At 40.6% G+C, this 144,179-nt stretch overlaps 1 protein-coding gene across 2 annotated transcripts; it reads left to right on the top strand.

Moving 5' to 3' along the window:
- Positions 1-13,095: 13,095 nt before the first annotated feature.
- Positions 13,096-88,150, top strand: LOC122683673 (cyclin-Y-like protein 1). 2 transcript variants are annotated; one of them, XM_043887563.1, is made up of 10 exons: positions 13,096-13,238; positions 63,372-63,446; positions 65,255-65,289; positions 70,618-70,718; positions 75,985-76,020; positions 78,160-78,211; positions 79,056-79,178; positions 83,053-83,213; positions 86,427-86,589; positions 87,711-88,150. In XM_043887563.1, exons 1-10 carry the CDS (start codon positions 13,205-13,207, stop codon positions 87,822-87,824), a joined length of 894 nt encoding a protein of 297 aa, XP_043743498.1. In that variant the 5' UTR covers positions 13,096-13,204; the 3' UTR covers positions 87,825-88,150. The 2 variants fall into 2 exon arrangements, with proteins under 2 accessions (XP_043743498.1, XP_043743430.1); XM_043887495.1 differs by lacking the exon at positions 13,096-13,238 and adding an exon at positions 52,068-52,627.
- The last annotated feature ends 56,029 nt before the right edge of the window (positions 88,151-144,179 follow it).

Consider the following 144,179-nt stretch of genomic DNA (forward strand, 5'->3'; position numbering starts at 1 on the left):
GGGCCCCTGTTCTATATAGCATGACCCTAGGAAAAGGAGATGGGATGGCCTCTGATAAATATCTCCTCATCCTATGGACTGCTCCTTTTGTGCTTGATTTAAGATTTCCAACTCTAACAGAGGTCAGTGGTCAAGTGGTTGATGTCACTGTGCACCAAAAATATTTTTGTCAGTTGCATTAGTCATTATTTTGGCTGTTTGAATAACCAAATTAGAATAATCACAGACAGTCTGAACCATAGCTGGGCAATGTGCCCTCATGACGAGCACAGATACCAAATCTAGTACCGAGAGAAGTCTCAGTCACACTGCACAGACACAGCCCTGGGTTCCAGAGCTATTGCCAGAAAACACAGTCCAGTCCAGAGCTGGTGCTGGGAGCTGAGGGATCGTGCTGCCATTGCATCTCTAAACTGAGTGCCGTGGGAGCCTGCCTTTCCTCTGCTGTGGGTTAGGTCAGCTCAGGAGGCTTTGTGTCTGTAGACAAGAGCATTGGACTCCCTTAATTAAGAACTAAGACGTTAGTGTAAAACTGATCAATAAAGACACAATCTTACTTGAAATCCCTCCCCATCTTAATTGGTTTAAAACTAACATCAATGGAGAAAACAAAGAGAGCCAGGGTATAATTAGCCCCTGGAATGGTGCTATGAGGCAGTAGACGCAACACAGGCTGTGATACCTTTATTGCATCCCTCCAGGGGCAAAACCCCAGGACGAGGAAGACCTTCAGCCTGGGAGGCACCCAGAGCCAGAAGGGTGACTTCCTGCTGTCTGACCATGATGGAAAAGAATTCACAAGAACTGGATTCACCCCCAAAACAGATCATTATGTTCCCTCAGTTTTCCCTTCAAACAATCTCAGGGACCTGTCCTTAGTTCTTCAACACCACTGATGGTTCCTTAGTCCAGATCCCCTCTATATTGGCTCCCAAACTGATCTCCCTGCCTCTTGGCATTGAGGCCTTCCACCCTTCAGCACCTCCCCAACTTCATCTGTCCTTTGAACAATGAAATGCATGTAGCCTAGGAGATCTACTTAAAGCGCAAATGTGACTATGACAGCCTCTCATCCATCAATTTAAAAATACCCAGGTAATTTATTCAACAAAGTTTTAATGTGCATAGGTGGGTCCCAGGCACTGTACTAGGCACTGAGAATATGATGATTAAAAAATAAAGAAGCCCCACCCTCATGAAGCTTGGAGTTTAATGGGGAAAAAAGATAGCCAAACAATTACACAAGAAGACATGGTTAAATTCTCTGAAGAAGAGGGGGCTCTAGCAGAGGCTCAATCTAGCCTTGGAGGTCAGGAGACTTTCCTGAAGAAGCAACTTGTGAACAGAGATCTGAAAGATAAGTAGGAATCAACTAGGCCAATGCTTCTTGTAAACTCTAATTAGGTTAAGGAAATTAAATAGTGTGCCACAACCAATGTCTTTTGAAATGAAATAATAGACTGGACAATAGCACAGTAGAAGAGAAAAGGATAGAAGGAAACAGAATAGAGTAATAGAGTATTGATCAGAACATATTTCAGGTAGCAAAGGTTAATATTTCATGATATGTTTATAATGAGTTAACTATAAGATGTGTTTCTTAGTGCGGGCTGTAAACTAGCCAGTGGCAGAAGTGAGGGGATGGAAGCACACATCCCAGAGAGGGAACAGCCACTGCAAGACTCAGTGGAGAGAGAGCAGGAGGTATTTAGCCTCGTTTTTAATCTGTGAAAGAACCCACACATCATTCATTCAGCAAATACTTATTTAATTCTCTTTCAAAACAGCACACCCAATCAGAGTCACAAGGAGGAGCCAGGCAGCTTTCCTTGTCTAAATGAGTTTACATGCCATCAGGAGAGAGAGGTATATAAATAAATATTAGACTAAGTTTGAAAAAAAGCTGCAGGAATAAATCAAATATAATGAGAAGAGAATATAAGGAAATTGCTTCTATCTAGGAAAGATCTCAGAGAGCTTTATGAAAAGAGAAGGCTTTTTCTTGAGGTCTGGAAGGACAACTAGAGGTGAAAATTCAGGAGAGGAAGGGACACAGAGGTACAAACAGTCCAGGATAAAGAACAGTGGTGATAAAGGCATGGAATGCCTTTGGGGATTCCATATTTGGGGAATGGTGAATCAAGATTGAGAGTGGAGAGAGGGTCACTGAAAGACCTCATAAGGACCAGAGTAGATCAGTATCTGTCTCAACCTCCAACTGTGATACCTCAGACAACTCTAGCCTTCTCTCCATTGGTTATCCCCTCTGTGAATTGGGAAATATAACTCTGGCCTCTGATACAATCAGCAGAGCTGGGGAAAATAAAATGCACTCAACCATATAAAGTGTTTGTAGCTCACTGGAGTAAAGGTGCCCAAAATCTGCAAAAATCTTAGTAGCCCCAAAGAAAGTCAGTTGTTTTATAGTAATAGGATTAGTGGGGCTTGGGGGGTGGGGGGCATATTTTTCAGTCCTTCCAATCTTATTGTTGAGCTGCCTCAATTTCCTTTTAAATAAAATTTTTCCTTTTTAAGAATAAAAACTAAAAGACCTGAGGGTCATTATAGAGTAAAACAAATATCAAAGCATGAATATTTCTGTAATAATATTATGAACATACCTTCAAAGTCATAGGATCTATCCTCAGGTGGTCCTACCCATCAATAAAGGGTATTATGAAAATCTGTTAATTTTTCTCTATGTCTATGTATCCTGGATTCTTGATTCACTAAAATCTATTAGATTGTAATCTCTGCTAGGTAAACAGAGATCTTGTTTACCTGACACATCTTTATCGCCTCACACAAGTAGACACCCATCATTGAATGAATGAATGAACTGCAGGGTCTCCTCCAGTGAATGAAGCCATTCTCCAACCAGCAAGATGTCACAGAATCACTTTAATCAGACCACTCCAATAAAATAAGGGAAAGTGTCTGATGGACCCAATCACTTTTTCTAGGGGAGGAAATATATATTTTTTAATGTATATGTATCTCTGGGACTGTTGTGGTGGTGCAGTGGTCAGGACTCTGCCCCCCACTGCAGGGGGGCACAGTTTCAATCTCTGGATGGAGAACTAAGATCTCACATGCCTCGCAGCTTGACAAAAAAAAAAAAAGTATAAGTATTTCTAAAACACTGAATCTTATTTCCTGCAGACTGACTTCTTTCTGTCTCGTTCTCATTTTTCTTAAGGATCTGAACATAAATGCTGAGGCAGAAGGTATGGTGATCTGCAGCATCATTTGAGTCAAGACTCAATGTTACAAGTGACAAAAATCTATTCAAACTGGTTCATATAATGGCAAAGCACAGGATCAGGTTTGTCTTCAGGTATGACCAAACCCACATATTCAAACAAGGCCCACAGAGTTTATCTCTCTCCATCTCTTCGCTCTCCTTTCCTCTGTCTGCATTCTTGGCTGAACTCTCCTTTGTTTGTGACAAAGAGACCAGAAACTCTAGGCTTAATGGAAAGAGAGAGCTGTTCTTTCCCCACGTGTGTGTGTGTTAAGCCGCCTCAGTCGTGCCCGACTTTTTGTGACCCAATGGACTATGGCCCGCCAGGCTCCTCTGTCTGTGGGAGCTTCCAGGCAAGAACACTGGAGTGGGCTGCCATTCCCTCCTCCAGGGGATCTGTCCAACCCACGGACAGAACCTGCGGCCTGTGTCTCGCATCTCCTGCTTTGGCAGGGGGGTTCTTCACCACTAGTGCCACCTGGGTCCCAGGGGTGCCTCTCACTGGCTCAGCTTGGGTCACATGCCCATCCTTAAACCAATCATTGAGATTCTATTTGTGTAAGACCTGCCCTGGAGCAAGGGAAATGAGATCAGCTCTACTTGAACCACAGAGAATATGAGCAGGCAAAGTGTAGGAGGAAGGGTAGGGTCCCAAAAGGAAATCAGGTGCCACTAACAGAAAGGGTAAATGATTGCTGAGAAGACCAGACTGGCAGCTGTCATCATCTTCATCTGTCCAGAAAGAGGTTGAAGAGGGCCATCAGATGGGCTGGCAAAAAGAAAGTGATTAAGCCTTTTGCCACTACTGATGCTATGCATGTGCTTAATGATAACAGATGAGATTCAGTGCCAGTGAGCAGCTGCAGGAAAGAGCCAGGAGGGTTGGGAGTAGAAGCCAAGTGGCAATCCATCTCTCAGACTATGAGTTCCCCCAAGTCTATTTTACTACATGAAATGCCCAAACTGACTCAGGCACTTTTCAAGTTGCAAAACTTGCACTCATGCTCAGCAGATATATTTAAAACTGTTTTACAACCAACAGTTAAACAGAAGGAAATTAAGGAAGAAAAATCAGGGATACAGCTTCATGCATAAAACTCAACCATACAATTACAGAGTCCATATTAATCACATGTCAGTTAGGCCTCAGTGGTTTGGTAGTTTTTCGTCAGCAGAAATAAGCCAATCCTGATAGGCAAAGATGGTTGATGTCAGTATAACTGAAAGACTTTAAACATAGGGCCCCTATCATTAATTAATCAAGTAATTACTCTCTTAATGCCATATTTGGTAATTAGGTTTTTAGCACTTTTCCCCCTTTAGCTCTAGCTCTTTATCATACCAACATTCCTTTATCTAGAGGTTCCAGTAGAAGATGAGATGTGTTTTCAATCATAATAAAAATGCTTGTATTTGTAGATCACTTTGTACTCTATAAAATCGCTCACTAGAGTCTTCCAGCAGCCTTTGCAGATAAGCAGGACAAATATTATTCTCCCAAATAACTGCCAGAGTGTCTGGCTTGGACTCAGACTTGCAAAATGCCAATAGAATCCCATTCTCTTGCAGGTGGAGTAAGGCATCGTCTCATTCTGATGGTGGAGTCTTGGTTCCGGGGTGATGCACAGAACAGCATCACCCTTAGTACTTACAGTCCCCGAGGACACAAGTCAGCACCACACAACTCCAAAGGCATCGCATGTGCCTGGGCTTGAGTGGAACCACAATTCTGTCGAGGGGGAGAAAAGCAGTCAAATAGAAAACATGAATTCACAAGATAATATTTCACAAGATAATAAAAACGTGCTTTAATGTTGCTCCCACTCATATTGTGGTTAGGAATCCTTCATGAAATGCATTATCCCATTAGTCCTCAATCTCTGTATATCAGAAGTACTGTCATCTCTATGATGGTGAGAAATCTTATAGGAAACAGACAAGGTCCTGCATTGCTGAGAGACCTCATAGCTTTTAGATTAATCTTTCTCAGGGCTGATAATACGATTAATGTAGTCAGGAAGTGACTCTTTATTTTAATAAGAAAAATATTGGCTCCTTGAATTAATAATGCTTATTGGCTTTTTGCATGACTTTGAGGCCCATTCTTGGAACTACTATCCTGAAAAATGATAATTATAAAAAGGTAACAGAATTTACTCTCTAAAGCATTCATTTATCCATTCATTTAGTCAATAAACTTTCAAGGATGTGATGCCAAGTTCTACAGTGGTGCAGAGTATGTAAAGATGAAAAGTTATAGTCCCTTAATTCAGTGGCTAGCCATGCAAGTCAATCATTACAACATAGTCCAGGCACTGTGCCAAGTGCCTTCTCTGTAGTTTGTAATCTTTCCCACAGCCAATGAGGTAGATATTATTAATAATACCATTTTACAGATGAGTAAACTGAGCCCTGAGAAGGGAAAAAGTAGAAGCAGTGACAGACTTTATTTTCTTGGGCTCCAAAATCACTGTGGATGGTGACCGCAGCCATGAAATTAAAAGATTCTTGCCACTTGGAAGAAAAGCTATGACAAACCTAGACAGGTATTAAAAAGAGACATCACTTTGCTGGCAAAGGTCCATCTAGTCAAAGCTATAGTTTTTCCAGTAGTCAGGTATGGATGTGAGAGTTGGTCCATTAAAAACACTAAGCATCAAAGAACTGATGCTTTTGAACTCTGGTGTTGGAGAAGACTCTTGAGAGTCCCTTGGACTGCAAGGAGATCCAACCAATCAATCCTAAAGGAAATCAACCCTGAATATTCATTGGAAGGACTGATGCTAAAGCTATAGCTCCAATTCTTTGGCCACCTTTTGCAAAGAGCCACCTCACTGGCAAAGACTCCAATTCTGGGGAAAATTGAAGGCAAAAGGAGAAGGGGGCAGCAGAGGATGAGATGGTAAGGTATCACGATATGACTTTGAGCAAACTCCAGTACATAGTGTAGGACAGAAGAGCCTCACATGCTCCAGTCCATGGGGTCACAAAGAGTCAGATATGACTTAGCAACTTAACAACAACAACAAACTGAGGCTCCCATTATTTTAGTGACTTTTCCAGTTAGATATGGAGCTGAGAGCCAAGCTCAGGCAGTCTGACCCCATAACACATTCTTTTAGCTCTGTAACTCATACTTCATATGCACTAGTCATAGCATATGGAGAAAGTTTGGTGGTTGCCCAAGGGAAGAGGCTGTACAATATCCATGAAGGAATTAGGTAAGCATCACAGGGGAGAGAGGATCTAGGCTGAGACCTAATGGACGTGTAATACTTGTTCAGGCTAAATAGCTTGCAAAGAGCATCCCAAGTGCGTGCATCAGGGAATGCATGCAGCAAGCACAAAGCAGGGAGAGAAGCCTGGTACATTCTATGATGGAGAGCTAGATCCCAGGAGCTTGGGCACTGAGCAAAGACTGGAGAATGGAAGGCAAGGCCAGTGAGGAAGGCAGGATCTGAATACCATGCCTTATTATATAAGGTATCTATGAGCAGCAAGTGGCGATAATGCTGGAGCAGCGAGCGGCCGAGAGGAGACACCCCATGTCCAAGGTAAGAGAAACCCCAGGAAGATGGTAGGCGCTAAGAGAGGGGATCAGAGGGCAGACAGACTGAAACCACAATCACAGAAAACTAACCAATCTAATCACATGGACCACAGCCTTGTCTAACTCAATGAAACTAAGCCATGCCGTGTTGGGCCACCCAAGACAGACGGGTCATGGTGGAGAGTTCTGACAAAATGTGGTTCACTGGAGAAGGGAATGACAAACCACTTCAGTATTCTTGCCTTGAGAATCCCATGAACAGTATGAAAAGGCAAAAAGATAGGACACTGAAAGATGAGCTGCCCAGGTTGGTAGGTGTCCAGTATGCTACTGCAGATCAGTGGAGAAATAACTCCAGAAAGAATGAAGGGATGGAGCCAAAGCAAAAATAACACCTTGTTGTGGATGTGACTGGTGATAGAAGCAAGGTCCAATGCTGTAAAGAGCAGTATTGCATAGGAACCTGGAATGTTAGGTCCATGAATTGGAAGTGGTCAAACAGGAGATGGCAAGAGTGAACATTGACAGTTTAGGAATCAGTGAACTAAAATGGACTGGAATGGGTGAATTTAACTCAAATGACCATTATATCTACTACTGTGGGCAAGAATCCCTTAGAAGAAATGGAGTAGCCATCATTGTCAGCAAAAGAGTCTGAAATGCAGTTCTTGGATGCAATCTCAAAAAAGACAGAATGATCTCTGTTCGTTTCCAAGGCAAACCATTCAATATCACGGTAATCCAAGTCTACGTCCTGACTATAATGCTGAAGAAGCTGAAGGTGAATGGTTCTATGAAGACCTACAAGATCGTTTAGAACTAACACCCAAAAAAGATGTCCTTTTCATTATAGGGGACTTGAATGCAAAAGTAGGAAGAAAATAAAACACCCAGGGTAACAGGCAAATTAGGCCTTGTCACCGTGCTTATTTAATTTATATGCAGAGTACATCATGCTGGGCTGGATGAGTCACAAGCTGGAATCAAGATTGCTTGGAGAAATAGCCACTTCAGATATGCAGATGATATCCCACTCTAATGGCAGAAAGTGAAGAGGAACTAAAGAGCCTCTTGATAAAAAAAATTGCAAATCAATGTGTACTCTAAAAAAATGGAAACAACTAAGGAATATTGGATACATATTGGGTTTTAGGTGGCTTTAAGGAATTACAATTAATTTATATCTTATAATAATGGCATGATTATTGCCTCAAAAAAAAAAAAAACCAAACCTTTATATGTTAAATACATAGTGAAGTATTTATGGGTGAAATTATTTACTTTAAAAGAATATAGTTTTAACAAAGATTAGATGAAACCAGAATGGCAAGATGTTTATAAATTTGATGAGTTGTGTTCTTTTCTTGACTTCTGTATATATTTGATGTTTCCATAATAAAAAGTTAAAAATAAAATCAATGAGAGAGACATTAGGAAGGAATAGTCTTCACCCTCTTAGGTTGGCTTCCCTGGGAAATTGGCTTAGAGATTTGCATGCAGGGCTCTTGAGAGTAAACCCCGTGGGAGATTACAGGAAGTTGAACTGGGCCCAAGGAGATGCTGGAATGCACTGTAGTGACAAGGAAGGTTTCAGTAACTCCCAACTAGAATGGCTCCTCAGGTCACCTGATCTCAGGGAACCATGACTTTATACACCTCTCACTACCCTCCCCTTCACATATACATACACATATTGATCTGTCTTTGAATTGTGAGCTGTCTCCAGAGAACAGGTATAACCTTGGAAAAGATTTTCTTTGTATCACCTCACACTGGTCAGAATGGCTATCATCAAAAAGTCTACAAACCATAAGTGCTGGAGATGGTGTGGAGGAAACGGAACCTTCCTGCCCTATTGGTGGGAATATAAATTGGTACAGCTGCTATGAAGAACAGTGAGAAAAAAAAAAAAAGTTATGTCTGACTCTTTGCGACCCCATGGACTGTAGCCCTCCAAGCCTGGAAGGCTCCTCCATCCATGGGATTTTCCAGGCAAGAACACTGGAGTGGGTTGCCATTTCTTTCTCCAGGGGATCTTGCAGACCCAGGGATTGAACCTAGGTCTACAGTATTGCAGGCAGACTGTTTACCATCTGAGCTACCAGGGAAACCATTATGGAGAACAGTAAGCGGTTCCTTAAACTAAGAATACCATATATGATCCAGCAATTCCACATCTGGGCATGTATCTGAAGAAAACCATAATTTGAAAAGATATATCCTTGCCTCCTTTGTCAAAGATAAGGTGTCCATAGGTTCGTGGATTTATCTCTGGGCTTTCTATTCTGTTCCATTGGTCTATATTTCTGTCTTTGTGCCAGTACCACACTGTCTTGATGACTGTGGCTTTGTAGTAGAGTCTGAAGTCAGGCAGGTTGATTCCTCCAGTTCCATTCTTCTTTTTCAAGATTACTTTGGCTATTCGAGGTTTTTTGTATTTCCATACAAATTGTGAAATTCTTTGGTCTAGTTCTGTGACAAATACCGTTGGTAGCTTGATAGGGATTGCATTGAATCTATAGATTGCTTTGGGTAGAATAGCCATTTTGACAATATTGATTCTTCCAATCCATGAACACGGTATGTTTCTCCATCTGTTTGTGTCCTCTTTGATTTCTTTCATCAGTGTTTTATAGTTTTCTATGTATAGGTCTTTTGTTTCTTTAGGTAGATATACTCCTAAGACAAAGGAGGCAAGGATATACAATGGAAAAAAGACAACCTCTTTAACAAGTGGTGCTGGGAAAACTGGTCAACCACTTGTAAAAGAATGAAACTAGAACACTTTCTAACACCATACACAAAAATAAACTCAAAATGGATTAAAGATCTAAATGTAAGACCAGAAACTATAAAACTCCTAGAGGAGAACATAGGCAAAACACTCTCCGACATAAATCACAGCAAGATCCTCTATGACCCACCTCCCAGAATATTGGAAATAAAAGCAAAACTAAACCAATGGGATCTAATGAAACTTAAAAGCTTTTGCACTACAAAAGAAACTATAAGTAAGGTGAAAAGACAGCCGTCAGATTGGGAGAAAATAATAGCAAATGAAGAAACAGACAAAGGATTAATCTCAAAAATATACAAGCAACTCCTGCAGCTCAATTCCAGAAAAATAAATGACCCAATCAAAAAATGGGCCAGAGAACTAAACAGACATTTCTCCAAAGAAGACATACAGATGGCTAACAAACACATGAAAAGGTGCTCAACATCACTCATTATTAGAGAAATGCAAATCAAAACCACAATGAGGTAGGTACCATTACACACCAGTCAGGATGGCTGCTATCCAAAAGTCTACAAGCAATAAATGCTGGAGAGGCTGTGGAGAAAAGGGAACCCTCTTACACTGTTGGTGGGAATGCAAACTAGTACAGCCACTATGGAAAACAGTGTGGAGATTCCTTAAAAAACTGGAAATAGAACTGCCATATGACCCAGCAATCCCACTTCTGGGCATACACACTGAGGAAACCACATCTGAAAGAGACACATGCACCCCAATGTTCATCGCAGCACTGTTTATAATAGCCAGGACATGGAAGCAACCTAGATGCCCATCAGCAGATGAATGGATAAGGAAGCTGTGGTACATATACACCATGGAATTTTACTCAGCCGTCAAAAAGAATTCATTTGAACCAGTCCTAATGAGGTGGATGAAACTGGAGCCCCTTATACAGAGTGAAGTAAGCCAGAAAGATAAAGAACATTACAGCATACTAACACATATATATGGAATTTAGAAAGATGGTAACGATAACCCTATATGCAAAACAGAAAAAGAGACACAGAAATACAGAACAGACTTTTGAACTCTGTGGGAGAAGGTGAGGGTGGGATGTTTCAAAAGAACAGCATGTATACTATCTATGGTGAAACAGATCACCAGCCCAGGTGGGATGCATGAGACAAGTGCTCCGGCCTGGTGCACTGGGAAGACCCAGAGGAATCGGGTGGAGAGGGAGGTGGGAGGGGGGATCGGGATGGGGAATAAGTGTAAATCTATGGCTGATTCATATCAATGTATGACAAAACCCACTGAAATGTTGTGAAGTAATTAGCCTCCAACTAATAAAAAAATTAAAAAAAAAAAAAAAAAAAAGAAAAGATATATGCACCCCAGTGTTTCATTGCAGCACTATTTACAATAGCCAAGATATGGAAGCAACCTAAATGTCCATCAACAGAGGAATGGGTAAAGAATATGTGTGTGTGGGTGTGTGTGTGTGTGTGTATATAATGGGATATTACTCAGCCATAAAAAGAACAAAATAATGCCATTTACAGTAGCATGATGGATCTAGAGATGATCATACTAAGTGAAATATGTCAGACAAAGACAAATATCACATATTACTAATATGCAGAATCTAATTTTTAAAAGAAATTATATAAATGAGCTTATTTACAAAATAGGAACAAACTCACAGATTTCAAGAACAAACATTGTTACCAAAGGGGAGATGTGAGGTAGGAGGGATATTATAGACCAGGAGCTTGGGATTAACATACACAAACTACTACATATAAAATAGACAGGCAACAAGGACCTACTGCTTAGTACAGGAAACTCTCCTCAGTATTCTGTAATAACGTATATGGGGAAAGAATCTGAAAAAGAATAAGTAGATATATATGTATAACTGAATCAATATGCTACACAAGTGAGACACAACATTGTAAATCAACTATATTGCAATAAAACAATTTTAAAAAGATACTGCTTGGCTGACAATTCCCAGAGAGAGGAACTCGAACAGACGCTGAGTGCTTTTAGCCATTGAAGTAATAAGAACCTCAGTCTTCATCCTGGAAATCTGGGCAGCTTACCCTGGCACCCATCACACTCTCCATTTTTTTTTTACCCATAAACATTTACAACAATGACATTTTTCTCCTGTGTCTCATGCACTTGATGATTGTGTCCGTGTTTTGTTTTGTTGGCTGTTTGAGAAAAGTGGTGTATTTGCATAAAGAGAGCATGTGTTGACATGCAATAGATCTGTTGCTTTAAATTCATCTTGCAAGTGGTTTTCATTGAAATAGCAGGAAACTAATGTCCTTTTAAAACTTTATTAAAATCATCTGGATATGCTTAATCTAGTAAAAGCAGAGTACACGGCTGCTGGACTTCCTATAGATTTAGATATGGAGCAGAAAGAGGCTTAAGTGATACCCTACATTTGAAACTGTGTAGAAAGATGTTATTGGCCTCAAAAAATATGTCCCTTATGAAGTAGATTCACAACTAGCATCCCTGCACCATTTCTGTTTGCATGACTTTTTGAATGTCTCTGGCATTCTGTCCTACTTGGTCTCTTCATTCTCCGTGTGGGTTCATATACATCATTGCTGTTTTTTCTAGAATTGCTGCCTTTCCTTGTTCAGTCTAAGACTTTCCGCTTCTCCACTCAAGAAAGGTCAATTCTGAAGTGAACCTTTACAAAGAGCTGTATCACCCTGAGCCTCAGAATCATTTCAACTTTGTCTTCAAAAATTTGACCCTTCATCATAATTGAGTTCTACTTAGTCTAGCCATTTTCATGATTAATTATAGATGGGAACTCTGGGCTAGATGGTGCAGCCATGTTTAATGAGGTCACTCAGATGGTCAGGCCGCTTTCTAGGGCACTGTGATCTTTTACTTACTTTTGGCAAAAAAAAAAAAAAAAAAAAAAAGATCAAATAATTTACACCATGTTGTTGAGTTACTTTAGAAAAAATGACACCAGTGTTCATTAAGGATGTAAATACCTATAAATCCACTTAAACACATGCCTTCTACATTGAAAGCCACCCTGGAACCTTGATTACATTTGATTTTAGGGCTTTGAAATGCAAAGCAACACGCTGAACACTGTTGGATGAAACTGTTCCTGAAGTGGAGAACTAGGAGGAAGTCTTAAATAGCGTTACTCCAGCCAACATACACAAACTTAACATTGCTTTTTGAACCTATGGCCATGTGCATTAAAGATGAATATTTTGCCTTTGAAAAATTAATGTCCCAGAGCTCTTGCAACCATTGTTTTTTTGTGAAATGGAGTATGCAAAATGTCTTTTAAAAATGCAGCCTTTTGGTGAATAGATTGTTTCTCCTCTTTTTGGGCTGTGTTACTCATTGGAAAGCCCCCTAAAGGAGCATTAAGCAAATGAGCAAATAGCTTTAAAAATCCTGTTACCATACTCAGAGGAACCTGGAGATGGATGGAGTCAGTGAGCGAGACCAATTTTCATCCTTGTGTGAAACAAATAAAGTGTCTCTTTCTCCTCTTTTCTTTTCTTGATCTTTTAAAAATGTAAAGGCTCACTGCTTTTTCTTGTTTAACAGATTTAAGTTTAAACAAAGAAGGCTTCTTTGAAAGGTCCAAGTAAGAAATGCCAAGCTAAGGAGGATGGAGCTGGCCTGGGAGCTTTGTGAGTTATCAGGTAAATGTTATGTCTGGAGTAGAGACTAAGATAACCAAGCCTCGTGGGGTCTTGGATCAATTTAATTTTGATAAATGACCAGTTTGGTAAATATTATTTACATTACTCCATAAGTCAGGTCTGTTTCTGATCCACTCATGTTTGAACAACTCGCATCATTGACTGTGGAAATAGCTTCTCAAGTAATCCCCATGGGCTGGCTTACCCCACTGTTAGCTCACAGTTAGAAGGATAATTAGGAATGAGGGTGCTTGGCTTTTGAACTAAAAATGAAAGCATGGGCAAAAGGCTCAGTAATCTATATTTGAAGCAGTTCTTGAGCCACAAGAACTCAATATTCCCAGCAATCTACAGAAGTGGTGGTATTTTAAAATTCTGCATCTGCTTTAAAAAATGACGTTCTTAAATATTACAAGATTTAAAAAGAAAAACAGTTTTTAAGCATAGTCCTATCCCTTTAACACACTATTTTATCTATCTGTATTTTCTACTCTCTATCTATATAGGTTATATGTTTATTGATTCACTCACTCCTTCATTCTGCAAGTGTTTAAATACTTAGAATGCATCAGTTAGTAGTTAATGCCAGAGATTAACCAACATTTTCTGTAGTGAGCCAACCACATAGTAAAAGGTTTTGAGGGCCACCCAATCTTTGTCACAACTTCTCAGGTCAGGTGTTATAGGGCAAAAGCAGTTAAAGACAATATGTGAACACACAGATCTGATAGTTTCCCCATAAAACTTTATTTACAAAGCAGGCAGTATGTTGGATTTGGCCAGCTGGTCACAGTTTAACTAAACTGTGGCATAAAACCATGGCATCCAAGAGCCAGACAAAATATTAGATAAAGTCCCATTGAACATACACTGTAATTGGGGAGGGCAAATAGTAAATAACAAATAAATGGTCTCAGTGAATAAATAGTACAAATGAAAGAAACTATTAGGTTGGTGCAAAAGTAATTATTTATGGATGCTAAGTTTTAAATCACTGTAACTAGGCTCAAACACATGTTTATTAATCAAAATAAGAACCATTACAATCAACACATTTTTGCCAATGAGAAATTAGTTTGTTTATTACTATAGCATAAAAACTTATGCTTTGGGATTCGATGAAGTCTTGGATAGCTTTTTCTGCATCCTGCTGGTTGTGGAAGCATTTTCCGTACAAAAAGTTGTCAAGATGCTTGAAGAAGTGGTAGTCAGTTGGACAGAGGTCACATGGATATTGCACCTCAGACAAAAATTGTAGCCCAGTTTGTTCACCTTTTGAAGCATTGGTTGTGTGATATGCAGCCAGGTCACAGAAAAGAATTGGGCCCTTTTTGTTGACCACCACTGATTGCAGGAGTTGTAGTTTTTTGTGCATCTCATTGATTTGCTGAGCATACTTCTCAGATGTAATGGTTTCACTAGGATTCAGAAAGCTGCAGTGGATTAAACTAGCAGCAAACCATGAAACAGTGCCCATGACACTTTTATTGGTGCAAGTTTGGCTTTGGAGATTGTTCTCAGTCCAGCCACTGAACTGGTCATCACTGGTTGTTACATAAAATTCACATTGTTGTTGCATAGAGCTGTTGCATAGGGTAAGAGAAAATGACACTTCTAAAAGAAACTGTTTATTTGATTTGCAGTCAGCTCTTGAGACACCCATTTATCAGTTTTTTCATCTTTCCAATTTGCTTCAAATGCCAAATGACCATAGGATGGTCGATGTTGAGTTCTTCAGCAACTTTGCATGTAGTTGAAAGAGGATTAGCTTCAGTGATCCTCTCAGTTGGTCGTTGTACACTTCCAATGGCTAGCCTCTGCTGCACTCCTCATCTTCACGGCTCTAATCTACTTTGCAAAACTACTTGAACCTCCAGTGCACTGTATGTTCATTAAAAGTTTCTGGGCCAAATGCATTGTTGAAGTCATAGTTGTCTCCACTGCTTTATGACCCATTTTGTGCTCAAATAAGATCATTTGAATTGATTTTTGTCTAACATCATTTCCCTAGTCTAAAATACATATAAAATAAACACCAAGGAATAATTCATTAGCAAAAAATATAAAGCAAGAAATGCACGTTAAAATAATGTATAACAAACCACATTTATTTAAGAATGTATTCCAATATCAAATGGCAAAATTCAGTAATGCAAAACCAAAATTATTTTTGCACCAACCTAATATTCCTTCCTCTGTGTCATACATGTAGCTAAATCTAATTGATGAGCATATATATGAAGGAAAGATATCAAGGTAATAAAAGATATCAAGATAATAAACTTTTTCTAAATTCTTTGTTTCTGCTTTGGACAGAGAAACCCAAGAATTTTAAAGTAGGGCAAAAATCAGAAGCAAGGAATGTAAATGTAAAGAGTGTTTGCCTTTTGGTAAGAAAATTTTTGTTAGCTTTAGGCACCCAGCTTTCTGGGTAGTCCTGAAAATCAGGGTCTGAAGAAAGGAGCAGACAAATGGGAACCTCATTCTTCCTGCTCAGGGCCTGTGTTTTGCCACTCAGCAGCAGCCCTTCATAATTAAGTCAGTTAAGAAACAAGGTAGCTCAGACATAGAAGCTCGTGTTCAAATCCATCAGGCACGGATTGTAAATGGCACAGTGCATGCAAAGCACAGTACATGGTACAACGTTATAAAGAGGATATACTGATGAATGTGACAGATCCCTGTCTTTGTAGTTGGAGGGAGAGACAGGGACCTGGCAGATAGGACAGATTGAAGGCCAAGGTATCACGTGATAGAGTAGGGTGTGTGTGTGTGTGTGTGTGTGTGTGACTGAAGGCCAAGGTATCAAGTGATAGAGTAGGGTGTGTGTGTGTGTGTTAGTTGCTCAGTCGTGTCTGACTCTTTGTAACACCATGGACTGTAGCCCACCAGGTTCCTCTGTCCATGGGATTCTCCAAGCAGGAATACTGGAGTGGGTAGCCATTCCCTTCTCCAGGGGATCTCCCCAATCCAGGGATCAAATCCAGGTCTCCTGAGTAGCAGGCAGATTGTTGATCGTCGGAGCCACCAGGAAAGTCCATGATAGACTATATGGGAGGTCAACTCCTACTCTTCCCTCATCTTCAGCATAGAGGAAGGGCTTACCCCCCATCCCATGCCTCAGGAAGGGATTGCACTGGAAATATGTATTCCCTTCTCTTTCAGAAATATTTTCTTCTCGTATGCTCTTCCCCTGGGGAAGAACAGTAATCTTTCTGGTGGATGAGATTGGAAAAGTATAGAGTGCGGCATTTTCGGTACTCTTTTTTTTTTTAGATGCTGGTCATGGCAAACATATTTCTACGTGCCAGATACCAACATTTTCATTTCTTTAATCCTCACAGCAGTCCTGTGAGGTAGCACTTTATCATTCCCATCTTCTAGGTGAGGAGATTAACTCATAGAAGCTCTGAGGGACTTGTATGTCTGCTTGGCTGATGAATGGCACAGCCAGGTATAGTCACTCAATCAAACTCCAGGATCCTTGCTCTCAATTCCTCCCCTCTCTGGTTCCAGGGAAGAGTGAAAGTGTACTGTTCACTTCTTCCATGACATAAGCATACCAGAATCAGGGCAGGGTCCTGGTCTTGCTCGAACCCTCTGTGTTCCTGATGGAGGCACAAGAGCAATTTCGAGGTGTAAATATAAAGGTTTCCTTCAGTTAAGGGTATCCATTGCTAGATTTGGTGCAAGTGGGCAGAAAAGCCAATCATGTTCTTAAATTCAGCAACATTGGTGATAAAGCTAATATTTCTATCTCTCTTGATTTAACTGCTGTATCTCTTTCCCAAAATTTTGGTGCCCAGCCAACTCAGAGGAAAAACGGTGATTAATTCTCACCCCAGACTCCCATCATAAGTATGAATAATAGCAGTAGTAAAAAATATCCAACAACAAATATGGTATAGCAGACATTGTGATGAGTGCTTTAGGTATGTATCATCTCTTTGCATCTTCACCACAATCTCAAATGAGTAGATACTCCATGTTATGGAAGAGTAAAGAGGGATTAAATTTTAGGTTGTCAAATAGATTTCTGATGAATGAGAGTGTAATGACTGTTTTATTGTCATTATGACATATTAATAGGCAAACCCAACACTTGATTGCAATGGTCTTTGATGTTAACTTCAAATAATTCTGCTCTTCACAGAATCACTGACAATAGTTGATGTTTAATACTATCTTAAGAGCATGCAAAGGTCAAAATAATTCACAGTACTGGCCAACAAATAGCAGAATGAAGTTAGGTTAAGACATTTCAGTAGAAAACCTCTTTTATCTGTCTACTTCTTCTCACCTTTTTCGGCATTGCCCTAGACAAGCCACCGCTGTCTCTCACTTGTTCTACTGAAAGAGTCCTCATATCATCAGCCACATGTATTTCGTCAGTGTCAGATGTCTTCTCCATATGCACAAGCGTGACCTCACTACAGGGCACTGCCCCTGACTCCCCCTTCAGTCCTGTCTCCTCCATTTCCCAGCTACACTTCAGTTCCTTGGCTATCCCATATCTTTCGTGATGTGATTTGTTGCTGTTGTTTTTCCTTTCTGAAATATCCTTCCCTCTTCCTGAAACATCCTTTGCTAACCCGTTTTCACATCCATAAGGAAACTTATCCTTTATGCTTCAACTTGAATATTGCTTCCTCCGAATTTCTTTCTTAGTAGCCCTTGTTAGAGGTCCTTGTGCTATCCCATCCCTATACTTCTAGGACTCATCTCAGTTTATATTCATTTGGTTTTTGTAGCTACTCGTTTTTTGTCTGACTTCATCTGAAATAAAGCTTTACAGGGGTCTGATCCGAATCTGCCTTGCTCACTGCACTGTTCTCAGTGCCAAGCGTGGACTCACCCAGTTTATGTTGTTGATCAAACTGAATATGGTTGCGAAGGTCGTGTCCTGTACGCTTCAAGGGTACTATCCACATAGATGATGATATCACTGATGCTCCCTGGAAATGTACAACACATCAACCCTTTATTGAATGAAAGAATGAATAAATAAATAAGTGACACCATTATTACAGAATTGCCTTATTGAAGAAAACTGTTTTGATGCCCAGTATTTCCTAGAAACCATAAAATCGCATGTGGTCATATATGCCTTGCATATATGTCATACTTAAGCAGTAATGTTGGCATTTTATGTATTCCAAGTGAAATCTCTTTTGCCCTTATTGAAATTCTGCATCAATTTTTTTCATAATCTTGAACTTAGTCCACAGCCCTCCAGGTGCCAATATAAAGTCCCACTTTAGCTTTTTAATTGTACAGAGACCTCATTCTTGACTTGCAGGTGAGAAAGAGCTGAAGCTGCATTCCATGTGTGAATCAAAATACATTTTAATACAGTATTTTTATTCAGTGGGGCCCCTGAGTAAAACCTGCAATGTATTATAAAATGCTGGTAAATATATATACAATCATAGAGGGAAGGAATGAGTGACATCCAGAAGAAGGTTATAGATCATAGTGCTGAGAGCTGGATTACCTGGCACATGGAACTGCTCATAACTAAGTGTGTATTGTAAATAATAAATCTTAACCATGGTGCCCATCTCCAAGTCTTTCCATCTACATGTGTGACTCCAGGCTTTGCTACAGTAGAAATTGAACTGTGATTACTACTGATAACCATTTATTAATAAATTTAAACAAGGAAGCAGTTTAAAAAATAAAATGGGAATTTGAATTGAACAAATTGTGGTTTCTTATAGGATATAATTGTAACATCACCTCCAATACTGCCATCATTTCACCTTGTAATTCACATTTGCACATTCCCCCAAGACACTCTAAGCTCCCCATGGCTCTTTAATCTGTTTTACTAACTTATGCACACTTGCCTTGCACATAGAGTTTGCAGATCTTGGTATTCATAGGGTGACTGAATGAAATTATTAAACAAAATGGTTTCATTAAACCAGACTTAAAATTCCACACCACCTCAAAAACATCACTTTATTGGCTTTTCAAACTGAGAACAGAACATTGACTTGGGCAAGTTTCTCACTGGGACTTAACCCATGAGATGGTAGATGTCTTGATGCACACTAAGAAACCCCTTCAGGAATGAAGGGCTTACCCATGAACTGCTGGGAGTGCAGTCAGATGGCAGCCTTGGTTATTTGGCCCCCTTTGGGAAAAGACTGTTAAGGAGAGCCACCAAGCCCTTCCCACGCATTCTCAGCCAATAGGTGGTCAACTCCAGCGTGTCAAGTCTGCATGCTCTTCCTCCATCTCAAGTCAATGCTACAGAGCCACCTCAGCTCCAGAACTTTTCTTGGGGTCAGCTGAAGCCTGTCCTGCGAATAAAACAGAGCTCAAGTTGTCCCTCTAGCCCATCCTTCCTTTCACAGGTGTTGATGATCCCAAGAGCACTCCCTAATAAATCTCCTCAATGCTAGTATTTGTCCCAGAGTTTGTTTCCCACAGAGCATAGTGTATAACCCATGACTCTATGTTTCAAAGAGTTAAGAGACAAAGGAATCAATTCAAGGAATATTCCCCCTTACTAGAACAATCTCAAAACAAGCAGTGTTATTATTTGTGAAAGTGACTGGGTCTCAGTAGCAGCTGCAGCAGAGAGTTGGATTTGTGCTATTCGTGTCATAAACAGAAACACTGTTGTAGCTTAGAGTAACCAGCAGCATTGGCCTTCATTGCATGGGACCACTGCTCCCAAAACAACACTAGGAATTTGGGAAATTATGGTGATGGAACAGACACTTAATTAAGGGTAGTGTCAGAGTTCTTGCATTTTTTTAACTGACCTCCAGAAAACTATATTCCTCTGATGCTTGGTTATTCTTTGATTATATTTAATTTCCCAAAGTGTGCAGTAACAAGACAACACTTGAAGAAATCTCTAAGATCTAGAGGATTAAAAAGTCATACATTTTCCGTAATAACTGTTATAACAAATGTAGTTCAATGATACTGTAGTATAATTAGATTTAATAACATATCATAATTATTGATGAGGCTTTTGTATAGAGGAGTCAGTGAACTGCAGGTTGGGGGAGAAGCCCAGCCCACCACGGGCAGAATTTGGCCACAGTCATTCATTTAGAGGTTGTTCCTGGTTGCTTTCATGCCATGGTGGCAGAGTTGAGTAGCTGGGGCAGAAGTTGCATGGCCCACAAAATCTAATATATTTATCATTTAGCCCTTTGCAGAAAGACTGTTGACCCCTGCTCTCATGTAGTAACATTTAATGATCCCAATATAGTATTAAATGAAAGGAGAAAAATTTGTTGAAGGAGAATAACACTCCATATGTACATATACATACATACACAAAACGTTATCTCTGGTCATTGAGATTAGAGATGAATATTTGTATTTTCTTCTTTTTGCTTTTTGTATTTTCCATAGGAAACATGCATTTTTTTTTTTTAGTAACAAAACTAATAAATGCTATTTAGTGTGTAATTTTTTTCTTCAAAACCACTTAGAATTTTATTAGCTAGCTGTCTGTATAAAAAAAAAGTCATTTATCTAAAGTCCAGTTAGAAAGCAGCTCTGAATGTGTGCATACTGAAGGATTTGTACAAAGGATTTCATAATACTACTCCATGTCTAAGAAAATATGCAAACCATCAAGTTGCATATTCATAGAGAAGCTTGCCCAGCTACTGGATTAAGCATCCAGTTGGCGATCAGAAGCTTAAAAAGAGAACCAGCAACAACCCTGGGTTATTTTGTGACAGCTGGCTCCATTTGGTAAGCCTGTACACGTTGTGCTAAGAAATACGGTTTATTCAACTTCTGGTTTGTGATGCTTTTTAAATTCTCCCATCAGTTTTCTTGTGTGTTTCAAGAAGAAAATGCCAAAAAGCTTCCATTTTCCTAAACCAGGCCATTTCTAGACTAAAAAATAACACAGTGGTCATTAAAATAACATAGCTAATCATTCTTGAACCATTTTCTGAATAAATAACAAGACTCAAGTTCAATGCTGTTTACCAGTATCCTGTTTGTTTGTTTGTTTTTAGTTGGGATATAGCTGTCTTACAATGTTACGTTAGTTTCTGCTGTGAAATGAAGCAAATCAGCCATGTGCGTGCGTGCATGCTAAGCTGCTTCAGTTGTGTCCCACTCTTTTTGACTCTCTAGACTGTAACTTGCAAGGATCTTCTGTCCATGGGATTCTCCAGGCAAGAATAGTGGAGTGGGTTACCATATCCTCCTCCAGGTGATCTTTCTGACCTAGGGATTGAACCATGTTTCCTGCGGCTCCTGCACCGCAGGTAGATTCTTTACCACTGAGCTCCTGGGGGAGCCCCTGAATCAGCCATATGTGTGTATATATACACACGTATTTCCTCGCTCTTAGCCCTCCTTCCCATCCTCCCCCATCCCACCCATCTAGGTCACCACAGAGCACTCAGTTGAGCTCCTTGCCCTGTACAGCAGATTCCCATTAGCTATCTGTTTTACACATGGTAATATATATATTAATATGTCAACCACATCGTCTTAACAAACAAGAAATACTCTTTCCACCTATTTTCAGATGGGGAAACAGATCCTCAGGCAGGTTCAGTAGATGGCCAAAGGCTCACCAGTCTAATACATAACTTAGCCAAATGTCCAGAGGTCAAGCCAACTCTCTCTGACTCTGGAAATCTGAGTCCTCACTCACCAACCTGTGTGGTCTCCTGACCATCTGCATGTTTCAAAGCATGATATAATCCTAGCACCCATCTCCATGGGAACATGTAGTTGGTATTCAAAAATATCTGTAGAATGACCAAAAGACTGTGCAGTTTAGTCCATTCAGTAAAGCCTGGCACAAAGAAGTAGGAGTTGTAACATTAAGAAATATTAGGAGATCTTGGTTTTCATGTATAAAATTATTTGGGGAGAGTATTTTCAGAGTGGGTATAAAGCACTAGCAGACTGCTGTGTAATATTAGAACACTTCTTATTGGAAGTAACTTCAGGAAACTGTTTTGTATACACATTTTATAAGTCCAAATTGATTTAATTCAAATAAATATTAAACTTTGTATAAAAACCATATTTGCTTAACCTGTTATACTATGTCAGTATCACATAGAAAAATATCAGAATATGATTTTTATTTCCATTTTCTTCCACTCTCTTAGGCATTTTTAGAATGCTATTCCAGTGCTTTGCTCACTGGAAAACTGAGGCTTTTTTTTTTAAAAAACTCTATGAATTAAAGCAAATATTACTGTATTTCTGGCTTAGAAACTATGGATCTGTGTAGATGCTGGAAAAGGTGTATCTTCATAATGCATCCTTTCCTGTTCCTAAATCAAAACAGAATGAATCTTTGAGATTTGGAAATTAGCATCACTTAGTCACACCAAATAAAAGTCAATTGTTGCCAAATCTATTTTCTAAATAAAATGATGCATTTTTTTATCCTTCCATTGTGTAACAGTATAAAGAAAAAATAAAGTATGGGCTTGGAACTCATATTTAAAAGTTGGCAATTACCCCCCGCCTAGTTTTGGCAATTTGTATTTCTATTTGAAATACATTAATTGGCGAATTGGGGCTTCCCTGGTAGCTCAGCTGCTAAAGAATCCGCCCGCAATGCCGGAGACCCCGTTCAATTCCTGGGTCAGGAAGATCCCCTGGAGAAGGGACAGGCTGCCCACTCCAGTATTCTTAGGCTTCCCTGGTGGCTCAGCTGGTAAAGAATCTGCCCGCAGTGCAAGAGACCTGGGTTCGATCCCTGGGTTGGGAAGATCCCTTGGAGAAGGGAACGGCTACCCACTCCAGTTAAAATAGAATATAATGTTTTTAAACCTTTACAAATGCCAGGCTTGACAAAATGCTGTCAACGTAGTTACTTTATCATTATCTCTATTTGACAGAAGAGAAACTTCTAAGGCTCAAAGAAATCAAGAAACTTACTCAAGATAACACAGCCATAAAAAAAGCAAAGCTGGGATGTGAATTCAACTATCGCAGCCTTTAGGGTAGAGTTGCACAGCCTCTAGGGTAGAGTTGCTCAACCTCAGCACTACTGACATTTTGGACTGGATAATCCTTTGCATAGGGGACTGTCCTGGGCATTGTAGGATGTTTAGCAGCATCCTTGACTTCCACACATCAGATGTCAACAGTACCTCCCTCTCAACAAGTTGCAACAACCCTAAATGTTTCCAGACATTATCAAATTTTCACTGGGGAAACAAAATCAGCTCTGGTTTATAACCACTGCCCTAAGACTCCTGTCCTAACTGCTGTGCTTTTCTGCCTGCCTTTCAATTTAGGTCAAGATCACCCTTCCAGAATGAACCCTTAGCAAGCTTGTCATAGTCCATGCATGTCTGGGCTTCAGCCAATTTAGTTTCTCCCTCATTTTACGTAGGAAGGAAATGCCAGGCACCCACAACCTGGAGTGATTTAGGATATGTACCCAAAGCTAAAATTAATTTAAAAAAATAATGAATTGCCCTGCTCTCATTACCAGAAATTTGAGCCAGAAATGGATCCATGTGCTTGGGATGAGATTGTAAAATGGGGAGGGGAATAGGAAGACTTATTCAAGCTCAGAGTGCTTACTAATTTCACTCAGAATTAATTTGATGAAGAACTAGAATAAGAATTGCAAAGTCATCAAAGATGATGGCTTTTCCTTTATGACCCTTGGCTCCAGAACAAAGAGCCTGTTTTTGCGGGTTTTGGGGTTTCCAGAATAAAGGGAATAAAATGTTTAGGTAATGTTTGGATGGTTTAGACACTGTATGTACATTAGTGATAGGTCAGTTAATATCTGCACAGTTCAAAGAGGCAATTATTTTAATTTATAAATCACTTCAGAGGTAGGGAGCTGCCATCCATTAATGTGGTTTTTACAAATAAGAGTGCTCATTGTTACGTGTTTGTGTATGTGCTTTTCTACCCATGTCATTCTATCTGGCCCGAATTTTCCAACCAGATCGCATACCTCTGTGATTATGTATTTGTCTCTAGAGCACTGCCAAATACATAAAGCATTGTATCTGCAATTTGACCCTTGGCTGAGACCACCCTCTTTTTCGAGTTTTCGCTGTGCTGAAAGGTACCACCACGCACAGTGTTGCTTCCAGAAAAGGACTTCTTATATTACACTCTAAATGGCAGAGTCTGGGACTAAGCCTCCCCAGGGGGTGACAGTGCCTCTTGGTAATCATTCAAAAAGGAGAGAGGGCCAAAGTGATTCTGGGCATGGAGGGCTTATTAGACACTTGACGACTGGTTAAAAGTTCCCAAGTGTCAACACAGAGATTTCCTTTAAAACCATGCCATAAGCATCCCTTTATTTTGTCTTATTTTTTTAATTACTAAATGACAAAAAATATCAAGCATAGTGCTCAATTCTAGGGGAATAAGAGTATGTAAGACAAATACAACCCGATGGGGGAGCAGGCAAACTAGGAAGCTGGGATAAGAGTGTAGACTGATGGTTGCAGTAATTAGTAAATTATAATGTAGTGGAGAGGCTACACAGGTGGCTTAGTGGTAAAGAACCCACCTGTCAATGCAGGAGATGCAAGAGACACAGGTTCAATCCCTAGTTGGGAAGATCCCCTGGAGAAGGAAATGGCAACCCACTCTAGTATTCTTGCCTGGAGAATCCCATGGACAGAGGAGCCTGGCAGGCTACAGTGCATAGTGTCTCAAAGAATCGAACACAACTTAACGACTAAGGAGCAAGAAAGATACTAGAAGAGGTGTTGTGGTTGGCAAAGCTTCCAGAAGGAAGTAACATCTTCTTCAAAGCTGAAAGATGAATGTGTGTTAATTTGGTGAATTGGAAGCGGGTGCGTTCCAGGCAGAGGGGTGAGGCATGGAGCAAAGGCCCAAAGGCAAGAGAGAATTCAAGAAACCAAAGAAAAAATGGAAAGATAGACAAGTGAGGGCCAAGCAGTGAAGCTCAAGATCTGAGCACAGATAGGATTGCAAAATGTTTTCCAAGTCATGTTAGTTGACTTTATCGTAAGGGCACTGGCATGTAATGGAAATGTTTTAAGCTGGGGGATGATATGGTCAGATTAGGAAAACCAACAGGAGGAGACACACATGGCAAGGGAAGAGGAGAGGGGTTTGACAGTACATCAGGGAGAATAGTATACCTGTTGGCTCAAGGACTGGAAATCAATGATATTTGATGGAAGAGAATTAAATGAGTAAAAAAGATCTTGCTAATAATAAAGTCACTTTAATAACCCTTCCATTATATAATACTCCTTCCCCTTTAACACAGCATACTTCTGTTGCAGAAGAATGACAATTACATACTCTATATTTATGACTGGTTTCATGAATAAAAATTACAGATGTTATTGAGCATCTCCTACATGCCTGGCATTATTCTAGTTACTGAAGAAGCTACTATAGACCAGAGGCCATTCCTTCAGTGAGTTTCATTTTAATGACGGAAACAGACAGTAACAAGCAAGTCTGTTTCTATATCTGAGTCTATTTCTGTTACATAGTCATATTTTAGATTCCACATACAAGTGACATTATATGCTATCTGTCTTTCTCTGCCTGACTCACTTCACTTAATATGATAATCTCTAGGTCCATCCATGGATGGATAGCTGAAATGGCATTATTCATTCTTATTTATGGCTGAGCAATATTCCATTGTATATATGTACCACATCTCTTTATCTATTCATCTGTTGATGGGACATTTAGGTTTTTTCCGTGTCTTGGCTATTGTAAATAGTGCTGCTATGAACATTGAGGTACATTTATCTTTTTGAATTAGAGTTTTGTCTGGATATATGCCCAGGAGTGGGATCACTGGATCATATGGTGACTCTGTTTTCAGTCTTTTGAGAAACCTCCATATAATTTTCCATAGTGGCTGTACCAATTTATATTCCTACCAACAGTTCCCTTTTCTTGGAGGCCATCTACTTTATGACTGGACATTGTTAAATCCATCCCAGTGCTTGGAATAAATAGTCCTTCCTGGAACTGTGGCCCTTCCCGGGATTCACTGATGAAAATGTTTTATTATGAGATTTCTGCTTTCTTCCTTGGGATGAGAGCCTTGTCAGTGCAATACACTTTGTGCGGAAAACAGATCAGATGACCTAGGTAGAGCCTTCCCTGGAGAAATGATTATTTATGTTCAAAGACCAGGCTGTTGGACACTGACCAATTGTCAAGCCCTTTCTCAGAAAAAACAAAACAATACCGCATGCTTTCCCATTGCCCCACTTAGAGGGAACACATCCCACATGAGTGGGATTTTTGCTCTGTGCTGGCCAGCCACCTTGTCAACAATTAATTCAGTTCCTTAATCACAGGAAAAGTGTTTAGGAAACTGAAATAATGAGAGAGGATCATCATCAGGATCGTGTGTGTTCCAAGGGCTCCCTGTGCACTGCCGGCTTTCCTCCTGCCTGGGCACAGGATGATGGCGAAGCGGCACCTTTACCAGTAGACAGGTGTGGGTGTGTGTGCTCACTGGGTTCCACTCCCTGTGGGTTCTGAGGCCTTAATTTCCTGAGTTTGTAAAATGGAAATCACACTTGACTCATGTCTGAGATGATAGGGGATTTCGTTAATCTCCATAGAGTAGATTTTCTCTGGTTTATGTGGCGGCTTTGCTTCATTTGCTCTGCTTTTTTAAAAAAACAGAACATCAGGCTTAATGGCTTCCCAGGTGTCTCCATGGTAAAGAATCCACCTGCAATACAAGCGTTGGCTCCCTGGGTCAGGAAGATCCCCTGGAGGAGGGCATGGCAACCTGCTCCAGTATTCTTGCCTGGAGAATCCCATGGACAGAGGAGCCCGGCAGCTACAGTCCTTGGAGTCACAAAGAGTTGCCCATGACCAAGCATACATGCATGTCAGTCTTTATTTCTTCTGCAGCCACTGTCTTCGACTGGCAATTGCTTCATTTTATCATCACCAAAGAGTGGCAGTGAATCAACATGCTGTTTATAAAGGAAACCTTGAGATTGTCTTTCTGATGAAAGACTTACCTAAAGGCTATGGTTTGTTATTGAAGTAATATCAGTGCCTAGTAAAATTTAGAAATACAAAACAAGATGAGGGTTGGAGCAAGAGAAGGTAGAGAAGGAGAATTCTGGGAGAAGTTAAATTATACTTGGCTGGTCCCTAACATGTTACATCATTTTGTTATGAAAACATCATGGTCTTACAAAACTTTTGTGAATGTACCATTAATTATTTGTAATCTAATGGCATTATTTCAGTCATATTAAAATGAAGAACATTTGCTGCTGTGACAGATATGATAATAGCTTTCTGCTGTGAAAGGCATTCATTTTGAAACTTCAAGTAATTATTTCTGAGGAGAGGGTACACGTCAGCATAATACCTTCCACTTTTTACATCTAAAGTTATATTTTATGGCAGCTAATCTCAGTAAACAGAGGCAGTGGGAGGCCATGTAATGTTGAAAGAACTATAGAAAAGGATTTGCTTTGTAATTAACTGTTAACACTTCATGAATGGAAATGTAGTTGCACAGATGACATCTGGGCGCTGGAATTAGAAAGACTGAGATTCCAATCCCAGTTCTAACTCTTACAGCCATATTGCCTTTTAGGACAAATTAAACATTATCTCTAAGCCTATATTTCCTTATCTGTAAAATGGAGATAATAACAATACTATTTACCTTACAAGTTGTAATTAAATTTATATCTGTAAGCCTTTTAACAACAATTAAAATGGTACCTGATACATAGCAAGAGCTCAAAAAACATTAACCATTGTTGACATTAACTGTGTTACTTTTAGCAAGTTCCTTTAGGAACCCAGGCTTTGAATTTCTCACTTTTAAAATAGGAGATTTGGACTACCATCAGTGTTTCCCAAAATTAATCATTCAAACATAGCGTTCAAAGTTTTTGCCCTTTGGGGAAAAATATCATGAAATATAACCCTGAAAAGAATAAAGCCATATACACAGATATTCAGATTACCTGTATAAATCTGTACATTTAAAATAAACCTGTAATTTATGAAACAGGTCACCAGCCCAGGTGGGATGCATGAGACAAGTGCTCGAACCTGGTGCACTGGGAAGACCCAGAGGAATCAGGTGAAGAGGGAGGGGGGAGGGGGGATCGGGATGGGGAATACGTGTAAATCTATGGCTGATTCATGTCAATGTATGACAAAACCCACTGAAAAAATAAATAAATAAATTTTAAAAAAAAGTATGCAATCAAAAAAAATAAAAATAAAAAAATAAAATAAACCTGCAATTTAATATAGGTACATTGGTTTTAATTTAATAGCATAAGATAACATCATACCCATCCTTCCAATGTGATATGATAGAAGGTATTGTCACTGAAGGCTTGACTTATTCATGAGCCCATTTGGGTATCATATCTATACCAAACGGACTAGCAGTATCGTCTGTACTTTAGGCTTATCCAGAGCAATAATAGCTTGTTATCTTTTTGTTTCAAATATACAGTGATAGATGCATGTGAAACTGATAGGTACGGTAGCTGAGAGCACAGACCTGGGAGCCAGAAAACCTGGGTTCAAATCCCAGCTTTGCTAATTGCTAGCTTTGTGATGATAGGCAAGACATTTAACATCTCTTTGCTCAGATTCCTCGTCTGTAAAATCAAAATAACAAGTGTCTAATTCTTACTATTATTGTGAAATTTTTAGATAAGTTAGTAATGTAAAGTGCTTGGAACAGTGCCTGGTACCAACATCTGGTTAAGGAACTTTACCTACTGATATAGGCATATATTGCACTTCAGTGAACGTTGTCTTGTGTTACCTTTATTTTCCCCTGTGGTTCTGAATTCTTTAAGGGGTTCAGAAGGGAAACTGGATCCTCATACTTGGAGTAGACCCCTGATGCTTCTGGCTCAGATTTTTCCTTCTGTAAGGTTATTATAGTATTATCTCCTTCTAGGTACTTCCTAAAAATGGTAAGGTCTAGGGAGGTAATGAGTTGGCATTTGAATACTTTTAAATTCCCCAACACTTGATGGTTTATACCATCCTATTGTTAGCTGGTGGCCTGTGATTCTTTATCCTGAGCAGAGAGGATCAATGTAAGAACCAAATGTTGGTTGGTGACTCTCCACTGCTTCAGATAACCACAAGGGAAGAGAAAGCCATTTCTCTTGCTATGGCTTTCCTGCCAACAACATTGAAGAAAATGAGACATAATGTGAATACCATATGTCTAAATATATTACTATTCCATTTGGTCATAAAAATATAAGTCTCTCTGGCCTTCCATATTTGAAACCCAAATCATTTATATCTCAGACTCAAATCCTTCCTTTAAATCTTCACACACCTGCAACATGATGACATCCAAAATAAGCATGATTCATTGAAAAATGGGAGATTTCTGCCTAAAAAGAGGCTCTACAAGGAAAAGGGAACTTCCATGCCCAGAGATTGGAAGTAAAATATGCAAATGGGGATAGTGTGGCCACAGATCCCAGCCTCTGTATGTGCTGGGAGAAATTCACAGGGACAAATCAAGTGTTTGAATTACTCAGGTAGAATTATTGTGTTTTTAATTATTGTGTCTCAGGTGAGAAAGTTTTGGAAAATCACACTGAACTGGTAATTATGCTCTTAGATGCACTACAACCAGTTTCAATAGCCCATAGAGACCCCTGTACCTCTCAGCTTGAAGGCACTCAGGTTTCCTCTGGGTAACAGACAGTTTCTTGCGTCAGAGCTGTAAGCACGTGGACAAGTCTAAACTAAGCAATAAGAAGGGATGATGAGTAGGGAAACCAAGGGCAGGGAAAGTTGTTTTAGCCAACATTGACTTTGTTTCTTTTGAAAAGAGGTGATCAAAAGTCAAGAGAACATATATAGTTTGGTTTCATTTCATTTATTACCCAGCTGACCACCTTTGGGACAAGAATTCCCTCCTCAGAGATTATCTGTATATCCAGAATCCATCTATAGGTTTCCAAGTGTGAACTGATCATGGTTGTGATTCAGTAATTTTTAGATAGGAAAGTCATAGTATATACTGTGTGCATGCTAAGTCATTTCAGTCGTGTCTTGACTCTTTGCAACCCTATGGACTGTAGCCCGCCAGGCTCCTCTGTCCATGGGATTCTCCAGGCAAGAATACTGGGGTGGGTTGCAATCCCCTTTTCCAGGGGTTCTTCCCAACCCCTGGAATCTAACCCATGTCTCTTAAATCTCCTGCATCTGTAGGCAGGTTATTTACCACTAGCGCCACCTGGGAAGCCCTAGTATACTTTATATGCTGTGAAATTAAAACCCATCCCCTAAATTTGACATCATATTCATCTGTGACTCATATTGGGAAAGTGTAACACCCTCCTCCAGTACCTGCTTTGGAAACCAAATCTATCTTATAGAACTCTGTCACATTATTAACTAGAATGACACTATCTTTCAGTCTCAATGCTTCATCTTTTCACCAATTTCCTTCTTTGAGATGACCTTCTCCTTTGCTCTCCCCATCTTGCCAAGATCTGGGCAGAGAACACTATGAAGTGTTCTCTGCTGGCATCAAGTTCTCAACTAATTCTGAGAGGTTCTTCAGAGGCACCCTCACCACCCTTCTAATAAAATTCCTGTTTTGCTTAAGTCTGTTTCTATTTCTTGTACCCAATCAAGCCCATCTATTATGATAGTAACCAAAATGATATGTATATACATACATATATAATGTATATTGCATAATATATAATATGCATTACTAAATATATATGGTATATTTAATGCATATTTTATATGCATATAATTTATTGAGGACTTATCATACTAGGCATCATTCTAAGTTCTTAACATGTAGTAACTCATTTGTATTTACAAGTTTACAAAGGTATCCCTTCTCTGCCAACACTTCAGTACTTCCATTTTTGTTCCCTGCTCTAATTTTTTTTTCTGTTTTCAGTGTACTTCTCTCTTCGCAACACACATTATCACATTCTTAATAGGTTTATTGTGTATCAGTTTCCCTGCCCCCCACTAAAATGTAATCTCACGAATATGTCTCAGGTGCCCAGGACAGTCTCTGATACATGGTAGGGGCTCAATAAATATGTATTTCATTAATTAAATAATTAATTAATGAGCTCATGCTACCATATGGCTTATTATGAATATTCCTTTCAGTCAGCAACCTCCTCCCACCTACCTGGCAGGACCTGCTTGGGTACATTATCTGTTCTCTTCTGTAAAGCTTTTTAAGTTTGGGCTAGATTTTCACACATGTGCTCTGGTTCAGCAACAGGGGACTAGATCAAATGACCTCCTGAGAGCTGTCTGGCTCTTGACAATCAAATTCAATTCCACTTAAATGTTCTAAAAGCAATTTGTGGAGAAATTCTTTTCCTCCTTTTCTCCCCAACTGGAGTGCACATTTATCTAATTATTTTCTTAGGAGCTTGACCTAGCTTTAAAGGAGTCCCATGTCAGCTCTCCTACATTTTCTCTAAGCACTCACTTTATAAAACTAAGAGACTAAAGACTCAGCTCTCTAGGGAATTAAATTTCATTCAAATAAGATTAAGGATTTTTGACTCACAAAAGCAAGGACAATCAGAGGCTAACTAAAACGAGGCAATTGTTCAGCAAACTAATCCAGACATGTTATTCACAAAGAGACTCTCACAATTGGCCAGGGAAGGAAAATGCCTGTGAAAGAATGGGTGGGCTGCACTGAGTTAAGGGAGCCTACTTCCTTCTAAGGCTTAAAGCCCAGTCCCTCACTTCCTAGCTGGTGAATATGTTTATTTTCTAAATTTAGTCCATTGTAGCCCAAATCCTCCCATTGAACAGGATTAGATTAGAACCTGAGAGGCAGCCTTCGATTAGATCTTGAAAGCCAGGCACGTGGTGGTTAACTCCTCTGTGGAAGCAGTGGGTTGGTGATGTGGTGATGTGGTATCAGGAGTGGAGAAAAAGTGTTGATGTTGATTTACGGAAGTATGTCTGTTACCCGTAGGTTTAGAACATGGGTTCTTAACCTCTTGTGGGGCATTAACTCTTTTTCAAAATGTTTTTGATTGTGTAAAAAAGAGCATAAAATTGCAAAGCAAACTAATTATATTGAAATGCATTTGTCAAAATATTTTTTTCAAAACAAATCAGTAATTCATGTATTTATTAATATATTAAATATCAGAGCTGCAGTAGGCCTGATAATTACTGTAATTTTAAAGTGATGAGTTTAAATCGTGCATCTCAATAGCTACAGTGTGATATGAAAACATATACAATTTATATGAGTGATAAAATCACAGGTACAGCTAATAATTTTGTGGTTGATTCTTTGTAGTCATAATTGAAGGAAATGCTGAATTTCAATTAGAAGTTAATGAAGATAGTGTTATAATTTCTCGGATGCCCCCCACCATCTACCCCAGGTTAAGAACTCCTGCCATCGATACTAAAGTGAAACAGTCCATGAATCACCACTATTAAATATTGTACCCAGCATCATGGGGGAATGTCCACATTTGTGGGCAATTGTTTCAACTATTACCTAGTTTAAGAAAATATTCTTGCTGGCTCACATTAACAATAAAAAAGATTAAAAAATGGAAAAAACATTACTATCTGCCACATATATTCTGTACCTAGTGAAAAGATCTCTTTAAACTGGTGGGCAGGGGCCCCAAGTTGCCATAACAGACTATTAGAACTCTGGCATTAGGGTGCCTAACTTGTTCCCATTTGCTTAAGACTGTCCCTGTTTTAAAATGAGAAGTCAGGCTCTAGGAACCCCTCGGTCCCTGGCAAACATGGATGGTTGTTGAGTGCTTTGGAGTCAGAAATAACATAGTAATTTTAATCAACTTGAGAGATAAATAAGTTGTCAGGAATAAGTTGTCTATTTGTCAGAAAAGACCCTGATGCTGGGGAAGATTGAAGGAAGGAGAAGAAAGGGACAGCCGAGGATGAGATGGTTGGATGGCATCACCAATTCAATGGACATGAGTTTGAGCAAGCTTTGGGAGATGAAGAATAGGGAAGCCTGGCTTGCTGCAGTCTGTGTGATCACAAAGAGTTGTGCACGACTGAGTGACTGACCCACAACAACAAAAATGTCTCTCTTGAGTCTCAGCATCTTCGTTTCCAAATGAGAATGAGAATATCTTTCCTACAAAGTTGTGATAAGTGTTAAATGAGGTTATACATATTAAATGCTTTGCCACGTTATAAGCACTCAAAAACCAGTGACGACTATTATTATTATTGCCACTGCTGTTATTATAAAGTTAATTCCCTTCCCTTTACCTGACTCCATCTTCTCAAAAGAATCTCACCTTCCTCTCTTCCTATGTACATTGTATACAGTCCTCAGACCCCTGCTGAACTCTACTTTTTTCATGAAGAATTAATTTGCTAATATCACATGCACTGATGAAATGGTGCATTAGGTTGAACTTTTTGAAACTGATAGTTTTCTAAGTCAAAAACAGTCAAATACTGATATCATACAATTTGACCTGTGTGTGTACATAGTAGGCATGGGGTGTGGCTTATACAAGGCTGTCATTTCATAAATGTTGTCCTTTCTTCCTCAATGACTCTGATATTCATGGGCCTCTCCTTAATTCCTCCTTTAATCATCCTAGGTTTTCAAAGAAATTTCAGATTCCATGTCATTATATTTTAAATTAAGATGATCTATTAAATGCTTAAGTAAAATGATTTTTTAACCTTTCGTAAACTGTGTGTAAAAAATTCACAAATCAGAAGAAAAATTCTATAGTCTTGGAACCTTATATTTGCTCTAGATAAAGTTGCTATTATGTATCCCTTGCTTTTTGGCAATAAATAATGTACTGCCTTGCCTTTATCTTATATACATGTGTCTTGAACCTCACCTTGACCATGTTGTATTATCTTTTTACAATATCCAGTGTTAGAAAGAAATACATTAATTACAGATAATTGAAAAGGGAGCTTTAAATATCATTGAAACCAGATGGTATGTTTACATCAGTAAGGTTTCAGACTCAAAGGAACATCATTAAAGAGAAGGGCCCCAAGTAAATTTCTGGAGCAGCTCTGACCAGGCTGGTAGCCCCTATGCTCATGTGGTTATTGAACCCTTGAAATATAGTTGGACCAGATTAAGATGTGATGTAAATATGAAATACATACTATAACCCAAAAACTTAGTAACAAAGAATATAAAATATGCTCTTAATAATTTTACATGTTGAAATGATAATAAGTTGGCTATACTAGGTTAAATAAAAAAATGTAATTAAAATTAACTTCACTTTTTACTTTTAAATGAGACGCCAGAGCATTTAAAAATTCATACATAAAATCACCCAAATGCCAGTCAAGAGATGAATGGATAAATTTAATGTGGTACAATGAAATATTATTTCATGTATATAATACAATATAATACAATGAAATATTATTCAGCCTTAAAAGGAAGGAAATTCTGATACATGCAGCAGCATGGATGAAACTTTGAAAATATGCTAAGTAAAATAAGGCAGACATAAAAGGATAGATAATGCATGATTCCATTTGTATCAAATACTTAGAATAGGCAAATTCATAGAGACAGAAGGTAGAATTAGAAGTGACCATGGACTAGAAGTAGGGGGAATGCAGACTTAGTGTTTAAAAGGAAAGGCGTTTCTGTTGTGGGTGATGAAAAAGTTCTGGCAATGGATAGTGGTGGTAGTGACTACTTAGTACCAGTGAATTATGCCGATTATAAAACGGTACATTTTATGTGTATTTTACCACACATTTTCAGCGTTCTCGTGTGGCTTACATTACATTTCTTTGGATAGAGCTTAGAGTTTAAATTGGCTATAGAGGTTAATGAGGAGAAGACAATGGCAACCCACTCCAGTACTCTTGCCTGGAAAATTCCATGGACGGAGGAGCCTGGTAGGCTGCAGTCCATGGGGTCACTAGGAGTCAGACACGACTGAGTGGCTTCACTTTCACTTTTCACTTTCATGCATTGGAGAAGGAAATGGCAACCCACTCCTGTGTTCTTGCCTGGAGAATCCCAGGGATGGAGGAGCCTGGTGGGCTGCCGTCTACAGGGTCGCACAGAGTCGGACACGACTGAAGCGACTTAGCAGCAGCAGCAAGGGTTAATGAAAAGTCGAGCAATGCTGGTGGAGATTGAGAGCTGAATCTTTGCAGTTAGATGTAGTTAGATGTTAGGATTCAAATTCCAGCCCTGCCCCTGACCACCTAAGAATCCTTGGTCAGTATCACTGTGACTACCTTAGTTTCTTCATCTGCAAATGGGGATTATAAAATGTACCACATAGGGTTGCTGTAAGCTTAAAAGATAATACATATACATTGAGTAATGTAAACATAAGAGGCAGCTGAATGAATGGTATAACTTGTTGCTATTGATGGAAGCAATATCTTCCATTTTTATTGATATCTAGCAATTTTGCTAAATCTGAGGCATAATATGAAAAATGTGACCAGATACCTTAGCAGATTTTAGGCTCAGCCTTGTATAAGCTCTCCCCTCAGAATACTTCAGTTCTGCTTCCTGAAATTCACCTTGTGTAGTATTAGTAAACAGCAAAGAAGTGATTCAGGCATATTTCTCTTCAAAAGTACCTGGGAGAAGTGGAAAGTATGATGTCATTTTCTAAGATCTCTAGCTCTCAGGCTATAATTGTGAGTTTATCTTCTGTCAGGTATGAAAATGAAAGTCATTAGGTTGTAAGTTTTCTTTGTCTCGCTAAGGTTTCAAATGGTAAGCTCAGTGGAAGAGTGTCCAAACAGAACTGGGTATGCCCAATAGCCAGATCAGATACCGTTGGGATTCATAGTATCAAAAGTAGTCTTGAAAGCTAGCACAGACTCTGATGGGAAAGATTCTTGGATGCAACTCAGAACTTGCTTCCCCTCCTGGGATATTCAGTTAGTAAATAACAGAGCAGCCATACTGGTTTCTAAGACACAGATATTTCTGTCACGGGGCTGCTTCCTCTGTGGCTCAGAGGTAAATAATCCGCCTGCAATGCAGAAGATGCAGGTTCAACCTATGGGTTGGGAAGATCTCCTGGAGGAGGGCATGGCAACCCACTTCAGTGTTCTTGCCTGGAGAATCCCATGGACAGAGGAGCCTGGAGGGCTAGAGTCTATAGGGTCGCAGAGAGTCGGGCAAAGTCGTGCCTGAGCCCTCCACAGGCCTCTCTTTACCTGAGCTTCCCGCCCCCCAGCCCGAGTCCCTCCAGACCTCCTCACATTCCAGAAACTAACGGCCTAGTTTCCTAAGGGGGCTCTGGTTCTTCGACTGGCATCTGTTCTCACTGGTCAGTGCCTAACCATGCTGCCTCTTAAATATCTCCACATTCTACAGCTAAAGCATTAGCTTAATTCCTGAGATTCTATTTGCCCATCTTTGTATTGCTGGAGTAGGAAGTATAGATGGAAATGAGAAATTGGAAAATAACCTGACTCTGCTGAACGATTCATCTATTATTTGAGTATAAGAATTTCTTTTAAAGAGCTTGAGCTCATTTTAAGGAAGTCTCTAAATCAAGAGTTGCAAACTCCTGTGGACTGGCCAAATTTGGACTGCAGATGATTTTTTTTTTTAATGGCCAGAAGTGTATAAATATACTGAATTCAAAGATTAAGCCAAAAAAGAACTGTTCATCCCAGCTACCCTCTTGTCCTACTGCTCAAATTAAAATCCCAGCCTGTTCCCTGACAGCATTAAAATTTGAAACCCCTGTTCTAAATTCATACAACACCATCTCAATTCTACTAGTATTTACTCATCACCTGATCATACAGTCTGTCACTTGAGCTGTAATGTTTCTATTTTGTTTAAGAAATGGATGCAAAGCTACTTTCAGAGGTAGCCAATTAAGATTAATTAAACATTTCACCAGACTTAACAGGTCTAATTAGATTTGATTCATCTGTAATTTTATTACCAATGAGATATCTGGATGACTAAATTATATTTTCTTAACTTCATAGGAGCCGAATGCTCATCTCTTCCCCGTGGGCTTTTTTTCTCCCTCTAAGGGATGTGATAGTGAGTCATCATCCATATTCTCCCTGTCTCCTGGTGCCATTAAGTAAAGCCCATCTGAGAGCTGATGATGGAATCTGGGGCTCTGGGGCAGCTTCTGGCTTTGGGCCACCTCCCTGAATTATTCATGTGGAGCCAGGGAGGGTAAATGTCCAGCCACAAAGATCCAGAACCAATGCCAAGGGGGAGATGCTGGCCTAAAATAATTGAGGAAACGACCACTGGCGCCACTGACTTGGAAGCTCCAAGTAGAACCACATGGCTTCAGCTCAGGTCTAGGTGGCCCTTGACCCCCCCCCCCCAACCTCCCCCTCCTTCCTGCCCCAGCACTCCTGTTTTAACTAAGAAAGGAGCTCTGAGGAGCCAAGATGTCTCTCTGACCCGGCGTAAACCCTGTCCTTTGAGTTATTGCTCTCAGCAACCCTGCAAGAGGTTTGGGATTTTTCAGAATAAACAGCAATCCCCAGCCTCTAATTTTCCCCCGGCAGCACTCTTGTAATTATCCCATTGGTGTTAAGTTGATTGTATGTTTTTAGTATATTTACTGAATACGTATTATGCACAGAGCATGTGGTAGCACTGGTAGGGGGATGCAGAGGGGAACAGGGTACAGATCCTGATCTTTAAGTATAATAAGTAAGTTTCATTTGGAGTCAACTTCATGGTGGCTGTTGGAAGTGATGTCTTTTGAAGAATTCAAAGTCTCCAAGGAGAATCAGTGGGAAAGAATGCTGTGATCAAGTCATGATGTCTCCTCTGGCAGAATACAGAAGGGTTTCATTCCTGACCAGCAGTCTTATAAGAAAAATAATACTGTTGTCTAGTTGTCCATTTATCTATAATGCCTTACATAACAGGAAAAAAAAAATCACTGTCATTTACTCAGTACTGAATATAAGCAAGACATTAGGTAGGTGCTTAATATGCATTTACTCTCTTTTAAGAATATCTGGCATTGTTTCGTCTCAATCACCAGTGACTACTTTTAGACCTGTGATTTGACCTGTGTGGTCTATGTGGTTATCCCAGCTCTAGAAGCACAGACACAACAATTTACAGTGTGGTATGGGAAGAGCAGTACATCAGCAGTTAGAAAGCTCAGATGCTGCTAAGCGATCTTACATCTACAGCCCTCATTTTCCAAAATGTAATACGCTGGGGATAACTTGATTCTTCTGGCCCCTTTTCAACACAAGTCTGAGGAAACCTAGCTCACTTCACTGTTGTATGGACGGACTTAAAGTAATTAACAGAAGATGACCCAAACCATACACATTTTTCTCCTCCATAAACATCCGAAAGGATTAATGTTTTGCTGTCATCCTGAGAAAGGAAAGGGATGCTGTTGGAGTGAAAGAAAAATGAAACTGTTAATTGCTCAGTCATGTCTGATTCTTTGCCACCTCATGGACTGTAGCCCACCAAGCTCCTCCTGTCCATGGAATCAGGCAAGAATACTGGAGTGGGTAGTCATTCCCTTCTCCAGGGTATCTTCCCAACCCAGGGATCAAACCTGGGTCCCCTACATTTCAAGCAGATTCTTTAACATCTAAGGCCCCAGGGAAGCCCAATAAAGGCAAGGGATGCTGTTGGAGCAAGCCTATACAATTCATCTGGGTAGATTTTGGAGTCTTCCGGATTCGGGCATGATACAGTCAAGGAAGTTCCCTAGGGTACAGTGACCTTAGTACATAAAGTAAAACAAGAGATTTGTCTCTAGTAGCTGTGACCAGGTCACTGAAGGTATGCAAGGGGAATATGTTCTGATAAAGGCTACAAACTTGTTAACACTTTTAATTATGTTTGGGGCACACAGCGTTATAGAACCAGCTGACTTGGCATTATTGAAAACCTTGTCAGCTGCCATTCAGTGATTCAGCCAGCCAAGGAAGCTCTAGGGAAAGTTTGCTCATTTCTCTATTCAGGTTGTTTGTCCATCCATGTAATTTTAGAAGTATTCTTTCAACGAATCCAGCAGCCGTTAATCCTAACAAACAATAGCTTTTGAATTCCAGTCCATCCTTTATCACATAATAGTTAAGGTAGAGAGAGTAGTGGGGAGTCTTCTAGTTATATTTTGTCATCCTGTCCAGAATACAGTTGTGAGGAAATAGAGAAGTATTTGACACATGGAAGCAGGAAAATAGTCCTTTTTCAGATAAATGTTCTGGAAAGTTTTCATTCAAAGTTAAACTGTGTTGAAGTCATTATTTGTTTTATTTTGTTGCATATTTTATTTGCGCTCAACTCACAATTCCTTATGTTAAAAAGAAATGGTTTTTAAATCTACAGAATTCCAAGTACAGTATTAAATTTTGTAGCTAAAGGAAGTAAGTGTGTACCACTACTTATATTCTAACAGAAGTAGGAGAGAAAAGCCCCAAAACTTGTCTTGGTAAAGCCACACATTGGTAATTGTGCCAGGGAGTTCACGCTGCAGAATGTCTAGTGTAAGTAGTGGCTGACCTGTGAGTAAATGTTTACTTTCATACCACAGAACCCTGTGACAGCCCATTAAAAGATAATCCCTTGGTGTCTAAATCTCAGAAGTTCTCCTTTGCCAGTCAGCTTGTGGTTGGGGTTGTTCAAGACAGATGGACCATCATCCCATTTTAACATTGTATATTGATGTTTGCCTTGCCAAATCCCTCTCCCCTGCGCACATCCTTTTCTATGAGGTAAAAGAAATTGTAATCTCTGGACTCCTTTGATAAATTTATAAACCTTCTTAGGATAAAGGGAACTTCAGAATTTGGTTCAATCCCTATAGGTCTGAGTTGAGAAAGAGAGAGAGACAGAGATAAAGACAGACAGGAGGAGGGAGGTGTCCATTCATATGTACCATACCTTCCATGGTCAAGCTAGTCATTTAATTTAAGATGCATGGACCTCTCCTGAAAATTTCATCAAGTATATAATAATATCAGCAACAAGTTACATCAGTTGAGTGATTGAATACTCATTGTGTGCCAAGAAATGGAGGCTGAGTGCCTTGGAATGTCAGCATAGAAACTGTATGTCAGGCTAGGTTCATGTTGTAGAGTTAGCTCCCCAACAGATGAGGGAAACCTTCAGAGAGAAATCAGGGCCAATGAGGCAGCCCTTAGGGACAAGGTCAATGCCAGTCCTACTGCACTGTGGCAAAATGGAAAGATATGGAGGAGGAATGAGATTTGCAATGCTTCTTAATGCTTATGGGAGTTTTTCCCCCTGAAAAACATCTGAGCATACAGAAGTTTGTACACAATTCCAGGAATTGTTACAGAAATCCTGAAATCTAATCACAGGCAGTTTGGACTCCTGGATTAAGACAAAAAGAGCTAGGAGGAGAAAGCATCTGATTCTTACTAGGAGGCTTCTGTATTGCAGACATTTGACATACATATAAACACACCTTGACTATGGCCATGAAAGATACGGCTTGTGGGCCCCATTTGGTAGATCCAGAATCTGAGATTCTCAAAAGTTAAACATCCACAGAGATCACATGGCTAGCAAGCACTAGGCAGGCATTCAAAACTCTTTATTCCTGACTTGCCAGTGTTAGCATTTGAGTCAACCATGAGAGAGAGAGCGAGCCTCAAACACAACAGAGATGAACATTTTTATAAGAGATTATTGATGTTAGAAACTCTGTATATATCTCATGATAGGTACATTAAATATATCACAATTCATCCACATAATGGAATATCATACATCACTACAAGCCATATTTTCACAAATTTTTTAATGATATGAGGAAATGTTCATAGTTGCAAGGTCACAGAAGCAGGATTCAAATATGTATATTTATCATAGCCTATATATGTGTATGTGTGTGTGTGCACATATATAGATACGAGAAAATTAATGATAAAAAATAGGAGTTTTGTCATTTAGTCATTCATGTTTGCATTATAATGATAACTTATTAATTCTGTAATCAAGAAATAGTCAATCTAACAGTTGAAGTATATTACTTAGATGTTAACTGTCTTTTTTTTTAACTGCCTTAAGATAGAGCATAAAGGAACTAGAAGGGATATAGCACAATCCCTTTTTAAAATTTTTATTTACTTATTTATTTTTTAAATTGAAGAGTAGTTGATTTACAATACTATATTAGTTTCAGGTATACAGCATAGTGATTCAATATCTGTGCAGATTACACTCTATCATAGGTTATTAACCTCAGATACGCAGATGACATCACCCTTAGGGCAGAAAGTGAAGAAGAACTAACAGCCTCTTGATGAAAGAGGAGAGTGAAAAAATTGGCTTAAAGCTCAACATTCAGAAAACTAACATCATGGCATCCAGTCTCATCACTTCATGACAAATAGACAGGGAAACAGTGGCTGACTTTATTTTTCTGGGCTCCAAAATCACTGCAGATGGTGACTGCAGCCATGAAATTAAAAGACGCTTACTCCTTGGAAGGAAAGTTATGACCAACCTAGATAGCATATTAAAAAGCAGAGACATTACTTTGCCAACAAAGGTCCGTCTGGTCAAGGCTATGGTTTTTCCAGTGGTCATGTATGGATGTGAGAGTTGGACTGTGAAGAAAGCTGAGCACCGAAGAATTGATGCTTTTGAACTGTGGTGTTGGAGAAGACTCTTGAGAGTCCCTTGGACTGCAAGGAGATCCAACCAGTCCATCCTAAAGGAGATCGGTCCTGGGTGTTCATTGGAAGTACTGATGCTGAAGCTGAAACTCCAGTACTTTGGCCACCTGATGTGAAGAGCTGACTCATTTGAAACAACCCTGATGCTGGGAAAGATTGGGGGCAGGAGGAAAAGGGGACTACAGAGGATGAGTTGATTGGATGGCATCACTGACTCAATGGACATGGGTTTGGGTGGACTCTGGGAGTTGGTGATGGACAGGGAGGCCTGGTGTGCTGCTTTTCATGGGGTCACAAAGAGTCAGACACGACTGAGCGACTGAACTGATAGTTTATTATAAAATAAGAGCTATAATCCTCTTTGGCATGCAGTATATAGGGGCTTCCCTCGTAGCTCAATCGGTTAAGAATCTGCCTGCAATGCAGGAGACCTGGGTTCAATTTCTGGATCAGGAAGATCCCTTGGAGAAGGAAATGGCAACCCACCCCAGTATTCTTGCCTGGAGAATCCCACGGACAAGAGAAGCATGGCAGGCTACAGTCCACGGAGTTGCAAGAGTCAGACACAACTTTGTGACTAAACCACCATGCAGCACATCCTTGTTTCTCGTGTTGGTTTGTATCTCTTAATCTTATACCTCTAATTTGTCCCTCCTGCCTTTACTTTATTCTTTGGTAACCACAAGTTTATTTTCTATATCTGTGATTTTGTTTCTGTTTTGCATATACCTTCATTTGTGGTTTTAGTTTTTTTTAGATTTCCACATATAAGTGATATTATATGGTATTGTCTTTCTCTGACTGACTTAATTTTCTAAGCATAATATTCTCTAGGTCCGTTCATGTTGCTCCAGATGGCAGAATTTAATTCTTTTTTATGGCTGAGTAATATTTCTGTGTGTATGTGTGTGTGTGTGTGTGTGTGTGTGTGTGTGTGTGTGTGTTACATCTTAACCCTATCCTCTGTTGATGGACATTTAGGTTGTATCCATGTCTTAGCTATTATAAATAATGCTGCTATGACCATTAAGGTGTATGTATAATTTCAAATTAGTGTTTTTCTACATATATACCCAGGAATAGAAAGCTGGGTCATATATGATCCATAGATCGTATAGGATCTCTATTTCTAGTTTTTTGAGGAACCTCCACACTGTTTTCCATAGTGGCTGTGAAAGTGAAAGTGGCTCACTTGTGTCTGACTCTTTGTGCCCCCTTGGACTATACAGTCCATGAGAATTCTCCAGGCGGGAATACTGGAGTGGATCCCTCCTCCAAGGGATCTTCCCAACCCAGGGATTGAACCCAGGTCTCCTGCATTGCAGGTGGATTCTTTACCAGCTGAACCACAAGGGAAGCTCAGGAATACTGGATTGGATAACCTGTCCCTTCTCCAGCGGATCTTCTGGATCGAGGAATCGAACCAGGGTCTCCTGCATTGCAGGTGGATTCTTTACCAACTGAGCTATCAGGGAAGCCCAAATCACTCAGTCATGTCCGACTCTTTGCAACCCCATGGACTATACAGTCCGTGGAGTTCTCCAGACTGGAATAGTGGAGTGGGTAGCCTTTCCCTTCTCCAAGGAGTCTTAACCCAGGGATCAAACCCAGGTCTCCCGCATTGCAGACAGATTCTTTACCAGCTGAGCCACAAGGCTGTACAAATTTATATTCCCACCAGCTGTGTAGGAGGGTTCCCTTTTCTCTGCATCCTTTCCAACATTTGTTGTTTTTGAATGCTAACCATTAATAGGTGTGAGGTGATATCTCATTGTTGTCTTTGATTTGCATTTCTCTATTAACTAGTTGTGTTGAATATCTTTTCATATGCCTATTAGCCATCTGTATATTTTCTTCAGAAAAATGTATATTTAGATATTCTGACCATTTTTTGATTGGGTTGTTTGGGGTTTTTTTTATATTGAGTTATATGAGCTCTTTGTATATTTTAAATATTAGCCTCTTGTCAGTCCCATCATTTGCAAATATTTGTCCCCATTCCATAGATTGCCTTTTTGTTTTGTCAGTGGTTTCCTTTGCTGTGCAAAAGCCTGTAAGTCTGATTAGGCCCCATTTGTTTATTTTTGCATTTGTTTCTTTTGCCTTAGGAGACTTATTAAAAAAAATGTTGCTACAATTTGTTAAACAGTGGTCTGCCTATGTTGTCTCCTAGGAGTTTTATGGGCTCCATTCTTACATTTAAATCTGTAAACTATTTTGTGTTACTTTTATATATGGTGTGAGGGAATGGTGCAATCCCTTTTTAATGGTGGGAAGACTAAGACTAGATAAACATGGCCTAAAATTAAGTAGGACTTGCATAATATCAGTGCAGATGTTGTAATTCATAGTATAGTCTTTCATATTTTTTTTCTTCTTATGAATGCTTTATGAAGAAGTACCACCTTATCTGGAGAAAAATGTTCTCACAGTGAAACAATGCTTTTGATCTCTGGTTACCATGTATATGTGAACTCTGAAGTAGGGCTCTGCTCAGAAAGACAGATTGCCCAGATCCCTGCAAACTGTCTGTCTTCTGTTCCTCAACACCTCTTGCCAAGGGGACATCTAGTCTTACCCCACCCAGGATTTGAAACCATGAGAACAGGGATTCCTAATTCTCTCCTGAAAGGTAATTTACTGCAAGTGGCTCCTTCTCTTGGAATCTCCCTCCTCAAATCATCTCCTAGAGCCTGAGCCAGAAGCCAAGTCGAACACCCCACTTCCTCAGCGGAACCCACCCACCAGAGAGTTTTTCTGCCAAAGATTTACCATGGAAGGATTTCAGCCTCTGAGGAATATTCAAATATATGTACATTTGTTTCCCTAATTGCCATAATATTTACATTGTCATTATCAGTAGATTACATTATACATTTATTTAGAACTATCATTTGCAGTGTTCTCCCCTAATTAGGAAAGGAAACAGCTCTTTGGCATGTAAGAGAATATGTCATGTCCTCTTTGACTGATCACTTGAATAGAACAGGGATTATAAGTATTTACTTAAGGATTTCTAAAGTAGGGCTGACCAGATCTAGGCAGAATGAAAATGATTTCTCAGGAATCTTCTGCTCTCACAGGTTAAGGAGGGGAGGAGGGACGAATGGAAGAGCAGGTCTTTGGGGTTAAATGGCATTTGTCACCAATTTTAATGGGACTGGAAAGTGGTTTGGTTGGTGTTTCAGTTTGAATTGTGCTGTTTACTTGATCAGGGTCCTTGCTTTTGAGTATGTAATGGTGATAGTATAAGTCTCAGGGTCACTCCTTGACTAGTTTGCCAGTGAGCTGCTCAGAGGAAAGCTCTTCAAAATTGCTTCTTTATTAAGGGGAAAAAAATACCTCTTTTAAGTCATTTTTTGCCATTAGTTCAAATTATAAAAATGTTTTCAAAAAGTCAATTTTAAAAAATAACTAATTTGTATTATAATCTTGGATGCAAATGGAAAGAAAGATTTGAAACTAGGTTTTTTAAAAAATTAAACTAGTTGTACAGTCAACATTTCTGCTTATATTTACCTATAGGAACTATAAAATGCATGATGAATTTTGGCTTTTTCTGGCATTGCCCACATAAAATATATTGCTTATATATGAAAAAATGACTATACTGTAGGGGATAAACTTAGAGAGAGTTCACCCTAAGTGTAGCTGTGTTAATATAAGAGGAAAGACTGTATTTACTAATACCATTTCTAGTTAATAGTGTGTGAAGTTTAATTACAAAATCCTATACAAGGAATTTATTGCATACAATTGGGGTCAGTTAAAATAACTTTCTTAAAGCGTAGCAGATTTAAATAGATTTGTGTCAACATAGCTTTCCAGGCCGCCATCATTATCAAATTATTCCATATTATCTTCAAGGGGAAATGGTTTTAGACCCAGTGGTAAACATAGTTTGGTGCTCTACTTTGAAGGCAGGGGTCGTGTGTGAGTGCGGAAATAACTTACCACTTTAGTTCACTGTAGTAGACATTTTTGAATAATAGCCAAAGGGTTTTTGTCAGCTTCAGGAATTTACTGAGTACACACTTTCACTTTTCAGAAGTGGCCCTGGAATCAAACTCTTAATAGAATGAGATAACAAGTCAGTGTCAGAGACTCCAGAAATGACTTGAGGGTTCTTTGTAGAATTTTCACATATGAGGAATGTTCAGAAGAGTCAATAAAACTAAACTATGGAGCCAAGTAGTCAAGGTGGGAAATGTCCACTTAATAATTGCCAACAGAAAAGACAAGCGTATAGATCTTCAAATAATGATCGAGCAATCCGGCGTGGGTCAAGGCATAGCAGACCCAGAGTTCTCAAGGGGTTCCAAGTCAATAGTTCTCGACCAAAAGCTGGACTTTTCTTCTTACTTCAGTTGTGACTTGGAACAGTTCACATCATTTCTTTTAAAGTGATTTATCTTTGCAATGAGTACAGTAGCACCAGGTGCTTTCTTTGGATATGTAGCATTTAACGCAGCTGTTAATGGTACATTTCTTTCTGTGATACTTGCTTAAATATTTGTCTCCTCTTTTAGACATTAAGTTCCTTTGCTCACCCTTATATTCCCAGCGTAAATTACATGCCTGGCGCACAGCAAGCGTTCCATGATGATTTGTTGAACAGGAACTTATTTCAATGGAAAATTACGGAGGACATGTGAAACAATTCATGTAGTTAGCCTTGTGCCGACATTGAGTAAGTCTTCAGCGCATGTGAGACACCCTTATTGTTGTTGTTGTTATTATTTACATTGAGTAAATGTTTTTAAATAAAATAAGTTCTAGGCTATTTCAGGATAAACCTCAGCAGGTAACACAAATCAGTGGGCACTAAGAAACTATATTTTATTAGGTCATGTCATATTGGTCAAGCCTAAGGAAACCTCTAAAATTTGGCTTCTCAGCCAGAAAGGCAATTCATCGATTTACAATAGAAGATATATTTTTTTCCCTAGGGGTCAGGACTTCCTGAAATCAGTGTCTTTGGAACACAGAATTAGTTCTAAATGTTGCTTTTAAGCTCTGAATACAAACAAAGGGAGCTGTCTTTATGGTCTTGTAGGGTTTGAGATGTGGGCTGGAGACTTAGTTCCACTATTCTGGTACCTTTCTGGTTGCTAGAAAGGTATGTAAAACATGTCTGTCAGCCTCTCTTTCTCACTGTTTATCTTCCCTTAGAGAATGAAGGATAAATATGACAGTTCTGCTATCTATATCTAATATAATTTTGAAGCTGAAAGAAACCTTGGTGGTGGTTTAATTGCTAAATCATGTCCAATTCTTGCGACCCCATGAACTGTAGCCCACCAGGTTCCTCTGTCCTTGGGATTTTCCAGGCAAGAATACTGGAGTGGGTTGCCATTTCCTTCTCCAGGGGATCTTTCTGACCTAAGGATCAAATCTGGGTTTCTTGTGTTATAGGAAGTCTCCTGCATTGCAAGCAGATTCATTACCAACTGAGCCACCAGGGAAGCCCTTAAAAGGAACCTTCAGTTCAGTTCAGTCGCTCAGTTGTGTCCCAACTCTCTGCGACCCCATGAATCGCAGCACGCCAGGCTGTCCATCACCAACTCCTGGAGTCCACTCAAACCCATGTCCATCAAGTCGGTGATGCCATCCAACCATCTCATCCTGTGTCGTCCCCTTTTTCTCCTGCCCCCAATCCCTCCCAGCATCAGGGTCTTTTCCAATGAGTCAACACTTCGCATGAGGTGGCCGAAGTATTGGAGTTTCAGCTTCAGCATCAGTACTTCCAATGAACACCCAGGACCGATCTCCTTTAGGATGGACTGGTTGCATCTCCTTGCAGTCTAAGGGACTCTCAAGAGTCTTCTCCAACACCACAGTTCAAAAGCATCAATTCTTCGGTGCTCAGCTTTCTTCACAGTCCAACTCTCACATCCATACATGACCACTGGAAAAACCATAGCCTTGACCAGACGGACCTTTGTTGGCAAAGTAATGTCTCTGCTTTTTAATATGCTATCTAGGTTGGTCATAACTTTCCTTCCAAGGAGTAAGCGTCTTTTAATTTCATGGCTGCAGTCACCATCTGCAGTGATTTTGGAGCCCAGAAAAATAAAGTCAGCCACTGTTTCCACTGTTTCCCCATCTATTTGCCATGAAGTGATGGGACTGGATGCCATGATGTTAGTTTTCTGAATGTTGAGCTTTAAGCCAACTTTTTCACTCTCCTCTTTCACTTTCATCAAGAGGCTGTTAGTTCTTCTTCACTTTCTGCCATAAGGGTGGTGTCATCTGCATATCTGAGGTTATTGATATTTCTCCTGGCGATCTTGATTCCAGCTTGTGCTTCTTCCAGCCCAGCATTTCTCATGGTGTACTCTACATATAAGTTAAATAAGCAGGGTGACAATATACAGCCTTGACTTACTCCTTTTCCTATTTGGAACCAGCGTGTTGTTCCATGTCCAGTTCTAACTGTTGCTTCCTGACCTGCGTATAGGTTTCTCAAGAGGCAAGTCAGGTGATCTGGTATTCCCATCTCTTTCTAGGGAGCATCTATTTTCCTAAACCCAACATCTTACACATCTGTATTATAGATGATAAATGTGAGCCTTGAAGAGGTGACTTTGCCTAGGAAATACAGATCGGTTGTAACAAAGCAAGGGCCTGACCCTGGTTTTCTGGAGAATTTTTGTTCTTTCCAGTTCCCTACCCTGCTTTATCTAACATTCCCTATTGTTGTGTAGTTTGGGAGGGGACCCTCAAACATTATTCACATCCTGGTCCTGAGTATCTGTACATGTTGCTTTATATAAAAAAGTGATGGAGATTTTCCTGGATTATAATCTAGGGGCTAGAAATGCAATCACATGTATATTTGAGAACTAGGGAAAGGTGAATCAGAAATACACAATGGAAAAGGTGATGTGAAGACCTGGCAAAGAGAAATTTGAAGATGCTGGCCTGGAAGACTCGAGTGACATGGCGACAATTCGAAGAATGCTGGCAGATACTTGGAGCTGGAAGAGGCGAGGAACGGATTCTCCCCTAGAGCCTCTGGAGGAAGGAGGACACTGCCAACACAGTGCCTTTGATTTTGGCACACTGCTACTGATTTCAGACTTTTGGCCTCTAGAACTATGAGAAGATCAATTTCTGCTATTTTAAAGCACCATGCTTGTGGTAATTTGTTATAGCAGCCACAGGAAACAAATATACCTATGAAAATAGAAGTCTTATTTTCCTAGTTAAAGATTTGATTTATTTGCTGACCTGACCCCACCAATATAACATCAGCAACAAGGTAGCTTCAGAATTAAAATTGAAGTGAATTCCTGCTTTTTTGACAGCAATTTAAACTAGATCCTACTGTTTCCCTAGTAGTTTTGAGCAAATAAACTCTGGACTAATATGATTTCATTTGCAAAAAAATATGGACTTATGATATGGCCACAGGGCAAATTATTTTATACATAGATCATCTTGGAAATCACACACACTTTTTTGTCCAAGTCACCTTGAGGGAAGCTATCATTTTCTTTTTATTAGGTATATCAAGCTTTTCTAGTGTTTAAACTTCTTTACACATTATCCTCACTTTCCTGGAGTAGCTTTCCAAACAGAAGCCTATTATAACAGAGAAAAATAGAGGTCATCAGATGAGCTCTTCTTAAACATCTTCTCTATCAGAAATGTCTCTATTCTGACAGACCCAGAACAGGCATCTGTCACCCAGGTCCTGTTTCCTTCCTTGCTTTTCTCTCAATCCAAAGCTAATCTATGTCTGCCCTGGAGGACATCCACTTCTGCCTTCTTGAGGACCTTGCTCTGTCAATTTTCCCATCTCCTCTAACCTCAAACTCGTTTTTTCTCCATCGGCTCATACCCTTTAACATATAAATATACTCACATTTTTTTTCCATCTTAAAAAATCATTAACTGCACATTTCCTTCTAATGACTGGCACACCTCTCTTCTCAGTCAAATGTTTGGGAAGAAAATCCTTGTCTCCACTTTATCACCGCCTATTTCTTTCTTTTACTCACTGCTTGCCTTCCAGTTTGCACCCATCCTCAGTTACCCATGTACCACGGTCAGTGGTACTTGTAACTTTCCTGCCCTCTGGACAACACTGGACTCTGTTTGGGGAATTACAAATTAGAGCTTCTACTGGCCAGGTACTGTGCTAGGTGCTCTGTTCCAGAAAAGAGCAGATGTGATTTCTACCCTCATGGAACTCAGCTGATCAGCCACTTCTGGTTAATACACAGGTCCCTTGATTTCCACTTCTCCCTTTGGCAGGTTTACTTGAACGCCATTTAAATTTCCCTATTTGTGAAGTTCCCTCTCTTCCTCCCTTCATCCCTTTCCTTATTATACATGTCTTCTCGAGGCAATTACCTCTACACCCATGGCTTCAACTACTTTGTACGTACTCCAATGACAATTTTAATATTGTTCTCATTTAACAGTTTTAGTTTACATAGGACATGTCATTTACTAAAACCATAGATTCCAATTTGCTCCATGAAAAATATCATAGTCTTAACTGTCAGCACAGCGTTAGGGGATTTCCCCAACTACATTTTAAAATTGATTTAGTATGTGTTATTTTCAAAAACATAAGATGGGATATCACAAAATGGACTTGGCCTACAGAAGTTTACATCTAACTTTCAACTGGAGAGCTCTAATTCCATGCTCTCATTAACAGAGCCCCAAATGATCTTCCTCCTCAAACCTCTTCCTCTTTCTGCACTGTCTAGGAAAAAGTCACTGTGCTCTCCCTAGTTCCCTCAGTCAGAACCCTAGTAGCCATTTTTGCCTCTCTTTTCCCCCTCTTGCTCCGTATCTAGTCACCAAATGACCTCAAATCCTTTCCCACCACACCAGTCTCTGCCACTGCCTTTAGTTTAAACTCTCACTCCGCTCTTAGATGAATAAAAAGTCTCTTCATTGCTCTTGTTTCTTTCATCAATCCTCCTTATTGTCCATAGTGTCCTCACTAGAAACCACCTGATTGTGACTCCTTAACGTCACAACATTCAAAGGCTTTCATGTTTCTGGGGGGAAAAAAAATCAAGCTCTTTACCCCAGAACCTACTTTGGGGTTAGACAGATCTAGGTTTGAATTTCAGGTTCAAGTACTTGGCAGCAGTGTGAGTGACCTCAGACAACTGGACTTTCTAAGCCTTTGTTTTCTCCTGTGCCTGACGGAGCTCATCGAGGGCAGGGCTATTGCAGGAACACAGTGCCTAGAAAGTAGGAGGGACTAACCAATGTTGAAGGAAGGGAAAGAATTTTAAAATCCACTTCAAAAAATTGTTCTCCCTTAGAGAAAATCCTATGCCACTTCCAATCAAATTTGACTTCTACCTTTCTTTTCTGATAATCACAATAAGGTGCCTTTGCGGATCCAAACGATCGGAGACCAAATCCTGGCCATACCCCTGAGCAATCATGTGACCTTGGGAACATATCTTTACCATCACCTTCATTAAATCAAAACCGCGGTACTTCACTTTGCGACTCTTCAGTTTTGTATGAGAAAATCGTGCTTTATGCTTTATGTTACCGGTGAAAGTAGGGAAACCTGGAGACTCGTGCCGTGGAAGAGAGAAACAGCGAGAAAACCGAGTTGCTGAATCCCAGCGTTTCAGAGTTGGGAGGGAGGCGTTCGGTCCCTAATTTACCGAGGAGGAAGCGGAGGGGTGACGTGTCCTGGAGTCTCATTCAAGACACAGACACAGCTCTTTATTGAGGACCCGGGGGGTTGCTATGGTTAAACTGAAGGCGGAAACTAACACTCTTTCGAAGTCAATTTGAGAGGAGCATTTAGTTACAAAAGCTGTCAACAATTCGGGTGTAACTAAGTTCATTGAGGAATGCATCAAATGAGTCAGCTGTCAGACCCGGTGAAACCGAGTTGCTTAACGGAACTGACTCTTTACTAACAAGCCTTCTATAGGGTCCACTGACTCTCTAGCTTCGATTCACAAACTCCCGCAATGCTTCCCGAAGGACACGGAAAGCTCCGAGTGCCGCACGAGGAATGGAAACAAGAGTCCGGGGCGCGCCACTCGAGGGGCGGGGCAGTCGCAGGGTGGGGGCGGGGCATTGTGAGTCACGTGCCTGCTCTCTGAGGCGGGCGCAGGGAGGAACCTCTGTGTGTGATTGGTCCGTCGTAACCAGGTGACCGAAGGACGCATTCCGGTTGGCAAGGGCCAGCCAGGCGAGCGGCTTTCAGTCTGGAGGCGGCGGCGGAAGGAGGAGGAGCTCCGACCGCGCTCTCTCCCGGCAGTGGCTGTGCGTCTCAGCGCTTGTCGGGTCCCCACCCCTTTTAAATAAGCCCGGCTGGTCGCAGCCTTCACTGACTAGCTGACTCCGGGGAGGCGGCGGCGGCGAGACAGCGGGGGTGCGGCCGGGCCGGAGCCCTGCTCCGGCCCCGGCGGCGTGGCGGACAGGAGAGAGGCAGGCGAGGCCGCGTCTACCTGTGCGGCGCAGCCCCGGCATAGCCCGGGTCTGCCGGTGCCCGCCGCTCCATTGTTGGGGGAGGGGGCGGTCTCTGAGCTTGGCGGAGTCCGGGGCCGAGCGGAGGCGCCCCATGGGGAACACGTTGAGCTGTTGCGTGTGCCTCAGTGCCAACCGGCGCGTGGGGCCTGCGCCAGACTCCGAGTCTGAGGTCTACGAGGCGGCGGCCGGAGACCCGGTGGCCGTAGCACCGGCGCCGGCTGCCGTGGAACCCACCGAGTTGGATTTCCGAGCGGGTGAAGGCCACCACCTGCAGCACATCAGCGACCGGGAGATGCCCGAAGGTAAGGAAGCGGCCGGCGCGCCTCGCCCCTCGCGGGGCCGGCCCCGTCTGCTCTCGGGCTTACCTCTGGCCTCCGCCGACCCCCAGGTCCCCCGGGAGGAAGCCGCCGCCTAGGGCTCCTTCCTGCCTGGAGTTGGCTCTCTCGGGGCTGGGCACCAAGGACGGAGGCTGGCCCTGCCTGGCGTCCCCACCCCTTATTCTTTCTCCGTCGCGTCCGGCCAGTCTTTCTCCCTCTTCTCTACCCGAACGCCCAATTCTTCCTCATTCCCTTTTCGCAACCCGACCCAAGACCCTCAAGTCTGTGGCTCCTGTTCGTGATTCTATTTAACATCTTGTGGGACTTTGTAAAGACTTTCTGATGTATTCTCTCTTTTCTCAATGAAAACTTAAATACTCCCAACTTCGGCGATATCCATCCCATCTTCCAATCCTTACCTATTCAGGTGGTACCTAAGAGAAGGAACGAGGTAAGGATCTAGATACACTTCCACTCGTTAGGATAGTTGATACTCGGGACAATTAAGACAGATTTTAGGGTTTGTTATTTAAAATCAAAACTGCTATCGACAGAGTTAGTGTGGCGTTAAGTAATATTCTGTCTAGAGTTGTCCTGATTGAAGCGACCTTATTCTAACTATAATTTGAAAACGATAAGAAAGAAAAAGGTTAGAGGGGGTCTTAAAATAACTGAACGGTGTGAAACGTTACTGCAACGGCTGCAGGGAATAGTTTTGTTGTTGTTGTTGTTGTTTTTACCCAAAGACGATCCCACGGAGCTCAGATTAAGATTCCCACTTTGACACAAAAATGTCTTCAGCTCCCCAGCTTTAACCAACTTCACTTGCATGTTGCCTCTTCTAAGGGAGGATTGGGGGTGGTTCCTGAGACTGTTGGTCAAAAGTTTCAAAGGAGAAAAGAGAAATTCAGACTGTAATTTGTAATGCAAAGATTTGGCAGTTGAGATGGCAGATCCTGCAGGAAAGTTGTCTCCATGGCTACCTCTCCTTCCAACCCCCTCCTGCCCGTGGAATCCTAGTCAACTTTTATAACGTTCAGGGAAAATTCTGAAGACGAAGTGGCTGGGGGTGGGGGTGGGTTGTCATGGAGAAGAGGAGAGAGAGGAGAGGAAATGTTTGATTTTTTTTTTTCCTCTAGAATTTTGAGACTGGACGGCTCTAGGTTCTAAAAAAAAAGATTCTGGATGACACTGTGGCTCATTAATCAAGACTGTGTTCTTTAAAGTAGAAAACATTGTGCCGTAAAGATGTTAAAGCCCCACTGGCCCACTTGTTTCATTTAAATGCCAGAGAGTATTTCTTTATTTCATAGAGGATATGTCTTATAGCTCTTCTATTTAAATTTTATTTGGGTTTACTTAATTTCTTTCAAAGTTAGAATAGGTAAGCCTGTGAACTCACCCATATGATGGACATGGCTTTGTAAGTGGAAAGTACTCCCTTTTCAGAATACTCAGATACTGTGAAAGCACAAATTAATGTAAATTAATTGTAGCTTTAAAAACAAAGCTTGTGCATACCTGTGAAAACTGCTCAGCTTGTTGCTATAAGGTAAGCCTCTAAGTGATTTTAAAAAACAGTAGTAGGCTAGTGTAGGGAGACCAAAATTGGACTTCTGTATGATTCTTTTACGATTTACAACATATTTTCGGGTGTATTTCACCTGACCCTTCCATCTATAAATAAGGCCTGTGAATATTCTCCCTGTGATGCCAGTGAAGAAGCCAAGACTTAGAGCTCTGAAATAACTGTGTAACATAGCTACTGAACAGAAGAGACAGACTTGAGAATGGTAGATACACCAAATTCAGTTGTTGGGTGCTTAAAAAAAAGTTTGGAATGCACTTTTTATTTTATAATTTATCCATAAGATAGGCCTAACTCAACTTCAGTTTGGTTATTTCCATTTGAGTTTATTGTTCACAACTCAGAAGCAACACATACCTCTGCATTCTGTGTCTGTACATTTCTTACAATGGATAGGAATAAAAGAAGTCGTGAAATAGCCTCAATTTACCAGTCAGGTAAACATGTTGGTATATTTTAAAGAGTTTGTTCTGCTGACTCAAATTGAAGCCGAGAATGCCCTGGACAGAGGGACATTAGGAGAAACCGGTAAGGGGGCAGGTAAGGTACGAAGCATTTAGTGAGGGGGAGTGCTGAGCCGGGAACTAGAAAAAGAGGGTTCATGAGCACAGAATTTACCTTTTTATGTTTGACATGATTGTGAAAATTTTACTTAAATTTGTCTCTCTTTTTTGGCATTCAATAAAGTGATGAGAGAAACCTCAATTTCAGCATTTGCCTATTATTAAGTTTCCATAGATACGAGGTCAGAACACGAATGTAAAGTGCAAGCACATTGGAAGTTTGCTCTTAATGTTTTTATTTCAGACAATTTTATATCAGTTTCCCTGGAAACTGAGAAATACCTGCATTGATATAAAACATTTTGGCTTTTCTGCAATGAAGAATTATTTGGTTACTTAGACAAAACCAAACATAAATGATGCTGTGTGTTTTTCTTCAGAAACCTTTGAGAAGAACATGATTTCTTCAAGCTGTTTCAGTTAACTCCTACGAACCTAGTATAAATATCAGATAGACTCAAAAGAATTTTGTGGCTATCTTGCCTTTAACAGTGTATCTAATGTAACTGATGTTACTGTCAATAATAGAAAATAAGATGCTAAGGTCCTATTATCTGATTTTATTATTATGCATCAGCTTTTCAAACAGCCTTTATATTCTCCTCTTAGGAACTTTGCTCATTCTCTGGTGCAAGCTGCTCTCTCAAGTGATTCCTTCCTTCCATCCTCCAAGGAGCGGGTAGGGAAGGAATTGACAACGTAATGGGGGAAAACCTCTGAGCAACAGGTTTTTCCTCCTTTCAGTAGCTATTATAAACACTTTTTTTTTTTTTTTTTTTTTTTTTTTTTTTACTTTTTTGATACCAGTAAACATTTGGGGTAAAAGATTTGCAAAATACTAAAAAGTCATTCACTCATACTCAGAATATCCAGAATTTTCATTAATATTTTGGTGTTGGTTCTTCCTGAACCTTTTGTATACGAATAAACAGAATGTTGTGTTTATTGTATGAGATCGTTCTTTGTGTGCCACATTGTAACTTTCTCTTGTAAAGTGAAGACGGGAAGCTCCTGGAACCGTGCTGACACCTGAAGCGTGCCCCAGGATGTATTTCCACGCAGCTGCATGTAGCTGTGCAGTCTGCTTTTTACCACCTGTTTAATGGTTGGAGCATCATTCATTTACCCACCCTTTATGGTTGTCTTTTATAATCTCATTATATTGCTTTAATCTGGGCACAGACATAAAAAGTGATGTATCGTACTTCCCTGCAGAATTCTGGTCTTGTGGCTTTGTCTTTCGACTTAATTAAATTCATAGGGTGAGTCATTTTGTAGTTAAGGTATTTTAACATTAAATGTTCTGTCCCCAAATTAAAGTTACCATTGATTTGTCACTGAACAGTAGATTTCCTCTCTTAGGTTTTTGTGGGTCTTGGTAACCTGTCGGTGTCTTTGAGTCTGAGTAACTAAACTACCGCTCGAAGAGATCTGAAATTAATGCTGGTCTTGGGTGACAGACCCATCAAAGGACAGCATTAGAAGAAATCTTAGATGATGAAGGAAAATTGGGAGAAGCATAAATGATTTGGGGTACACTGAAATGGATGATTATTGGGCACGATTTAGGGGCAGGACAAACAGAGGTTATACTGACAAAACCCAAACCCTAACTCTGGTCTTTACTTCCTAGAGGTCCCTGGGGCCTGTTGACACAGGAATAATGTCAAGTAGCGAAACACTGAGAAGAAAGAAAAGGATGGTCATGGACTGGGGAGGGGGCAGTGTTACTGGGGGTGGTCTCCTTAAGTGACAGTGAGCATCCTAGGAGTGAAGGGGAGCCCTGTGAGGTCCTCAGAAGGAAATATGCTCGGTGTAGGCAGAGGACAGAAAGAGGGTGGCTGCAGCTGAGTGAAAGAATGCCAGGAGGAATATCAGGGGGTTAAGGCCTTGTGTCTAGTAGACCTTGACAAGAAAAAATACGGATTTTAGTCTAATTGTAATGGGAAACCATTGAAAGGTTATATGCAAGGGAATGGTGATAATTCTTAAAGAAGGGGAAGGAGACGTGGGGAGAGGGGAGGGAGATCAGACGAGCTACTCGCTACTCTCACGTGGGCAGGGGTAGAATGAAGCAGGGAGACAAGCTAGGAGGCTGGTGTAGTCACTCAGCTGAGAGCCAACAGTGGTTTGAACAAAAAAGCAACATTAAGAAGGGCCTAAAATAGGCTGACTTGAAGAAACTGAGTGAATCTAAAAGTAGGCTAACAACAATATGAATGGGATAAGTCACAGAAAAAGAAATGCGGATGGCTTTTAAGCGTATCCTCACACATAAGAGAAATGAAAATACAACTACTGTAGCTTGTGTTGGGAGAAAATTCAGAAACTCGGCACTGCATTCTTTGGTGATACTGAGGAAAGTTATATTCATATATTGCTGGTAAAAATGGGAGATTGGTCAACCCTTGAAGGGGAAGTTGGCACAGTCTCACTTAATCCAGAGATCCTACTAAAGGAATTTATTCTGAAGGTATAGGCTGCATATGTTGCATTATCTTCAGTAGCAAAATACTGGAAATAATTCAGATGTCCAGTAAGGGACTGGTAAACTAGCACATCCAGACACTGAAGAATTAGGGAGCTGTGAAGGAGCTCTCTCCACTGTTAATGACTTCATCTGCAGGGGATGTTAACCTGAAAAAAAATGGGGAGAAAATATACACCAATCTCCATGACAGAAGCAGGAGAAATGATATGTATTTGCTTATTAAAGAAGAAAAAGGAAGAACACTAGGAGAAATGCTTGCCCTTGGGTACTCTTATCCTCTTTCCTTTAGTGGGTGGCCTGACTCAATGACATGAGTTTGCACAAACAGAATCCTGTAGGACTGGGAAGCCTGGCGTGCTGCAGTCCATGGAGTTGCAAAGTCAGACACAACTTAGTGACTGAACAACAACAAAGCACTATCTACTTAAGATGTTATTTGGCTGAGGGTGATAAGTGGACATCAGTTTTCCTATGAAATGCTAAATGTTCACTTTTGGCTTTTGAGTTAATTTGTGAAAGCTGTGATGTGTCATTTATTATGCTTTATATAGTATATCCCCTCATGGATTGCAGCCTTGTCATGGTGAAGGGGCTTGTGTAACTCTGTGAAGCTATAGTGTATGGATTGCTCTTGAATTTCATTTGATTCTTATCGTGTTCTGAGTTAGGCAGTGTAGGGATTCTTCTCTGAGGTATAGAATTGTCCAAGGTTTTACTCATTTTTAAAACCTTGATAGATCAGGACTGTAAATTCCATGTACATGACATATAGGGATAAAATTTATTGATGTCATTTTGTGCTCTGCTTTGAAATACTACCTTTTTTCTCGCCCCTTTTAGAAAAATTGTTTATTTTTAGGGTATTAAAGCAATAAAACTTGAAGAGTTAAAACAGTAACATTGTATGATGTGAAATGAAATCACCATAGCTTGCAACCCAGAAAGGTTCCTAAAAGTCCAAGAAGCCCGAGCTAAGTACTCCTTAGAAATACATAAATCCAGGTATACTTACCTGTCTATCATCTCTTGGTCATCATCATTACAGCATTTGATTGAGGATTAAGGTAAGGCAGGACTGAGAACCAAGTTAGAGGCAAGTTGAGAAGCAGTTTGGAAGCCAGGTTGGTCAGAAACTGGGGAAGCAGGTCAGTTGAGGGGGTTGCAGGAGCATGCTGTGTGCCCTCCGGTGAGACAGCCCAGGTCAGCATCTGCTGGCAAGAACCGCTTGGCTAGGGTGTGAAGTGTGGACTCAGATGAAATCACCGGATGACTGTAAGACATGAAATGTAATATTAGCCATAAAACTAATATACTGTACGACTAGGGGTGATAGGGCAGTTCAGTAAATGGAGTAAACCTTTAAGTAAACTGGAGCCCAGAAGTTGGCCCAGAAAATGCTGACAGTCCTGTTTAATTGCAATATATTAAGTGAAAAAGAACTAAAGAGCCTCTTGATGAAGGTGAAAGTGAAAGAGGAGAGTGAAAAAGTTGGCTTAAAGCTCAACATTGAGAAAACCAAGATCATTGCATACAGTCCCATCACTTCATGGCAAATAGATGTGGAAACAGTGGCTGACTTTATTTTTCTGGGCTCCAAAATCACTGTGGATGGTGATTGCAGCCATGAAATTAAAAGACGCTTGCTCCTTAGAAGAAAAGTTATGACCAACCTAGACAGCATACTAAAAAGCAGAGACAAAAGGTCCATCTAGTCAAGGCCATGGTTTTTCAGTGGTCATGTATGGATGTGAGAGTTGGACTATACAGAAAGCTGAGTGCCAAAGAATTGATGCTTTTGAACTGTGGTGTTGGAGAAGACTCCTGAGAGTCCCTTGAACTGCAAGGAGATCCAACCAGTCCATCCTAAAGGAGATGAGTCCTGGATGTTCATTGGAAGGACTGATGTTGAAGGTGAAACTCCAATACTCTGGCCACCTGATGCAGAGAGCTGACTCATTGGAAAAGACCCTGATGCTGGGAAAGATTGAGGGCAGGCAGAGAAGGGGACGACAGCGGATGAGATGGTTGGATGGAATCACCGGCACAATGGACATGGGTTTGGGTGGACTCCGGGAGTTGGTGATGGACAGGGAGGCCTGGCGTGCTGCGATTCATGGGGTCGCAAAGAGTCGGACTCCACTGAACTGAACTGAACTGAAGTCAGTATGTTGGCATTAGTCTCCTCCTGTCAGATGATTTCTTAGTCACTACCCTCTCTCTGATATTTTGACAGGGAAAAATCATTTATTGACAGTTTGACAGCATAATTTTAACACTTTTAGGCTTCAGTAATGCATCTTGTTTGTCCTAAGTGGCCTTTATTTTCATATTTTTAACATCTGCAATTGAGATGGATCTCACGATTGATAGAATGTTAGGTTGGAGGAAAAGTAATGTTCAGTGACCTGGTATTTTACAGGTTTCCTCCTGGGAGTGTTTATATTAAGACCCCAACTTAAATTTTTTTAGCCATCCTTTTTCCACATAAGTCTATCATGCTGTCAAATAAGTTGCAATTTAAATTGGTAATATAAAAGTGATGGGTCTTAAAATATAACTTTAATGATAACCCCTAATCATAAGCTCAAGAATATTTCTCCTGGGTTAAAACATTCTTAAAGATTGCTAGAGAAGTAATTTTAGGAAGAATTCACATATAAAATGCACAGTAATTTCTCAAAATACCTCTAACATTACTGTGTGTGCTTGTGGGAGAGGGGATGAGGGGAAGTGTGGGTGGTAATGCTTTGCTTCAGAGTTGACAGTCTTACCTTTGTGACAGTGAAGAGTACGGTAGGTTTTTTTCATCGTCTCCTTAGACTCTTGGCAAAACAGTTAATGGAGTGTGCAGAAATATTGTGTGTATGTATGAGTTTACTGTCTAATGGCTTACCTGTCAAGTCTGTTATAAAATAGTGATGTAGTTTTCACTGGCAAAAAGTGCAAGTTGTATAGAAAATTGTTATATAGGCTGTAAACAGAAGATTAATATTTTCTGAAAACCTCATGCAAATTGACAGCAGTAAGGCCCTGGTATGTTTAGTATGTATGAATGATAGGCAGCTCACCAAAGTGGAAATGATGCTGATAATTATGGGAAAGTAGTAAAAACTGTGTAATCGAAAGAAATACAGATTAGATCTACAGTGCTGTTCCTTATTTATATTAGTAGAACTCCCCCCCCCCGCCTCTCAACTGTACAGAGCAGGGGTCGGAACTAAAACTGTCATGATTGGTAGTATTATACATTAATGTGGCCCCACCTTCTTCAGGAAGCAGTTTAGCACTGTACCTTGAGCCATGAAAATGATCTAACCTTTTGGCTTAGACATCCCACTTTTGAAGATCTTTGCTAAGGAGATAAAACCATTATTTATTTAAAAAGCTGTATAACTATAGATGAAAAGTTTCCTCATCAAAGAATAGAACGTTGTAAGTACCTAAACCCCAGCAATAGGGGATTGGCTAAGTCCAGCACAGGAATAACGCTTGATGGACTGTTGTGTATTCATTAAACAGTAAATATGCAACAGTGAGATGTAGAAGGGTTGTTAGTAACAAGAAGACATAAATTATACACTAATTAGAGCTTTTTCTAATGTATAAGGAAAACAACTAAAAGTAAGGGTTGTAAGTCTGTGGGTTAATTTTTAAATAGGGTCATTTTGGCTCATGCAAATTTTTGTTCATGACATTTGTTAAAGGAATGAGCAAGTGACTTTTACCTTTCCCCACCTTCATTGTGATCATCAGTACTGCTGGTTAACCAGGTCTCTTTCAGTTGCAAGTTTGAGAAAATGTCTCAGAATAGCTTAAATTAAAAAATATATATATTGACTTTTATATAACTGGAGTTGAATGAGTAAATTAAGCAGTACTTGACCCAGGAGTTCAATGACCTCACAGCCTATCTCAGTTCTGCTGTCCTCTATTGATCTCTCGTGAAAAGCCTTTCCCCTCATGATGGCAAGAGGAGTGTCCAGCAGCCCCAGACTAGCTAAGGGTCCTAGGGCACCCCTCTGCCTTCTTCTGCTTCTTGGAAAGTTCCAGGAAAGCTGTGATCTGTCAGTCAGTTCTGGGTCATGTGCCCACCCTTGAAACCTCTAGGGTAGGGTAGGGGGAGTGCCAGCTCTTTTCTGATCACTTGGGCAAGTTTACTTTTTTCCTGCATGTTGTCATTTCTTTTATCCCAGCCTTCTTGATTTCTATATATAGATCCGTAGTAGCACATCATAGCATACCTGTAACACACCCTGGTTTGGCAGGGGTGTGTGTGTGTGTGTGTGTGTTTGGCAGGGGTGTGTGTGTGTGTGTATGTTAAAGCTTGCTTCTCTTTGATCCTGACACTTATTTTCCCTGGACTTCCATTGACTCTTGTTAAATTTTGCCATTCCATAAACCCTGATGAAAAATATGGCTACTTTGCAAGCATTTCTGCTTATTTTTTAGATTCCAGTGTAGTCTGTTTACTTTCTGGTACAAGTAAGTAGTCATGAATCCTTTCAGAAGCCTTAGGTCGAAAGTCTGTGCCTGTCAACTTTGTGTATAACTGAAATAATTTATTTTCCCAGTGTCCCACTTTTCAAATCTGTAGGGGGGAAAAAACTTTAAAATAATTTTATGGGTCTTTTACATAAAACTGTTGAGTAGAATATTTTCTCCAAAAACAGCTTAATAAACTCCAAATGCAGTGAAGGAATTTTCACGAAGAACAAAGCAGTCGGTTTAGCTATGTAAATTTCTAGTGCTGGCAGTAACAATTAAATTCCCATTAAACCAGGAAGTCCCAAATTACTGTTCATGCAAAATTCTTTCTTTGGGGAAGAAAAGGCTTCTAGGTAGATAACATTTGTTAAATGCTGGGTCAGACAGAATTCACTATGGGACTGGTTAGTTTTTATTTATTTTTTCATTTATTTTTATTAGTTGGAGGGTAATTACTTTACAATATTGTAGTAGTTTTTGCCATACGGGATGGGGAACACATGGTTAGTTTTTAATATATCAATGTGTATATTCTTTTGATTCTCAGCGATAATGTGTAAATCACGTTGACCACCAAAGTCCCCTTTAAAAATAGGCCAATTATTATGTGGTTTGGGAAATGCTGCCTTAACTGTTGCTCTTTAAAAATCTTGGTCCAGTTTCTTAAAAGATTGTTTAATTGGTTTGAGGTGGACTTCACTAAGTAACTGCCCATAGGGCTTTTACGTTTGTTTTAAACAACAACCTTACTGTCCAGCATGGCAGCCTGTGCTTGCTTGATATTTCTGCCTAAATAGAAGACTGTCCCACCTTGGTGCAAGGTGAACTGCCAGCAGACCCACCTTTTTTATGTAGGTATGGGCAAAATTTTTTTCAAGCAGCCCTTTGATGTGCTCCAGGAAATACTGTTACTGAAGCCCTCTATTAATCATGCAGCATGAAAGGAAGAAGTGAGAGTTTAGCTTTGGAAATAGAGGGCAAAGTTAAAACTCACTATCCTGGAAGTGTTCCTATGGATCAGAACATTGAACTCTTATGTAATCCTCTTAAATCTGCCATGATGAATAGCCCCTAGATAAACGGCAGCCAACTAAATGAGTTGGTTTGTTGAGTGTAGTTGGAATTAGCCATTAGATTGTCTGAAGAACGTTTGCCAAAAGCAGCTCATTTGGTTATAGCATATTTGATTGATCTGGTATCTGATAGTAAGTGACTACAGCATAACTTGCTTCTTGAGACTTCTTGAAATGTGCTAGTAATATCAGCTTAAAGAGAGGTGACTGAATTTTTAATCAATATGTAGGAGGGGAATCACATACATGATTTGCCTAAAAGTGGCATAGATTAAGTGCAAGTTAAAAAAAAAAAAAAGCCTAAGACATAGCCCTGGTTTTATTCCACATATATGGAGAATTTCTACAATTTTTCTGTTTCCCAATAGAATTTTTGTATTGTTGCCTTTACTACAGTTTCCTTCTTGTCATTACTAAACGCTCTTCTTAAGACTATTAAACTTGATTAAAATCAGCGTGTAGCTGTTTTAAAAGTCATGTCTTTTTCTACTCAACTAAATTGTCACACCTTTTTCTTTTTCCTGTGCAGACTTAGCTTTGGAATCAAACCCTTTTGACCACCCAAGGGCAAGCACAATTTTCCGGAGCAAATCTGAAACGGACGGTAAGACAGTGTTTTCCCCCCCTGAGAAAAAGATTGAAAACTGTTTTTGTTTTGTGTATTATAGGAAGATACAGAAAAGCACTTAGAATGGTTTAATTTTTTTTTTTTCATATGTGATAATATTTTAATATGTGATGTTTTATTTTAATATGTGATGATACATTTTTCATTTAGGTGTCACTGTTTTAATGAGGAAAAACACCCAGACCATCTGTTTATACACTTTGCTATTTCTTTATCAGCAGTCAGCTTGCCACATGATTTAGTTGTGGTCTGTTTTTCCATGCTACTTTGTCCTTTTCCTTTCGCTCCAAGAGCACATGAGGTAAAGATGAATGACACGGTTTAGGTCACAGTTAGGTCTTCATAATCAGTTGTTATGTATGGGAGTCGAGGCTTGTGATTTCGGCACCATTTTGCACAGTGCTCAACCGGGTGAACCTCTCTCACATCCAGATTCATGTGAATTTTTAAGTTCTTTTAAAAGTTCTTATAAGAACTTTTAGCTCTTCAAAGTTCTTTCATCCTGATGTAGTGCTGGGTCAGGGTAATCAGACCAATGTGCCTGCCATATGGGATTTTCCAGAAGGTTATCCTCAGTGTGGGAAACCTTGTGTAAATTTCCAGTGTCCTGCTTGTTTTAAGATGAGAATCAGAAGTTTTTGCACTCCTGCTTGTCTTGCCTGCTTGTCTTCCTTAATATATGTTAAATCCTAGTTTATTTGCTAAAAAGCCATATATGATCAGGTTTTTCGGTTGTTTATGAGAGCAGGAATACCAGAAGTGAACGTTCTATAATATTTGAAGTAATGCAGCACAGTAAAAAATAGAGGGTTCTTTTCCTCTTTTATTTTCATTAGATTACTGGTTTTTATCAAAGGGTCTGTCTCAGGAACAGCCAGACGGAAGAGGGCCAGGCATGGGGGCAGGGCCCAGAGTGTACCACATGTTCTCCAACCTGGGAGCTCCTGGGGTTTCTAGTTTGCATTTTCTTAAAGTGTGTGTACTTTGCCTTGAGGCAATTATTTTTAGTTAGGATTACTGTATTTCTCAGTCTTTTCCAGACTCCTGAGCTGCTCACACTGTAGAGAGACGGTGGAGAGAGTAAAAGAAACACTCTCCCATGCCCCTGTCTCTCCTCAGTCTAAAGGAATTCGTGCTTGTGATGCCATGGGAAAGTGTATGGCCTAAGACCCTCTTTGAGCTTATATTCTTCTGGCCTTTGTTGGAGCAAAACAGTTCTATGTGCTGTCGATGTATGTTCAGTGAGGTCAGCACGTATGTTAAAATTTATAGATTACTTTCCAGTGTGTAAAGAACCTGTATTTTTTAAGTTGGGTGTTTGAGTAGGTGACCAATAAGTGGTTCGGGATGCTTCCAGAGACACGGGTGCTTGACCAGAAACTGGAACTTGGAGTTGTCATCTGTTAATCCTGGTGACTAACGTACATGTAGAACTAGAAAATACTACATACTGTGCAGCTGGTAAATTTTTTTATCAGCTAAATATCTCACCTGGCCTAATTTGCTTTGTCCTTTTCTTTTGTAAATGGAGAGTCTTTGATTTGTACCTAATACAGAGTATCTGTTAGTATTAGTCAAATAGTAAAACTAAGTTTTTAAATATTATTTATAGGATTCATTTTGCTGGGTGGTTTAAATTATATATTTTGTTGGAAGTTATTTTAAAAAACAGAATGAAATTTTAACTCATTGTGTATATTGGTAATCCATCAGATAATTAGTGACTTATTTTTCTATGGTAGTTTTATCAGAATTCATCAGTTAGTTTTTTTTTTTATTCTTAGTGCGAGAAAAGAGGAAGAGCAACCATTTAAACCATGTGAGTAAATAGTTGAAAAGTTAAGAAATCAATAGTTTGATTAATTAAAAGTATGTCTGCCATGATTCCTAAAAAGTATGATGGATCCAATACTGTTAGCATTTAACCTCTTATTTATAAAATTTCTGAATCTCTAGTTCCTAATTATCAAGTATATTCAGAAAGGTTTTTGACTTAGTAGTACCCTTTTTTTTTTAAGGGTCCTGACATTTAAGTTAAATTTCAATAATATGGTTATAGCATAAAGATCTACCTTAAATTCTTTTGCCTTAAATTTTTTATCTTAGTTTTTAACCAAAGTAATAAAAGTGTAATAGGTAATTTAATTTTTAGCACCGTCCATTGACTTCTTGGCACAACAGGTGAAAGCTTAACCTCCTCGTCCACCGTGATTTTATTTCCCTCCTTCTGGTCCCTTTACATGCATCAGTTTTTGTTAAATCGGAATCACTGTTTACTTTATTATGACTAAGCAAGTATTGTTCATTGCTGAGCCATATAGTTCTCTGTGCCACCTCCTTATACACCTTTCATTCTTTTTCTTCAATATTAATGAAATCTGAGCACTTCTACACTTCTCAGGATAATCCAGTTCTGCTTTTTCTAGCAAACATGATCTCACACAGCCCAACATAGTTGAGTAGCTCCCTGGCCAGTCTCCCTGTTTTCACATTCTTCATTTTTGTTCTGTGGAATTAATTTCCTGACTATATTCACTCTAACAGCTATTTTTTCCCCCAAATGTTGTAACATTTGTCACATGCCTATCAAAAATATTTACCATCCAGAAAACCACATCTGTTCCATTTCTTCTTGGAGACACTCTTCGCCAACCTTTTGTCTTCCTACCTCCTACATACTAATGATTCCTGGACTAGCTCTGTGCCTGTTTTCCTGGGATATCTATGTGAAGTCACCTGGGATCTCACATCACTGCTCTCTCGTGTTGGATCGCCTATGTCCTAGATTCTGTTTCCCTCTGTCCTGTTTTACTGGAGCACATTTTCCTGGAAAAAGGCACATGAGCAAAAATTTTATAAAGACCTAGCCTCTGTGAAACTCCTTCTATTTGATACAGTGTAGAATTCTAGGTCGAAACTAATTTTTGCAGTTTTAGAGACATTTCCCTCTTGTCTTCTCATTTACAGTGTTGCTCTTAAATCTATTGAATTTGATACATTGTATATTACCAAGTTAGTCTTTTCTCCATTCCTTCCTCCTGTGGAACTTTGTAGTACCCTCTGTCTTTGTGGGGTTTTGAAATTTCATAACATGGTTTGGTATAGACCTTGTCACGCTATTGGGGCATTTAAACATGCAGAACATCTTTTCTTCTAGTGAATTTTTTTGTGTGCTGCTTTGGTATTTTCTATTTTTTTCTTTTGGATTCCTGTTAGATGTTGAAAATTTTAGAGCAATATTTCTGTACAGATTTTTTTCCCCTTCTGTTTTCCATTTTGTCTTCTTGTCCTACTTCATGGAGGTTTCCTTGACTCTGCTCTAATCCTTCTATTGAATATATTGTTTTGTCTACCTTATTTTTTAGAGTTCTCTTCCATCCTTTCATTCTTTTTTTCACTGATGCAATTTCTCATCTTTCTGTAGATGTTGAAGATTTTTTTTTAAGTTTTTATTTGCTCCTGGATTTTTATCATTCCCATCAGTTCCTTCTCCCTGCTTTGATCTGTGACTTCTTGGAGGTTTCCCTCAAACATGTGATGGTCCCTCGCTGTCTGTTAAGATCTAATTGGAAGCATCACTTTGCTAACTGATAGACCTCACTGCACGGATTTGGCGACCACGTCTCTGAATTTTGAACCTGCCTTGGGTTCTGTAAGCCAGATTGGTTTTGTTGTTCCTGGCCCAGTCACTCTGTAGTTCCAAGGTTGTGCTTCCTCTGTTATGCCATGTCAGTTACTACTCCTTTATCTCATTTTTTCATCTTTCAAACATCAAAAATCATCTGCAGTTTATCCTGTCTTGGGTACAGCTTTTTTGACAAAATACTTTTAATTCTAATGAGATGATATCTCTGAAAGAAGGTGGGAAAAGAAGTAGATTTGTGGTTGGTCCACTCAAAGTTGGATTTATACTTTGAATGTAAATTCTCAGTTTAAAAGTTTTAATTCAGTATAGTTAATGATACTGACTCAGACAGTACTTTCTATTATACCTACAATTAGAATACTGCACATTTCTACTAAGGCCTTGATAAGAATCCTGTTCAGACTACTCATCCTGCCACATTGGCCATTAACGTGCAGTAATGTGGATGGAGTAGTTTACACTCATGCACTTCTTGTTGTTTTGTTGCTAAGTCAGACATGACTCTTCTGCAACCCCAGGGACTGTATCCCACCAGGCTCCCCTGTTCATGGACTTTTCCAGGCAAGAATACTGGAGTGGGTTGCTATTTCCTTCTTCAGGGGATCTTCCTGATTGAGGGATCAAACCTGCGTCTCCTGCATTGGCAGGTGGATTCTTCACCCACTGAGCCACCAGGGAAGCCCCACGCTAATGCATAGAATATTACAAAATTTTAAGTTAAAGTCTTAATAATTATTAATAAACACATCTAAAGCTTGTGGAAAGGGGAAGAAAAAAGTGAATTTCAGCTTAATTTTTTTGATGGGTTAAACTCAGAGGCAGTAGGCAGGATGGGAAGATTCACTTGGGTGGAGGCAGAATTTCAACAGGTGCTTGACTTTTAATGATAAGTTTTGGGGGGGATTGTTACTTATTAGTCTTCCAGTATGATGATTTTCTAGTCTTTGCCATTAACACTGAAGTCTACTAAGTAAGCCTTTTCCCTTCTTGTAAAGATTGTAGAAGTCCATCTGTTCTGTCCTTAGCTCTGAATGAAGGTAAATACTCTTCTTCATTGAACATTAAACTATCAGTGAGTGGGTTCTGCTGTTTGATTTTTGTATTTGCATTTTATATCATTAATCTTTGTCAGTGTAGTTTATTGAGGTTTTGAGCCAGTGATGATAAGGCTTTAATCATAAAGGACAGTTACCTTAAATTTTAAAGTGAGATGAGGGGAAAGTAACCTGTTGGCAGCTAATACATCCAGGCTTTGCTCAGAGGCTTTAATTCTGCCATCCTTTAGTGAATAGTAGATGCCAAAAGTTTGAATCGCTTCAGGAGTAGGCCTGGAGAAGCGTTCACTATTTCTTTGGTAGGATCTAGCCAGTAGTCTGTAGGTTACTGATAGACTAAATGAGCGCCCGTAGTCTGTAGGGCTACGTCTGATTAAACTTCTTAAACGTTTCAGCACTAATATTTCCAAAGATAAACAGATATAATTCATAATAAAGAAAAAAGTTTTAATAGAGAAAAACGGGATAAATGTTACCCAAAGCCAAAGCTCTACAAACTAGTCTATATTTTGGTGCATTTTCTTACTATTTTTATTCCCCTCATAGGTAGATTTTATAGTCAGAACTGACTTTTACTGTGTGTAATGTGTCATACTCTTAATAGTGGTGACCTTTTAAAAGATAACTTCATTTAGAATATAACTATTTGAATGAACAGTTTTCATGCTGTGTCTCTTTTGAGATTCTGAAATTACACATTAACCAGATGGCTTAAGGAATATATGAGTTTCAGTTGAAATCATTTCTAGCTTGAAGGAGAAATTCTCCCAAATAGTGGTACTTTTCAGGTATGTTATGTGTAGAACTTTTTGTTAATAAGGAGTAAGTGGCCTTGCCATAAAATACCTGAAACAAGCAAAACGGTGGCTTATACACCCATTTGGATAGTTCTTATTATTGGCTACTGGCAATGTTTATTTAAATGCTCTGTATTTAAAAAAAAACATTGACTAGACTTTCTCCTTGTTTCACCTTTGATGCGTTTGTGGAGGACATGGATAGAGTGTGACAGCGTGGTGAAAACTATTTTAATAGAAGGAAGGAAGGCTCATCGGAATTAGTAAACAAAACCCAAGAAAACCAAGTGTTAAAACTGTTTGTGTTCTGTGGTATTAAAGAATGCTATTACTCAGAGCTACTGACAGTGACTGGGATTTGATTATTGGCCTTTACTTAAAGGAAGAGAATTGTCCTCACATAGTTCAGGCTGTTTTAGTATTTGACTATGGCTGTGTTTTGGGCTCTTCACAAATAAATGGATACTTCTAAAGTGTTTTAAAGATAGCTTGTTCTCTAGAGGGTCTGACAAAGCTCTTTGTCACCTACCCAGCACCACTGCAGATAGTTTGAATGTGTATCATTAGCATGATTTACCTTCCAGTTGTAATCGATCTTAAATAATTGGTCAAATGCTTCTTGATTCCTAATTTGTCCCAGATTCTGTTCTCAGCAGCTGGAGGAGGAGCAGTAAGAATCTGTCACCTGGAGGAGCTTGTTTGCTTACTTAGGAGGGGGATACCAGGCAAGCAGTTGAGACCATGTAACAGGTGGTGAAACAGAGGTGTAAGTGTGCAGAAAGGTAGAAGTTTGGTGGTGTGGCTGCTGGCTGAGGTTTGCTGGAGGTCGATGGGGTCAAGCTTGCTGGGACAAGGAGGAGGAAGAAGCCACTGCAGGCAGAGAGCAGCATGTGCAAGGCAGCAGAGTGCCATGATGAGTGGCAGATAACATGTAGAGTAGAATTAATAAAACTGTGAGATGAGTGGAAAGTATTCTCTGAGGCTCTCCCTTGTGTAATATAATGGCAGTCTTACTTAACCGTGAAATTCTCAGAGCTGCTTTGTCTGTTTCTTGGCTGTGAGAGAATCTTAAAGCTATACCCTTTCATCCTCCAGATAAGGAAACTGAGGCTCAAAGAGATTTATGGCCTTCAGGTCACTAGTGATAGAGCAGCCCTGGCATGCCCAGCCTCTGATTCAAAAACGCTTGTTTCCTCACACTGTCTCCCAAACTAATACATTTATGATTGGCGTTCATTGACTGCAATGAAATGCTCTCACATCGATATTATATAAAGCATTGCATTTTATTGTAGTAAATGAATAGAAATAGAAATCTCCGCTGCATTTCATTGCTTAAGGAAGAAACACTGAAGTCTTACTAAAAGCTTTCTCATTACTATAAAGGCAATTTATAATAGGTGCTTTCCAGGTTCATTTGTGGGTCCTTTTTCAAGAGCAGCAGTTTATACCACATTTCTCAGATCTTGCCTGTGGAAGTGAGAGTACAGAGGTTTCCCATGGAGCTGCACGTGATGCCACACTCAGCAGTTCATGGAGTATAAGGAAAATCTTAATGCTTTATCGTTTGACATTTTAACCAAGGAAAAAACACACTTTTATAGGTTTAACTTACTGTGACATTTTCTTCTATCTCCCTTCCCCTTCAGGTATCTCCAAGGAAGCTTACTAAAAGGTATAGCTCATGCCCAACCATATTTCCAGATGACAGCACAGTCAGCGAGCCTAATCTTAGAACCACAATAAAATGGTGAGTACAACTAGGTTGCCAAGGCTGAGTGGCAGACCCCCTTCATGCTGAAAGCATCCTCGCCATACATTATTTCATTCGTTTGGTTTGTCCTTTTCAGTGATCAGGTTAAGAAACTGGTGTCAACTCTATGTTGGCTTCAGGGACCTCTCAATATGAGTCTTCAGTTTCCATGTTAATCATAGAGTACATGATAGAAGGGAAAGTCAGTTAGCAAGTGAGAAATCCCAGGAAAAATGTAAACCTCATTTGATTCATTTCTATTGTTAAGACAATGTTGAACATAATGAGAAACAGAGGTACCTGTTTATTGTATGTTTCTAGAAAAAAAATTATTTCTTTATGAGTTGGGAGAGTCCTACAACTATGTATACTAGTTTGGAAGCTACCATTAGAAGAAGGAACAGCTTGTCCCCTATTGGCACTGAAGTGAATCTGCAGTTAAATTTAACTGGACTTGGTCAGATTTATCCCACCGTGCATTTTTTTCCTGCAATATTTCTGTAGGAAATTTTACTTCTCCTTCCTCTCCCCCAAAGAGGGGGAAAATATATCAAAACCGTTTTAAGGGGCATACTCTCAAGCTTAATTTCTCCATAGATGAAATTTGTTCAACTGAGATTTTAACTTAATAGACACATTAAATTTTTGTTTTTGTTTTTGTTTTTTAATTTTTGTTTATATATGTGTATCTCTAACACACTGTATCAATCAAAGCAGAGAACAAAAAAAGAGATGAAGTTTCAGAAACAAGGCTGTGGCCAGGCTTATACTTAAGAAGACACGAACAGTGTTACAATGACGAAAACTATTCCTCAACTTCTGGAAGCCCCTCATAGTCCACAATTGGAGATGCACAGTTCAAAACGCCCTAATCATGGGAATGTTCAAGTTTATTTAAGAGAGAGAATTAAAAACGAAACAGGATGCAGACCTTCCTGCCTCCCTTGGGGTTGTCCATGGAACATTAAATAATGTCTTCTTAGCATATGAATGTTGACTTTCCAGAACAGTTTGGGAAATGCTACTTGAAAATATTAGTATCCTAGTTTCATTCTTTTACAAGTGGTTGACCAGCTTTCCCAGCACTACTTGTTAAAGAGGTTGTCTTTTTTCCATTGTATATCCTTGCCTCCTTTGTCAAAGATAAGGTGTCCATAAGTTCATGGATTTATCTCTGGGCTTTCTATTCTGTTCCATTGATCTGTATTTCTGTCTTTGTGCCAGTACCATACTGTCTTGATGACTGTGGCTTTGTAGTAGAGTCTGAAGTCAGGCAGGTTGATTCCTCCAGTTCCATTCTTCTTTCTCAAGATTACTTTGGCTATTCGAGGTTTTTTGTATTTCCATACAAATTGTGAAATTCTTTGGTCTAGTTCTGTGACAAATACCGTTGGTAGCTTGATAGGGATTGCATTGAATCTATAGATTGCTTTGGGTAGAATAGCCATTTTGACAATATTGATTCTTCCAATCCATGAACACGGTATGTTTCTCCATCTGTTTGTGTCCTCTTTGATTTCTTTCATCAGTGTTTTATAGTTTTCTATGTATAGGTCTTTTGTTTCTTTAGGTAGATATACTCCTAAGTATTTTATTCTTTTTGTTGCAATGGTGAATGGTATTGTTTCCTTAATTTCTCTTTCTGTTTTCTCATTGTTAGTATATAGGAATGCAAGGGATTTTCGTGTGTTAATTTTATATCCTGCAACTTTACTATATTCATTGATTAGCTCTAGTAATTTTCTGGTAGAGTCTTTAGGGTTTTCTATGTAGAGGATCATGTCATCTGCAAACAGCGAGAGTTTCACTTCTTCTTTTCCTATCTGGATTCTGAAACTAGAACACTTTCTAACACCATACACAAAAATAAACTCAAAATGGATTAAAGATCTAAATGTAAGACCAGAAACTATAAAACTCCTAGAGGAGAACATAGGCAAAACACTCTCCGACATAAATCACAGCAAGATCCTCTATGACCCACCTCCCAGAATATTGGAAATAAAAGCAAAAATAAACAAATGGGACCTAATGAAACTTAAAAGCTTTTGCACAACAAAGGAAACTATAAGTAAGGTGAAAAGACAGCCCTCAGATTGGGAGAAAATAATAGCAAATGAAGAAACAGACAAAGGATTAATCTCAAAAATATACAAGCAACTCTTGAAGCTCAATTCCAGAAAAATAAATGACCCAATCAAAAAATGGGCCAAAGAACTAAACAGACATTTCTCCAAAGAAGACATACAGATGGCTAACAAACACATGAAAAGATGCTCAACATCACTCATTATCAGAGAAATGCAAATCAAAACCACAGTGAGGTACCATTACACGCCAGTCAGGATGGCTGCTATCCAAAAGTCTACAAGCAATAAATGCTGGAGAGGGTGTGGAGAAAAGGGAACCCTCTTACACTGTTGGTGGGAATGCAAACTAGTACAGCCGCTATGGAAAACAGTGTGGAGATTTCTTAAAAAACTGGAAATGGAACTGCCATATGACCCAGCAATCCCACTTCTGGGCATACACACTGAGGAAACCAGATCTGAAAGAGACACGTGCACCCCAATGTTCATCACAGCACTGTTTATAATAGCCAGGACATGGAAGCAACCTAGATGCCCATCAGCAGATGAATGGATAAGGAAGCTGTGGTACATATACACCATGGAATATTACTCAGCCGTTAAAAAGAATTCATTTGAATCAGTTCTAATGAGATGGATGAAACTGGAGCCCCCTATACAGAGTGAAGTGAGCCAGAAAGATAAAGACCATTACAGCATACTAACACATATATATGGAATTTAGAAATATGGTAACGACAACCCTATATGCAAAAACAGAAAAAGAGACACAGAAGTACAGAACAGACTTTTGAACTCTCTGGGAGAAGGTGAGGGTGGGATGTTTCGAAAGAACAGCATGTATATTATCTATGGTGAAACAGGTCACCAGCCCAGGTGGGATGCATGAGACAAAGTGCTCGGGCCTGGTGCACTGGGAAGACCCAGAGGAATCGGGTGGAGAGGGAGGTGGGAGGGGGGGATCGGGATGGGGAATACGTGTAAATCTATTGCTGATTCATATCAATGTATGACAAAACCCACTGAAAAAATAAATAAAATTAAAAAAAAATATATTAGTATCCTTATCATTAATTTTACTTTTCTGTCTTAAAAGTATAATTAGCCTATAAATTTAATTTAATTTTTAATGTGCAAGGCTTTTTATTTTTTAGCTATTTAAATGATCAGTAACTTCTAACTTTAATTAAAAACAACCAGTTCACAATCATAATAATGTAACTTTCTTATAATATTAGTTTCGGTCAAATCGTATTTCAACAAAAACTGAGCCCCATTGCTCTTTAAAGTCCTGAGTTTTGGCACTTCTCTCGTAATCACTGAATGTTTTTATTCAGCCAAGACTCTAAATCTGTGGGTTAAAAACTACTCTCACTGTGGCTAGACTCACAGCTTCTTTTGAATTCAAAAGAGCCTGATGTTCCAGTATATAATTCAGAAGTAGTTTTAAAGATTAACCTTGCTCAGACAAGTAGGTTTCATGCTTTTTATTCTCAACCTAGTCTTAGTGTTTGGAAATAAAGTAAATTTTTTTCTCATTAAGTTTTAAAAATGACCATTCACATTCATTATTGATGAAATAAAGGTTTACTGAGAAAATTAATAGGGCAAATTGGCTTTTAGGAATGATCTTGAAAAATACGATGGGATTAGTTTTCATTTGGGGTAGGTGAGCCTTATTAGAATCACTTGTGCAACTTTTTCAAGATGTATGTCTCTGAACACATACATGAATTCCACCTTTCCTCCCTGCCCTCAAGACACAGTCTGTGGGTCTATCTGCCTCTCTGTCCCTGTGTCTCTTTCTCTCACACACACACCCCTTTTGACAAGCTGAGGAATGATGTGTGAGGCATGATTTCATAGACAAAAGCATCCTGAGAGATTCTGATCTTAACCCTGACTCATTCATTCCTAGACTTGGCTGCACGTTGCAGTCACCTGGGGAGCTTTAAATACAATCCTGTTGCCCAGGTCGTACCTAATGCAGTTAAATCAGAACATTTTGAAGCAGAAGCCAGGCAGTGTTTAAAGCGTCCCGGGTAATCCAGTGTGCAGCTGACCTTGGGAACCACTCTCTGCTTTGAGGGTAGGAGAAAGAGAACTACTTCTGATAACTGGTGGGACGTTGAGTAAGTCAATTTTAAGCCTTGATTCTCTTATTTGTAAAATGGGTTAAGTATCATATTAGGTTCAGTTGCCCTTTTTATCGTGTAACTTTTAATTCTGTGACTTTAAAATCAATTTGAAGAAACTTTGAAGCACTATAGAAGTATCCATCTTTGATGCTAACAGTGTTACAGGCCTTTCTGCAAATGCTAAGATTCTATAGAGGAGTTACAAAATTCAGATTTGCCTTCTCTCTATTATTTTGAGTTTCATTTTAGATACTGAGAACAAAGGGAAGCAAATAACTTAACCAGAGAACCCCTTAATTGCCTAATACACAGCATCTGTGAATAACTTAGGGCTATAGTAGTGTAAAAACTATCTGAGGACTTGTACCTGTTGGTTAGTTAATACTTTATTTAAAATAATGTGGAAATACCTGTCATTAATAGTGTACTGTGTTGTATTGTGCTGCCTTATTAGCAGTGCTTATTTCAGGATAACTAGGCCTATCATCAATTTTGTGACTATAAAATTTTGCTATTAAATTTTCTAATAATTATGTGTGAAAGTGATTTTAAATCCATTTTATTTGATATGGAGCACTTGTATTACTTACTTTTAGAGAAATAATGGAAAATAGATGTGTTAGGGGGACCACCGAACGGAATCAACTGAAATGCAGTGCCTAACAAAAAGCCACACGCACAAAATCTGTATGGCTTAAATTTAACCATGTGGATAGATGATGTAACTTGTATGGGATGAAAGATTCTGTGCATAGAAGGACAAATGACCGGGGAAATATGTAAGAATTTATATATTATAATAATCAACCCAAACATGTCTTCTAAGAGCACATCTATATTTTGGGTCTCCTAATTTTGCTAAAAGCCAAAGAACCTAAAACATGGGGGATACCACCTATGGGTACTGCTCTGAATTAGGGGGTGTGGGGGCCACCGGGCATCTGGATGGTCTTACCTCTCTACCAACCCTTTAAAATGTCTTCAGGCCTAATGTGATAAAAACCAATTATTACAATATTTTTTTTTCCTCCACAGGGTGAGCTTAGAAATATATAACCACATAAAAAACAGGTGAGCTCTTTTAAAACCTGTCTTGTTATTCCAGCTAATTAATTTACACAGTATCAAGTTTAGTGTTAATAACAATGGACAGTATTAGAGTAAGCTTTTACTGTTAGGAGTCCTTTCATTACAGTATTGAAGTGAATCATTTATTTTTATTTTGAGACTCTTAATTCTTTAAGTTTTATGTGGTTTACATGGATATTTACTGTATTAGAAATTGAAATTTAAAATTTAAAAAATTAAATCCACTGTATGTGAAAACAGGCTTTCCTCAGCACTGCTGAAGTTCTGAGCCGGATGAGGCTTTGGCGTGGGGTGCCACCCTGTGTGCCGCAGAGTGTTTAGCAGCACCCCGGCCTCTGCTCTGTAGGTGCAAGTAAGGTGTTCTGCTTCTCTCCACATTAGGACAGGAACACTGTCTCCTGAGGGATGAGATCACCATCTGACTGGGGACCCCAGTGTTTAACATAAGTCATTTTTTTAATGAAAAATAACCATTTTCCACAACAAAATAGTGGAGAGGATAGTATCTCATTAATAGGAGACAGTTGATTCTCATGTCAACATTGTCTTCAGTCATTTGCTTTGAAGAAGCAATATGAAGATCCAGCTACATGCAGACATATAGTTGGGAAAAGGTGAATTTTTAAAGCCTTGAGATAATTGGACATATTCTTTGATACTGTCCCCAAAATCCACATGTGCCAGTTTATTAAATTAGTTAAGATGGAGTTCCAAGTCATTATCAGTGAACTTGAGGTAGATACTATGTTAAATTAATGCCCATTGATCTGTCATGCATACTGAGTGGATCTTTTTATCTGTACATGATTTTATATTATACATTGTCATTTGCAAAGTATTGGTTCACATGTCTTCAGACAGTGTCAAAAACTCACTCTTGTTAGTATCACTACCAGTCTTATCAGGAAAGTCTTTAAGTATTGATAAATCAAGCTCACCATAAATAACACACTGGAAGGTACAAATTTTCCAAAAATCCTAATATTTTTAGCTTGATGGTTTGAATTTTATCATTGGCAACAAATAGTTTAGAGTTTTCTTTGAAGTGACAGGCTCACTTTGTTCATTTTTGAAAAAATGACTGTCAATTGGCGTTTCATGAAAAAAGTGGTTTAAATATGATGTTCTAGGGGGAAGAAAGTGACTTGGTTACCAGTAAGTTACAAATGCTCTTCCTTAGCACAGCCATATTTCAGTCCATACAAGCGCTTAATGCATACTTTCTGCTTACTCAGAATATGAAGAAGAAGAGTAAAGGTTTAAGAACACTTAATTTTTACTCTTTCATCATGGATGTTCTTAAGTGAAGCAGATTTTTTACATTCATTTGGCCAGGAATAAGTGAATGACTTCTAATTTAGTTTCATACCACTGCCTTGATTCACACTCAGAAATGAGCAATTTTACCCACTTTTGCTTTTATACAATCATAGTTAAGTGTCAAACAGGGTAAAGGCAGGTGATGTCTTGGTATTCTTATAAAACACGTTTTGACCTCTTGGACTTACAGGATTTCTGAAGAGGGGCCAGGGGAGATTCCTATAGAGGCCTATAGACCACATTTGCAGAACTACTGTTTAAATGGGCACAGTGTAGTAGTGTGGTGGAATTTAAAAGAAAAAGCCTGGTCTCTCTTAAAAGACAATTAAAATTTTTAACTCAAACTATTTAAAAGAGACAAGAAGAAATAAACAATAAGAATATAATATGAAGAACAAAAGCGGGGTGGAGACAAGAAAAAATCATGAATCTCATATTTACATTCATTGAAGTTAGAAGACTTTATTGCCTACTACTACCACTTTATAAAATGTTCTTGTATATTCCATTGTGAGGTTAGTGAAGTGGAAATGTATTGGTCTACGAACATTGCCTGTTAGAAGGGGTCTGTGTGGGTAAAGGCAGCTCTGGCTGGTTATAGAAGAGATTTCATGCAACTTGGTGTGCTGAGTATAAAATAGGTCAGAAAACCTTTCTAAGGGCAGAATCCAGGAGAATATGTAAAACTGTTTGCTTTATTAAGGTTAAGCTTCCTCTACTCCTCTCTCTACTTTTAGCAGATATTTTACTAAGCTAGTAACTCCTGAATTAATTTTTAAAATACACATTCTTATTTTATAGAGATTCTAATAGGTCCTTGGACATTTTTGATGAGAGATCACATCCACTCACAGTAAGTGTCACTTTTATTGAAGGTGTATTTTTCTCTTATTACAGTTGTGTTTATTTCATGCTGATTTGCTTTGAAATTAATTACTAGAAGAAAATTATTGCCTCCAGCTCAAAGCCAAGATTGTCTTCCTTTAAGTCTTCTTCCCCCACCCCATATTATGTCAAGTAATTTTACCAAAAGCATGTTGTGTCAGGGGTGTGACTGATAAGAACCAAGTTACGCTTTGTATGACGAATGAGCAGGTAAGTAAACATACACAAGCAACAGAAAATGTAGGTTTTTAAAGGATGATTTTCCATAGCGTCACACAATATAAACATTTCCTAACACATATGTAAGACCTCTAAGGAGAAAATTTAAAAACTGTTTAAATTTTAAACTAATTAAAATGACAGGGTTTAAAAACTCACTTCTTCAGGTGCTCAGTAGACACATGTGACTGGTGACCGCTGTGTAAGAGAGCACACTCTTAGAGCCTCTGGTTACAGGACACTGGAAAGGTGTTTTCATAGTTGACTGCAGAAAAGTCTGATGACGTACAATGATCAGCAAGACTTTGAGCCTAAAAATAGTTTGCATTTGGTTAGAATTCTTTGGGGAAGAAGGTGAAAATACATTTTCTGAGGTTGTGCTTGCATTTTTCTTTAATGAATGGTAGTGAGTATTGAATCACTATGGTACTTTAGGATCCAATTGTTTATATTTAAAAGACTACAAGATATGTCACCTAGTCAAAATTATTTTAAGTAGCACGTGGGCCCACGTGTGAAGATTGCTATCTTGAGGGTACTTTTAAGTATTTTTCTTCAGTGGATACTTAACACTGTGTTTTTTCTTCTTTCAGCGAGAAAGGGTTCCGGAGGAGTACTTTCAGCATGATCCTGAACCCAAATACATCTACAGATTTGTGTATGCTCTCTTCAGTGCCGCCCAGCTGGCTACTATTAAATGTGCAATAGTGACTTTGGTAATATATTTTTCTCTTAATAGAAGCATCTCTAGAAATTTTTTTCTTGTACGGAAGGTATGGGCCTGTTTTTCAAATGAAAGTAGGTTCCTGAAATGATCATCAGAACTTTATTAAAGAGAAATGTATCAAAAGGAATGAAAACATACAGATTTGAGCTTTAGTAATCATCATGATTTAAAATGTTGCCACTGCTTTTCTCATCACAAAACAATTGATGTTAAAGGCAGCAGGAGAGACTTCTGGTTTCTCCTTCCACACCTCAGGATGCATGCACACACAGGGCACACAGGCGCACACCGGCAAAGTGTGCTGGGTGGTAGGATGGAGGCGATCACTGAACTTCCTGGCCCACGGCAGGTGTAGATTCAGTGTGTTTCTGAGTCTCAGGCTGTGTTGCCTAGGCAGTGTGATGTGTGTCTTGATTGAGACTGACTGCCTTCACCTCCCTGACCTTGGACGACAGTGTTAACCATCTCTACTGTCCCCTGGTGCCGGCGTGTGAAGGTACCCAGGACTGGGGTGTCAGCAGTGCTTGGAAAGGCTTTACTCAGGTTAGCCTGCCGAGCTCCAGCTATGTGAGGACCTTTCTGTCATCCATACTGAATTCCTGTGGTAAGATTTCATCATTTGACTAATACATCATATTCAGCTGAGAGGTCGTTGGGATTGCCTAACTCCTCCCTATAGCAAACCCATAGGGGAAGGTCAGCTGCATGGTCTGGAGGGAGGGCCTGCGTCCACCGCTGCCCGCGCCCCTGCAGGCAGAGTGTAGGAGAGGAGGCTTCCCCTCAGTGGGCCCGGGTCAGACGCAGGCCTTTTCTTGGAGCTGCGAGCCAGGTACAGGGCTCAGTTGGCATGTGCTTGAGAGAGGCGGGAGTGGCGCTGGCACGTGGAGAGCTGGGAAATGCAGGCAGGAGAGGGTGTGTGGGTTGGAAGAGGGGCATTTCTTTGTAGACAAGTTAAGCCCGATGGACCTGTGAGACAGCAGAGTGACAGTGTCTAGCAGTCATTTGACTGTATGGGATTGGAGCCCGAAGCTGAGCAAGAGGCAGGGAATTACGTGTAGCTGTTCAAATGCAGAGAAAGTACGTTAAATAAAAGTTGAGGAGAAGATAGATCTGTGGGGACTGTCAGCACTCACAGGACACATCCCCAGAGGAGTGGCCGGAGTGGTAGGAAACCCAGGACAGAATCAGAAGAGCTGCCAGGAGAGCTTGAAGAAGGAGAGCATGGTGCACGTGCTGAGTGCTGCCAAGGAACTCCTTAGGGCATACATGGGCACCAGATGCCTGCCCGTGTCACGGTTCTAAGTGCTGGGCATAGAGGAGAGTTCTTGCCTTTCTGAGGTAAGTATAGCAGACATAAGGGTTTTGTTTTTCTCTAGTTTTTATGGAGTATGGTTCATTTACAGTGTGTGTAAGTATCGGGTGTACCACAGAGTGTAAGACTTTTTAAAATGAGTATTTTTAAAAAGATGACTGTTTGAAGTAGTAGTGAAAGCTAGAAAGAGAAAGCAAGGTAAAGGGATGGAGAGATTCGAGGGGCTTCCCTGGTGGCTCAGACAGGAAGCAGTCTGCCTGCAGTGCAGGAGACTTGGGTTCCATCCCTGGTTTGGGAAGATCCCCTGGAGAAGGGAGTGGCAACCCACTGCAGTATTCTTGCCTGGAGAATTCCCCATGGACAGAGGAGCCAGACGGGTCCATGGGGTCACAGAGTCAGACACGACTGAGCGACTTAACACATGCACGCTAGAAAGACCAGGAAGAGCCTCTTTACAGAGGTGAGATCTGAACCAGGACCTGGCTGGACTGAGGAAGATGAGGGGCCTGAGAGCACAGGCAGGGGGCAGAGCACGAGGCGCAGACAGGAGCGGGTTCTGTGCTGAGGGGTCAGCAGGGTGCCGCTGTGATCAGAGTAGGGAATGAGGGAAGGCACAGGCAATGAGGGCACAGAAGGACGATGGCATCTCACCCAGGGCCTCGTGACTAGCAGGCCACAGAAGTGACCTGTTTGATGGGAGAGCCCTGGCAGATGTTGAGCAGGCCCGTGAAGTGCACTTAATCTGAGAGGCTCTCCTGGCTGCTCTGGGGAGAACAGACTGTGGTTGGCTTTCAGTGGAAGCAGAGAAGTTAGGAGGCAATGGCAGTGATAGAAGCCAGAAGTGACGGACAGAAGAGCAGAGCCGGCAGGTGACCAGTGAAAGTGGAGATAAGAATTCCCAACAGATGGTAGTGAGATAACTCAAGTGGAGGTCTTTGGTCCCGGCAGCCAGGCGTGTGGCAGTGTCTCTCAGCTCTGAGGGCAGGCCTGGGGAGTGGGGCGCTGTGATGAAGAGTGCTGGCTGTTTGTCATGAAGGCAGCAGTGACCATGCCTCAGTAGTTTCAGGGGGGCAGTGGTGGCCAGGGGCAGACTAGATGGGCTAAGGAGAGGATGGGTCATGAGGAGCCAGTGTCAGAACATTTCCTGAAGGAAGTGTTCTAAGGGGTGGTGACGGATGGGCTGAGAACATGTAAGAAAACATTGGAGAAAATCTCTGACAGAGAGGGGGTTGTTCAAGAAGAGATGAATTGTGGGAACAGTGTTCTGCAGAAATGAGAGGTGGGACTGACTTCATTCATAGAAGAGTTAGCTTCAGGGAAAAGAAAGAAGTGTAACTTCCACTGAGACAGGAGGGCAAGTGGTGTAAATGAGACCAGGTTTGCCTTTATAAAGTGAAGCTGAGAGGAAGCTGAGGGACTGCCCCTAAGGCTGAACTGCCTCTGTCAGTGCCATAATACAGCAGAGGGGCGGACCCTGCGGGAGACTCGTTCTTGGAGAGTACTGGCGCGTGTGGAGTTCTCTGGGGAGTGGGGTGCAGAAGTTCACTAAGAGTATATAATCTCAGTAACCGTGTTTGAAACACAATTGAGTTTGGAGAGCTTTGGCAGATCGGAGCTGTCAGTCTGATAACGGGACATTTTTCTTTTTGTCAAATGGCATATATTTTCTTCTGCAGAGGTAACACCATCACAACTTATGTCTTTAGTCTTTACTCAGCTGTTAACTTGGTCTGGTTCTTTATAGAATAGCCATTTGACACATATAAAAGAAGCCATGAAGTCATCTCACAAACTACCTGGCAGATTTAGAGGAGCCCCAGGGATTCAGACATCGGCAGCTCTTAACCACCTTAGAACCAAACAAATTGACTAAGTTGCAGAATATGTAAGACCAGTGAGTTATGAAATAATGGAGATGTGAAAAATCGGGGTGTGAACAAAGAGCTCTTTGTGCGTGAATCTTCCCTGAAGAGGCCCTGAGTGTAAAGCACAGCTGCTCCGTGCTGCCTGCCCTGTGGGGCGCAGCAAGGAGGCTCCTTGACCTGGGAGGCTCCTTGACCACCAGTTATTATCTTCAAGTTCACCCTCTGAAGAGAAGATAAAGAAATGCTCAGTCTTACCAGAGTTTTACATACTCAAGCTTTATGTAAAATTGCCACGTACCCACCACCAGTATGGTAGGTACATTGCACACGGTAGGCACTCAAGCATTTACTGAACGGTTGAATCAATGCTGGGCCATACGTGCTGCCTTTTACAAGTGGGAAGGTAATAACACAATGCCTGTCTTTAGAATGCTGAGATGTCCTTTCATTCCTGCGACCAAAATTGGGTTGGAAATTCACATGGGCAGAGTAGAAATACCAGACTGACAGAAATATTTGCCTTACAACGGTGACCTGGCCTTTGGCCTTGGCTGGCCAAGCAAAAGTCTCTGTAGAACCAAAGAATAAAAGATATGTTAAAAACAGATGAAACCTATCATTCCTAACAATTCTATGACAGCTTTTAAACTGAACTAAAATCAAAGGTCAGTCCTCTACTTTTGCAGGTTTACTTAGAAAGGCTTTTAACTTATGCTGAGATCGACCTTTGCCCCACTAACTGGAAAAGAATTGTTTTGGGAGCCATTCTTCTTGCCTCCAAGATTTGGGACGATAAGGCTATTTCGGACTACTGCCAGATCCTAAAGGACATTACACTTGAGGACATGTGAGTTTGTAAGGTTACGGTGAACTGTCTAACCATTTTCCAATACCTTATTTACTCCCATAAAGTTTACAGCTTAAGATATGTTACATTTTAAGAAATGTTACATTGTGCAGAGAGCTGAATTAGGTATAAATATAAAATTAGACTTCTTTCTGTCTAGCTGTAGTATAACCATTTGTATTTCCCATCATTAATTAGTTAAATCTTGGTGTGTTACTGTTGTAATATTCTGCTTGATAAATTGAAATTACTTTTCTGGTGGTTTTTGCCATTTTACAAGCTCACTACCAGAACAACATGATGCAGTAAATAACTTCACGTCTTTCTTAAAGCTGTCTACCAGGTCCAGTCTGTTTTTAAGAGACACATGTCTGGCCTTGGAAGTTAAGTGGTCACTGCTGAGATCTTAGCACCTCCAGACTACTGAGGTTATAACTTCAACTTGAGTCACACATTGTATGTTTGTTTTTGCAGGTCTTTTCTTTTGTAATCTGAGGTTGTCTCTAAGGTTCTGTTGTTACGGAAACCATGATGTACAGATGACCAAATAGAAAGGTTTCAGATCTCTGTGTTCTGTCTCCTCCACTGTCAGGAGTGTTCCCCATGTTTAGAAGTAGGTCTGCTGAGTTAGGAAACTCCTTTGTCTCAGATAGCCCAGGAAGTGTCAGTGGGGCCTCACCCGGGGCACTCAGCAACCACAGTGGTACTTGGTGGGGCCTCGAGTTAACTTGGGGGGTTCCTCACAGATGGCATGCTCCCATGGGCGTGAAACATCAGGCTTGCTGTCTGGCTGCAGGGAAGGGCCTCGAGGGTGGGAGGCAGCAGGAACCAGAGAGGTATTTGCAGCAGACTCTAGAAGTGCTCACTTGACAGGAAAAATGTCCTTGTGGGTGGCATTTAGGAAAACGTAAAGGGGCACCTCTTTATTATACTGAACAGCAGAGGACGATCAAGGTCATGGCAGGCAGTGGCAAGAGTTTGTTCCCTTTGCCCCTGACTCTTAATTCAGATTTACCAAAGTGCATATTTACAACTGAAGCAAAGAAGCTTGTGACTAAGAGAAGGGACCAGTGATTGTTGGTAGCTGTCAAAGTGGCTTTTGGTGAAAATGTCCACTTTGATGATAGAAAGGGTCATGGTGATATTGCTGGTAGCCACCTTAGTGTTACGGCAGATAATTCGAGATAAGTAGAAGTACTTTTGGAATTTGTAGAAACTAAGGTGACGTTGAGCACCACTATCATCCATCTTTAAACTGGTTCCTTGAAGGAAGGAAAATGTGTAATCATAAACACCAGGTCTGCCATGATGGCAGCTGAAATTTTCTCAGAACCTGCAGCTAAGCTGACGGGGGCTCTGGGTCCAGTTACAGCATCAGAGAACATGCAGGGAAGTGTGTGGATGTTCATAGATGTGAGCCCAATAGCACTGATGGCAGTGTCTAGCTACAGGAAGAAGCTAATTGTAAACAGCCCTTTTCTGTGTACAACAGAATCACCAGGAGCTATGTTCGTAATAGGTTGCTTTTGTTTATGATCTTTGGAAACTGGAAAGCATTACAGCCAAGTGTTCAAGTCACATTTGTCTCATCCCCCTGCTGTTGGCTGCTATTTGTAATGGTCTCATTTTGAGTCTAAATTGAAAAATTGGCATCTATCAGCTTTTCCTTAAAAGTTTTCTAACATTCATGTATCTTGTTTGAATATATTGAGCAGCTGCTGTTCAGAAAATTTGCTGCACCTATAAATGGCATGCTCTTCAGTCATCTAGTCATTTAAAAAAAAAAAAAAACGCAGAAGCGTATTCTGTAGTTCTAATGCCTTTTTCTTCAGTAAGTAAAGCTCTGTTAATAGACATGTTAATCCTATGAAGTACTGTATTTCCACACAATTAAAATGTATTAGTGGAAGAGAATATAAAAGGGATAGTGAAGTGCATTTATTCCCATAATAAATTAAGTCCTCATTAGCTGATTATCAAAACATTATCTGTTTTACATTTCTATAGACTTATGGCCATATGAACAGGAAATTAATTTTGGAGGTAGGTTCAGTTAGGTTTAAAGTTCAGCAAATGAGAAACCTCATTTCTGCTCACACTCTGCTCTCCATGCAGGAGAACATCAAACATTTGATGACTTACCAATGGATAAAATATTAACACTTTAAAACCAGGAAACAAATATTTTGAAAAATAAGTCACTTTCATTTGTCTGGGTATTTATCATTTGTATATAATTAACTCTTTAAAGTGATTGCTGTGAAAGTGGTAAGACTTACTCTGATTTTATTTACTTAAACATTAGACAAGCTAATGACTGTGTATGGTCCCACAGGAAAGACCTGCTCCCAGGACCCTACTTTCCCACTTCATTGAATTCGCCCCCTGCGTGCCTATGCACCTTCTGTCCTAGTCAGGGCCGGCGGACAGAGCGCAGGGGGAACTGCTCCATCGGGGTCATTGCTCAGGTGCATTTAGTCTAGCCAAGACGTCTCCCCTTAATCCTACTGCCTCCCATAGCTTGAAAAGTGTATCCCATCCTGTCCCAGGAACACCTTCTGGTCCTACTGGGATTAAGAGGAACAGAAACTTGCATTCTGCCCTTTGCCACAGTCCCCTGCACTGGAGCGGGGGGAGGGGATTCCCTTTCGCATCGCGTGTAGCTTATTTATTTATTTATCTGAGATGAATCCTTGTTGCCTCAAGAGTCTTCTCCCCTCAGAGATAATAGCAGTGGCTCTCCATGGCCCCATTTGTTGCCGTGGTGATGTGCCTACTCCTTTTGTTGGCGTGTCTCTACTTCAATAAGCCCCTTCCTGTTATCTGTGGGAATGTCTGCAAGTTCTCCAGAGCTAGTAAACAGCACACATCATTCCTGTCATCTGATGACTGTAGCGGGGCCGTGTGAGCGAGCGTGGAGCATGAATGCGCAGCTGCACTGATGGAACTCTGAGGAATGAGCCCCCGAGTCAGCAGCATGGGTGCATAAGAGGGCCGTAACCTCCCCCCCTTGTCCCAAACTCCAAGTGCCAGGACGCAGGAAGAACCACCAAGAGCTGTCCCTTGTTTGAACATGAGTGTATTAATCCAGCTGGGGAGCCGTTATTTGTTTCCAAGCTGTATTTAGAGCTGTTGTGGCACAGAATGGGGTTTCTGAAGATAGCCCAGTTGACTAAAATTGTCCTATGTTGGTTTTGTCTTCTCCTCCCCCAGGAATGAGGCGGAACTGCACTTTGTGGAGCTCCTCCAGTTTCATCTTAAGGTTTCCACCAGTGTTTATGCCAGATACTACTTTGACCTTTTCTCCTTAGCAGATGACGACAACCTGAGTTTTCCAATTGCTCCTTTTAGCACAGAAAGAGCACAGAGCCTAGAGGTAAGACTGGGGATTCACTAACTGGGTTTTCTGTCAGCCACCAAAGCCAGCGTCTGTGGCTGACTTACACTCTGCAGTGACTGACAGTTTGCAGAGCTTATTAACCCATTGGCATCTTATTCCCTGTGTCTTTTATGGGTTAGACAGAGATATCACATTATTTTTTTAAAAAAATTACAGATATCTCTTATGTAACCATAATTCAGAATATTTTAAATCAGATTTAATTGTTCTTAATGGTTTTCCATTTGAACCTCCACACTTACATATAACCATACAGGAATAATTCTTATAATTGTGTCCCTAATCATATGTACATTGATAATTACTTACCATTCTTAACTGCCTGAGCTTGTAGTGTGTGTTTGTGTATCACAGTTCAGCCCCATGAGTTTATTAGACCAGAAGCATCAGGGGCTAACCTGTGAGACCTATACTTGGAAATTAGAATGTGGGTTCAGAAACTGGATGTAGAAAGTAGGTGGGTTTTTAATGGAAGTGGTAACATACATGGGATGAAGGAATTTGTAGTAGTGATTTGAAGAGTAATTTGAAGTAGTTTGTGATTTCTGGTGGGTATACAGCAAAATTTACAACTGAAATGAATACATATAAAGTTGACACTTTTTCTGGTACCTTGGTACTTTAGAAATAAGACATTTTTCTACAATAATTTACATGCATGTGAAATAGCACCTTGTAGTGCTTCATCACTAGACCTTTCTTGCCTTCAACACACACCTACCCTCATTAAAATGTTCGTAGTGTAGTAAATAATGAAGACTGAATAGAAGTTGAATAGCTGGGTAAACACTGATTTTGCTCAGGTGTGTTCATTATGCTTAAGGACCTAGTATGTAGGTAACATCATATTGCTGTTAGATGGGGCCTATTTTGGGAACCCAGTTTTTAAATATGTTCCTCCCTGCCCCAGCAATCTCATCATAGCCCTTGAAGAATATTATCTTAGGGAATCAGCAGTGTAGATATGAGCTATCCAAAGTAGCAGCAACTGTCAACCTAAATGAATGCAGATGTGTGGCTTATCAATGCTGCTTTCTTTAAGGTTGGAACTTTTTTCCCCCAATTATACTTATGTTCTATCTGATTGACTTTCTTAGGCCATCTCCAGACTGTGTGAAGACAAATACAAAGTGGGCAGAGTTGCTGTGAGAAGGTCTTTCAGCGCTGATCATTTCATTGGTATTCAGCGCTCCAATGCCATCCTCTCATGAACAGAGAGAGGTGAGGGGTTGTAACATCATGAACCCCTCGTAACAAGGACTGGAGAAATACCACCTCTCCTGCTCAGAAACCAGCAAAGTTAGTATTTCACCCAGAAGAAAGACACTGAATTCAAGAGACTTGCAGACAGCAAAGGTTATGGTCATAGGAAAAAACTGGACCTTGTCAAGACAACACACTCTTCTGTCCTTTTTAATGTAAACAGAGTTACAAAAACCACTCCAAAGCTAAAAGCTCCCAACCCACCCACAGATATTTGCTTACTGTGTAGGCCGATAACTGTGAACTATGTGAGGTTTTTTTAATAGTTTAAATTTTTAGACTTTAAAGACACTAACTGTATAACTTTTACTTTTTCCTATTTTTCTCACCCATATTGCTGCATATTCCTTTAGAATCAGTGCAGTATTGCCGTTCAAACACGGGACTCCTGACAACTCATATAGCCACTTAGGAACAGACTGCTGTAGCACTGTTAGGTTTTGAAGGATTCTTCCTCCCTATTTCATTGAAGCTGCTAGTCATTTTTGGCAATCAGTTTAAACCAAAAAGCTGCTGAATAACACTTGGATTCAGTTTTTTTGCAAGCACTACTTATTAGCATATTAGCATGTTTGGGATCATAAGCAGAGAAAGTATGTTGTTACCTGCTTCTATTGGGTCCCTGCTGCGTTTCTTGTTAACTCTAATGGTGCTTCTCATTTTCTGATGATTTTCCTCTTTGTTAAATACTTGTATTAAAGGATATTTTCATAATTGCAGCCAACCTGTTAGTCCAGGAATAAGCAGATAGTGAAATAGAAGGTGTCCCAAAAGTCTTGGTGCAATTTTAAGCTTTAATACAGTGTGCTTGGACACTCCAGGACACTGCCGTGGAAGTATAAATGCTACAGACGCAAAATGTGACTTGAAAGTTTACTTGAATTTCTTCTAAACTCATTTGGTTTTGTAAATCTTAGATGTTAAGCTTTTAATTTGAATTTTTTGTTTCAGTCCCTCTTGAAGATGGCAAACAATAGGCTAAAACAAAAGATTAAAATTAAGAGCTTAATGTTTAAAATTTACAAAACTAAATGAGTTTAGAAGAAATTCAAGTAAACTCTCAGGTGATGTTTTGTAAGTTTGTAGCATTTATATTTCTACAAGTATCAAAGCTTCAAATTGCACCAAGACTTCAGGAGGATATCTTGTATCTTTATAGACCTGGCCTCCTCTTTTTAAAATAGTCCTTTGCCTGGCTGGGCTGTTGATCTGCTTGAGCCCGGAAGTTTCTTTTTTATAGGTTTGGTAAAGGAATTACGAACAATAGCATTAGTTATCGATAATAAACTGAAAGGAACTGGACCCTAGTAGTAGTGACAGGGAAGTAAGCGACATGAAACAGCTTTTCTGTTCTGCGTGTTAACCTGGCTGTAGGTGTGTCAGTTCAAGTTGTTACTTGAGGAAAGATAAATCTTAGGAACCCTTACCTCAGGCTTTTTAAAACACAGGGTACCACTTAGCCACCAGGAAGCCCATTAAAAGACAGGGAGGTCCAGTAATCAGTCTTTTAGGAAATTGGTAATGATGTCACCTAAATGTGAAACATTAAAAAAAAAAAGTGTTCTCAACTATGTAAAATCTTTCTCCTACCTTCTCAAACATAATCCTAGGAATTTTGCCTGTAAACAAAGCATTTCTGGGCTATAAATACTTTCTCTCTTTATAGCAAGGCTTCACATTATATTGAGTGCCACAGGTTCCATCATTTTTAAAGGACAGAGACATAAACGATAAATAATGGATATAAAATATTACAGTCTACCACCTCAAAAAATGTTGTTTATGGAGCTTGGAGATTCAAGTATCGATTGCAGTTTTATTTTGAAAAGGATGCTACAACTTGTGTGGTTTTTCTTCCTCATGTTTATATTAAAAGAAAAGAATAAAAGTATTTTAATTAAAATACGTGGCTGTTGTGCACCTTCTCACTGCTCACGTAACATCACGGCTCTGCTTAGCGCAAATGTTCTCAATCCGCTCTGATAGGCAGGCCTGAAAGCATTTTCCGACTACCCATTCAAAAGTTTCTTTGACCGTTGCCTTTAGTTAAGAGGCATTTATTTCTTCGGCTTATGTTCTTTTCAACCAGAAGATAATTTAGTACACTTAAAATCACTGGCTGTGGTGCTCAGTGGCATAGTGCATTAGATGGCACTTTGGAATTGTGTGTTATTGTACCAACAGGGGAAAAAAGCACATTGGAAGATAAAAGGTAAAACACAGAAAGGAGTTAGAGAAATACTGTTGAATCAGAACATGAGTTACTTGAGGATTTCAAGCCACTGAACAGGAAAGAAAATGGAATAAGAGGAAGTAGAACTGCGGTTGTTGTAAAGAGGGTGATGTTAAACAAGCCATGTGATGTACCAGATCACCATCAGGTTTCTCTAAGACCCTAGTCACTGCACTCGCGCAATATTCCATCACTCCTGATAGTATTGTTGTGTCTTCATCCACCTTAATTCACTACCTAAGGTCAGATCTTTTAACTTTGTTCTTGGTAAGTTGTTGATTAGGAGAAATAATCTGAATTAGTGCAGAAGGAGAGAAAAACTATGACAAATCACTAAGATAGTTTGTACCATGTAATAATATGCCAGTTACTAAGCAGAAATGCTGTCACATCTTGAGTGGTCAAAGGTTAAAAAAAAGTGGGGGTAGGAACACTGCTTGGACACGACTGTAGTTTGAAGACAAGTTAGAATCACTAAACATTGCTCTTTCAGTGTTAATTCTACAGACAATTACAGCCATTTTGATAAATGGAAAACTTAAAGATTCTCATAAGTACTATAGGGCATGAAAACTAGTTCCTAGTAGGGGCAATAGGGTAGTGTTGAGATTTTATACCTAGGAAGAGTTTATTCCCTAAAGTACTAAGACTATAAAAGAATACCTCAACTCAAATTTATTTTCATTTTTAGTTTTTGGAATATACTGACGGTGCAATTTTAACTGGAATACTGTGAACTGAACTTTATAAGGACAAGACAAAGGTTTCAAATCTATGTATGAACCAAATGAAATTGTCATTTTTCTACATTAAATTCACGTGGTTCACCCTAAGACAACTTAGGGCCCAGTGTTTCTGAGAAGTTTTTTCCATTCTGTATCAGATTCTATCATGACCCTATTCTATCACATCTAAAGTACCCTGTATGCCCATTATTGAAATTCAACCTTACAAAGTCCTGGTTTTATAACAACTCATGTTTCATTTGTTAGTTTTCCCATTTTATAAGATATACCATTACTTGATTTTTTAAAAGTGCTGATGAAGTCAGTATTTACTGGAAAATCATTCACTCTATATTTCAGGTTATGCAGTGTTTTGGGAAGTGTTTCCATACAGCATGTAGGTTACCTGAACTCTTTGATCACACAAGCCTTCTACCACGTGTAGAGTGACTAGGACTGTTCCTCGCCCAGAAGCCGTGGTCTGTGAGTTCAGAGCTACTAGGTAAAGCACCTGATGGCTGGCAGAGCCTCTCTCAGGCAAGCGCTAGTTTCTGTGCAGAATCTGTCGATTATCCCTAGCATCTACCAAGGATTAGATCACCTAAGATCTCAACTGTTGGCTACTTATCACCCTGGCCGGCCTGACACTGCCAGCAAAAATAAAATCCAGGAGCCCTTCAGCAAAGTCTGGTCCCTTGTACACAGGTGCAGTCTGGTTTCGGAGGCAATTTAGTCTATTTTAAATGGGTTTGGCAGATGAGAGAACAATTTAATGTGAAACAAATTTTAAGAATACCAGTTTGTGGTTTAGGGAACTCTAGGATGCAGAAAGAACTAGGAAAGTGAAACAGAAATTAAGAGGAATCCAGAGTCAAATGAAAAGTGGTTAACATTCTTTAAAAAAAGGCCCAGGTATGCAAAACAGAAAAAGAGACACAGAAATACAGAACAGACTTTTGAACTCTGTGGGAGAATGTGAGGGTGGGATGTTTCAAAAGAACAGCATGTATACTATCTATGGTGAAACAGATCACCAGCCCAGGTGGGATGCATGAGACAAGTGCTCGGGCCTGGTGCACTGGGAAGACCCAGAGGAGTCGGGTGGAGAGGGAGGTGGGAGGGGGGATCGGGATGGGGAATAAGTGTAAATCTATGGCTGATTCATATCAATGTATGACAAAACCCACTGAAATGTTGTGAAGTAATTAGCCTCCAACTAATAAAAAAATTAAAAAAAAAAAAAAAAAAAAGAAATTACCAAACAAACAACACGTCATTTCTGTTTTTTCAAAAATACAGGAATAACATTGGTGCAAGATAAACTGCTAAGTTAGAAGCATAAAATGGATACAGGAAAGTAATCTTCATAAAAAAAAAAAAAAAAAAAGGCCCAGGTAAATGTGAAGGGAGCTAGTAATTTGAATATTAGAAAAATTCAGCGACAGCCTCAGAACCTAAGGTACTCAAGAATGTGTCCATATCTACTCAGATTGTTCTGACTTTTTCTTAAAACATCTATTCCTTCATCCTAGCATTCTCATTTCCAACCTTTACTTCTGGCTCCCCAGACGGTGGCCCTGTATTACCTCCCTGTGGGAACTGACCCTTCCAAGGGCAAAGGTTGAGTGTTCGGTCACCTCCCACTGGCCTCTCTCAGGATCATCTCAGCTTCACCCTCTGATTTTCTGCTAGTGCCAAATGTGGCAGTGCTTGATGCTGGTTACTACTGTGATCCACTTCCAAAGCCTTAGCAGGTTCCAGGAAGTACAGGATTTATATGGCTCACAGGCTAACTGGTCCCTGTGATCCCCTTTAATCAACTGCTTGGGCCCTCCTCAAGGTGCTTGTTCCCCATCTGCTGCACTCAGTCCCCTGACCTGCCCACAATTCTAGACGTATCACCTCAGGCTAAGCAGCAACCCCACGTGCAGACTCCACAACTTGTTTCACCTGGCGTTAGGAACAGATGCCTCACTCTTAAGGTAACCCCTCTCATCCAACGGAGGCAATTCCATCCCAAGGCTTAAAATCAAACTGCTATATCCACCCCCATCCCCTCCAGAACCTCACCAGTTTATTCCCTTCTGCTTCAAAATTGCATTCATCTTCCCAACATGAGGATAGGGCAGTTTGACCTTGCTTGGTCCTTTACATGTCCCAGTATTTCACAAGATGTGGTCTCTAGACCATCTTGCCTCTCATGGGCTGAAAACTTGTAAGAAATGAGGGGAATCCTGGAACAGCTAAAGAAACATTAGTAGAAAGTCTGGTGAGATCCAAATGAAGTCTGGAGTTAATAGTAATATGATAATCTTGACTTCAGTTTAACAAAAGTGCTATGATAATATGTTAATATTAGGGCAAGATGTATATATTTTTGCAACTTCTGTGTAAACCTAAAATAATTCTAAAAGTTTAAACAAGCAAACAAAACAAAAAGAACCACTTCCTGGGCCCTAGACTAAACGAATCTCAGTTCCTGGAGCGAAGCCAGGAAATCTACATTTCTAATAGGAACCCCCAATGATTCTTACACAGACACAAACTTGAAAACTAGTCTTTCAATTCTCTCCCATCCCATGCCTGAATGGCTGCTTCCTCCTCATTTTATTGATACTTACCTTAACCTGGTTTAATCCTTCAGGTCCTCTCAACTCTAAAATATAAATACTATCATTATCGCCCTTTCACAGATGAGAAAGTGCTAAGATGAGAGTACTAAAAGGTTAAGCCATCTGTCTAGGATCAAGCAGCCCATGATTGATGGAGCTGGAATCTGAGTCCCTCGTCAGTCTAGCTCCCAAATCTATGCATAGAACGCTTATACTGCCTCTCCTTCTGCTGGATGTGACCAATTAAAGAGCTGTGCAACTAAGCCACTAAAAATGCATTATGACCTACTTCTCTAGCCACCCAAGTCTAACAGGCCCCTTTTCTACTGGTGGGGAATAAGCAATGTCTTAGAAAGCATCAGGAAGATGTGTCAACTATGGAGACCTGTATGGGGAAGGCACAGTGGCTCTTCTACCAGGATCCAGCTCAGCTGCTGTATTTTCTATTCTCTCAAATGCCCTAATGTGTACCAGTCTAACAATGCTCATCTTACTTTGACACTACATTCTCTCAGGTTTGCTAAGCATCTGTCCATATTGTCAGGGAAGTGGCAACTTTAAATCAACTTACAATAGGTCCTCTGTACCCACAGATTCTGATCAGTGGATTCAATCACCATGGGTTGGAAATACTTGGGGAAAAAATTTAAGAAAGTTCCGAAAAACAAAACTTTAATTTGCTGCATACTACCAACCATTTGCATTATACTTAAAACAACTCCTTACTGAGGATTTGTATTAGACATTAGAAGTAATCTAGACATGATTTAAAGTATATGGGAGGATGCAGGGGGAAGACGGAAGGACTGTGTGTAGGTTATATGGAAATATTGCACCATTTTACATAAAGGACTTGAGCATCTGTGGATTTTGGTATTTGCAGGAGGGAAAGTTCCTGGAACCAGTACTCCACAAATATAGAGGGAGAATATATATCTCCTTATCTGGGCTCCTTGACTGGTGTTTAGACCTTAATGAAAGTGAAGGTGTTAGTTGCTCAGTCATGTCCAACTCTTTGTGACCCCATGGACTATAGCCCACCAGGCTCCTCTGTCCATGGAATTCTCCAGGCAAGAATACTGGAGTAGGTTGCCATTTCCTTCTCCAGGGGATCTTCCAGACCCAGGGATAGAACCCAGGTCTCCAGCATTGCAGGCACATAATTTACCGTCTCAGCCACCTGGGAGGCCTTCATACCAAGTTGTAAATTGAATGATCAAGTTTGGGGAGTTCATGACTGCCAAGCAGACACACAGAACAGCACCGCTTCCATCCAAATTGCTTCAGCAGTCTAGACAGAGCTGACAAAACAACACAATGTCAGGCAGTGCCTCTGCTCTTGTGTATTTCCCTTCTTCCAGTGAATCATAAAACAATCACAGGATTGGCAGGAGAAACCTAAGAAGTATATTCAAGTAAAACATGTTTTCATTAGTTCTGCTTCTGTGATTGGAGTTTGCTTAATTTCATTATCAACAAAAAGGTTGCCACTCATATCTGAAAAATCTGATAATTAAGTTAGAATCCACATAGCGCCTTCAGCCAGCACATGCTCATTCATGTCCAACTCTGTGAGATGCCGTGAACTGTAGCCCACCAGGCTCCTCTGTCCTTGGAATTTTTCAGGCAGGAATACTGGAGTGGTTTGCCATTTCCTACTCCAGGGAATCCCTTAGAAAGCAGTGTGTCTCTTTGTAAAAAGCATGAGGAGAAAAATACTTGTGTAGCATCTTTTTACTTACTTTACCATTGCTTTAATGCACTTTAAAATTTATCTATATTGGGAACAAAGAAACAAAAACAGACATTTCTTTGTTTTTCATAAATAGCTACTCTCCATATTTGATAAAAATCTCAAACCATTATTTTAGCTTCCCACAAATATAATACATACAGATTTTTTATCTGAAATAGTGTCAGCAAATTAAGTACCTTGAAACTAACATAACCACATGCAACTGCTGTTCTACTGACTTCCAGGAACAAAACAAAAAACTTTTTATCAAGATGCTCTGGATTTCCTTTTGTTAGTGTTAAGAGATTCAATATTATAATCATCTGCCAGTAATAATTTATAGATTTGAGTTGATTGTCTACAAATAAAATACCACTGGCATTGCTTTATGAGTTCTGGATTTGACATGACATCGACAATACCTCATGGGACAGGCAATACACATATGTGGAAATCAGAAAAAGTAGTGAATGCCCTGGGCTCAAACTACTGACTCGGTATGTGCCTCATTTGGCTCAGTAATAAATTCACCTGCACCAAACCCGTATCAAAAGTCACTAAATCTCCCATATATAAAAATTATTTATATACACCCACAACACATACATACTATGCATACAGTTTTTAACAACATGAAGTAATATTGTCTTCAAATGATGTACCACAGACATTATCCTGGCTGAAATAAATCCTGTAATTGTCATCAAGCTGCTAGAAGCTTTTGAGAGTTCTGAGTTGGGTTACTTAGTTACTTTCATCCTGCCTACCCTTCACCCTGCTTTCATGTCCTGGTAGCTTTTTCTTTCAGAACCACCCTCCTCAACCCAGGCAGATTTCTTTCCCAGGATCACTTGATTGGACTTTGGAGGCAAGAAAGGGCACGCTGAGGGAGCAGGCAATTCTCAGCCACTGTACCTCACACCTGCCTAGATTTGTGATGTTCTCTGTCCTGTTGGCCCCATTCAGTGTTAGAAAGCAGTGATTCAAAGCTTTGTCCCTCCTACCCACCTTGGTCTTTCTGTAGAGCACAAAAGTGAAAGAAGCCTCTTTAGCAGGGGTGGCAGTTCATTAAAATATACAACTACGTCTCCTAGCTCTGGGGTTCCCATTCTGTACTTGAGACTGCGGGTCACGGATGCTGTTACTAAGGTTCGGTGCGGGATCCATGAGGTTTTCTCCTGGCAGCCGGTGTCAGGATTAGTGCAGCCCTAGCCCAGGAGGAAAGGGCCTAATGAATACCAACTTGGAAACAGGGCTGCTGGCACATTATTTAAGCCTGTACATGCGCACAGTGACACACAACACACACATGGGCCCGTCGTTGGAAGCGACGGCAAGAAAGTATGACAAAGGTTTGCAAGGATAAACCAATAAGGCACCAAGAGAACTTTCTTCCAGTCAATTTAGACAGCTTCAGAATGTGAGGTTAATAATACATAGTAAAAAGACTTCCTAAGGCTCTTGTCAGCTGATTCACTGATAGGTCGCATATTAGTTCCTTCTAAATCTTCACCCTCCTATCTATGCTGAGAGACATTGCTTAAAATTGAACCACGAAAGGGACAGCCCAAAAGCTGTGTATGAGACTAAACTGGGCCTTAAATCCTCACTAAAATCAGAGCTAGCTGTAAAGAAGTTGCTAAACTACCTCACATCCTTTCATTTTATAATTGCTTTCATGAGTATGGATGGTCTGCCTAATGAAAATAAAAATCAGGAGAGAATTGAGTATGAGATGGAAACAGGGGGTGAGCATAAATAGATGGGTTTCTCTGCCTGGGTAGGGGGAGGGGTGGCTGATGCAAGACTTCAGGAAGCAGTGGGCTTAATCTTTGAGGGAAGGGAGAGCAGGGGTGAGAGAGAGACTGAAAACAGGCAACGCTAACAACTGGGATGAACCAAAAAACCTCCAGTGCATTACCTCTATTACTGCTCTTTGCCTTAGTATCCTTTCTCTTAACTGTCTTAAATTGTTTTTAAAGTAAATTGGTTGTTCTTTTTAGGTTTGGTATGTTGCCGAAATAAAAAAATAATTGTTTTAAAAGTAAGAATTAAATCACTTCAACCACATCCTCTCACAACTTTTAGATAAATTCTGCATCATCTTTACACTCTTCCACAAAAAAAAAAAAAAAAAAAGGAAAAGGAACAACCCAAATTAGACACAATGACTGAAGGCAGCAGAATAATCTATGTATTTTCTGGGAAGAGGTCAAGGTGATCAGAAAAGGTCCTCATTTGAAAAACAGGAGAGGAACTGGCCCTCAGGCAGGGGATCTATTTCAAGGTTCTAAGCAGCTGCAGAAAAAGCAGACGAATTAGATGTGCAGAAAGTTCTGTAGCTCGGTGTACCAGGTTTTGTCAAATATACTGAAATTTAATTTTGATTTAGGTGAGTGTTTAAGAGCAGTGCATTTTTATAAACATGAACAGCCTTTGAAAGTTCATGAAGACTATTAACATCATGCTTCTTTCCATCAGCATAGTGCTTAAATCCATTGTGGAAAATACACACTTGTTTACTTAATATCCATAAAGTAAAAGCTGCCCTGGGCTTAAATCTTACTTTTCCAACTTTGGTATAAATGAAGTGCAAATCGTTATACTTGTCATTTTTCTAGAGAGGCCTTCCCAAATTTTAATTGCATTTGCCATTTTAGCTTCTTAAATCTAGTCCCCAGTATTTTACCGGAAAATGCACTGTCACTCCCTTCCCCAACTATAGCCTCACACTCTTCTTGAATGAATGGTTAAACAGATTAGAAAAGCAAACAGCATTTTTAATAGTAAAGTGTGTGTGTGTAGTGTGTGTACGTGTGTATTCAACAATACGCAGGCTTTCATATAAGAATGAGGGAATGGTTCAACAGATTAGAAAAGCAAACAGAATTCTCTAACAGTAAAGTTTGTGAGGGTGTGCTCACCAATATACAAGCTTTCTCAGAAGAGGAGGAAAAGAAAAATATATTGAGGTGGGGTGGGGAAAACGGCTTTCCTTTTGCTACACTGATTCACGTTTCAAAAGCTTAAGCAAGTGTGTTATGGGTCTCATTTGTTGTCAGAGGCTGCAGAGAGCAGTGTCTCGCTGCTTTTGAAATATCTGGCTGTAATCTAGTCCAATGTCCAGGGACAGTCATTTTCCCTCATTGCTGCCAATGTTTGTTCACAGGTAGCCAGCCTCCCTTTCAAGCCCCTCATTCAAGGATGGGTGTGGTTTCTAATCACAGCTCTCCAGGAGAGGAGGAATAAGAAAAGCAAAAGGACTGTTTAACATGATAAAGGAGGTGGGATGGGGGAGGAGCAGATAAGAGAAGTGTTGGAAATTTACTTAATTACAGGAGGTATATCCAGTTTAGTCCTTAAATGTAAAAAGGAGACCCCTTCAGCTCTATCACTAAGTACTTTCAGAAGAAGGAAGTGGGCTCATTTTTACCAAAATATAACACAAGTTTTTTGTTGGTTTTTTTTTAAGTAAGATCACTAGAGTCTATTAAGAACCACCCACTCCTCCAGCACAAAGCTGCCATCTTAACAGTCTGGAATTGAAGTTCAACCAATCGCCATCCCTTAGGTTAGCACTATTCCAAACATTTATTCTGGACACTTACAATGCTACCTCTAAGTCATTCAAGCAAAGCTGGCACTGTTAAGAATGAGAATGATTACAAGGACTACAGAAAAGAAACTCAAGCTTGCTAAACAAAGCTAGGACGCACACAGAAACTCTCAACATTTCCTAACCTTGTCACTTTCTGGAGGTGTAAACCCATTATGCTCCCCCTCCTCAGTATGACTTAGGGTGTCCCCAAAGTTAGGGAAAGGGCCAAGCAGCTCATCTTAAAGCATCTGGGACACTTTAAGCAGTGGAAGGAGAAGTAAGCTGGAGAAGCCCACGAGAAACTTCCCGCTCACAGCAACCTAAACTTTCACTGTTCACATTATTTTTAAAGACACAAGTATAGGAAATACATTTTCCCAATTGAGACCACACAGTTCACAGAACCCTGAACCAAGTGGACCTTCATTATAATGCCAACCTCAGGATTGTAACCGCCCCCCCAAAGCAAAGGTAAGTTTTGTTGCCAAAATGCAACAAAGTTAAAAATTAAGAAAACGACATATAAATTAAAAACATGGTTCCCCTCAAAAAGGCAGGAAGATAGAGCAGACGTCAGCTGAGCCCCTCTGAGAAGTCCTGGGACAGGTGCCCCCCTGGAAACAGCCCCTTCCCCTCCTCTCCAAGTTGCCCCAGGAGCGGGCGTCAGCACCATTAAGGTAAAACGGAAGTGACCTTGGCAAAGCTACCAACGGAAAACAACCTAGCTCCCTCAACTCCCGCCCGGCTCCTGGTCCCTTGTCCGCCTCCTCCTACACGTGCGACAGGGACACCTACTTGTGGTAGGTGGCGGCGGCGGCGGCTGGGCCGGGGGGCCCGGTCCTGCCCGTGAGCGCAGCGCTTGCCTCAGCGTGGTCCCCCACGGCCGTGGTGCTGCACGTGTCGTGGCGGTCACCGGCGTGATCGGTGGCTCGGGCGCTGCTGTCATCATGGGTGTCGTGAGTGGAGGGGGCTGAGCTGGGGGTGACGGTCCTCGCCTCCGGGCAGGGTGAGGGAGTGGCAGGCTCTCTGGTCTTCTCCTTGACTCCTGGTTCTCCTGCTGCTGAATGGTATCCCAAAGCCAGTCAGGAATAAGCATGGACACTTCAGGGCTGGCGGGAGGCATGTGTTCTTGGCTGCTGAGGTCGGAGGAAATGGCCGGCCTCACAATGATGGTGCGGGCCCCCACCTTGGGTTCGTTGGTGTCACTGCCACTGCTTGTAAGCCAGCCCTGGATCTGGTCCCTCCACCAGCCCAGTATCATCCCCACTGTCACCCCAGGGTGCTCTTCACAGATTCTATATCTGTATCATCTCCATCTATTCTACATCTACATCTATATGAACTACATCTATTCTATGTCTCTATTATTTCCATCTATTCTATATCTATATCAACTACACTTATTCTACTGTTAGCACACATTCCTGTGCATGCACACTGGGGTCAAACAAACTGAAACATCAGAGTTTGAAGCAGAGAAAGGTTTATTGCAGGGCTATGCAAGGAGACAGGTGGCTCACACCCTAAAAGCCCAAACTCCCTTAAGAGTTTAGCAAAGCACTTTTAAAAGCCAGGTGAGGGGGGAGGGGTGAGCTGGTATACAATTCTCTGATTTGGGGAGGGAACAGGGTGGTGTCACATTATCAGTCCTTAGGCTCCAGGAGGCCTGAGGCTGTGTGCTTTTAGTTGTCAAGTAATTAGTGTCTTCTATTCTGTGGAGCCATGAAATTAAAAGATGTTTACTCCTTAGAAGGAAAGTTATGACCAACCTAGATAGCATATTAAAAAGCAGAGACATTACTTTGCCAACAAAGGTCCATCTAGTCAAGGCTATGATTTTACCAGTGGTCATGTATGGATGTGAGAATTGGACTGTGAAGAAAGCTGAGCGCTGAAAAATTGCTTTTGAACTGTGGTGCTGGAGAAGACTCTTGAGAGTCCCTTGGACTGTAAGGAGATTGAACCAGTCCATCCTAAAGGAAATCAGTCCTGGGTGTTCATTGGAAGGACTGATGCTGAAGCTGAAACTCCAATACTTTGGCCACCTCATGCGAAGAGTTGACTCATTGGAAAAGACCCTGATCCTGGGAGGGATTGGGGGCAGGAAGAGAAGGGGACGACAGAAGATGAGATGGCCGGATGGCATCACCGACTCAACAGGCATGAGTTTGAGTCAACTCCGGGAGTCGGTGATAGACAGGGAGGCCTGGCGTGCTGTGATTCATGGAGTCACAAAGAGTCAGACACGACTGAGCGACTGAACTGAACTGCACTGAATCTGTGGAGGGATTTTCACATCTGCAAAACAACTCGGGAAATGTGCATCAAATCTAGGTACTTTAGAGAGAAGCATACGGCATCGAGGAAGGCTTGTCTGAAAAAGCCCCCTAGAATCCTACTCAGTTGCACTATATCTATACCATCTATTAATAAGTCTATTCTACATCTATATCATCTATGTCATGGTCTGTGTGCGGGTTGGAAAAGGATTTCCAGACATGAGACAGAATGAGAGGGAAATAAAGTTTATTAGAGTGGAAGAGGCTGTTAGAACAGCTGGCCAGCCCAAGAGAGAAGGGATGTTGAAAAGGGGTCCTTAGCTCACTTTTATACCCAGGGTACAATGAGTGTGATAGGGGACTTGCGGGTCACTTGCTGATTGGACTAGGCACATATATGGTGTGGGAGGAAGAGTAAGGCAAATACCTTCTCACTATTGGGTAGGAGGGAGACAGGTTATACTTCTCAGGAGAACCTGAAATCCATTAATAGTTACAATGTGGGGGAAGGAAGGACAATAAGGGTCTGGTTTTCTGTTCCTGAATTCCAGGACCCTCCTTGGTTTCATCTGCTCATTCGTCCTTGGGTCACCACATTCCTCCCTCTCTTTACTTTTAGGACCAAATTTTTGGCCCCTGTTGATACTCTGCTCACATCTAACTATCTACCTATTTTCCTTTTCAAGCATTTGGGAACCCAGTCTCAAAGGAAAAGAGGCGATGACCACTCTGGTTTCTTCAGGCTGTAGGGGCATACTGGGGCTCTGGGTTTCAGTTCCCTTTGCCTGCTCTCTGTCAGGGTGCATTTATGGAGGGAGATGAGAGTCCATGGAATAATAAAGTGGCTTGTTTCAGCATTGTCTAGGTGTTGGTCGGGAATATTCTTGTCAAACTATCACTCGGAGATTTTTTGTTTTCTAGAAGAAATCAGCTTAATGAGAAATTTAAAGATATATGGCCTAAAGACTAATAGAAGTAGAAAAGATTCTGAGGAGCTAGCCAGGAGAACCAGGACTAGACTTTGGTTTGTGACATTAGTGTTTTTCCAGGTAAGAGAAGATGCAAGAATTTGGGCTCATAAAAACCTTTACCTGAAAGCATCTGACCCTCTGAAGGCCAGTTCTTTTGGGTTTTTCCCAGAGCACAGAGTGCCTTATTTCTGATCTCCACCCTGAATTTCTTTCAAGGGGTGTTGAAGGTCAACAGCTTGCAATGGTCATGATGTAATCTTTGTAGAGATAGCTGGCAAGCACCAATTTCCAGTCAGCAGGATCCCTTCATAGTCACATATTTGACCATGTTCGGGGGGCATTTCATGGCCATTGTGTCCCACGGTGCTGGGAAGGCTCATTCCCAGGTCTTGGGAAGATCCCATTGAGAGGCCACTCAGTGTGCTGTTATTGGACCAGACCTTGAGAGTAGCAAAAGTCTCTGGACCATACCTGTCTTACTAGCCTCTTGGTCCAGGAAAGTATTCCCTCTTGTTGCTTCTTCCCAATTCTAGAGTTACATTATTACAATCATTGATCTCATATGAAACTGCATATCAGCATTTTATCACAGGCTCAGGCACACATTTAGTAACATAAGAAACAGTTCTGAAACAAGTGACATAGAAAATAATATAGCTAGCAGGTATTAGTAAGGTCATAAGCAAGAATTTTGGAGAAGGAAATGGCAACCCACTCCAGTATTCTTGCCTGGAAAATCCCATGGACGGAGAAGCCTGGTAGGCTACAGTCCATGGGGTCATAGAGTCGGACACGACTGAGCGACTTCACTTTAAGCAAGAATTTAAGTCAAGAACTTTCATTAGGTATAGCCCAGTATACCCCAGGTCATCTGACTTAGTTAAATGACTATAGCCATGTGTTAATCTCCTGGTGTACATCATGGAGCCTCTGACCTTTATCCAAAGATTAGTCGTTGAGATAAGCTTTAGAAACAAACTTAGAATGTCCTTTCTAATAACTTAATTAATTAAACCTTTTAGCAATATAACATAACAACAAGGAACTATCTCAGAAATGAATCGTACTAAACCAGGCCTTAATTAGCAAAACTAGAACTTAATATTAAGTGAAATATAATTTTTTGTCATTGTGAGGACATTAACCCTGTAGCCAGGGAAGGCTTTAACTCATCAAATGAAAATGAGGTTTGTCAGGGAGCAAGGAAAGCCAAGCGGCCACCTTGGATTTCCCACAGCCCTGACTCTTTGATTTACAGCTATTGTTCACCTATTTCTAATTCCCCGATTTAGGAGTAGACTGTTGCCATGTTTTAAGGACATCAGGATAGCAAAGGTCTAACAGTGAGGACTTATTTTTTGTAGAAGCAGAATGAGCTTTGCCTATATGTACCATAATCTTAAATAATACTTATTTACTTTATCAAAGTAACAAAAGATTTTAAAAACAAATATAAATCACTTAAAGGCAAAGAAATTCATAATCCATTAACAAAAGTTTCATTCTAAGAAAACTTTGTTCTCTTAACAAAGAGAGTAGAATAAATTCCAGTCTGTTACCAGTTTACCAGATAAGAAACAAAGAAAATTTGTTTATTGGTTAATCTTAGATAAGTCTTTTCCATAAATCTTGAAGTAGCAGTATTCTTGCAGTTATCAGAGTGAAACCATAGAAGGCATGTTTAAAATCTGATTAAATTCCAATTGACAAAATAGCCTGGTCATTGCTGTGAGATGTAACACTTCAATATGCTAACTAGCATTATAGTTAACCACATTTTCTCAGGGTATATCAGATCTATATGAATTCCATATAACTTTAGGATATCTATATTAATAACATCAACCATTCAGTATAACCTGAGAAGATTTGTCACCCCTTCAATAGTACTTCCCATGTACTTTAACATGTCCAATGAACCCAGGTAGTTTAATAGCTCCTTGGGATGTCTCAGGGGCCCTCTGAAGCATCCCAAAGTTAGCTAGAAGTTAAGTTATTTAAGAAGTTTTGTCGATAAATATCAAAAGGGTTTATAACAGTCAGATAGAATCATATAGATCACTGTAAAACAATATATTCATTTAACCAAAGTATTAAGGAAGATTTCAAAGGTAAACATAGAACATATCACTTCAGAGGTAAAGAAACTTAAAATCTATTATCAAAGGCAGTTCAACATCTCAAGAAAACTTGTATTTATGCAAAAAACTCTTCCCTTGGGGTCCACTTTCCATAAAATCTTCTTATCACTATCTGTACCCATTACTTTCCTCACCCATCCTGAAACAGCCACCTATAAGTCAGACCTACTCATGTTTCCATTTATAAAATGTAATTTCATTCCTCATACCTTCTTTACTGAAAACACACATCCTACCTTCCTCAAGCAACCAAGAAGTGACTTTTATATTAGCATTCTATAGATTGGTGAACATAGACAATTTCTAAAAAAAAAAATTCTATAGAACATCTCAGGATGCCATCAAACATTATTCATTAATAGTCCAAAATCTCTAGTTTCTCTGTAAGAGGAAGTTAGTATTCAGTAATGAATGTTTCAGAATCTTATTTTATTTGGAAATGACCTATCTATTCAATAAACTTCTGTTACTTAGTTTAGCACAACCCTAGAAATTCAGGTTACCAAAATCTAGAGAGACTGTTTTAGACAGACATTTCTAAAGTATGGTTATTCTTAACAGAGTTTATCTAAAAGCTCATATCTCATTTACATATTTTTTGGAAGTTTCTTCTCTTGAGGTTCTTTCCTTGTGGATAAACTTGTAATAGATAATAACAATATAATAACACATAACTTATAATAAACCTAGGGACAGTGAAAATAGTATGCTTAATGTTAATAACTCTTGGACATGCCTATATTAGGTTAACAAGCAAACATTAATACTAGATATCTAATACTGAATATTTCCCAGTTCATGTGAATCTTAAATTCATTTAGGTTAATTTCTCTTGTATTTAGAATTATCTCACTTGTAAGTGCTTACTTTTCTTTAGGCCAATTTAGAACTCATTTACAACTTCAGCAATATTATCAAAAAAACAAAACACAAAAGACACACACTGAGACATGCATAAATCCAGACAGACAGACAGAGATCTCAGTTTTCTGCGAGATCTCATAATTTTCTGCTTGAGCTTTAAAATATCACTTTGACACCACCTCCCCGGCCCCCACCCTCTTTTTTGGCTTGCAGTTCTAATTTGGCCAAGGTTGAGGTCTCAAAGTTGGTTGTGTGTTTCAAGGACATGGAAGGGGTTAACTTCAAGCTTTTCCCTAGGCAGGCCTTTTGACAAGCTAGTTTTTTTTTAATTGCATATGCAAAAAGAATTGGTCTTGCAATTTCCAAGAAAAAAAATTTTCATTTTAACCAGATTTCTCCAGAGTCTAAAGAATATCATGGCCATCCTGTGTCAAAAAGTCATCTTTCCTTTCTGTAGTCATAGTTCTATAGCTAAAATATAGACCAAATAGTGCTCAAACTGACTCTGATATCAGGCGATATCAGCTGATAAAAATCTCTGGTGGGAAGGGAGGTCTTCGTCACATCAGAAGAATCTGAAGGGTTAAGGGAGTTTGCAGGAGTGGGGGAAGCTTGGTATTTCTCTACCCTGAGAAACAGAAGTAGTTAGAAGGGAATTCTTTAGGATGTTCAGGAGTGGGGAAAGCTTGGTTCCCTCCACACCCGTGAGATGAGTGTAGTTAGAACATTCTTTAGAATGTTAGGAGAGGTTTTAATCCTTCAGGCTTTTGAATATAGGAGAAAGACTTGGACCAAAGGGAACCTCAGAATCCTTTCCTAGAAATCATGCGGATATGAAAGGTCAAGTAGGGGTCGCCTAGGAAATCTGGTGGAGAGAGTCAGAGGGGGACGGGAGATAAGGAGGCAACAGACAGACACGTGAGGCATGAGTCCTGAAATCCGAATTCTGACTGAGGGCCATGAAGGACTGAATGTGAGGAGATTCTGGGTCGTTTCCCTGCTCTTGGCAAGAGCTAGTGTGCCATTCAGAGGCCATTTTGGGGGCGTCCCCCAGTTTGTATTGAGGCCAGACCTTTCACAAGGTCAGAATTTTCCCGTCTCTGAGAATGTAGCCAGGGGGTGAGTCTGAGAGGGCTCCCAGGACACCCAGAACCCACTCTTAGCCTACCTGCCATAGAACGTGGGTCCTGAGAGTCACCGGCTGACAGAAAGGCGTCCCTTTGTCCCAGGGATCTCTCTGTGCCACTAACGGCATAAAAATGGCTGCCCTTCCCCACAGCCGTGTCCGACAGTGAGAGGCGACCCCCGAGAGCCGTGCAGCTAGGGCACCGTGTGACCCGGGCAGAGAAAGACAGCTTCCCGGGAGCAACAGGGTGACGCACGGCTGGGAGACTCCCTGAAACGCGGAGGGCACTCTTGGCATGGCCCAGAGGCAACACCGAGGCTCCTGTAACCGAATCCGGACTGAAAGGGAAAGAAGGGAGAGTGACAGGGAAGAAGGCTGAGGAATCTGCCTTCCGAGCCTCCTGGGGAGGCGGTGACCAGGGGACAGTGGGCTCTGCTTTGCGTTAACCACTGTGAGCCTGACACGGTGCATGGAAGTTGTCTTGCTGTGGGCGGAGGCCCTTGTGGCCTGATCTGTTCCGTGTGCCCCTTATCCTCACACGGGAGTCTTCATGTGGCTTTTAAGTGCCTAACCTGTGCTCACACGATATTGGTTGGCCTAGTCCTCAGTTGGAAAGAAGACAAAGGAAAGACCCTCACCCGTTCTGGCGGCAGCTACTGGGGCGCAGCGGGCAGCGGGCCCTTTGGAACACACCAGAGGATAACCCTGGCCAGAGTGCCTCAGTTGCTCCACAGCACTTGTGTGTTCGCAGAGGGTCCCTTTGAGAAAGGAGAATTGAGGCAGTGGGGAAGAGACCCCAAGTCCCCATACAGGCCCCAAAAAGGTCGTGGTCCGGGCAGTAGTAGGAAAAGAATTTCCAGACATGAGACAGAATGAGAGGGAAATACAGTTTATTAGAGTGGGAGGCGCTGTTAGAACAGCTGGCCAGCTCAAGAGAGAAGGGACGTTGAACAGGGGTCCTTAGTCCACTTTTATACCCAGGGTACAAGGAGTGGGATAGGGGTCTTGCGGGTCATTTGCTGATTGGATAAGGCACATGTAGTGGGTGGGGGGAAGAGTAGGGCAAATACCTTCTCCCTGTGGGGTAGGAGGGGAGACAGGTTACACTGCCCAGGAGGACCTGAAATCCATTAATAGTTACAACATGGGGGAGGGAAGGACAATAAGGGTCTGGCTTTTCTGTTCCTGCATTCCAAGCCCCTCCTTGGTTTCATCTGCTATTTCAATCTTGAGTCACCACAGTTCCCACTCTGGCTACCAATTGCATTGAGATTGTTTTCCTCTAGGGAGAAGGACTATTACTTATTGACCACCTGCTATTAGACTAGCTTGTTCTATCTTGTGTATTGCCTCAACCTTCACATCTTTTGGAGGTGGACATAATGGTCCTTTATAGATGGGGAAATTGAGGCTCAGAGAAATGAAGAAATTGAGAGAACTCAACCGTAGAAATGAGAGTGTGACAGACTGTATCAGATAATTAAGGATATGATTTTGTTCAGGCTATTGCAACAAGGACAACATTCATTAATGAAGAGCATCTCATAAAAAGGAAGAGAACCTGGGTTTTGTAGAGCAGATAAATAAGGAAGTAATCTACAAGTCTTATGGAAGTCAGGAGAAAGGATGGGAATGGATCTTGGAGTATACAAAGGAAGGATTAGGGGGAAGGTTTCTTTTTTGTTTGGTTGGTTGGTTTTGGATTTTTGACTTTTGGCATTCATTTTTACTTTACTTTTTGAAGTATAGTTGGTTTACAGTGCTGTGTTATTTTCTGGTGTACAGCAAAGTTATACACACACACACATATGCACAACTAATTTTCTTTTCAAATTCTTTTCCATTATAGGCTATCACAAGGTGTTGAATATAGTTCCCTATGCTACACAGTAGGACCTTGTTTATTTTATATACAGTAGTGTAGGGATTTCTTAACTGTTGCAACTTTCTGAGAGCACAAGTTTCAGAAAATAATTCAACATTGTCAGAACCCCTTTTTTCCAGACAAGCATCATTCATTGCTGAACAACTCAGAGGTAATTATAAGCCTCTTGAGAGGGCAAGGTAGAATCTAAGAAATAGTCTCCCAGGTGTTGCAGGAAGGTAGTTGTTAGAGAAAACACTGACTGAAACTGCCTATCCTGGCCAGCCACCACAGTAACAATTTGTGTGAGTTATTTGATGACAAGTGATCCTGGTAAGGAACATGAAACTAACAAGCCACCAACAATGATTAATAGAAGAACTTGGGAAAGTCAAAAGGAGGTGCCAATTCATTTCCAAGTGTTAGACAAGAATCCACTCTCAGGGTCCCTCTTCCTGCAATGCAAGCATTCTTGTTAATGCCATTCATGTAAGACCAGGTGAACCATCTGTTGAGAAGTGGTAGCGAAGATCAGTCGTTTTAGGGTTCTGGAGATCAGGCATCTTGAAAGAGGGATACCTAAAGTTAGAAAGGTAAATATTAGCACTGAATGTTGTATTAAGGTAAAGAGCCAGAAGCTGAATTCTAAGGGCAGCTAGTCCAATGGACTCCAAGAGGTTGGAGAAGGTTGTTCGGCAGTACTCGATTTCTTAAAGTTCTCCAGTTGGGACGTTGTTGTTCTTGGTGATGTTGTCCACTGTCTTGGTTACATCTTGTAAAAGAGCATGTATGACCTGAACTTTTCACTGCACTCACTTAGTGATCCAAACACAGCTTGTACAGGGAGAATTCTGCTGCAGTGGTGAGCCCTTGGAAGTTTATGGCAAGTTGCTGGGCTTCAGCTTGCAGGGCCTCTTCAGATCTTGGGAAATAGCACCACCTACAAGGCAATCTAGTATCCTAATAGGGATCTAGGCAGTCAGATTTCAGTTCTAGAAGTTATCAGATTTAAAGTAAAGAAATAAAGTTGCAACAAAGTTAAATTTTTTTTAAATACTGAAAATATGACTAATACTACACTGATGTTATCTAATATAAGGCAATGAAGAACCAGGAATCTGATAAATAGAAACATACTGTAGAAAGCAAGGGCACTGACAGATCTCTAGGAACTTCCTCTATGACATACAATTTAAAATGTTTGTATTAATAATATCACCCATACAAATTTACCTAGGGAAGGCTAAGCATCTCTTTTGATTTGACAACTCTTTGCTTTTCATCAATAGTAACATAGGAAATAAATTTGATTATTTCTAGCACCTCTCTTTTGATAAGGTGAAAGAACAAATTCTCTGTGAGTTTCTAGGGGCCCTCTGGGAAATCTCAAAGGCAGTTTTAGGTGTAAAGATATCATTTATAACTGTATTTTGGAAATACAAAACTCAAAAGTTGTTAGGAAATTTGAACATCTAAGATAGAATTGCATCATGAGTGCCTGAGACATTTTGCTTCTTGTTTCAAAGTGACAATGGAACATCCAAAAATAAACACCGAAGGTAACGTGCTTTTTCCTAAGTGATAAGCTTTTATTTTCTTAAATCTTCAAAGATACATTAAAACCAACATTAAACCATAGAGGGTTATTCTGTTAAGACACAAAATCTTTGTGAACTAAAACATTATGCAGAAGGCAAAGAATAATATTTTAAAACTTCATGCTAAATGGACAGAAAATTTTGCCGTTTTAACAGAGATAAAAACAATCTCAATTTTGCATTAGCATAATATTTGACACTCGGGCTTCTCTGGTGGCTTGGATGGTGTAGAATCTGCCTTCAATGCAGGATACTGAGGTTTGATCCCTGATCCAGGAAGATCAGGATCCCTTCTCCTGATCCTGGAGAAGGAAATGGCAACCGCCTCCAGTATTCTGGAAATCCCAGGGACAGAGGAGCCTGGCACTTTACAGTCCTTGGGGTTGCAAGAGTCAAACATGACTTAGTAACTAAACCACTACCACCAATATTTGACACTAAAAGCCCTTTTTGAAATCTTATAAGAAACCTATCAAAGTTGAGATAGCACTGACCACAACAAATAAAATTTCCTTTTCACAAATTTTCTATTAGGTTTTACATCCATTTAGGTTCGGCCTTCCTCTTTTCTCTTTCTCATTCTGCAGCAACCAGTGATAGCTTAGAACCAAACCACTCTCTTGCTTCATTAACAAAAGCACATCCTACCTACCTTGCATATGGAGTTAGTCCTCTCTGGCATCTCCTTCACATATATTGATTATAACTTTTAACCACAGCAACTTCTATTCCAGAGGGAAAATTAAGAGGCTGATAACTGAACAATCTGCCACACACCAGCATTTTGCAGCACATTAGCAGAGCTCACAACTTCCTGTAACCATACATGTCCCTTACAATACAGTGTCTCAAAGTGGCAAAAATTAAACATGCTCATTAACAACCCAAAGTAGAAAACCTCTCTGCAGTGTATAAAAATAAGAGGCAAGTGTATTCAAACTTTAAATTATGATTAGTAATTAATGTTTTAGTACTCTATCTTACTTGGAGGTGATGTATGTAAACTCAATTTAGTAGAAGTCTAAAGTTTTAAATCACCTAATATTCTGGGAAATTACCTTCAAGCTTACATATTACAAAAGATAATTACTGTTGAAATAAAGTTTTCAGAATAGTGATTCAATTTGGGAAAATATAAATGTATGTCTTTCATAACCTTAAGCATTAAGTAAAAGTAATGTTAATTATCTAATAAGTGAACACGTGTATGTTTAGAAAACCCATAAAGTACAACAAAATATATGCTATTTTTATACTTACTGTCAATAACTCAGAAAAACAGCTGTTTTTATTAAACCAAAATTATACAAGTCTTCTTTGTGAAAGATTTACCTAAATTATGTTAACTTGAATTCTTAAATCATTTCTGAGTTCATTTACATAGGAATATCTCTTTTTCACATTGAAAATATTTGGGGCTTAATTTCCTTAATTTCTTGGAATTTTAGGAATATTCCATTTACATAAGCACTTATTTACCTCTAAGGTAATCAGAATAGAGCTCCTATAAAGAGATTTATAATCTAATTTAGTAATACAATTCAGAAACAGGAAAACATTACACAGTCACACAAAGGAAAGGTGAAGGTCTTTCTGAATCATATATATATAAACACACAAACACATACAGAGAGAAATAGCTTCAAGTTTAAAATGTCAGCTATGGATCAAGCATAAAAACAGAAATACAAGACTCGCTGGTCTGTATCAAGGAATTTTTCCCATACAAATTCTTAGTTAATTCAAATTCAAAACGAACAAAAGACAAACAGGAAAGACTAACAATTCTGATTCTGTGCTATCTTCCATCCAATAGAGAAAAGAACTTTTTCATGATGTTACATCTGTTACATTTACATTAGTCTATTTACAGAGAACACCAATTTGTCAGACAATAAAACCAAGAAAAGCCAGGACTGGAAGTCGAGTGAGTACGCAGAATCAGCACCAAATCCTTACTCAGCTATTAACAGGCAAGAGCCCAGAATACCAGCCAGGAGTCAGGGCACCATGGGGGTCCCAAGTTAGAAGTCAAGGAGGGAGCACAGCTGACTCTGAGAAGCTTCAGTATGTAGATAGAGTAAATGTGAATTCAAAGATGAGGTCCAATCTTGTTTAAGTCACAGCACCGAAACTGTGAAAGACAAAATGCATTGGACAATTAAGGATATGATTTTACTTATACTATTGCAATAAGGAAAATGGTAATTAATGAGGAATGTCTCACAGAAAAATAAGGGGACCTGGGATTTATAGAGGCAGGTAAGCAAACAACTTATTAGGAGTCTCATGGGAGTCCTGGATAAGGATGGAGACAGATCTTATCTCAGAATATACAAGGACCTCCTTTGTTGTTAGCAAGTCCAGGAACACAAAAGCTTCCAGGAGTGCAGGGCTCATATAAAATGCAACACTGTCCAAAGATTTGTTCTTTCAAAGATGAACTCCTGGACTTCCCTGGTGGTCCAGTGGTTGAGAATCCACCTGTCAATGCAGGGGACACAGATGCCATTCCTGGTCAGAGAAGTTTCCACATGCTGCGGGGCAACAAAGCCCCTGCACCACAACTACTCAACCCACATTCTAGAGCCCGCAAGTCACAACTGCTGCAGAGCCTGTGCTTGACGGCTAGAGAAGCCACTGCAGTGAGAAACACTCTTGCCACAACCAGAGGGTAGCCCCAACTCGCTACAGCTAGAGAAAGCCCGTGAGTAGCAACAAAGACCCCATAGCCAAAAAGTGAAGAAAAAAAAAAAAAATGAAACAGTTTTCAGGCCTTTTACTACATTCCTTTATATTTCCTGGTTTTGGTTGCAGGCAGATAGAAGGTGCATAGTAAATGCTTGCTGAGCTAACTTTAACAGAATATGATGATGAGGGCTCTGCCTGCCAGAGGGGACTTGGAGAGAAAGGTGCTGTGCTGCCCAAGGAGGGGACTCAGGTCAGTCTGTGAATGTCAGCAAGGAGTAAATCCATGATGGAAGTGGACACTTTTCAAAGGTTCATCTCTGCTACAGGGAAAGTTCAATAATTTTTTGGAGACTCATTTTTTTCTCCCTAAAATGGAAATGCAACATATTTCATAGATGTCTCTGAAACTTCAGCCACATAATAACACTAAAATGCCTGCCATATGTTAGGCACTCGGTGTTTCTTTCCTTCTCCCCAGTCATCCCCATGCTGTTTACAGAGCACATTTTTTTTTTTTTTTATAATTAGGTTATAGCTCAATCTACAGTACTGGGATACTCTCTCACACCACACTGCAAACTCTCTCTAGGCAATGAATATAGGTATACACCTTTGAATCATCTTTGTACATCAAGCAGAACAAGTGCCTTGTGAAAGCCAAGTTTATTGCTCTTAGATAGGCATAGGCTGAGATGCTACCAAAGAGCCTGTAAAAGAAAGTGACTTGAATAAGACAAGTTTATCTCTTTGTCAGGAATTAATCTAGAGGGTAGCAATCCAGGATGATGGAATGGTTCCATGTGACTTCAGAGATCCCATTCCTGCTGTGTGTGGTTTTGTGTTAATATAGACTCCTAAAGGAGAGTCAGCAAACTGAAGTTCGTGAGCAGACCACCTGTTTTTCAAAATGAATTTTATGTAAACACAGCCATGCCTACTTGACTGCACACTGTCACAGCTGCTTCCGTGACAACAGCTGCTTTTCTATCAACAGCAGAGATGAAGAGCATGTGTGGAGACCGTAAGGCCCACAAGCCCAAACTGTCTGTCCCTCAACAAAAAGTCTGCCCATCTTGCCCTAAGGCACAGTTTTCATATACATGGCTGAAGCTGGGTAGTTGCAACAGCGTGTTGCGTGAAGAGGGAGAAGATGGAAATTCAGAACACACAGTTTTTGTTTTCCTTGGAGATGATTCAGGCATAGCATGTAGGATTTCTGCTTTTATCTCATTGCTCTGAACTTTGCCAGATGGCCACACCTAGCTGCAAGAGAGGTTGGGAAAAGTAGCCAGATGCCCAGCTTAAACCCCAGAAGTTTAGTACTAAGAGAAAAGACTGCAAACCACATATCTAATAGAGGATCAGTATCTGGAACATACAAAGGACTCTCAAAACTTAAATAATGTTTAATTATTCTCAAATGAGCAATCTAATTAGAAAATGAGCAAAAGATATGAACAGACATTTCAGTGAAGAAGATATACAGATGGCAAACAAGCCCACAAAAATATTCCACATCATTAACCGTTAGAAAAATGCAAATTAAAACCTCAAGGAGATACTACATATCTATCAAAATGACTAAAACAAAAATAGTGACAGCAAATGCTGGTGAGGATGTGGAGAAATTGGATCATTCATACACAGTTGGTAGGAATGTAAAAATGGTACAAGGCACTTGGGAGTTTCTTATAAAACTAAACATGCCACTACCATACATCCTAACAATTGCACTCTTGGACATTTATCCCAGAGGAGTGACAAACTGTTGATTAAAAAACTGTTATCAGATGCTCATAGCCAAAAAGTGAAAACAATTACATATTCCTAAATGGCTGAATGGTTAGAAAACTGATGCACCCACACCTTGAATATTACTCGACAATAGAAAAATAATTTTTAACTAATTTTCATTTATGTATAGTTGTTTTACGATGTTGTGTTAGTCTCTACTGTATAGCAAAGTGAATCAGCTCCCCTTTCTTTTTTGCATTCCCTTCCCATTTCTTGTTCAGTCACTCAGTCGTGTCCAGCTCTTTGCGACTCCACGGACTGCAGCACTCCAGGCTTCCCTGTCCCATTTAGGTCACTACAGAGCACTGAGGAGAGTTCCCTGTGTATGTATCATTGTTGATATTATGTAAAAAATAGATAATAATGAGAGCCTACTGTATAGCTCAGGTCCAGTTCAATTCAGTTCAGTCGCTCAGTTGTGTCTGACTCTTTGTGACCCCATGGACTGCAGCATGCCAGGCCTCCCTGTCCATCACCAACTCCCGGAGTTTACCCAAACCCATGTCCATCGAGTCGGTGATGCCATCCAACCATCTCATCCTCTGTCGTCCCCTTCTCCTCCTGCCTTCAATCTTTCCCAGCATCAGGGTCTTTTCAAATGAGTCAGCTCTTTGCATCAGGTGGCTTGCCCAATTTATCCCACTTTCTCCTTTTCCCCTTGGTGTTCATACATTTATTCTCTACATCTGTGTCTCTATGTCTTTTAAAAACCAATTACTGATAATATGAAACAACTTGTATGAATCTCAAGGGAATTATGCTGGGAAAAAAAAGTCAATCCCAACATGGTGTATACTGTAGGATTCCATTACACATCTTCGAAGTGCCAAAATTATAGAAATGGAATAGATCATGGTTTCCAGGGATAAAGACACAAGTGGAGGGCCAGGGGTTGGTTAGGCGAGGAGGGGAGAAACAGAAGGAAGATAGATGTGTTTATAAAAAGGCAACACTAGGGACCACTGTGATGACAGAATCACTCTCCACCTTGACTGTGAGGATGGCCACAAAGACCTACACGGGTGATAAAATAACAAGCCCACCAGCGAGGACAAGTGAAACTCCATCTGTGAAAAGGAAGAAGGAGACGATTGCCAGGGGACGGTAAGCAGTCTCCATAACAGTTAGTGTTCTGGTGCAAAGACCAGGGACAGAGGGATACTCCTATCACTCTGCCCTGGCTTCTGCCCATTTCTTCTTCTGAAATTTGCCACATGGCATGAGAGTATTAGCATGTAACCAACAGTATCTCTCTTCCACCCTCCCCAAAAAGGAGAAAAGATGACAGCAGTAGCTATTTCTCTGCTAGTTAAATAAGGGATTTTTATTATGCTGTTAAGAATTTCCCATGGAAAAGATTAGAGAATTAAACTCCCCCTTTTTACCAGATAACAAAATAATAAGATGAACCCTTGAGGGCTTTAATAGAGCAAATAACAAGGAGATTGTTTTCCTCTTTGTAAAACTTAGATGCATGAATCATTTAAATTGCAAGAGGAGTTCTTGGAAGTGGCAAATATAAACTCTTTTAATCATCTGAGCTTTCCAAGGCAACAGGAATCACATAATAATACATGGTCCAGAAGGAATTAAAGTCTGGTAAGGAGTATGTCAAGGCTGTATATTGTCACCCTGCTTATTTAACTTGTATGCAGAGTACATCATGAGAAATGATGGGCTGGATGAAGCACAAGCTGGGATCAAGATTGCCGGGAGAAATATCAATAACCTCAGACATGCAGATGACACCAACCTTATGGCAGAAAGTGAAGAACTAAAGAGCCTCTTGATGAAAGTAAAAGAGGAGAGTGAAAAAGTTGGCTTAAAGCTCAACATTCAGAAAACTAAGATCATGGCATCTGGTTCCATCACTTCATGGCAAGGAGATGAGGAAACAGTGGAAACAGTGTCAGACTTTATTATTTTTGGGGGCTCCAAAATCACTGCAGATGGTGATTGGAGCCATGAAATTAAAAGACACTCACTCCTTGGAAGGAAAGTTATGAGCAACCTAGATAGATATTAAAAAGCAGAGACATTACTTTGCCAACAGAGGTCCATCTAGTCAAGGCTATGGTTTTTCCAGTGGTCATGTATGGATGTGAGAGTTGGACTATAAAGAAAACTGAGTGCCAAAGAATTGACTGCAAGGAGATCCAACCAGTCCATCCTAAAACAGATCAGTCCCGAGTGTTCATTGATGTTGAAATTGAAACTCCAATACTTTGGCCACCTAATGCAAAGAGCTGACTCATTTGACAAGACCCTGATGCTGGGAAAGATTGAGGGCAGGAGGAGAAGGGGACGACAGAGGGTGAGATGGTTAGATGGCATCACAAACTCAATGGACATGAGCTTGGGTAAACTCTGGGAGTTGGTGATGGACAGGGAGGCCTGGCGTGCTGTGGTCCATGGGGTCACAAAGAGTCAGACACAACTGAGTGACTGAACTGAACTGACCAAACTAAAAAAATACCTTCTGCTCTTGAATGTCCTGGGAACACCTTTGCTACCCAGAGAGAGTCATTCAATTTCCCATCTATTAGTTGTGTACATTAATGCAAATTGGTTTCTTCTTCATTTCAATATGACAAGAAGAGGTGCAGGATTTTCTGTCTGAGGCACCCTGTGAAGGAACAGCAGTCAAGGGCTCTGACTGTGAACACAGGTGTTGGACCCACTCCAATAACCTGCACTGGAGGTCAAACGGGGCAGAGGTGGGCTCTGCAGGCTCTTGAATGGTACTTCCTTCTGCTCTTTGGCTTCTTTCTGAATGCCAAGGCACTATTCACCATGTACCACACTCCTGGTTTTCCAGAAAGATTCTAAAAGGAGGCCAGGTTAGGGGACTGTCTTCTCTCTTAATGAGGGTGAATTTATCCCTGAGTTAACTGGGAGGAGGACTCCAACCCCAGGGCCTGAGTAAGGGATTTGGTCTCTCTGTTCCCACCAGAAAGGATTGTTTTATTTATGCATCTTACATCTGCTTATTGAACATCAACTATGTGGCAGGCTTCATGAGGACAAAGATTAAATTGCAGACAGGGGTTAAATCCTAAGCTGACCCTGACACCTAACATCACAGATTCTCTCTCTGTCCTGTTATCAGAGTCTATGAGAAACTGAGACTGGCTGGTCACTTTGTGGCCAGTGTGGGCATGTTTGAGCCTTGGCCACCCTCTACATCTTTTGTTACTCTGGTAGTCTTTAGAGGGGGTTTCTTAAAAAATGCTGCTATAGACAAATATCATATGATATTGCTTACATGTGGAATCTTAAAAAATGCTACAAATGAACCTATTTACAAAACAGAAATAGAGGCACAGATGTAGAAGGCAAACTTATGGTTACCAGAGGATAAAGATGGGGAGGGATATCATGGGAAATTGAAATGACATACACACATTACTAACATAAAATAAATAACTAATAACCTACTATACAGCACAGGGAACTCTACTTAGTACTCTGAATGGCCTATATAGGAAAAGAATCTAAGAAAAGGAGTGAATATATTTATATACATGACTGAATCATTTTGTTGCACAACAGAAACTAATACAACATTGTAAATCAACTGTACTCTGATAAAAATTGACTTAAAAAAAGGAAATGCTGCTATATGTCATTAATGCAATCAAGAATGACTTATCTAAGCCAGTGGTTCAGTTTACTGTGCGTCAGAATCACTTGGAGGGCTTGCTAAAATAGTTTCTGATTCAGAAGATCCGGATGAGGCCTGAGAATTCACATTTCTAGCAAGTTCCCAGACGCTGCTTCTGGTGCTGCTTTAAGGGCCACGCTGGGCAAACCACTTACACCATCTCCTTAGAACACCTCCTTCTACTCCTTTCCTCACTCTTAGCCATGCATGATACAGTCCCAAGCGGACAGCTCAGCATTGCTTCTCTGTGTAGGTAGAGCCAGCAAGTCCTTTGAACACAGAACTTTATTAGAGAAGAGTCTTTGTGATAACACTCTCGGCTATGTAACTCTAAAACCAGAAGGCATCCAGGAGAGAAAGATGGAAAAGGACTTTGTGGCCTGATGTCTTCCTGGGTCCTCTTGCTGTGCAGAGCCCTGGGAAGGGAATGAATGCTTTTGTGTAAGGAGTCCGGGGGGTCTGCTGGGTGGGAAGGGACTCAAATTTAGTGACAAACAACATCCACTGATTATCTGGTTTCTGCAGAGAAATCTGCGCTCTGCTGAGCAAGATTTTCTGCCTGAGGGGCTGAAGTCAAGGAGTTCACCAGGCTGTGTTCCTTCTTAGAGCTCCGAGTCCTCTTCCAAACACAGGCAGTTGTAGGAAGAATTCAATTTGTTGAGATTCTAGGACTGAGGCCCCTATCCTCTTGCTGGTTGGTGACTTGGGCTGCTCTCAGCTTCCAGAATTTTACTGCAGTCCTTGCCATAGCACCCCCCACCTGCACTCAGCTCCACTGACCCTCTCACATTTAGTATATCTTCCTCTTCCCTAAGGTCAGCAGGACCACAGGTTTCTAACTTCTTTTAAAGGCTCTTCTGATGAGGTCAGACCCACTCAGGGAAATCTGTCTTTTGTTGAACTTTCGATCACTAGTCATGAAAGTGATACCCTATCACATCCACAGATTCCCCTCCCCCCCACAAAGGAGAGAGGATTATTCAAGGCATCTACCCAGGGTTGGGCATGAGGTGGGTGAGACTCAGAAAGGTGAAGCTTGAGAGACACCTTGGGATTCTTCCTAGAACTCCATCCTTCCTAGAATCTCCACCCTGAGATTCAAATTTATTAAATCATATTGAAGAGGATTCAAGTGATTCTGATCAAGGTCAAACTGACAAGCAAGGATGCCTAGGGACTCAAAAGCACTCCCACAAGAAGAAGAGGTTGGGAATGGTGACATGAAGGTTTAAAGGCTCCTGGGAGAGCTGTTTTGGGCCCAGTAATTAGCTGAGGCTGCACTGGGATTTACTTGGGAACAGTGACCAAGCAAACTGTATAAGAGTGGAAAGGCGAGAAGAACCCAGATGCTGAAGGACTGTGTGCCCTAAAGGCAACTGGATGCCATTTTAACTAGGTGAACAGTGGTGTGGTCAGCCTTATGTTCTAGAAGGTCTCTGACTGTTGCTGCTGCTGCTAAGTTGCTTCAGTCGTGTCCGACTCTGTGCGATCCCGTAGATGGCAGCCCACCAGGCTACCCCATCCTTGGGATTCTTCAGGCAAGAACACTGGAGTGGGTTGCCATTTCCTTCTCCAATGCATGAAAGTAAAAAGTGAAAGTGAACTCGCTCAGTCGTGTCCGACTCTTAGCGACCCCATGGACTGCAGCCTACCAGGCTCCTCCGTCCATGGGATTTTCCAGGCAAGAGTACTGGAGTGGGGTACCATTGCCTTCTCCTCACTCTGACTACAGACTAAGAAATTGATTAGATAGTGATAGCAGCAAAATTGGGGGATCTAGGAGGCTTTCGTAATAGTCCAAGTGAGAGATGGCAGGGCTAAACCAGAACATAGTACTGGGGACAGAAGTTAAGAATATTCAGCATTCCTACCCACCTCCAGCAGGAACAGCTTTGTTATTTAGTAGTTGATGAACGCAGTGTCTGCCTTCATTCAGAACTCATCATCTTTGCACTTGATTGTGTCAACAGCCCATTCCATCTGTTGTTTAACAGCTCTGTTTTTAGGAAGGCCAGATCCAAACTTCTTGGTTTAGTATTCAAGGCTCTTGTGAGTTGGCCTTGTTCTCCTCACCATCTTCAACTTCTGTCTTCCTTCATCATACAGCTTATATTCTGGTTACTTGAAAGATTTTCATATTTCCTAAGCAGGTGAGGCTTTCCATATTATATCCCTTCAGCTAGAATAATGCCAGAACTCATTCATTCCTCAAGGTCCAGTCCCAATACCCTTTTCTCCATTCTATAATTGTAGTAGACTTTATAATGACTCCCAATGATATCCAAGTTATAATTCCTGGAATCTTTTACCATGTTACCTTAAAAACCTCTGGCTTCCCTGGTGGCTCAGAGGGTAAAGGATCTGCCTGCAATGCAGGAGACTCGGGTTCTATCCCTGGTTCAGGAAGATCCCCTGGAGAAGGAAATGGCAACCCACTCCAGTATTCTTGCCTGGAGAATCCCATAGATGGAGGAGCCTGGTAGGCTACAGTCCATGGGATTGCAAAGAGCTGAACACAACTGAGCGACTTCACTTCACTTTCACTTTATATGGCGAAAAAGAGGACTTTGTAGATATGACTGAGTTAAGGATCTTGAAATGGGGAGACTATTCTAGATGAGGTGAACCTTAAATGTCATCACAAGACTTCTTATAAAAGAAAGGCAGAGGCAATTTGACTACAAAAGAAGAATGAGGAGATGTGCAACAAAAGCCAGAGGTAAGAGTGATGCAAGGAAGAGGTCATGAATCAAGAAGTGCAAGTGGCCTCCAGAGGCTAGGAAAGGCAAAGAAATGGATCCTATTCTAGAGTCTCCAGAATAAACCACCCTCTTGGCACCTTGATGTTGACCCAGTGAAACTGATTTCAGACTTCTTGTCTCCAAAACTAGAGCAGGGAAATGTGTACCATTTTTTTTAAAGATTTATTTATCTTTGGCTGCATTCTTTGTATCACTTTTGTACCCACCCCCATCACCCTTTATTCATTCCTTGCTAAAGGTTTTGTTGTTTCTTTCTGACCATGGCACTCCAACAACACAAATGGAGGGGTCAGGAACTTAGGAAGTTGAAGAGGAAATGTGCCAAGAATATGTTCTACTCTTTCTCAGGTCAAAATGCACTCTTCCAGAACACTGAACTGGATACTGTATAGTGATTCTGATCAAGGTCAAACTGACAAGCAAGGATGCCTAGGGACTCAAAAGCACTCCCACAAGAAGAAGAGTGACATGAAGGTTTAAAGGCTCCTGGGAGAGCTGTTTTTGGCCCAGTAATTAGCTGAGGCTGCACTGGGATTTACTTTGGAACAGTGACCAAGCAAAGTGTTTGAGAAGAGTGGAAAGGAGTTTGAAGTCCTTAACTTCTGTCCCCAGGACTATGTTCTGGTTTAGCCCTGCCATCTCTCACTTGGACTATTATGAAAGCCTCCTAGATCCCCCAATTTTGCTGCTATCACTATACTGGATAGTATCCACTGACTGGATACTAGAGAAGATTGAAAAGTATTTCCTGGGGAAAAATCACCCCCACATGAGAACCATTCAAGATTCTCAAGTGAGGGAATGCTCTTGTTGCACTATGAGGAATCTGTATCAAAGTAAAACCTTTCTGAGGACCCACATTCTCATGGCTATAAGGTTGGTTTTGGTGAGATTGCACAGCCCAATTCCTTCTTCCCAGATCCAATGCAGCCTGGTCATTTTGCCAAACCACTGTTCCAAAGGATTATTCAACAAATATTTCCTGCAGTGAAATCCAAGCCTGAGGTCATATCCTCAGCTGCACTTGAATATTTCCTAAGTTTCCATCAGCAGCATGTTTACAAAGCTCTTCTCAGGGTAGACTCCGCCTGACATGGCCAAGTGTATCCACTGTTTGCTGAGTCTTCCTGGTTTGTCTCTTGGATGATGACCTCATCTGCCACATTCTTGAAGCAACTCATTGCATACTCCAACTTTCTATTCCTGAGCTGAACCTGAACAGAGCAGGATTCAGAATGACAAATGCACTCAACTCTGCCAGGCACAATTTATGCAGACTGTCTTGTGTCCACTTTTGGATGTGGGGGTGGGAGGTCTTACATTAAATGTGCTCAATTATTGTTGTTGTCATTCAGTCACTCAGTCATGTCCAGCTCTTTGCAACCTCATGGACTGAAGCATGCCAGGCTTCCCTGTCCTTCACCAACCCCTGGAGCTTACTCAAACTGTTGTCCATTGAGTCAGTGATGCCATACAACCATCTTGTCCTCTGTCATTCCCTTCTTCTGCTGTCCTCAATCTTTCCCAGCATCAGGGTCTTTTCTAATGACTCAGCTCTTCACATCAGGTGGCCAAAGTATTAGAGATTCAGCTGCAGCATCAGTTCTTCCAATGAATATTCAGGATTGATTTCCTTTAGCATTGACTGGTTTGATCTTGCAGGCCAAGAGACTCCCAAGATGCTTTTCCAACACCACAGCTCAAAAGCATCAATCTTCAGCATTCAGCCTCCTTTATGGTCCAACTGTCACATCCATACCTGACTATTGGAAAAACCATAGATTTGACTAGGTGGACATTTGCTGTCAAAGTAATGTCTCTGCTTTTTAATATGCTGTCTAGGTTTGTCATAGCTTTTCTTCCAAGAAGCAAGTGTCTTCTAACTTCATGGCTACAGTGATTTTGGAGCCCAAGAAAATAGTCTGTCACTGTGTCCATGGTTTCCCCATCTATTTGCCATGAAGTGATGGGATTGTATACCATGATCTTAGTTTTTTGAGTGTTGAGTTTTAAGAGAACTTTTTCACTCTCCTCTTTCACTTTCATCAAGAGGCTCTTTAGTTCCTCTTTGCTGTCTTGCTTAAGGGTGGTGTCATCTGATATCTGAAGTTATTGATATTTCTCCTGGCAATCTTGATTCTAGCTTGTGCTTCATTCAGTCTGGCATTTCACATGATGTATTCTGCATATAAGTTAAACAGCAGGGTGACAATATACAGCTTTGACATACTCCTTTCCCAATTTTGGACCAATCCATTGTTTCATGTCTGGTTCTAACTGTTGCTTCTTGACATACATGGAGGTTTCTCAGGAGGTAGGTAAGGTGGTCTGATATTCCCATCTCTTTAAGAATTTTGCACAGTTTGTTGTGACCCACACAGTCAAAGTCTTTAGTGTAGTCAATGAAGGAGAAGCAGATGCTTTTCTGGGATTCTCTTGCTTTTTCTATGATCCAGTAGAAGTTGGCAATTTGATCTCTGGTTCCTCTACCTTTTCTAAATCCAGCTTGAACATCTGGAAGTTTTTGGTTCACATACTGTTGAAGCCTGGCTTGGAGAATTTTGACCATTACTTTGTTAGCTTGTGAAATGAGTGCAGTTGTGTGGTAGTTTGAAAATTCTTTGGCATGGCCCTTCTTTGGGACTGCAATGAAAACTGACCTTTTCCAGTCCTGTGGCCACTGCTGAGTTTTCCAGATTTGCTGGCATATTAAATGTAGCACTTTCACAGCATCATCTTTGAAGATTTTAAATAGCTCAGCTGGAATTCCTTCACCTCCACTACTTTGTTCATAGTGATGCTTCCTAAGGCCCACTTGACTTCACACTCCAAGATATCTGGCTCTAGGTGAGTGATCACACCATCATGGTTATCTGGGTCATTGAGGTATTTTCTGCATAACTCTTCTGTGTATTCTTGCCACCTCTTCTAAATATCTTCTGCTTCTGTTAGGTCCATACCATTTCTGTCCTTTTTTGTGCTCATCTGTGCATGAAATTTTCCCTTGGTATCTCTAATTTTCTTGAAGAGGTCTCTAATCTTCCCCATTCTATTGTTTTCTTCTATTTTTTTTGCATTATTCATTTAGGAAGGCTTTCTTATCACTCCTTGCTATTCTTTGGAACTCTGGATTCAGATGGGTATATCTTTCCTTTTCTCCTTTGCCTTTTACTTCAATTATAAGCATTACTTATTTTATACTGGTTACCACTGAGATGTTGGGAAGACACTCTTTTGGTGTTGGCTTTCTTTAAAGGTAAAGGAAGTACAAATGAGGTGAATCACGGAATTAATGGGGAAAAGGATCCCTGAGCATTTGAGTCAGAACTGGTCTATAGGTGGAAAGTGGCAAAGTCTGCTGAAGGATGCTGTACTAAATGAAACTAGAGTTGTTTTGTAACTAAATAGATTAGATAGACTACTGGACCAACAGAAAGATGCAGTCAGCTGAGCAGTAGGCAAGGACATGAGGAAATTAAACAAAAAACTCGGAATTTAGGAGCCAAAGCAGAAGGTATGAGATGTCTCAACTGATTTTGCAGGACAGAAATGATTCCAGTACAAGGTCTGATAGTTTGCAACCTGTCTCCTGAAGCACACAGCTCTCCACTCTCCACAAACACCCCCATCAAGACAAGCATCATTATATATTTTTTATATTACTCCTGTCTATTTGCATACTGCTTGGCACAGAGATAGTCCATAAATGTTGATAGGTATTTTTTAAATCAATCATGATGCAAATATAAGAAAGTAGTTATTTATAGATGAGGAAACTGAGACTCAGATTCCTTTGCAGATTGAGGGCAGAGCCAGGACTCAACTGAAACTCTGGCCTGATGATTATAAGTCCATTTTTCATTTCTGCACAAATTAACAGTGATCACATGTATTCCTACAGCTACATTTTGGCTCTTCCTTTCAAATTATGCCATCCTAAATCATTTTACTTGAGCTAATATCAAGTTATAAAATGAGCATATTTCACTTTTCACTCTTTTTCTCTCCCCAAGTAGAAGCAAAATCATAGGTTAAAAAGGAATTAGGTAATAAACCACTGTATGATGAAAAGCTGGATTTCCCTAGAAGACCCACACATTTGCAAAACCAGGTCAAAATACTCAAGTTCTAATTTAAAGAGCTTCAAGGTAAGCACCAGAACAAATCTGGCCAAATGAAGTATAAACCTGTGATGCTTTGTATGAGCAGAGACAATAGGCACTGTGGAAGGATAATGGTCACCCTAGAGCAGGGAGATCTGAGTTTGATTCCGGTTCTGCCACTTCAAGCGGTGTGGCTTACACAGGTCCCTTAACTTTTCTCATGTTTTCCTTTATCTTTGAAACTGAGTTAGTCATGTCTATATTGTAGCATTGTGGTGAGGATTATATGAAAAAGTCATAGGGACTTCCAGTTTCTGGTGCAGCAAGTAAAGAGCTTGGAAGTTGTCACTTAAGAAGTTTCCTAACAACAAACAAATGCTGAACAACCTGTATATATATATAGGGACTGCAATGTAATATATATATATATATATATATACACATGCTATATGCTGTGCTGAGTTGCTCAGTCATGTCCAACTCTTTGCGACCCCATGGACCTCCTCTGTCAATGGGGATCCTCCAGGCAAGAATACTGCAGTGGATTGCCATGCCCTTATCTAGGGGATCTTCCCAACCCAGGGATCGAACCCAGGTCTCCCACATTGCAAGTGGATTCTTTACCAGCTGAGCCACGAGGGAAGCCCCAAAGATATATCTATATCTATCTATAGATAGATAGATAGATAGATAGATATTTTCTGGTCTAGCATGCAAATATATATATATATTTATATATATATATATGTAAATATATATGTATATATTTTAACATATATTTGCTGACCAGAAACAGGAGCAGAACCTGGAAGTCCTTAGATTTATCAGAGAAGTGAGTCTGTCCTATATTCAAGGCCAATCCCTCCTATTCACCAATGGCTACACCAAGAGAGGGTCATTCCTTTCATCTCTTTCCCTTCCCTCACCCACCCCACTGATCTTCCTATTTCCTAGAGAAAACAGAAGCCACCAGAAGAACACATCTATACCTTCCACCTACCTGTATCTTTGCCAGTATGTTCTGCCTTGCCTTCTGTTACCAAGAACATGTTGTCTTTCCTGTATTCAAGGCCAAACCCTTCTCAAGACTCTACACCCTCACACTCAAGGAAATGACCCTTCTCTCTCCTATGTCATCAGTTTTTTCCCTCTCTACTTCCTCATCCTCACCAGCATACAAACATGCAATCTGTTTTGTTTTTTAATCTCTTGATCCCATATGCCCTGCCTGATATTTGCCCACTTTCTTGCCCCTCTTCAGAACTCCCAAGTGGTCTGCGCTACTTATTGCTTTCTCTGAGTCCTCTCCTCTCATTTTCTACTGAGATTCTTCAATCAGGATGTTGTTCCCAAGACACAGAAACCAGGGACCTCCAAATTGTTAACTCTGTCAATTGTTCATTCTCATCTTACATGACCCATCCATAAATTTGACAGAGATAAACAAGCCCTTCACCTCAAAACTCTTTCTTAGAACATTATCCTCATCTGATCACCCCCGTGCCTCACCAGCTGCTCACTCTCACATCCATTGCTTGTTCCTCCTCATCTTCTTGACCTCTAACAGTGGAGTGCTTCAGGATGCATTCCTCAGCTCTCTTCTGTCCTCTGTCTACATTTACTCCTACAGAGAACTCATTTAGCTTCATGACTCAAAAAAAAAAAAAAAATCCACAAGCTGTGTAAGAACACACACACAATTCCCACATTTCTAAACCCCCTTGGCGTTTTCTTCTGCACTTCTTCTACATGCTCCTGCAAGTATCTGCTCAAATGTCACCTTCCCAGTGAGGCCTCACCCAACCACCTTTATTTAAATCTGGAACCTACCCTCATCTCACGAGACTGCTCCCCATTCCTCTCCCTTACTTTCCTTTTTCTTTATAATTTTTTTACCTTCTAGTACCTCATACACTTTATTTACTGGGTTTATTTTGTGCTCTTCAATACTGGAACATAGGATTCCTGAGTGCAGGGGTTTTTATCAGTCTGTACAGCTGGATTCTCCAAACTTGGAATTGAACCAAGCACATAGTAAGCGCTCAAGGAAGACTCGTGAAAATGAATGCATGAATGTCCTCACAGGAGCTACCATAAAATTAAGGGGCAGAAAATCATAATTGGAAATACCTATTTTCACACAAATAGGTGAACTTGATTTTTAGTTGCACATCTGTTTATTTGCACCCCTGAGGCCTCAAGCCTCAAAGCTGTATGGTACAGTCAGCTCCCAAAACACCTTCACTGTGTTGCCTCCAGGATCCTCTAAGCCAGGTATTTGAGTCCCACAGAAGTCAAGGGGATACCTTGTATGACAAATAAAATGTACCACTGAAGAAGTCTACATCCTAATCCCCCAAACCTGTGAATATGTTACAATGTTCAGCAAAAGGGACTTTGCAGGTGTAATTAAGGGAGGTTAGCCTAATTATTCAACTAGACCCAATCTAATCACAGGAGCACTTAAAAACAGAGGACTTCCTCCAGCTAGAAGCAGAAGAGATTTGGCAGAAGGATCACAAGATTTGAAATGTGAGAAAGACTCTCAACCTGCCTTTGTTGGCTTTCACCCAAGTTTTACTGATATGACTGACACAAAAATTTGTGTAAGTTTAAGGTGCACAACGTGTTGATTTGTTATACCTTGAAAATAATCACCACCTTAGCAGTAGCTAACACCTCCCTCATGTCATATACTTACTACTGCTTTGTGTGATAGGAACATTGAAGATATACTCTCTTAACTACTTCAAGTATTTAATTCAGTGCTGTTAACTATAATCACCATGCTATGCATTAGATGCCCATAACTTATTCATCTTATACCTTGAAGTTCGTATTCTTTGACCAACACCTCCCCATTTCTCCCATCCTCCCCCTGGGCCCTGGTAGCCATTCTTCTACTCTCTGTCACTATGTATTCAACTTTTTAAAAAGCTGCATGTAAGTGGGGCTTCCTTGGTGGCTCAGCAGTAAAGAATCTGCCTGTAATGCAGGAGATATGGGTTTGACCCCTGGGTGGGGAAGATCCCCTGGAGAAGGGAATGGCAACCCACTTCAGTATTCTTTCCTGGGAAATCCCATGGACAGAGGAGCCTGGTAAAGGGTTGCAAAGAATTGGACATGACTTAGTAACTAAACAACAACAACATGTAAATGAGATCACCCCATATTTCTTTATTGTGTGACTTGTTTCACTGAGTATAACACCCTCTAGATCCATCCATATTGTTGCAAATGGCAAGATTTTTTAACATGGCTGAGTAATATTCCATTGTGTATGTCTATGTGTATATGTGTGTGTGTGTGTGTGTGTGTGTGTGTGTGTATGTGTGTGTGTATATATATATCCCCTACCTGTTTATCCACTTGTCTGCTGACAGACACCCAGGCTCTTTCTGTACGTTGGCCACTGTGAGCGATGCTGTGATGAGCATGTGGGGACAGACACCCATGAGTCACGGCATACAGGTGGTCTCTAGAAGTGAGAGTAACTTCCGTCTATGAGTCAGGAAGAACACTGAGAAACTAAATTCTGCCAATGATCTGAGTAGGCCTGGAAGCAGATTCCCCCTCAGAGTGTCCCACAAGAGCCCAGCCAATACCACCTTGATTTTGGCACTGTGAGCCCTTGAGTAGAGAACCCAGCTGAGCTTCCTTGAGCTGTGAGATAATAAATGGGTGTTATTTTAAGCTGCTAAGTTTGTGATAATTTGTTATGACAGCAATGAAAAACTAATACATGCAGTAGTTATCTATCACTGAATGATCAGGGACCCTGAAATCTTTGGAACAAGTATGCTTTTGTCCAACCCAAGAATCAGGCCCACTTTGAGAGATCTGGCTTCTCTTGACTTCCCAAAGACAACAAACTGATGCTTTCAACTATGGTTAGGATACCATTTTCAATTCCCCTGGTGTTAGAAATTTAAATTAACCAAAATAATAGAGGTTGTTCTATATCTTTTTTCAGGTTGTGGGGGAAACATTTGAGAGAGATTGTCCCCTTTGCATAAACTGGGCTATGTCTAACTAATAGTTCGATTTTCTATTAAGCTTCAGGGGAAGTGAGAAATGGTGGTTTTCATAGAATTAGTAAATGCCAGCAAAACTAAAGGTCAAACTAAGTTGACATTAAATACAGTATTTCCAGTGGGGCAGTGTGGGGTGCTTGAAAGAACAGTTCCAAGTCCCTACAATGCCTATTCTCTGAGCTTGTTATGAGTGCTAATGGAATCCAGTAAAACTCTGTCCATCCCCGGCCTTTCCACTTGTGACATATATTAGCCACAAGTCTGTTTTCACAGACAAAGTGCCCTTGGCGACCAACGTGGAGAAGAACCGTGTGGCTGATTCCACATTGCAGATGTTGCATTCATCCATGCAGGCTTCTCAGGGCCCCTGGCACTGCCAGCTTTCAGGATCACTGTGAACTCAACACTGATTTATCCCCTCATGTGGCTTTGGAGGACAGAGAAATAAAGGAGCATGGACACAGGGCAGATTACAGCTGAGTTGAGTTTGCACAGGAAACTCAAGCTTGAATTAAGGGCCTGGTATCCTGGGAGCTTCAAGAAGCAGAGGGAGGAAAGCTTATACAGAAAATACACACAGACTTGGGAACCAGACTGCTATAGGTATGAATCCCAGATCCACCACTTAATAGCTGTGTATCCTTAGTCTGGTGTCTCAGACGATAAAGAATCTGCCTGCAATGCAGAAGACACGAGTTCAGTCCCTGGGTTGGGAAGATCCCCTGAAGGAGGGAATGGCAACTCATCCCAGTATTCTTGCCTGGAGAATCCCATGGAGAGAGGAGCCTGGTGGGCCACAGTCCATGGGATTGCAAAGAGTTGGACATGAACGAATGACTAACATCCTTAGATGTGGGCTTCCCAGGTGGCACTAGTGGTAAAGAACCTGCCTGCCAATGGGGGAGACCCAAAAGACACAGGTTCGATCACTGGGTTGGGAAGATCCTCTGGAGGAGGACATGGCAACCTACTCTGACATTATTGCCTGGAGAATCCCTCGGACAGAGAAGCCTGGGAGGCTCCGGTCCATAATGTCGCAAAGAGTAGGACACAACTGAAGTGACTTGGCACGAATTCATCCTTAGATATGGTTTTAACCACTTTGATCCTCAATTTCCTCATCTGTAAAATAATGAGGAGATACCCCACACCCAAGGGCAAAGGTGAAGCCCCAGCAAGGTGGTAGGAAGGGTGAAATCACATTTAGAATCAAACCCCATACCCACCAGAGATGCTCAGAGGGCTCAAGGGCCCAGAGACCCTACAGAGACTGAGACAGAACTGTGTTTCAGTACCTCCTGAGGAGGTACAGGTCAACAGTGGACTGCTGCAGGGGCAGGGGCTCTGGATGCAGTAGACCTGGGTATGGCATAAATACTCTTGGAGGAGATTGCCATTAGCCCCACCACAGAACTGCCGGAATTTATACAGGACTGGGAAAACAGACTCTGGGAGGGCACAAACAGAATCTTGTATGCACCAGGACCCAGGAGAAAGGAGCAGTGACCCCACAAGAGACTGACCCAGACTTGTCCATGAGGGTCCAGGAGTCTTTGGCAGAGGCATGCATCAGTGTGGCCTGCTGCAGGGTTGGGGACACTGAGTGTAGCAGTGCATGCATGGGACCTTTTGAAGGAGGTCGCCATTATCTTCATTAGCTCCTCCATAGTTTGGCCCCAGGTCAAATAACATGGAGGGAACACAGCCCCACCCATCAACAAAAATTGGATTAAAGATTTATTGAGCATGGCCCTGCCCATCAGAATAAGACCCAGTTTCCCCCTCAGTCAGTCTCTCCCATCAGGAAGCGTCCATAAGTCTCTTATCCTTCTCCATCAGAGGCCAGACAGACTGAAAATCACAATCACAGAAAACTAACCTATCTGATCACATGGACCACAGCCTTGTCTAACTCAATGAAACTATGAGCCATGCTGTGTAGGGCCACCCAAGATGGATGGCTCATGGTGGAGGGTTCTGACAAAATGTGGTCCACTGGAGAAGGGAATAGCAAACCACTTCAATATACTTGCCTTGAAAAGAAGAGAAGCGAAAGGCAAAGGAGAAAAGGAAAGATACCCATCTGAATGCAGAGTTCCAAAGAATAGCAAGGAGAGATAAGACAGCCTTCCTCAGTGATAAATGCGAAGAAATAGAGGAAAATAATAGAAGGGGAAAGACTAGAGATCTCTTCAAGAAAATTAGAGATATCAAGGGAATATTTCATGCAAAGATGGGCACAATAAAGGACAGAAATGGTGTGGACCTAACAGAAACAGATATGCAGATGACACCACCCTTATGGCAGAAAGTGAAGAGGAACTAAAAAGCCTCTTGATGAAAGTGAAAGGGGAGAGTGAAAAAGTTGGCTTAAAGCTCAACATTCAGAAAACTAAGATCATGGCATCTGGTCCCATCACTTCATGGAAAATAGATGGGGAAACAGTGGAAACGGTGTCAGACTTTATTTTTGGGAGCTCGAAAATCACTGCAGATGGTGATTGGAGCCATGAAATTAAAAGACGCTTACTCCTTGGAAGGAAAGCTATGACCAACTTAGATAGATATTAATAAGCAGAGACATTACTTTGCCAACAAAGGTCCATCTGGTCAAGGCTATGGTTTTTCCAGTGGTCATGTATGGATGTGAGAGTTGGACTGTGAAGAAAGCTGAGTGCCGAAAAATTGATGCTTTTGAACTGTGGTGTTGGAGAAGAATCTTGAGAGTCCCTTGGACTGCAAGGAGACCTAACCAGTCCATCGTGAAGGAGATCAGTCCTGGGTGTTCATTGGAAGGACTGATGCTGAAGCTGAAACTCCAATACTTTGGCCACCTGATTCAAAAAGTTGACTCATTGGAGAAGACCCTGATGCTGGGAGGGATTGGGGGCAGGAGGAGAAGGGGACGACAGAGGATGAGATGGCTGGATGGCATCACCGACTCAATGGACATGCGTTTGAGTAAACTCTGGGAGTTGGTGATGGACAGGGAGGCCTGGCGTGCTGTGATTCATGGGGTTGCAAACAGTCAGACATGATGGAGCGACTGAACTGAACTGAACTGAGCAGAAGCAGAAGATATTAAGAAGAGGTGGCAAGAATACACGGAAGAACTATACCAAAAAATCTTCACGACCCAGAAAATCACAATGATGTGATCACTCACCTAGAGCCAGACATCCTGGAATGTGAAGTCAAGTGGGCCTTAGGAAGCATCACTATGAAAGAAGCTGGGGGAGGTGATGGAATTCCAGCTGAGCTATTTCAAGTCCTCAAAGATGATGCTGTGAAGAGTGCTGCACTCAATATGCCAGCAAATCTGAAAAACTCAGCCGTGGCCACAGGACTGGAAAAGATCAGTTTTCATTCCAATCCCAAAGAAAGGCAGTGCCAAAGAATGCTCAAACTACCACACAATTGCACTCATCTCACATGCTAGCAAAGTAATGCCCACAATTTTTCATGTCAGGCTTCAACAGTACGTGAACCATGAACTTCCAGATGTTCAAGCTGGTTTTAGAAAAGGCCGAGGACCCAGAGATCAAATTGCCAACATCCATTGGATCATCAAAAAAGCGAGACAGTTCCAGAAAAACATCTACTTCTCTTTCATTGACTACTTTGACTTTGACTGTGTGGATCACAACAAACTGTGGAAAATTCTTAAAGAGATGGGAATACCAGACCACCTGACCTGCCTCCTGAGATATCTGTATGCAGGTCAAGAAGCAACAGTTAGAACCGAACATGGAACAACTGACTGGTTCCAAATTGGTAAAGGAGTACGTCAAAGCTGTATATTGTCACCCTGCTTATTTAACTTATCTGTAGAGTCCATCATGAGAAATGCTGGACTGGATGAAGCACAAGCTGGAATCAAGATTGCTGGGAGAAATATCAATAACCTCAGATATGCAGATGACACCAACCTTATGGCAGAAAGCAAAAGAACTAAAGAGCCTCTTGATGAAAGTGAAAGAGGAGAGTGGAAAAAGTTGGCTTAAAACTCAACATTCAGAAAACTAAGATCATGGCATCTGGTCCCATCACTTCATGGCAAATAGATGGGGAAACAGTGGAAACAGTCAGAGACTTTATTTTCAGGGGCTCAAAAATTACTGCAGATGGTGACTGAAGCCATGAAATTAAAAGATGCTTACTCCTTGAAAGAAAAGCTATGACCAACCTAGACAACATATTAAAAAGCAGAGACATTACTTTACAAACAAAGGTCCATCTAGTCAAAGCTATGGTTTTTCCAGTAGTCATGTTTGGATGTGAGAGTGGACTATAAAGAAAGCTGAACACCGAAAAATTGATGCTTTTGAACTGCGGTGTTGGAGAAGACTCTTGAGAGTTCCTTGGACTTCAAGGAGATCCAACCAGTCCATCTTAAAGGAAATCAGTCTTGAATATTCATTGGAAGGACTGACGATGAAGCTGAAAGTCCAATACTTTGGCCATCTGATGTGAAGAACTGATTCATTTGAAAAGACTGGGAAAGATTGAAGGCAGGAGGAGAAGGAGACAACAGATGATGAGATGGTTGGATGGCATCACCAACTCAATGAACAAGAGTTTGAGTAAACTCCGGGAGTTGGTGATGGACAGGGAAGCCTGGCCTGCTGCAATACATGGGGTCACAAAGAGTCTAACACGACTGAGAGACTGAACTGAACTGAACTGAACTGAAAATGAGATAGTATTAGATTAAAAGTAAGATAATTGAAGAAATGAACATTCCCCTACTTCATTGTTTTCTATTATTCTTACTTTTTATTTGTACATTTTACTTGTTACTCTTTTTTTCCCCCATTTATTTTTATTAGTTGGAGGCTAATTACTTTACAATATTGTAGTGGTTTTTGCCATACGTTGACATGAATCAGCCATGGATTTACATGTATTCCCCATCCTGATCCCCTCTCCCACCTCCCTCTCCACCTGCTCCCTCTGGGTCTTCCCAGTGCACCAGCCCCGAGCACTTGTCTCATGCATCCACCCCGGGCTGGTGATCTATTTCACCCTTGATAATATACATGTTTCGATGCTCTTGTTTATTATTTAGTATCTATCTCCCTATCAACCAGAATGTAAGTTCCATGATGTCAGGAACTTTGTTTGTTTACTTTGGTTGGCCTAGAGGCAACAAGGCAATAATCTTCCCTGGTGACTCAGTCGATAAAGTGTTCGCCCAGAATGTGGGAGACCTGGGTTCAATCCCTGGGTCAGGAAGATCTGGTGGAGAAGGAAATGGCAACCCACTCCCATATTCTCGCCTGGAGAATTCCATGGGTGGGCCTGGTGGGCTACAGTCCACTGGGTCACAAAGTGTCGGACATGGCTAAGTGACTAACTTAGAGGCAACAAGAGGCAGGAGAGCTTAGTGGTTAAGAGCAATGGCTTCAGAACCAGGTTTCTGAGGTTTCAATATGGACTGCTGTGTGAGCCTGGGACAATTACTCAACTTCTCAATTCCTCAGTTTTCCTATATTTAAAATGACAGTAATAAAACTTTCCAAGGGAATTCTACTGCCTTGTTTGTGGGAATGTAAATTGATACAGCTACTATGGATAACAGTGTGGAGATTCCTTAAAAAACTAGGAATAATCTACCTTGCTTGCATGTATGCCAAGTTGCTTCAGTCATGTCCCACTCTTTGTGATCCTATGGACTGCATCCCACCAGGTTCCTCTGTCCATGGGATTCTCCAGGCAAGAATACTGGAGTAGGTTGCCGTGCCCTCCTCCAGAGGATCTCCCTGACCCAGGGAATGGACCTATGTCTCTTATGTCTCCTGCATTGGCAGGCAGGTTCTTTACCACTAGTGCCAGCTGGGAAGCCCCTAAAACTACCATATGACCCAGCAACCCCACTACTGGGCATACTCTGAGAAAACCACAAATCTAAAAGACATATATACACTAATGTTCATTGCAGCACTATTTACAATAGCAAGGATGTGGAAGCAAGCTAGATATTCATTGATAAGTGAATGGATAAAGAATATATAGCACATTTATACAATAGCATATTACTCAGCCATAAAAAGGAATGAATTTGAGTCAGTTGTAGTGAGATGGATGAACCTAGAACCTGTTATATAGAGTGAAGTATAACTTCACTTATTTTTCTGACTGATGAGAAAAGAGAAAAATAAATATCATATATTAACTCATGTATATGGAATCTAGAAAAATATACTGATGAACCTATTTACATGGAAGGTATGGAGATGCAAATATAAAGAATGAACTTGTGCACACAGTGGGGGAAGGAGAGGGTAGGACGAACTGATAAAGCAGCATTAACCTATATACACAGTCATGTGTATGATAGAAAACTAGTAGGAAGCTGCTGTGTAACACAGGGAACCCAGCTTGGTGCTCTGTGACAACCTAAAGGGGTGGGACGGGAGAGGGGAGGGAGACTCAAGAGGAAAGGGATGTGTGTGTATATATATATATATATACATATATATATATATATAATTATGACTGATTCATGTTGTTGTGAAGCAGAAATCAACACAGCATCATAGAGAAATTTTCCTCCAATTAAAAAAAATAATAATAGAGAGGACTTCCAGTTCAAGATGGCAGAGTAGAAGGACATACGTTCATCTCCTCCTGTGAGAACACCAAAATTGCAACTATTGAACAACCATTAACAGGAGGATGCTGGAACCCACCAAAAAAAAAAAAAAAAAAAGAGACCCCATGTCCAAAAACAAAGAAACTGCAGTGAAAAAGTAAGAGGGGCGTAACCACGGTAAAATCAAATCCCATACCTGCTGGGTGGGTGACCCACAAACTTGACAACAATAACACCACAGAAATTCTCATACTGTTGTGAAGGTTCTGAACCCACATCAGGCTCCCCAGCCTGGGGATCCAACAAAGGGTGGGAATCCCCAGGGAATCTGACCTTGAAAGCCGGCTGGATTTGATTATAGGATTTCCACAGGACTAGGGGAAACAGAAACTCTGGTCTTGGAGGCACAAACAAAACCTTTGTGCACCAAGACCCAGAGGAGAGGAGTAGTGACCTCACAGGATACTGAACATTACCACCTGCTGGTGTTGGGGGGCCTCCTGTGGAGGCGTTGGTTGGCAGGGGCTCACCACAGGGATGGGGCACTGGCAACAGCAGGCCAGGAAGGTCCCCCTTGGTGTAAATTCTCTTGGGGTTCACCATTAACCCTACCACAGAGCCTGTAAACCCCAGGGATGGGTCTCCTCATACCATACAATGAACCCAAACCAGGAGGAAATTCAACCCCACACACCAGCAGAAAATTGGATTAAAGTTTTACTGAGCAAGGTCCTGCCCACCAGTCCCGCCCACCAGGAAACTTACACAAGCCTCTTAGCCTTCTCCATCAGAGGGCAGACAGAGAAAGCAAGAAGAAGCACAATGGCAAAGTGCTAAAACAAAAACCATATTACAGAAAGTTAATCAGGTTGAAAAAGCAGAAAGTTGTGTCCCAGATGAAGAGACAAGATAAAACCCGAGAAAAACAGTGAAATGAAGTGGAGATAGGCAAACTTCCAGAAAAAGAATTCAGAATAATGATAGTGAAAATAATCCAGGATCTTGGAAACACAATGAAGAAAATGCAAGAAATGTTTAGCAACGACCTAGAAGAACTAAGGAACAAACAATCAGAGGTGAACAATACACTAGAAGGAATCAATAGCAGAATAATTGAGGCAGAAGAACAGATAAATGACCTGGAGAACAGAATGGTGGAAATCACTGCCACAGAACAGGATATAGAAAAAAGAATGAAAAGAAATGAAGTCACCCTGAGAGATCTCTGGGACAGTATTAAAAGCACTAACATTTGCATTATAGGGGTCCCAGAAGGAAAAGAGAGAGGAAAAAGGACCTTAGCAAATATTTGAAGAGATAACTGAAAATTTCCCTAACATGGGAAAGGAAATAGCCAACCAAGTCCAGGAAGCACAGAAAGTTCCAGGCAGGATAAATTCAAGGAGGAACACACCAAGACACATAGTAATCAAACTGACAAAAATTAAAGACAAAGATAAAATATTAAAAACAACAAGAGAAAAATAAATAACTTACCAGGAAACTCCCATCAGGGTATCAGAATCATTTCTCAACAGAAACTCTACAAGCCAGAAGGGAATGGCAGCATGTATTTAAAGTGATGAAAGGGAAGAACATACAACCAAGAATACTCTGCCCAGCAAGACTCTCATTCAGATTTGATGGAGAAATCAAAAGCTCTCTAGACAAGGAAAAGTTAAGAGAATTCAGCACCACCAAACCAGCTTTACAACAAATGCTAAAGGAACTTCTCTAAGCAGGAAACACAAGAGAATGAAAAGACCTACAGAAAATAAACCAAAAACAATTAAGAAAATGGTAATAGAACCACACATGCCAATAATTACCTTAAATGTAAATGGATTAAATTCACCAAAGGAAAGACATAGACTGGCTGGGTGGATGAAAACATGTGCATGTATGCTCTGCCACTTAACACTGCTTGACCCCTCAAACTGTATGTAACTATTTTATATTGTTACATTAATAATGTTCCAATTATGGCTTGCAATTGTAATTATCTTTTGTTTTTTGTCTGGCTATTTTCTGTAAAAATCAATAAACATCTTTTACTATTGTGATTATGTAACTATTATTCCCTTAATACCATTGTATCACGATTGGTCAACAGAAGAATAATAGAACTCTATATCACCAAAACTATGATTTAATAGAAAACGCTACAATCACTTTTTTAAATCCAGATGCACATCAGAATTATCTTGAAATATTTTGAAAAATGTAAATGCCTAGGTACTGCTTTCTTTTTCTCCAGAGCTCCAGATAAATTTCTAATGAGCAGTAGTGTTTAAAAACAAGTGAACTATATGATGATCCTTTACTTTTAACTAGTTTGTTTCACTTTTTTTATTTCATATTCAGTGCTCCCATTACATTTATTTTATGTTTTCCAATTTCTCCATCTTTTTTTTTTTTTGATGTTATTTCTCAAGCCTTTCTCAAGTATAGTAGAAAAGCTTTTGTATACATATGTATAAATAATACACATAATGTGTGTGTTTTAGAAAACTTATGAATCTTTGACCAACTAAAAAATTTATGAAATTTATTTTGATTCCACTTGTTTGACTTAGATTTCTATTTTAAAAAAATAAATATGCAACAAGCAGCAAAGGTTTATTGTATAGCCAGGGAACTACAGTCAATATCTTGTAACAACCTTTCAGTTCAGTTCGGTTCAGTTGCTCAGTCATGTCCAAATCCTTGTGATCCCATGAACCGCAGCACGCCAGGCCTCCCTGTCCATCACCAACTCCTGGAGTCCACCCAAACCCATGTCCATTGAGTCGGTGATGCCATCCAACCATCTCATCCTCTGTTGACCCCTTCTCCTCCTGCCCTCAATCTTTCCCAGCATCAGGGTCTTTCCCAGTGAGTCAACTCTTTGTATCAGGTGGCCAAAGTATTGGAATTTCAGCTTCAACATCAGTCCTTCCAATGAACACACAGGACTGATCTCCTTTAGGATGGACTGGTTGGATCTCCTTGCAGCCCAAGAGACTCTCAAGATTCTTCTCCAACACCACAGTTCAAAAGCATCAATTCTTTGGCACTCAGTTTTCTTTATAGTCCAACTCTCACATCCATACATGACCACTGGAAAAACCATAGCCTTGACTAGACAGACCTTTGTTGGCAAAGTAATGTCTCTGCTGTTTCATATGCTGTCTAGGTTGGTAATAGCTTTTCTTCCAAGAAGTAAGCATCTTTAATTTCATGGCTGCAATCACCATTTGCAGTGATTTTGGAGCCCAGAAAAATACAGTCAGTCACTGTTTCCACTGTTTCCCCATCTATTTGCCATGAAGTGATGGGACCAGATGCCATGATCTTAGTTTTCTGAATGTTGAGCTGTAAGCCAACCTTTTCACTCTCGTCTTTCACTTTCATCAGGAGGCTCTTTAGTTCTTCTTCACTTTCTACCATAAGGGTGCTGTCATCTGCATATCTGAGGCTATTGATATTTCTCCCGGCAATCTTGATTCCAGCTTGTGCTTTTTCCAGCCCAGCGTTTCTCATGATGTACTCTACATATAAGTTAAATAAGCAGGGTGACAATATACAGCCTTGACATACTCCTTTTCCTATTTGGAACCAGTCTGTTGTTCCATGTCCAGTTCGAACTGTTGCTTCCTGACCTACATACAGGTTTCTCAAGAGGCAGATCAGGTGGTCTGGTATTCCCATCTCTTTCAGAATTTCCCACAGTTTATTGTGATCCATACAGTCAAAGGCTTTGGCATAGTCAATAAAGCAGAAATAGATATTGATGATCCAGCTGATGTTGGCAATTTGATCTCTGGCTTCTTTGCCTTTTCTAAAACAAGCCTGAACATCTGGAAGTTCATGGTTCACGTATTGCTGAAGCCTGGCTTGGAGAATTTTGAGCATTACTTTACTAGTGTGCGAGATGAGTGCAATTGTGCGGGAGTTCAAGCATTCTTTGGCATTGACTTTCTTTGGGATTGGAATGAAAACTGATCTTTTCCAGTCCTGTGGCCACTGCTGAGTTTTCCAAATTTGCTGGCATATTAAGTGCAGCACTTTCACAGCATCATCTTTCAGGTTTTGAAATAAGCTCAGCTGGAATTCCATCACCTCCACTAGCTTTGTTAATAGTGATGCTTCCTAAGGCTCACTTGACTTCACATTCCAGGATGTCTGGCTCTAGGTGAGTGATCACAACACCATTGTGATAATCTGAGTCATGAACATCTTTTTTTGTATAGTTCTTCCATGTATTCTTGCCACCTCTTCTTAATATCTTCTGCTTCTGTTATATCCATACCATTTCTGTCCTTTATTGTGCCCATCTTTGCATGAAATGTTCCCTTGATATCTCTAATTTTCTTGAAGAGATCTCTAGTCTTTCCCATTCTATTGTTTTCCTTTATTTCTTTGCATTTATCGCTGAGGAAAGCTTCCTTATCTCTCCTGGTTTTTCTTTGGAACTCTGCATTTAGATGGGTATATCTTTCCTTTTCTCCTTTGCTTTTTGCTTCCCTTCTTTTCACAGCTGTTTGTAAGGCCTCCTCAGACAACCATTTTGCTTTTTCGCATTTCTTTTTCTTGGGCGTGGTCTTGATCCCTGTCTCCTGTACAATGTCATGAACCTCCGTCCATAGTTCATCAGGCACTCTGTCTATCAGGACTAGTCCCTTAAATCTATTTCTCACTTCCACTGTTTAGTCATAAGGGATTTGATTTAGGTCATACCTGAATGGTCTAGTGGTTTTCTCCACTTTCTTCAATTTCAGTCTGAATTTGGCAATAAGGAGTTCATGACCTGAGCCACAGTCAGGTCCCAGTCTTGTTTTGCTGACTGTATAGAGCTTCTCCATCTTTGGCTGCAAAGAATATAATCAATCTGATTTCAGTGTTGACCATCTGATGATGTCCATGTGTAGAGTCTTCTCCTGTGTTGTTGGAAGAGGGTGGTTGCTATGACCAGTGTGTTCTCTTGGCAAAACTCTATTAGCCTTTGTCCTGCTTCATTCTGTACTCCAAGGCCATAATAGAAAATAATTTCAAAAATAATATGTGTGTATATGTATAACTGAATCACACTGCTGTGCACTTGAAGCATTGTAAGTTAACTTCAATAAAATATATATATTGAGAAAAAATAATAGAACCTCCCTCCTTGAATTATTACACTTAGAAGAATGCAAGGCACACAGTAGGTATTTGATAAAAACTACTACTAATGATAATGGAGCCTGGTATACTGCAGGCAATGACTCAGTATTGGCTGAATAAATAATAAATATTTACAAAATTCTTGGAATTATGCCTAGCACATAGCAAGCCTTCAATGAATGACAACTTTACTGAGAGGCACACTGGTATACGTTTAATGACTGATTCTCAGAAGGCGGGAGATGGATGTGTCATGTGTTGTGGTATCTCCATCGTGGCTGATTTCAGCCACCAACCTGACACCAGTGAAGACAGATTTGGGAAGAGGTACCCAGGAACATTCTAGTAAAGAGAATTAGAAGGCTTTGTCTGAATACAGGCATAGGCTGCCATACAGATATGATAAATACATATAATCTTGAGAATATAGGTAATAGGAAAACAATTAGGAAGTGATGAGTTTTAAGTATTTGCTGAAGCCTAAGTTGAAGATACCTTCCTTTTAAGGTAACATAATTATAACTATGCATAATGTAGTTTTACTAATTGCTGGATTTAATTTTCAACAATAGGCTCTCAAGTCTCCTGGAAATTTACAAATTTGCTCTTTTGAGCCAGTACAAGCTAACTCCAGTACATATCAGGCCTATATACCTGTAATTCTTCCTTCCACTATTAGGTACTCTTTCCTGGTCCCAAAGAAAGAAAGAATGGCATAAAAACTTCTCCAGCAATTACAGCGGATTTCTCCCCCAGGCAAAGCACGGAATCATTCCCAAGAAGGAAATAAATTGATCTTGGCTGAACTTGGTGAAACAGGTCAAGTCCTAGGTCATTTCCTCCTAAGGGACAGCCCAGATTTGCTGATTATGTTAGAATTTCATTGTCTCAAGTACTGCTGGAAATAAATGAGTTGATAGCCTACACTTGGATATCTCTGGATTATATGCGTTCATTTAAGAGACTAGACTTTAGGAATTTGTGTAGAGGAATGAATAGAGAGGGCAATTGTGAGGCTCACAGCTGTGTCAATAATCATTTCAGCTTTCTTACCTTCCGCTCTATATTCAAGAAACGAAAACATGAGATCCAGGGAAAACTCAGTTTAGCCTGGTAATCTCGCTTTGCTCCTGTGATTATAATTCCCCAGAATAATTTCTTCAATTACCCTGGGCCATTTCTTGGAGCAGGAACATTATGGTTCTGCACATGTCCTGTCAGTAGCATGACTGACTGTCCTAATTATCTAGGACACTCCCAGTATTAGCACGAGGATCCAAAGCCTCAGGAAACCCCTCGGTCCTGGGAAAGCCAGGACAGTTATTCACTAACACTTGGCCCCCAGGCCAGGATTCCTGTGACCTTCAGTCTATCAGAAAAGCCTCAGACAGTGATTCTAGAGGGCTCTTCAGACAAAGGCTGTGAAGTAGGAACATGCATAGATCCAAGAGGCCAAGAATTAGGAGTCAGAGTGTCTTAGTCAGTTTGGGCTGCTATAACAGAATTTCACAGACTGAGGGCCTGTAAAATAAATAAACATTTATTTCTCATGGTTTTGGAGGCTAGAAGTGCAAGACCAAGACAAGGAGACTGGGAAATGTAGAGCACTGGGCAGTCATATGCCTCACTTGGCAGGAAGGCAGCCCTCTCCAACACACGTGTATTTGGGAAGAATTGTGATCCCTAGTCCTGCAGATGTGAAGTTCAGATACATAATAGATAAACCAGAATAATTTAATATGTTTTCCAAATCAGTGATTTCCAGTCAGCAAATCACAACTTCTAAGTAGGCAAGTGACTCTGCCCCTCCCTCTCCAAAGTCTACAGAATTCTCCCGGGGCTCCTTCACAATGTGCCTTTACTGCATCCTGTCCAACCCACAGATTCAGCCTCTCAGTCCATATACAACTCATGCCATCACTACATATGCTTGGCATCACAGTCCCCATCAGGAAGTAGAAGACTTTGGGAAAAACAAAAGTACCATCTCAGTAGAGAGACCTAGGGATTCTGTACTAGACTCAGAGGCCAGAGCTGCTGCCAGTAGTAGAAGCTGACCCCTCACACTGTGTTCCAGGAGGTGCTGAGTGTTTCTCTGTTCCCCGAGGTTCCTCTTAGTCCTCTTCTTACAGTTGTAGACAACAGAAGTACCATGTGAGTAGGTCAGTTGTTCCTGTTACAAAACATTATTGAAGAGACTCCTTGTCTTCCAACCATTGCTGTTCACACAGAACAAACGGAGTGTTGGTCCAGGGCCACCTTTCAGGGGGTCATCACATGTTCTGGTTTCCAGGCTGAGGAGGAGACTGTGCCAAGATGGGCATTATGTTTGTTACTAACTTAGTTGAACAAGTCTGTGTCAGGCCCTGTCCTAAGTGCCGGGAAGAGAGTGATGAACAAGACTTATGTATTTTTTTCTCTGTCTTGTATTGCCCATCTCTAACCCACATAGTGGAAGAGTGCTTTTCCTGAAACATAACCAAGTTTCATCACTCCCCTGCTCAGCCAGATCATCTCCTCAGCATCATCTTTGGGTCATTAAAAAAAGACAAGCCAAGTGGGGAATGATTTGGGGTGTGCAATTTAGAAATGTTGGCTTGCCATGGTCCCAGCTCCAGGAGAGTTTCCCTAAATGCAGCAATAGCTTGCTGCCATATGCAGAAGTCATACAAAGAGAGCTGCCAGTGTGCAAAACCAGGTCCTCAGCCTAGAAACGCAAAGGGCTCCTCAGGGGCCATTCAAAACACGCTTTCTCTCCAACAGCGCTTCATCATAAAGTGGGTCTTCTCATCCCATTCTTTACACTCCTCCCTACCAGCAACGTTTTTCCCTGTCAGTTCCCCAGCTGCATCTTTCTAAAGGTGATTATGTACTCTCCATGACAATGCACAGACCTGAAAGCAGTTTGGATTGCTGGGGACATTTGAAAGACAGCCAAGAATCTTATGCATTCTCCCTGGAACTTGCCGCCTCGTCACCAAATGCAATTCCTTCATTTCTCCTGGGATCAGGCTCAAAAGACCACTGCCTTCAGGAAGCTCTCCCAAACTTACCTCCCCACTCTCCTAGCTCTAATCATTTATATTACTCTGTCACCTTCTAGCAATATTGTGGGTTATGTGTTTGGTTTTCATGATGTCGATCTCCACCTGTTGCTATGTTACTGCAACTACAGAGTCTTTGACTTTTATCCAAACCCTGTAAAATCAAATGTATTGTAGAATTCAAAACTTTTCAAATTGTAGAAAAATAATAGAGGTTCTGGGTAGCACCTATAATCAAACACATTTTTCAGTGAAACTTGTGAAAATTCACACCAAGTGGGATACATACAGATTATAATCATCTTTATTAGCTCAGGTTTACTTTGCCACAAATGAGCTCAGTATCTTAGAAGCATGGAAGTGAACGACTAATGACAGCTGCCACTACTGAAACCTCCTCTGTGCTGGGCCCTCTGCCTGTGCAGGTCATCTCAGGTACCCACAGGGGGCCATGGGAAGGAGGCACTGTTTTCCACATATGATAGATGAGATTCAGAGAGGTTGAGTAATTTGCCTAAGGTCAAATGTCTAGCAAATAGAGGAGCCAGCATTTAAACCCAAGGCTGTCTGGCCGTGAGCGTGATGCTCAGTGGCCAGGTCCATACCGAGTATGCTTCCTCCCCCTTGACCGTGCTCCATAGGCTAGAACACATAAATGCTTGCCAACAATGCAAACAGAAGAGCACATGATTTTTTATTTGTGGTTCACAAGTTATACTGTCCTTCTT

This window comes from Cervus elaphus, chromosome 1, assembly GCF_910594005.1.
Source record: "Cervus elaphus chromosome 1, mCerEla1.1, whole genome shotgun sequence".
Lineage (NCBI taxonomy): Eukaryota > Metazoa > Chordata > Mammalia > Artiodactyla > Cervidae > Cervus > Cervus elaphus.

Excerpts from the sequence above, each read along its gene's own strand:
- LOC122683673 (XM_043887495.1), top strand. The coding sequence starts at position 52,417 with ATGGGGAACACGTTGAGCTGTTGCGTGTGCCTCAGTGCCAACCGGCGC. Across the intron at positions 52,628-63,371 it reads CGACCGGGAGATGCCCGAAG|ACTTAGCTTTGGAATCAAAC; the intron begins GTAAGGAAGCGG and ends TTTCCTGTGCAG. Across the intron at positions 79,179-83,052 it reads AATGTGCAATAGTGACTTTG|GTTTACTTAGAAAGGCTTTT; the intron begins GTAATATATTTT and ends CTACTTTTGCAG.